The sequence below is a fragment of the Antechinus flavipes genome, chromosome 2 (genome assembly GCF_016432865.1).
Source record: "Antechinus flavipes isolate AdamAnt ecotype Samford, QLD, Australia chromosome 2, AdamAnt_v2, whole genome shotgun sequence".
NCBI classification, from domain to species: domain Eukaryota; kingdom Metazoa; phylum Chordata; class Mammalia; order Dasyuromorphia; family Dasyuridae; genus Antechinus; species Antechinus flavipes.
The window spans coordinates 94,842,397-94,986,575 of NC_067399.1; the positions used below are offsets into that span (position 1 = coordinate 94,842,397).

The 144,179-nt window shown below is 36.0% G+C and overlaps 1 protein-coding gene across 4 annotated transcripts; it reads right to left on the reverse strand.

The window, feature by feature from the left end:
* Positions 1-1,543: 1,543 nt before the first annotated feature.
* LHCGR (luteinizing hormone/choriogonadotropin receptor) lies at positions 1,544-78,954 on the reverse strand. 4 transcript variants are annotated; one of them, XM_051975241.1, is made up of 11 exons: positions 78,541-78,954; positions 49,770-49,841; positions 47,307-47,381; positions 42,759-42,833; positions 39,233-39,307; positions 39,067-39,144; positions 21,737-21,805; positions 15,916-15,990; positions 12,634-12,819; positions 6,639-6,719; positions 1,544-4,196 (listed from the first exon to the last, which is right to left on the reverse strand). In XM_051975241.1, exons 1-11 carry the CDS (start codon positions 78,705-78,707, stop codon positions 3,044-3,046), a joined length of 2,106 nt encoding a protein of 701 aa, XP_051831201.1. In that variant the 5' UTR covers positions 78,708-78,954; the 3' UTR covers positions 1,544-3,043. The 4 variants fall into 4 exon arrangements, with proteins under 4 accessions (XP_051831201.1, XP_051831203.1, XP_051831202.1 ...); XM_051975243.1 differs by lacking the exon at positions 39,233-39,307; XM_051975242.1 differs by lacking the exon at positions 47,307-47,381 and having other exon boundaries at positions 78,541-78,953.
* Between the last annotated feature and the right edge of the window lie 65,225 nt (positions 78,955-144,179).

Consider the following 144,179-nt stretch of genomic DNA (forward strand, 5'->3'; position numbering starts at 1 on the left):
TCCCACATCCATTCCTTTCCAGATGGTATTCCTCACTCCCTGGACTTTAGTCCCTTGCCCAGTGAGAGGGTTTTCTCTTTCCTACCTTGGTCTTTTTCAACTTCCTTCTCCTATTGGAATAGAAGGTTCTTGAAGGCAGGGACTGCCTGCTTTTCTTTTTGCTTTGGTATTCCTGCACTTAAGCATAGTGCATGGCACATGGGAAGCACTTGATAAATACTTACTGCCTTGACTTGAAGCTAAGCTTCTGTTTATGTTGCACTTTTGTGGTTCAGTGGAGTCCTAGATCATGAGGTAGGAAAATACTTATAAGCTGTATGCCTCTGAGCAAGTCAATGTCCTCACTCAGTTTCCTCTGCTATAAAATGGGGATAATAGGAATACCAATCTTAAAGGATTGGGAACATCAGACAAGATAATATTTGTGAAGTACTTTGCAAACATTAAAATTCTGCATTAATGCTAGCTGTTATTATCATTAATTTTGTTATGTCATTGCCTGTTCCCAAAATACTTTCCCAAATATCCTTAGGGTTGAAGTCTTAGTCTTCTAGATTTACTTAAATGCAATTTTTTCCATATAATTTTCCTTGTACTCTTAAGCCAGAAGTGGTCCTTTCCTCCATTGAACTTGTACTTTTTCTTAATTTGTATTTTCATAAAGATATCTTTAAGATATGAAGTATATTTGTGTATGTATTACCCTTCTCCTAGTACCCCATGAGTCATTTGAGTTCAGAAGACATTTTATACGCTTTTACATTTTTTAGTATCTAGCTTAGAACCTTGCATGTTAGTAGATGCTCAGTATTTACTGAGTTTAATTGAAAGTGGTATTTTACTGAGATCCTGGTAGCCGTGTATGGGATAGGTTGTGGATCGAGACTAAAGGCAATGAAGCTGTTGATAACAAAAGTCCCTGTGTGAGATGATGGAGTGAATGAGGGGAAAGAAAGGAAGGAATGCATTCCAAACAGTGCAAAGGAAGAATAAGAAGACTTGATGATTTGAAGGGGGAGTTGGGGAAGGGGGAAGAGAGAGAAAGAGAGACAGAGAGTAAGAGACAAACATAGGGTAGTAATGAGTCCTAGATTAGATGACTTTACAGATCTGTAATAGAGGGAATGATTATACTATAGCACAATATAGATAATTAAGATTAACATGTGTCAAATGTCACCAAAGTAATTTAAAGTATGGGTATATGGATTTTTGCCTAAATCTATCTACCTGTCTATGTATGTATCTATCCATCTATCCAATTTAGGGTAAATTGAGACTATTTTAAGTGAAATACCTAGAGAAGAATAGGTGTTTTTATATTTTCTACTTTATTGCTTATTTTGTTGTTTTGGTCTTGAATTTATATATGAATCAAAAAGTTTATAGTGTATAGTTATAGAGACCTTTGAAATTAGCATTTTATTTTCATATTATTTCAGGGAGAAGCTCATGAGGGAGGCAGATAAATTGAGGAATGTATTTGGTTAAAGGCAGTAGACTGTTAAAGAAGCAGAATACATGAAAATAGGAAAAATAATCAGAAGATTTAAAAAAAATCTTTATTGATGTTTCTTTTCTTCTTCTTTTTAAATATTGCTATCTCAACTCCTTCCTTAGAAGCTTCATACAATAGAAGCCTCTCTTATAAGAAATGACTGTATCTTAAGTAAAACAAATCCTTTACATTTCCCTCACGCCTTAGCTGAGGGGCAGCTGTTGTATTTCGCTCTCAGACCTCTAAAAGCAGGATTGATCATGGCATCATTCAGAGCTCTGAAGTTGCTCAGTGTTATTTTCCTTTAAGTTATTGTGGTTATCATGCAAATTGTTCTAGTCCTGCTAACTTCAGTCTCTCACAGTTTCTACAAGCCTTTCCGAGTTTCTCAGAATTCATCACATTCATCATTTTTTAAAAAACATTTTTATTATAAATAAAAAAAGAAAATTATTGATGTCTTTTGTGTTTGTATCATTGAATTTCTCACTGTGTCCCACTACCTAGAAGGACATTCCCTATAACAATTTAAAAGAAGAAAAAGTCCAACAAAAATAATCAATACATTATTTGACATGTCGGACATTCTTTGAGGGGGGGCACACCTGTGGTTCCCAGCTCTGCAAAGATTTGAGGGGGGATGATTTTCTCATGTCAAGAAGAGATTTTTTTTTAATAAGTATACAATGTATATAAAAATTTTTATGGTGTTATTAAATAAAGGAATAAGGGGTAGAATAGATGTGTTAAAACAACTGTTTCAGTGCAGTAATAACTATATAATGTATTTAACAAAAAGTCAAGTCCACAAAAACCTCTTGCTTTAAATGAAAACTACTATATCATAGGAAGTGAAGAGATTACCAAATAAAGTCCCTGCCTATCAGATATTTAATATATTTGTATTCTTTAGCCACCAAAAAGTATAAAAATTACATTAAATCAAAGTTTTCTAATATTTAAAGTAAAAAAATAGTGCTTTTAAAGAAGATCTATTTTTCCTAATACATTTCATTTACTAAACAATAAATATCACATTTCAATATCCTCAGGGTGCTTAAAAACTGCAGAGAACAAATAAGAGATGTTAGATGCTTATATTGTTATGAATGTTTTAGAAATATAATAACCTATGAAACAAGAATGGATATGATGTTCTAGAAATCTAGTTCAGGTTTGTGAGTCTAAGAACATGTTGGGGATAGGGACTAGCTCAGTGAGAGATCTCTCAGGCAAAGAAATTCCCTTCACCAATGCAGGTTAGGAACTTTTTCATGTCATACAGTCTTAAAGACCTGTCTATTGGTTAAAAGGCTAACACTACTAGTCAGAGTCAGGACTGGAAGCCAGGTCTTTCTGGCTTTTGAGCCAACTCCTTATCCCCCATTCCAAATGGCTACCCTTAAGAGCAAGTGATTGTGCAAAACAACTACTTTATGTAAACATCACTGATCATTCACACGTAAAATTGTAGAAGCATATTTTAATTTCAATAGTAATAATAATAATACTGCTGTACTTCTACAATGCCACTAGGCATTATGGCTAGCATCCTTTGCTACAAGTCTCTTCCAGGACTGTGGTGTACTGGCATTTGAAAGTGGACAATTTCAGTGTGTTTTGAGGGGCTTTATTTGCTCCATGGGAGCCATTTTTGCAGTGGGAGGTATAAGCTGAAAAATTCTCCATCCTATAAAGTTCTGCTCGGGTTTTACAATAACCAAACTTGCTCAGTAAAAGAAAAAAATCCCTTCGGAAGGCCTTTGTGAAAATTGCATACAGAAATGGATTCGCACAGGAGTTAACCGGATAAAATAACACCAGTAAAATTTTAGAGTTGGTCACTGTGATGAGGGGTACTTTAAATGCAGCTGAGATGGCAAAAAAGGAGATAGGTGCCATGCAGGTGAAATCGGTGAATATCAGTATCGCCATCTTCTTGGCAATCTTTGTATCCTTGTGGGCTGCTACAAGCTCGGGATTCTGGACCGCAAAGTAGATTTTAATGTAACAAGCACAAATGATGATGAAGGCAGCCACGTTGATGACCAAGATGATGAGTATGTATGCTTGGGAGAGAGTGGTCTCGATGTCCATGGGGAGGCAAATGCTGACCTTCATGTAATTGCTGATTCCCACAAGGGGCAACACCGCAAATACTGTGGAAAAGAGCCAGCCGCCAAGCATGATGAGCACGGCGTGCCTGAGCTGCAGCTTCCGCTCCAGCTGCATGGCGTAGGTGATGGTGTGCCACCTTTCCAGAGTGATCACGGTGAGCGTGTAGACAGAAAGCTCGCTGGAGAACACGGTGAAGAAGCCAGCCGCGCTGCAGCCGCTGCCCGTCTGCCAGTCGATGGCGTGGTTATGATACTGACCTTTGGTTTTAGAATCGACCGAGGCAATGAGCAGGAGGTAGAGCCCCATGCAAAAGTCTGCAAAGGAGAGATTGCACATGAGAAAGCGGGGCACGGTCATTTTGTAATGACTGGTCAGCAGAACAAGGAGGACGGTGAAATTTCCCACGATTGCTAGGAGATTGATGAGCCAAATCAGGACTCTAAGGAAGTCATAGCCCATGATATCTTCACAAGGATTAAAGGCGTCTGGTTCAGGAGCACATCGAAGGATTTTGGGTGAGCAGAAGCCGTAGTCATAATCCCAGATACTTAGTTCATTCTCCGCAAAGATGGCAGAATAGCTGTAAGAAGAAGATCTTAATTGGTTGTAAACTTAAAAAATTTTTTTTCTTGGGTTCTAAATATAAAAAAAAATGGAAGAATTATCTTTAGTACTGTTTTTAAGCCAAAGAAACAAAAGGAAGCAAATGACAACAAACCCTGGTCTCGAATTTATTTGGTAAATTATCTCAGAACTCTGAATTGATGTAGGAGTTCTTTAAGAAAGAAATAAAACACCATTTAGACTTTTTTTTTTTTATAGATTGTGCGCATTGATGCGAAGACTTAATGAAGCTGTTTACAGAGGATGATTTTCTTTAGAAAACAAATTTAGAGACACAATATATGCTTGCTAAACTCAAAAGAATCCTTTCTTGGCATTTTCTTAGCTATTTATCTCATTTATTTGCCAACCAAACTACTATCAAGCTGTTCTTCTATAGTAGAGTGTAAGCATCATTGCAAGGCTCACATGGAAAATCTGCAACAGCCCCTGGAAAACTTGGTTTCCTTCAAGATCTCAATCTTAAACCAGTAGTGTAGTATGTATGTAGAGATAGAGTAAGTGATACATTGAGAGATATAGGAGGCCTGGGATTTGAGAGAAGGGATGAAGTCATGGATGATGGTGAGAGATAACAGGTAGGGTAAAGAGTGTGTTTCAAGCAAAAGGAGACCATGAAAATGGTTCTTAAGGGGCCCGTGTTTAATTGAAAAGAAATTTCTCATCTGGACCAAGTTGGATGCTCTTTAATTCGGAAGGAGTTGCTATAACATTCAGTGTTTGGGAAAGATTGTAATACTGTCACACACAAGCCCAATAAATATTTCTTTTGGTGGGGAGGAATAAATTTTTATTAGGGACTATAGAAACTGATAATTATTCTGTCAAGATCCTTGCAAATATTTTAAATTGGGTTTATCACACTTTTATTCTTTCCCCTATACCAACATATGCACTCAAAAAATGGCACATTTTGTCTAACTGATCACTGCTTAGTTATATATAACATATTTCAAAACTTAATGGATTTACTCAGTTCCATTTGAAATCCATTACTAATAGCCAGATGACACCTTAATTTACAGTGATATAATATGTCTTATGAAATAAGAAAATTATAGGGAGAAAGAGTCTTAAGAGCTGGGCCTGCAAAAAATATTTGATGTGAATAATATGAGTGCAGTTTGGAAAACCGATGTTAACACATGAGACCATGAGAGAAGGGAGAGTCTTACCAAAGAGGTAGTACTCTGAAGTGCAGTTAGGGAGATGAAAATAACTTGATATAGGATTCTTTATTTTTTTGCCTCTTTTTTAACTTTGCCTCTTTATTAACCACATGATGTATCAGTGCCCATCTCATGCATTTCAATTTTAATAAATTTTCTGCCTTTAAAGATGTTAGATGGGGATAAAAAGAGATTAAAAAAGGCAGAGAAAAGAGTGAACTGAAGGAGAAGAAAATTAATGATATGGAAGAACAAACAATAATTATCTTGGGGGCACTTGATCTTGCATGTAATGGTAATTCTGAATCTCAGGAAATGTAAGGATGGAGCAATGATGATTATTTTTCTGAGTCTGTAACATCTATATTTGAAGGTAAGTCTATTAGAAATAAATAGTTGAGATATAGCAGTAGGACAGACATGTAACAAACAGTATAAGTGAGATTGGAGGATATGAGTCAATAAAGGATATCCTTTATTAAACTATGGTATCTTGCCAAGCTTCTTGAAGATATGTCTTCCATGTATAAATACTCCTCAGTCTCTCTTCTCCCTAAATTTATATGTAGTTTTCAGACACCTATTTTGATCCATATTCTCACTGCTAACAGTGACTCAGAGATGAGGCCTTTGGTGAATAGGGAAATTTGAAACATGAAACAATCCAGGGAAAATATTTTTTAAATTTCTTCTGCTGCTTATTATCTCTGTTTCAAAATTTTAAGACCCCAGGGTTAGGCACTGCGATTGGTGATTTAGCTAGCCTAGATCCCTATTCAGAAAGATGCATCCAGGGTGCTTATATTGATGACTTTGGAAACAGTCTAGAATTCATCAAAACCAACTTATAAGTTATCTACTATATATACACCAAATGAAGAAAGGTCTCTCCTGAGTCATATCACTATAAATTAAGGTGTCATCTGGCTACTAGTAATGGGTTTCAAATGGAACTGAGTAAATCCATTAAGTTTTGAAATATGTTATATAGAACTAAGCAGTGATCAGTTAGACAGAATGTGCCATTTTTTTGAGTGCCTTGCCTAGCTGCAAGAGAAATGTCACTTAATAGAACAGGTGACACTTGAAAAGAGAAATTCTTGTTTTACAACTATTAAACCATCCTTTGCAACATTTTGCCTCCAAGATCTGATATTTAAAAAAAAACCTTAGTATCAAAAATAATGAAGTACATTCAGATTTGTATTTCTTTGCATGCAAATACTTACAATGTTTCATTATTTGGTTTCCTTGCTGTGCTTTCACATTGTTTAGAAAAGTTTTCAAAGATGAAAAGTGAAATATTCTGGCTAAAATAGAAGAAAAAAGGAGTTAAGCTTTTGGTTTTTAAATGAAATCTGATCATGTCTATTTATGCTTTGTTCCTCCAAATTCTTTACCTATTACACCAGCATCTATGTTCTGCACCATTGTCCTAACTGAAGTGCTACCTGGTGGGAGACTAAAGGCTTCCGAATTGTCATTATAGTGTTCTCAGCTTAGATAAAACACTCTTGAATGCTAAGTATTTTGTGTGGGCTCTAGAGAGAAAAAATTTTCTATTTCTTGCAGTAAAGCAAAGCTTTCTCAATGCTCATTAAAAGCTTCCTTTTGTAGTGCATTAAGGCTTGCTGTTCACCACTATCCTCTCTACTTTGGCCTTGGTAAGTAGGTAACCAATAAAAGGTCATGGCTTTGAATCATATCTTGAGATCTGTTTTGCAAAAACTGAACAAAAGTTGAGGATTTGGGGTTATGTACATTCTAGTTTTGATATTATGCTTTTATATTTGTGGAATTAATAGTTTTCTTTTCACCCTTCCATTTCCCAGCTTCCTAAGTGGATTAGCCAATGGACATCTGGAAAAATATCAAGGACATAAAAGAATATCAACATTTATACACCTAAGAACAAGTTAGGGCTAAGTACAAAGGGAAAATGGATTAAGAAAAAGAGCACAGAGGATAGTAAGATATGAAAATATCAATACCTCCTGAGAGAAGTATGAGTCACCTTTACATCTTTTCTGGCCATATTGACAAGAAAAGTCCTTTATATAAACCCCCTTGTGCAAAAGTGGGAAGGTGGGTTAAGTGTCAGAGTTAGGAATGATTATCATTTATAAAATTATATGGATGCATGCCTTTTCATGTCTATAAGATTATACTTCATAGATGCAGACTCGTAAAATGTTAGCATTGAAAGGGACTTAAAAATCATCTGATCCAATTATTTCATAGGTGGGGACATTGAAATCCAGAGAACAAAAGAATGAAATAAATGAAAACTCCCAAATATTTAGTATTTGTACCAAATATTGTGCTAAGCATTGGGAATATAAATACAAAAGCAGAAACAATTTCTCAAGGATCTTATATTTAAACAGGAGGGAGGAATGACATTGGAGAGTATGTTATGTCAATGATGAATGAGGCCATAGGATAAAAGACTGATATATTCCATCCAGGAACAATAAGAGAGTTGATCTGGTCATTCATTATTCATAGTTCCAGAGCTGGAGTAGGGGGCAGTGGTGGAACAGTAATAGGATTCGCAAAGAGGCTGTGGTGGAGATAGCCAGAAAGGAGAGAGTCATGTGTAATGTGATTGGGGATTTTTTGAAATAGAATTTGGGAAGAGTAGTCACCAACTAGGAGATTGGAGTTACTCCAAAGCCTAATGGGTAATGAGAAACTTAGTGAAGAGGTCATGGAGGAAGTACTCCAAACCTGTCCAAAAAAAGGATTCATTTGTCTCCCCAAACTGCCCCCAGAGGACAAGCATCCTCCCAAATGCCTAGGTTTTCTGTGTTTACCCTGACTTCTCTCTCACCCCCTACATCCAATCTTTTGTCAAAGGAGTATCAATTCTATCTTTAATAAACCACCTCCTCTCCTCTGACACTATTATCATGACAGTATGGGCAGACAGCTCTAATAGGATTGCTCTTCCTCCCCTGGTCTCTCCCTACTTCAGTCCATTTTTCATTTAGCTGTCAAAGTGATCTTCCTAAGTGATCTTCACTTAGGATTCACTTCCCTTCCCTTCCTGAAGCGATCTTCAGGTCTGACCATATCAACCCCTATTCCAGTGGATCCCTATTATCTCCAGAATCAAATATAAATTACTGTCTGGCTTTTGAAACCCTTTGTAACCAGGTCCCTTCCCATATTTTCTTATTTCTATTGTCTTCTGCTATCTTTTTTACTTTTAGCCCCTGTGCCTGGGAATACTTTATCTCATTGCTGTTTCCTGATTTTTTTTGCCTTCAATTCTTAGCTAAATTCCACCTTGTGCAAGAAGCCTTTTCCTGGTCTTCCTCAGCACTAGTTCCTTCCCTCTGACAATAGTACTGTCGTACTGCCAATTTCCCCTGTACTTACCTATTCTCTGTGTAGTTGGATGTTATTGCTTCCATTATAAAGTCAAGCCCCTTGAGGAGAGGAGCTGTGTTTGCTTTTGTCCAGCTGGTACAATCATTTAATAAATGCTTTTTGTCTGACTGGTTGGAAAGGAGGACATGATGACCATAGTTACAGAGCCAGGGTATATCAGAGTCAGGACTTGAACACAGATTTCCTGATTCCACTTCTGACCTTTGCTATATTACAGCTACTTCCCCAAACTTTGGATTAAGTTTTTTGGGTCCTCCATTCCCGATACCATATAATGTTGTGTGTTCTCTGGAGACAAATCTGCTGTTGGCTTTCTGATGCTATTGCTCTCTCTTCATGAAAACCTTAATAAAAGATACCAAGGAGCCTTTCAGGCCATCTGCTCAATACAGCTGGGTGTTATCGAGAACAATGCAGCTGGAGGTCAGGGCTGTGGCGCCTAGCTGCACAAATATTCCCGTGGCATCCGGCGGCAGCCCTTCAACATCCAGCATCAAAGCTTGATCTGTCTGCTTCAGCTTGGAATCCTCATCTAAAGAACCTTTCAGTTGGAAGCTATTACCTTCTCCATCTGATCCTGATAAAAACAATAGCATTGGGGTAGTGCTTTAAATTTTGTAGAGAGCTGAACATATCTTATCTCATTTGATCTTCACAACGACCCTGGGAATTCCTATCTCCCATTTTACAATTGAGGAAACTGGGACATAGGGAGGGTGACTTATATAGGGTCACAATGTCTGACTCCCAGGCTGATGCTCTGCTGCACCTCCCAGCTGCCTCTAAGGGGATGCTTGTTGACATATCACAAGGACTATTTCTCCCAGAAGTAGCTCTTTTTTTCCCCTATAAACTGAATCAGAAACACCAGAACTGAATTTTAGGTCTTGCTGCTCCCAGAAGGTTCCTTACATCCCTTCCACGACAGTGTAGGCTTGAAAGTATAAGATTATGGAAATAATCAAAAAACGTTTTTAAAGCATTTATTATGGTTGTTTTTTATGTCTTCTTTTCTCCTAGTTCCTTAAGGAACTTATATTTGTTTTGCCACAAATGTGACTCATATACCTTTAGCTTTTCCTTGAGGACCTTGGATGAAGGGGAGATATCCATTACCCACCAACACTGCCCATTTGACTTTTGGATAAGTAAGTTTGTTAGGATGTTTTTCCTCATATTAAACATAATTTGTCCACTTTGTATCTTCCCACACTGCTACAAGCTGGTAAATCTTTTTAAAGCACTTAGTACGGCACCTGGCTCATTAAATAAATCTTTGTTCCTTTGTTCCCCACTTCCCCTGTGTTTTTGTTTCCCAGAACAAATCTAATCCTTCTTTCACATGACATCACTTTATATATTTGGATATGTAGTCTTCTCCAGTTTCAATATTCTCATTTCCTTCAAATAATCTTCATGGTCCCAAGACTTTTCTTCATTGCTCTGTCTTCCTGTACTCTTATTAAAGGGAGCAGCAAGGGGGGCATGGTGGATAGAGTAATACAGTAAGAAATACTTAACTTCCTGAGTTCAAATCCAGCCTCAGACACTAATTAGCCATGGGATCCTGGGCAAGTTGCTTATCCCTGTTTGCCTCGGTTTCCTCATCTGTAAAATAAGCTGGAGAAGGAAATGGCAAACCACTCTAGTATTTTTGCCAAGGTAACCCCAAATGAGGTTATAAAGGGTCAGGCATACCTGAACTGCCTGAACAAAATCGCTCTTATTAATATCCTTTCTAAAAAGTGACACTCAAAATTGAATATAATGTGACCTAATCTGACCAGGACACTGTATAGTAGCATTGTCACTAATCTAATCTTGTGAACTGTGCCTTCTAATTCTAAAAATTATGTTAATTTTCTTGGCTGCCATAGTTGTCCAGCTTGCCCCCTTCCTTGCACCTAGATTGTTTTTTAGATGAACTGCTGTTTAAATACTTTTCATTTAATAATTGTTGGCCAGTCAATAAACATTGATTAAATACCTACTACATGTCAGGAATTGCACTAACACTGGGGAAAGATGATAGTTTCTGCTTTCAAGTTTATAGTCAATGGGCAGACAACGTGCAAACAGTTGTACACAAATGATTTGCAATACAGATTTTAGTTACTTTTTGAACTACATATGAGACTTTCCATTAACACCTAGGAAATAATTTGCTTTGGCCCATTCAATCTAGCCCAGCTATTTAAAAATCTTTCCCTACCAACTAATGTGTTGGTGATCTCTCCCAGGTTTGTGTCAGATATTGTGTCAGATTGCTACAGATATGAAATAGACTGTCCAGAATCTAGAGGTACTCCATTGGAGACTTCTTTCCAAGTTGATATGAAGCCATATCTAGCCAAACATTTTTTATGTGCTTTTTAATTTTAGTTAAATCACCTTACTAGTTGTTTTCGAAATATACCATATCTCCCACCTTTGTGCTTTCCAACATTTGGGAAATCTATGCCCTCATCTTGGCCTCTGAGAAATCTTAGCTTTCTTCAAACTCATCTCAGGTGTTGCCTCCTCAGGGAAGCCTTTCTTATATCCACAATTTTAGTACTTTTAAGGAACATGCTGTATTTTTCCATAAATTAGGTCAAGGTCAGTTTTATTTTGGCTTTGTATTTCCAATGCCTAATATTGTACTATACTCTGAGTAGGTGCTTAATATTTGTTGATTTGAATTCACCTAAGTCTATTTCATGATAAAGCTTTTGATTCCTTCTCAATTTGGCCTGAGCAATTTCCAAAATCAAGAAGAATCAGGTCCTATGTCTAGATAATTAACACCCCAAGAGAGTGGTGCATTTCTTTCTCATTGTGTCACACATAAGGCAGTAATGACAGGACAGTACAATTCATTCCACAGTCTGAGAACATGCTTGCTATGCTGTGGAAGGAGATATACAGAGACAGACAAGACAGACAGATACACATAGAGAAACACAGAGAAAAAGAGGAAAGATATAACAGAGAGGGGGGAGAGATAGGTACAGAGACAGAAGAAAAGAGAAGAGGAAGAGAAGAGAAAACAGGAGAGAAAAAGAAAACAAGAGAGGAAGAGGAAGAGAAGAGAAAATGGGAGAGGAGAAGGGAGAGGATGGCAAGTTTTGTCATCCACATACACACAGAGTCCTCCCCATTTTTCTTTTGGCTGCTTTGTCCTAGGTTTGGTCCCTGAGAATGGGAAAAGAGGCATAGAAAGTTTCCTTCCCCAGGGGAAATTGAAGAATCCAGGCAGTAAGGGGGTCCAAAATTGGAACAAACTTAGTGGCTCTTATCAATTTTGCTACTTATTAAGAGAATTAATCATGGGTGAGCTTCTCTTGGCTCCTGTCTTGAGGTTTAAAGAAAAAAAAAAACTCACTCCAATATGTCTGGGAGAGAAATAACTGAAGAAATCCCTTTGCAATATTTTGCATCTGTTTTACTTAGAAGATTAAGACACTGTGTTAATTTAAACCTCTTTCTCCCTGCTCCCCCTACCCCTCACATCCCCCAAGGATAAGATGAACTCTGAGGAGGAATGGGGCTGATTAGACTTTGACGAGCCAAGTTATGTCCTCAATTTTGCAATGACTAAATTAGGCTATAATTCAATTAGCCTAGAATGGTGACAGAGGCAGTGCAGATGTAGGGTGAATTAACTATTTGGCAATAGTGTTCCCCTAGGGAAAAAATCTTTCCCTTCCCTTATTCTTTTCCCTTTTGACAGAGATCCCACTCACATGCAGCTGGCTAAAACACACTCCAGGGGGTTGACATTGGCTAGTCTGAAAATGTGAATTTCTGGAACAACTGTGGTTGGTTTTCTTAAAAAAAATAACTTACTCCTTTGTTGGCAGGTTTATAAATGCACAGCAGTGACTGGGGTAAGTTAAGGTGGCTTCCAGAAGATTGACAAATTTTTCCCGGGGTGGTAATTTCTTTAGGGAATAGGATGATGTGGCAATTAACACCTGAATGGACTCCAGCCCATAGCTAGGCAGTGCCTCCAGCTTGGTAGATGAAATATCCCTGTAGAGACAGAAGATTAAAGAAGACAAAGTGTTTGTTTTATCTCATTAAATTTTCTTTTACCTCACACCTTTTCAGGACAATGACATCATTCTGATTTTCTTTTTAAGTTTGGGAGTTTGCCTTTTTGTTCATTTATTTTCCATATTGTCTCTGTCAATATCTCTGGGTATAAACTTAAAGCAGTGATATCTTATTTTTAATTGTTGTTAAGGAACCATTATTCTGTCCTTTAGGCTTTTGTCTCAGTCCCTGGCACCTGCAGGTGCTTCTGTCTATACATACATTCAGCATTTAGGAGAAATGAAATTACTTGTATTCTGAGATGGCAGGTTTGTGCAATGACATCATCTTTTGTGTGCTACCCCAGGAGAAAGCATTCAGGGCTTCTGAAGGCTTGTTCCTTGATTGATAAAGCACAGTGGGATAGGTTTTCATGAAGAACAGGTTTGTTATTCTATTAAGAACTATTGTATGGCATTAGCCATCTTCTACCTAGGAAGCAAGATGCAGTCTCCAAAGCAACCGCTCCCCTAAGCAGAGCTATGTGAAAAGTTTCCAAATAGGAAAAAATTCAGGCTGTCTATTCAGGTTCCTAATTCTCAAAATTTGCTAGACTGATGAAAAATATCAAGATAAATTTCAGGTATCCAAGTCCAAAATCCTATTCACCCTTCAAAACGCAAATGAAATCCTATCTCCTATATTGATTATCTTCAATTTTCACCATCCTTACCCAGAAGTATGGTTCCCTGATCTGAAATCAAAGAACTTAGTATTTGTACCATTTGTATTGCACTTAATCGCATACTCCCATGTGACTATAGTTTCTTGTTTATACATATTTAGTGGGTAGAATATTGAGCCTAGACTCAATAAGACCTGAATTTAAATCAGGAGTTGAGTAGTAATGTGACTCTGAGCCAATTATTTAATCTTTCTCAGTTTCCTCAACTGTAAAATGGAGATCATAGTTGTACCTATCTTCAAAGGTTGTTGTGAGATTAAATAAAATTCGTAAAAATTCTTAAGACATAAATGCTTGTTTTTTGTTTCCTTTTTTCTTTGCTTGTCCATCTATTCAACAAATTGCTTATGGACAGCATATCTTCTTGAAATAATGTGTATAAACTATAATAAGCCTTATTTGTTATATAAATGTTGGTTAGTTGTTATTTAGCTTATATTTCTCCATGATAGCTTTTACAGTGTAATGGGCACAAATGAGAAGATTTCTGAGACAATTTGGCCAATTCCTTAATTTTACAGAGGAGGAAACTGAGACCTAAGGAGGTTAAGTGTGTAGGTCGTACAGGAAAAAGGTGGAATTTGAACTCAGTTTCTCTGACTCTAAAGCCAGTGCTTTTTCTCTGTACCTTGAATGAATGGGGGTCAATGCCTCTTAAATATAAGGAGATTGACTTTTGAACTGGAAAAAGTTCAAATGTGAGAAAAGGTGCTAGATAGTTGGAAGCAGAAATCTTAAAAATAATTATTTCACAAAAATAACAAATCTTACAAAATGATTCACTTTTTACAAGCTTCATGAGTTGCTAATGAGATTTTATATTCAGTGTTCTAGTCTTACCATGGTCAACTACAGGGTCTTAATTAGGTAGGACTTTGGCTGATGCCTTTGTTAACTCTTCAAGGAACTGTTTGCTTTAAAGAAGATAATATGTTTGCCACTTGCATTTTTTTTTTCACAAATTCTCATCAGGCACAACGAAGAATAAACATATACAAGAGACTACCAGGAGAGGTCAGTGTGCATTTTTATTACTTTGCAGCAACCTGATTATGTTTAGAACTGAACTTATTCTTCTTGTGTGAAAGGAGATGCAGGAATTAAGAATCAATTGAATACAGGGGACCTGATGTCACTGAGAAGTCAGAGTTGAGTTGCTACCCCTTGGTATCTCCATCTCTTAGCAGGCACTCTAAACTTCCAGGAAGAAGGCTACAATGGAGGACAAGATAAGGAGAAAACTGGCAGAAGAGATGTAGATCCAATTGTAGCTTTATACACAGGAAGAGGAGAAGGCAGATCATGTGATATGATTTCAAGATATTTCCTCCACAGATTTGTCACTCATCTCTGAAAATTCAACATTATAGGATCATTCCTTATGCTTTGCTAAAATATGGAAACCTCTGGGAATGGGAGCATATTAACTCTTTGGGAGAGATCAGTTTATTAGCTATTGTGAGCTGTACTTTATTGAGCCTAGATCCTTTTAGAGTTCTACTACTTATACATCTAGACAAAGGAGGCAGTTTGGAGAGGGAGATCTAAAGACAGGGCATTATCTTGGGAGGACGGACCTGAGCCTCTGAGTACCTAGAATCCATTATTTAACAAGAATTAAATACTTATTTCACGACAGGCTGAGAACTGAGGTTATAAAGAGAGATAAAAGGTTGCTCCTTCCTTTCTAGGAGCTTATATTCCAAAGGGAGAGACAACATATAAACAGCTATGTATGTACATACAAAATATATACAGAATTGGTTGAAAATTAATCTTAGACTGAAGGCAGTAGTGGAATTTGGGAGACTTAATGGAGGAGCAGGACAGAACTTAGAGGGGAGAAAAAATATAAAGGAAGGCAAGGACCCAAAGACCAAAATTTCCAATCTCAAAATTTGGCTGAGACATTTACTACTTTTTACCTTTTGCCTTTCTGACTGTTCTCCTCCTGGGCACTATTCTATCAATACCATTCCATAATGTTGGAGACCCTCAACTTGAGGAACAATAATGAAGCTATTATTTGTGTGCGTGGCACATGATAACAGAACGTCCCAACTATTAAGACTGACCTGATCCTAAGTGGTGGAGATAATTTTGAGCAGGGAGGTCTTCTTGATTTTTTTTTTCAAATATTCTCCTTCTACTCTGATTGTGTGTACTAGATGATAGGCTAGAGGTATTTTCAGATTTCCACACCACAGCTACATCTTCAAGTATAAATTGAGGATAATTTCATCAACAACTTCAGAGCAAAATGGTGGGGTGGGTGGGGGTAAACATTTAGCATCTCTCTTAGCATGGGACCAAGTGAACCCTGGGAGAGGGTTCTCCATCATACTCACAAAACATTGGGTCCTGTGGCCCCTCTCAAAGCATCATTGTGCATTTTCCTCAGATTTTTATTCTCCTTTAAATCCCTGTGGAAGAGAATGGAATTGTCTTAGGAATTAAACTTTTTGGGTATTCCTGAGAAATGCTAAATGTATATTGTGCTGGTATTGGAATGTGGATGTATGCCCTCATAACCCAAATTATGCTTGCTTCAGCATATGTACCAATACACATTTTGCATAAAAGAGAATAGGGGAAAAAATAAAAAATTAGGTAAAGCTATATACCAGATAGAAGAAAGATACTGACCATAGTCCAATAATTCTTTACTCTGCTGCTCCACTTTCCCAGCAAGGGATAGTTTGATTTAAGGTCCAATATAAGCTAGCAGATGCTTGGGAAATTTGTTCTCTAGGACCCCCGGGAAGGCAGATGATGCCACGCTAACCAAGGCTGGGGAGGAGAGTAGAGCCTATACTGAGACACTAAAAATTATTTTGACTAGACAAGACCATTCCCTTTCTTTCCCATTTCTTTCTCCATACTTCTACTTGATTTGTCTTGAACTGCTAGCTCTTGGGGACAGGATGATGGCATAAGATGTCAAGAATTAGGCAAAAAGAAGCATGGTACAGTGGAAAGAATAGAAGATCTGGACCCAGAACTCTTTGCTTTGAGTTTCATCTTTCTCACTGACTACCTGAGGAAACTTGGTTAGGTCTTTTAACTTCTCTGAGATTTATTACTTTATCTCTAAAATGGGAAAATTTTACCTATATTATTGACTTCTCTAGCTCGCTGTGAGCATCAAATAATATATAAAAATTATTATATACATGTAAGTTATTAGTTTGACAATACTATTTAGTACTGGTCCTTGGAAAAATTAGGAAGTGCTTTCAGATATTTCTATACTCTTAGTCCCCCTCCAATCTTTCCTATTTCCAGATTCCCTTGGCAAACATCTTGTACCTTTCAACGTCAGGTTCTAAGTTCTGCCTCTTTCTAGCCTCTCATTTTGTTTATACTTTATTGAAATTGTATTATTTTCCTTTCTCATGACAAGAGGAAACTTACATTATAAATCTGATCTCTCTTTGGGAACCTAAAAGTTTAGCCCCCTATTAAAGAGACTGGAGGTTGCCCAACAAGGACCTAGTCTTTCAAGTGTACATAATCTGCTCTGTCTGGTGCCAACTCACATGGATGCCTGGTGTATTTGTTTATGGAAATGCCTGATGGCACATAATGTAGGGTCTATTTCTCCAATGCAGAGGGTGTACATAGGCTAATCTGTTTGATCAGCCCAGCAAAGGCAACCTCATTTCTTAGGCATCATATCCTGCAAACAAGGGAATAGTAACTCACCCATTGCTCATAATACACTGAGAAGGGAGCTAAATGGGGGAAATATTTGTAGCAATCACAATAAGTTTGAGCACATACTGTCCAGGGTCCAAGGTGGTAAAGGGAGAGCATGGTCGGGTGGGTATATATATTTTTCTTCTTCCCATATCTTCTCAGTAAATATCCTTTTGTAAAAGTTAATTGACATTAATTACTTATTTATGATATTGAGGGAATATTAATTATTTAAGTGATATTGGGGTTATAATAACTGTCACTGGCAAATAATATTGGGATAAAAATCATTGGTTTTCATATGGGAGGAATTTTCCAGAGGGAATCATTTAGTGCAGGAATTAGAAGAACCCTACTTCCCCTCAGAGGTACCTTTAGGATCTTGAGGGGAGATGGGACAATGGTTTAGCTCTGGTGATTTGACCTATGTGCTAAATTGGAGTTGGGAGATTGAGCCTAGAGCATATAAAGGATTACCAAGCAGTTTTATCTCCTTTTCCTTCTAATTCATTGATGTTTCAGAAGGTCATAGCAGAAGACATAACATTGCAAGTCATCATTCTTTAGTTGCTACTCCTATGCTTTGCCATCAGCATGAATCTCTTGAAGAATCAAATATGAAGTAAGAAAACATGAAATGAGATTTTGAAGAGGAAAAAAGAAAAACCTAAAGTCTCAGACTTCTTTTTCTTGGGTCACTTAATGAATTAAAATAGCTTCTTAAAAGTACAGGTTGACTGGACAGTTTTATTAAACTTAAAAAAAATTCGAGCAAATTCATTTAAGCAACAGTTATGTTTTGCAGATCAGATAAGAGTTATTTAAAAACATAAATCAAGGGAAATCAGTGTGGACAAAGGAAGATGGCTAGATGAACAAGAATTCTATCTTTTGTATCAGGGTTAGCCTTTACAGTGAAAAGCAATACATTGAAAGCCACAGATCCTCTGTGGATACTAGGCCAGCTGGCAAGCCCTGTTAGCTGAGGACTACTCAGGCTCAAGGTCTGTGGGCAACGTGGTCTGGGTTAGTCATGATTGAACTAGGCAGCCAGGAAGTGGGGATGAGCTGTGATCTCTATTCTGAGGGTCCAAGAAAGTGTCCAGTCAGTTTAGAATACATCATCAGGAATTGAGAGAGAAGTATTAAAAGCTAATAGAGAGATATGGCAGTAACTACTTGGATAGCTGCCTGATGATTTTTGTTGCTTTTAAAACTAGAGCTCCTTAGTCTTAACTTTTCAGTGCTGACTTATCTAACTTGACCTTGTGATTTTAAAAGGCTCTTACTGTCAGTGTACATTCTAGAAAGCATTTCTTTTATTAAGCAAATGGGAATCGGACTACCCTAATGGTTCAAGCATGGGCTTTCCCATCTTCTAGACAGCACAATGGATGAAGTGCCAGGCCTGGCGAAGGGAAGATCTGAATTCAAATTTGGCTTTAGTTACTTAGTAGCTATGCAATCATTTAATCTTTTTTGTCTAAGTGTCTTCATCTATTAAACAGTATCTCCCATCCAGATTTGTTGTGAGGATCAAATGGGATAATAATTATAAAATGTAATTATTAAAAATGTATAGCACCATACCAGGGGCCTAGTAAATGCTATATAAATGTTATCTAGCTATTCTATTACTGTCATATCAGGAAGATAATTGACATCTTTCTAGTGAGTCTATATGTGGTTCAGCCTGTCATTACTACATGGTAAATAGACTTCCACTATAGATGATGTTTCTTAGCAAGGTAGGATCAAGGGCAGAGGGAAGAAGAGATCCTGAGACCAAGCTGGAATGACCTTTAAATAATTACCCTTATGATGAACCTAATATTTGTCCTCTAAGAACCAATATGATGAAACCCCCAAAGGTTGCATTATTGATCATATTATAACTTTTTGGTCAAATAAAGTCATGAAGAACCTCTATTAGTGTGCAGTAGAGGGTTGAGGAGCTATATTGTTGGAGAGAGTACCCACATCAGAGCAACCAGGGGGCTTTAGAAGTCTTAAAGTAAGTAATGATCAGCTATTTAACTGGGCATTAGTCTCAAAGTGGGATGCTTTATATCTTCTTCCCTGTCTTTCTGATGGCCTCCAAATCATGCCTGTCATCTAAAAATCATCAGTACCATGGCAGCCCATTCCCCCCAGGGACTGTTTGGGGATGCTTCTTCTAAGAGTGTTACTGTGGAAACCTTCAGTCCTTTCATACATATCTTAGAATGCACACATTTTGCACATTCGTATCCCTTGAGTATATTTCAACTTTCAAAGAGATCAGGTTGTCAGAATCAATTGCTATTTGAAATCTAAATCAAATGGAGTTTCCTTTCCCAAGCTGCCACAGTTCGTCCTCGGGTTTCAGTTTGTTTTAATTATGTTCAGTTATGATCGTAAATCTTTCAAATTGTGCCATGTGAGTAAATAATCCCCATGACAACCAGTTCAAATTAATTGTTCACATTTTCACAAGAGAGAGCTTTGCATGGTTTATTAAAGCCCAGTTCTCTTCCATCTACCATAATCTTTTTTTATCTACACATTTTGTAATCCAGTCAAAAAACAAATAAATTGACCATACTTCCTTGCTTTCTGCTTTGGGGAACTATTCTGAATAGTGGGGGGGAGTCTTTTTGGTAGACAACACATAGCCATGTGACTACCTTTTAAAATTCAAAGGGACAGGCTAAGAGAAAAAAATAAGATCATCCCATAAGCCAGAAGAATGCTAGGAATAGGAGCAGCTAGGTGGCACAGTGGATAGAGCACCAGCCCTGAAGCCAGGAGGACCTGAGTTCAAATCTGGTCTCAGACACTTAATACTTTCTAGCTGTGTAATCCTGCTCAAGTTACTTAACCTCAATTGTCTCAGGAAAAAAAAGAGTACTAGGAACAATGGATTTTGGTTACATTAATTCTCTAGATAATTGGGAACAAATTGGAAAAACAACAGTGATAATAATAATAGGCAGCACAGTGACTAGCAAATGGTAAGTACTTAATAAATTCTTCTTGACCTGACTAATAATAACACATTTCTATAACACTTTAAGTATTAAAGTTTTCCCTTTTTTAATCCTCTTCAATGAAAATTTTAAAATTCTTTTCTGACTTAAATGTATTCTAGTAAACATAAGTGAACACATACTTGCTGACCTCAGCTCTTACTAAGATTTAATATTACTTTCAAATGTCACTGATTATTAGATAACTGGAATCTGGGTTGAATAAGTACAGAATATGGGGCATTAACTAAAAAATCTGTCTTACTCTCTTTTCTCCTTTCCCTCTCCCTTCGTTCGTTCGTTCTTTCGTTCGTTCCTTCCTTCCTTCCTTTTTTCCTTCCTTCCTGCAAAATCCTTACTATTAATGTTCCTTTTTCTTTTCACAGTATTATACAGGTAGAAATTGAATTTCAATTGAAATTTTTGTTGAAACAAATATTACACAGAACATGAGTATCTAAGTATATTCATGACAGAAACTGATCTAAAGAACCCAAGTGGACCATGAATTAGACATGTCAATTGGACTGCTGCATGTGTATCTCTACATATTTAAACCACACTTATCTGTAGATACATCTCCACATAGAATAAGGAAAAAGCTATCATTATGTATGGAGACATATATAAAAGGTTTGAGACTAAATTAAGTTGCTTCTTTTATGGAATTTTAACTTGTCATGAGGTCAAGATCTGTGTGATTTGTTTAGTAGCATAGGCAGTTTCCTTAATTTGTTTCATTTTTAAAAAATAGATTATTATATGGATACACTTGCTGCAAAATAGTTTTGTTTTAAATGCCTTCTGGTAGACATTCAGTATGGCACTGATATTTTAAAATAGGTTTTATTTAACCTATTTTTCATCACTGGGTCATCAGCTGTACAAGAGATCTATCACTGCTTTGACATGAGACTAAGGGACCAAAGAATAGTAAAAAAGAAGGAGAAACCAGGGTTGGGGCATGATTCTCTTATTGAGCTAAAGATGAGTGAACTCTGTCTAAGCAAGGATTGATCTAGGAACAAAGTGCTATGGTGGTAACTTGAATATTAGGACTCTTGACCAGCAAGAAAATTAGGTTTTGATTTCTCTACAGTGGGTATCTAGAAAAAAAAGCCCCTAAGAATTTCCCCCCTAAATTGTGTCTTCTCTGAGATATCATCTATCTGAAAAGGGGGTTATAGAGGAAGTTGTGAGATGAAGAAGGTATGAAGTGGTGTTATTGAATATTTAGCAAACTGTCAACCTCTATGTAGGGAGGCAGCCTGCTCTATCTTTGAAAGTAGGGTGCTTTGGGGTTTTCAGCCAGTCAGTTGCTTGGTAACATATTGAAGTGCTGATGACTAACCACTTGAAAGTTTATTTTTACCTAGAGTTAGTTGCTGAAGATTGAATTTGATCTGGTGGCCAGATTAATGTTTCATTTTTATTCATGAGCTGCGGGAATAAGAATACTTACAGTGAAATCAGCGTTGTCCCATTGAATGCGTGGCTTTGTATTTCTTCAAATCCGTTTCCATATAGTTTGCTGCAGAAAAAGGGGTGATGAGATGGGGAGCGGGGACAGAATAGAACTCAAAGAAATGAGATTAAAAAGTGGAAAAATGATTCTTCCTTTGGGCATTTCTGAATTACTATAATTCAGACATTTGTAGCAGCATGTTTCACTAACAAGAAGTTGACTTTTTTAAGATTGTCAACTTCTAGAGGCCAGAGAAAAGTTTTAATTTAGTTTCTGTGTGTAGTATTGTGGTAATGTGGATATGGTGGGAGTCACTTTGAGACAATCCAATGGAATAGAATCAAATAAGCTCTTAGAGCTTAAAAAAAAAGATTTTAGAGGTCAACATGGTTCCCCAGTGGAAAGACTAGTGATTGTAGATTCAGAGGACCTAGTTCAAATCTTAGTTTTATTGTTTTGGGGAAAGTCTCAATGTTCTTACCTGAAAAACTATCTCTAAAGCTGAAATACATAGATTTCCTAAGGGGTCCATGAATAGATTTCAAAGATCCATGAACTTAGATGGGGAAAAATTACATCCTGATTTTAACTACCTGAGATTTGCATTTCCTTCAAGTATTTTAAGATATTATTCTTAATTAGTATTATATTTTTCCAAATACATGCAAAGATAGTTTTCAGCATTCACCTATGCAAAATCTTGCATTCCAAATTTTTCTCCCTCTTTGATTCTTCTAAACATATTTACATATTTGGGAAGACATTCTTAGAAAAAGTCCCTAGGCTTCACCAGTTTGCCAAAGAGGTCCATGATACAAAAACGTTTAAGAACGCTAGTTATAAAATTTGAGAGTTGGACTAGATGATTTCAAAGGTTTCTTCTAACCCTAAATTCAAGATCTATTTCAATTCCTTTATTTTTACAGATGAGGAAATTGAGATCAGAGAAAGGAAGTGACACAGCTAGGTTTTTTGGAAAAAAATGTTTCCAAAACAGATAAATTATTGAGGGGTTATTATTACAAAATAAATCATGATTATGAGATGAAATTATGAAACAGGTTGCCAAGTATTATAGCTGAACTACAACTACACCATATATATATGTATATACATATACACTTTGTAGATATTCTTTGAAACATCCAACTGGTTTTTCTCTTCATTTCCTCTTCATCTCAAGTTCAAATCATACCCATTGTCCCTAGGGAACCTCCCCTGCTTAGATCAATTCTCTACGAATTGTGTCTTCTATGAATTTCTGAGAACTTATATTCTGTGCTACAGCACAACATTTACATAGTATTCTGATTTGGGTACCCTGTTGACTTATTTGAGCTAGTTTTCTCTCTCCAATTAAATTGTAAGATTCAAGAGAGGAGGGTCCATGTCTTGTGCTCTATTTGAAACTCAATAGGGCCAAACTTATGGTTGGTGGTCAACAGATACCAACAACTTACTGAGATTGTCATTGTCAGATAATTCATCACTGAGTGTCCAATCTACCAGTGGTGATAAATTTTGGTGTATGTGGCTTGGCTGATCCTAGGAAGGTATAAATAGCTTGTTTCTGGGAACTCTTTCTTTCTTTTTTTCTTTCTTTCTCTCTTTCTCTTTCTCTGTCTCTCTGTCTCTTTCTCTCTCTTTCTCTTTCTTTCTCCCTTCCTTCCTTTTAAAAAGCTTTTTATTTTCAAAACAAACACATAAATAATTTTCAACATTTGCATTTGTAAAACCTTGTGTTCCAATTTTTTTCTTCCTCCTTTCCCTCCATGCTCTCTCCTAGATGGCAAGTAATTCAATATATATTAAACATGTGCAATTCTTCTATACATATTTCCACAATTATTGTGTTGCACAGGAAAAATCAGATCAAAAAGGAAAAAAATAGGAAAGAAAACAAAATGCAATCCAATAACAAAAAAGAGAAAATGCTATTTTGGAATCCACACTCAGTTCCCACAGTCCTCTCTCTGGGTGTAAGTGACTCTCTCCATCACAAGACTATTGAAACTGGCCTGAACTACCTCTTTGTTGAAAAGAGCCATGTCCATCAGAGTTCAGTATCATGTAATCTTGTCGCTGTGTTCAATGTTCTCCTGGTTCTACTCATTTGACTTAGCATCAGTTCATGTAAATCACTCCAGGCCTTTCTGAAATCATCCTGCTGCATCATTTCTTATAGAACAATAATATTTCATTACACTCATAGACCACAATTTATTCAGCCATCCCCCAACTGATGGGCATCCATGCAGTTTCCAGTCCCTTGCCACGATAAAAAGGGCTGCCATAAATATTTTTTCATAAGTGGTTTTTTCCCCTCTTTTATGATCTCTTTGGGAAACAGACTCAGTATGGACAGATGATAACATTTGTTTAAGACCCTAATTACTTGGTAAAGAGGTTGAATTAGGAATTAGTTGGAAATGAAGGTATGGTTTCTCCAGAATTACAAATTTGTTTGTATATTGTCTTTCTGATTGAATTATGAACTCCTTGAGGGCAGGAACTTTTTTGCTATTTTTTTGTATCTTAGCATTTCGAACAAAGCCTGGCACATATGGACACTTAATATATGCTTATTGCATGGTGACGTATTGATATGAGCTTTTTTATATGCCACCATGTTCACAGGATCATAGGATCACAGAGAAGGCATTTATTTCACTCTCCACTTCTACTCATTTACAGATGAAGAAATTGAGGACCTGAGTGATTCATACAGAGTTTGTAGCATACAAAACTCTAGTCTGTTCCCATGTGAATTTCTAACTAAGCCTTCTATAAAGGCAGAATGGATTTTTTTGAAACCTAAATGCAAGGCTTAACATTTGTTTTTGTTTAAATTGAATCTTTTTAATTTTAGATAGTCATTTCAGGCTTGTAATGATCTGTCATCTACCATAACTATTTCTTCCAACTTTGTATCGTCCTAAAGACTACATGAATACCTAGAAGAAATGAAGCAATAAATTAAATAATGAAACAGAAACTCTGGAGGAAACAATTGAAAGAACAAATAGTTTAGGAAAGAAAATAGTAAAACTTTAGCCAAGTAAGTATTGGACTTCCTAAAAGCTAGAAGAGATCAAACAGAATTCAGGAACTCCAAGAGACATCAAACAATAGTAGAACAAAAGAGAAAAAAAAAGTAAGTTGTCTGATAACAAAATTAAAGATAAATTGCAAGCCTGGAAGACTTAGAGGATGGCAGAACTTTCAACAGTAATATGGAATTTAGAAAATGAGTTACATGTTGAGTTTAAGATGTCTTCAGAACATCTTAGATATGTCCTATAGTTATTTGGAGATATATGAGTGGAGGTCAACAGAGAAATAAGGACTGGCTAATTACATTTGAGGATCATGTGAATAGAGATGATAATTGAATCCATAGGAGCTGATAAGATCAATAAGTGAAGCAGAATGGAGAGAGAAGAGAAGATGGTATGGGACGGAGCCTTGGTTCACCCACTGTTAATGAGTATGACCCAGATGAAGCCTGAGCAAAGGAGACTGAGATGAAACAATCAGATGAATAGGAGGAGAACCATGACTGGTAGAGTTATAAAAATCTAGAGACATGAGAGGAGCAAGGTAAACATGATTGTTGATAGGATCATAGGCTCAGAGAGATCAAGATAGATGAGAATTGAGAAAAAGCTGTTAGATTTGGGAATTAAGAGATCATTAGTAACTTTGGAAAGAATTATTTCAGTTGAATGATGAGGTCAAAAGACAGATTGTAGAGTTAAGAGAGAGCAAGGAAAGGGAATAGAAGCATTTATCATAGACAACCTTCTCAAGCAGTGTAGCCACAAAAGAGAGGAGTACTGTGGGAGAATAGCTGGTATGGAAGGATGGATCAAGTGACATCTTTTTTTTTTTTTTGAAGAAAGGGGAGGCATTACATCATAGTGCCATTCCATTTCACTAATGTAGCACAATTTGTTTAGCCCTTTCTCAATCAATAGACAACCTACTCTTTGCTATAAATATTTTGGAATATATGGAGTTGTTTTGTCATTGATCTCCTTGGAATCTACCCTTAATAGTTCAATATTTGTGTCAAAGGGTAGTCACTTTATTTGCATATTTTCAAACTGCTTTCTAGAATACCTACATACAACTGCACCAACAATGCATTAGTGCAATCTTTCCAAAACCTCTTCAACATTGACTATTCACATTATTGTTCTATAAGAAACGAGGATGATTTTAAAGAGGTCTGGAGAAACTTACATGAAATGATGCAAAATGAAATGAGCAGAACTAGGAGATCATTGTACATAGCAACATCAATATTACAGGATGATCAATTCTGGTGAAGGTGACTCTTTCCAATACTGAGATGATTGATGCCAGTTCCAATCATTTTGTGATGAAGAGAGTCATCTACACTCAAAGAGAGGACAGTGGAAACTAAATGTGGATTACAACATAACATTCTCAATCTGTTTGATGTTCACTTGCATTTTTTAAACTTGTTTTCTTTCCTTTTTGATTTGATTTTTCTTGTGCAACAAGAGAACTGTATAAAAATGTTTACACATATTGGATTTAACATATATTTTAACATGTCTATCATATATTAGATTGCTTGCTATCTAGGGGAAGGGGTGGAGGAAAGGAGGGAAAATATGAAACAGGCTATGCAAGGATCAATGTTGAAAAATTATCCCTGCATATGTTTTGAAAATAAAAAGCTTTAAAAAATTGACTATTTACATTATTATTGTTATTGTTATTTTTCCAGTTTTGGGAAGTATGGAATAAAATCTTAAGGCTATTTTGATTTGAAAATTTTTTATAAATGATTTGGGGAATCCTTTCATATAGTTTTCAGGAGTTTTTAATTCTTTCCAAAATTGTTCATATATTCTGACTACTTATCTATTGGGTAGTGTCTTTTTTGTCTAATATGCTTTTCTTTGCTATCTATGTATTTTGGGTATACAAACTCTTATCTGAGGAATTTGAAAAAAAATTGTTCATATGACTGCTTCCTTTCCTAGCTTAGATGCATTAATTTTATTTATAGAAAAGGCTTCCATTTCACAGAATTAAATTATTTAATTTATCTTTTGTAATTGGATTTATCCTTTTTTTTGGTTAAGAATTCAATTTTCCATGGCTAAGAAGGGAATATGATCTGCTTCTCTTTCAATTTTTTTCATTGTATGACTTTTAATATTCAGGTTGCATATCCATATTGAATTTATTGTGGCATATGGTGTAAGGTACTGGTACCAGCCAAATTTCTGCCAAACTTGTTTTCCATTTGTTCCTAACAGTTCTCAACAAATAGGGTTTCTTTTCTAAGAAACTGGTGTTTTCAAGTTTATCAAGCGTTAGGTTATTGAGTTCAATGATTTCTTATTCTCCCTTGTCTAGTCTGTTATATTTAGCTATTGTTCTAACTTTTAAACAACAGCAAAAGGTTTTGATAATTGCTATTTTATAATTTACTTTGAGGTCTGAATGTGCTCTTCCTCCTGCATTTCTATCTTTTTAAATTTTTTCCATTGATGGCCTACATCTTTTGCTCCTCTAAATGAATTTTTCTTATTATTTTACTGAGTTCTATAAAGTATCCCTTTGGTAGTTTGATTGGAATAGTATTAAAACTTTAAATTAAGATTACTTGTATTGTCATTTGTATTATATTTTTCCAGTTATGAGCATTGAATATTTCCCTAAAATATTGAGATTATTTTTTATTTCTTTAAGAACATTTTATAATCCAACCTATACAAATGCTAAGTATGCTTTGATAGACTGATGCTAAAATATTTTATACATTGTGTACTTATTTAGAGTTGGATTTCCCTTTCCATGATTTCTTCTTGGATATTGTTACTATTTTGTAAATAATTGTTATTATTATATAAAAATTATGTTATTCTGGGTTTTGTCATTTTGTCATCATTATGTAAAATACTTTTCATTTTGTGGGTTTATTTTGTAACTTGTAGAAAGGATTCAAAAGCTTTAGCACCAGAAATAAATCTAATAAGATGTAATTCAACAGAAATAAATATAAAACTCCTTATAGGGATTTAAAAATCATATCCTAAATAGAAGATGGGAAAGGCACAGCTAGACAGCAGTTTGTTTGAAAACAAAATCTAAAGTTTAAGTGGACTTCACTCTTAGAATGAATCCAGTGTGATGGAGTGCCCCAAAAAGGTAACTCATACTTTGGCCACACTAAAAAGCATCTCTTTTAGGAATTGAGGTGACAGTCCTCTTAGACTTTGCTTCAATAAAATCAGATCCCTAGTTTGCTTGATTCTGAATTTAGTTCTGAATGTCTTACCTGGGGAAGCATATTAAGAAGAGGAAAAGATCTCAATTTCATGTACTATGTGGATTAGTTTAAGGAACAAGGATGTTTAGTTTGGAGAAGATTCACAGGGAGACATGATTGTTTTACTTGAGTATTTAAAGGAATGTTATGTGGAAGATGGTTTAAACTTGTTTGTTTAAGAACCAGAAACAATGGGTAGGAATTAAAATAATTCAAGTTTCACCCTGAGGTCAGGAAATTCTTCCTAATAGTAAGAGCTGTCCAGTCCCAACGTGGACTAGACTGCTTCAGTGGGGTAAGTAGTAAGCTCTCTTAACTGAAAGATTTTATTGACAAGTTGGATGATTTATCAACTACATTGTAGTGGAGATTCATTCCTTTTTGGGCACCCATTAGACTAAATGGCCTCTGACCTTCTTTATAAATCTAAACTTCTCTGATTCATGTTTACAAATCCCTAGGGCCTCCAGAGATGACCTTATAACTGGAGCAACATGACATATTTTAGATATTAAGGTCCTAGATTATGTTTTTGTAGATATATTCCCATAGTTGCACACAGATAGCATATTCAAAAACAAAGAAGATCTGGAATTAACTCTTTTCTTGTCTATGCAAGACACTGCTTAAGTTTGCAACAACAGTACTCTGTTAGGAGACAACTTTTTAAATGAATAAGCTGATTATTTCCTACTGGCTTGTTTTAAGTTCCCCAACTGTGGCTTCCCCCTTTCTTCTAGAAGGTATTGCTTCCCCCTCTCCCTTTATATAATAAAATCACTTCCAGAACTCCTGTTTCATTTATCCCTTCTTCCTCCAATGCCTTTTGGAAAGTCCCTGCAAAGACAATTTATTAGTATACTTGTCTATATAAGTGGTCTTTGCTTTTCACATTAACTGTGGCATGAAAAGTTGTGGGTAGGTCACAATTTCATAAGCCTGGAAAAACATATAAAGTGCAAGTATTCAAGTTAAGAAGGCCTGAATTTAAGTTCTGCCACTGAAATTTCCTAACTATATGATCCTTGGCAAATTACATAACCTTTCTCATTTCTGTTTTTAATCTGTAAAACAGGGAAAAGTAATACTTATACCACTTATTTTAGTATTGTTACTAAATCAATCAAAATAGATCAAATGAGATAATGTATATAAAGTACTATTCAAATATCAAGGTGCTACAGAAACATCTATTATTATTTTTTGTTATTATATTATTTTAAGTGCCCTAGAAGTACTTAATTCAAGAAAATCCTACAGTGATTCTTGCAAAATGAATTATTATTATTCAACAATCCAATGGCTAGTATGTTGATTTGCACATAGTAGATGCTTGATACTTGTTTGTTGAATTGATTTGAACTTTGTAAATTCAGATTTTTATACATAGAGTTCTTTTAGTGAAGCTTCTCAATATATTTTGAAGGTAAAGGAAATTAGGGCTTCTGTCCAATGCAAAACCAATTCTATGACTTATAATTATTCACTTTCAGGGAGATATTGAGATGAAAAACTAGATTTTGTTAAACTTACTCAAATATAACTAATATATTTTAATGCTTTTTGGCATTGCTTGAAACCCCTAGTGGCAAAGGATTCTTCCCACCCCTTTGCTCTTGACCCTTGGTAAATGTTTTCTTCCTGCATCCTGGATCACAGTGACTTCAGCATTGGAATGTCCTTGGCTAGCAAGAAGGAGATTCACAAGATGAGCCATTCTGAATAGTTGGACATTGATAATAATGCCATATGTTTGAGTGATAAAGACAGCACATTTAAAGTCCTTTTTAGCAATACCATTACATATAGTCTTCCTGACTCAGAGAGGATCAAGGGCAAATTCTGGTCGTGGTTTGCCCAGAATTACATAGTTAGCACACAAAAGAGTCAAAGAGCTTTGAGCTTTGGTTTGAAGCAAGGGAAAACTGCCTCAAAATTTGAGCTATTCAAATTTAGCTTGGGTTTTCAAGAGAGTTTCAAGAAAAGGATAGATGATCATTTATCTGCAGCAGTGTAAGATTCTTGTTCAGGGCTAATTTGCACCAGATAGTATCCTACTCCAAGATTTTGTGATTCAGGATTAAAACTAAACAATGGGTTTCACTTAGAATTCTGGAGTTCTTAGTTAAGATGCTCTAAGTTAAATCTTTTTAGAACCAAAGCCCTATTAAGAAATTCTGCCATGTGGGGCAAATACAATTGAGAAGAAGGTGTAAATGGGCTTCTTTTTGCTTGATGTAATTTGGGGATAGAGGTGTTGGAATTTGAGGAAGATCAGGAAGTGAGAAGCCAAAGTATTTGAAAGCCAAGAGATTTAGGGGTAGGAAAAGATAGGGGTGGATACTGAACCTATTTGGGAAGAGGATGAATGACTTGGAAGTGCATAGATGACAGCAACAAGATTCTGGAGAGAATGAAATGATCCTAAAAGGAAAAGAGATAGTCACTAAGTACCATTGGCATTGGAGAATCTAAAAGTGGTAAAAAGAGATAATGATCATGAAGTGTCATACCTCGAGTCAGGAATATCTGAGTTCAAATCTGGCTGCAGACACTTACTAGCTATATGGCCTTGGGAAAGTCATTTTAATTCTATTTACCTCAGTTTTTTCAACTGTAAAATGGGGATAATAGCATATAATTCTCAGGACTGCTATGGGACTCAATTAGATGATATATGTGTAATGTATTTAGCATAGTGATGGGTATTTAGTAGGTATTACATTGTTGTTCTTAATTGTAGTTCTTTATATAAGAAAAGAGGCATTCAGCCTCCAAGAATACGAGAAGAAATAACTTCAGGAAAGGGAGGTTTCAGTGAGTAACAGGAAAGGGAGGGGATGGAAGGAAGAGGAAAAAATTTAGGACAAAGGAAGAAACTATTGGTGTGGATGCCAGATGGGACAGATGAAAGGTATAGTCTGGGAATATAGAAATTGGAGAGAGTTAGGTAGGACTGAGTTTGCTACTAGGATAGAGAATTCCCTTGGTTACTTCTTCTTGCTGCCTTTGCTTTCTCATGCAGATTCTGGCTGAGTTAAGTGGGGTGGGTAAGGTCAAGAAAGGGAATGGTAGGGTTAGAGCTCCTTGATTTCAAAGCTGATGCTCTCCCTGTCTGTAACCATGAGGGGCTCCAGGTCAGACTGGAGGACGCGTCTATGGCAGTATGGGAAACGGGGGAGAAAACAGGTCAGACAGTGTCCACCATTATGGAAAGGGAGGGTGAAGGAGAAAAGGAAGAGTTACCCTCTAAGAAGCTTTAAATAATCATTGTAATCTCTTCTTACAAGAGAGAAGATTGGGGATACAGTAGAAAGCATAATGCTATCTGACCCAGCCTTCTATAGAATGTAAGACTCTGAGGATTATCTAGTTCACCCTTCTTATTTTAAAGAAGAAAAAAACTAAGCCCCAGAGTCCCCATATTGCATAGCTAATCAGTAGCCCGGCCAAGAGCCACATCTCTGTCTCTTGACTCCCAGTCCATTGCAGTTCAGGAACGGGACAGGTGGCTACAGCTGTGATGCAGCTCAGTGACTCCTGATTAGTCTAGGAGATCATTTAAAGGCGTACTCTTGAGATGGCTGCATGAAAAGCAAACACAGCTCTATAGGAACATTAGCACTGATTTACACAGCCCTGGCATTCATCCTACAGAGCTACTCAGGCATTCAGTGAAATGTTTTGTTTTTAGCAAATGAGCTTGGAGTTGGTATGGATTTGGATGAGGGAGGGGAAGAAGGGCCACACAGAGTGCAAGATTTCAAATACCTCTAATAATGAAAAGAGAAGGTTTGCTCTTATTATTTTCTAATTATGGAGTTGAACTTTAGAGCTGAGAAACCGATGCTTTTCTCCTTAAGTATAATACCATTACTTCAATGGGGTACGCTGCATGATCCTTCACTCACAGAAGGGTCCATTCAGCTTAGAACAAGAGGACTGGCTAGGTAAATGACTAATCGCTCCCATTCCAATTGATTTGCTAACCTCTGAGGAAAATGGAAGCCACTGTGGGCCATGATGGATATGGCAGAATCCTCATTAATTTCTGAGGCAGGGCAATTACATCCCATGGGGGCCCACTGATAGCCTTAAAATAATAACAATAATAAGTTAATAGCACCACAATAAGAATATTGTACAGCACTTAGTGGAGGTGTGGAATTTTATAGTAAAAAGAATTTCCCATTGCCCCTTAGATCTTTTAGGATTGTTTATTCTGATGAACTGATTGAGTTCCCTGGGGGTTCTTTAATTTATGCTATTGCCTTTCTACCTAAAGATATTTGATCATATACCTTATACCTGTACATTTTGTCTCTCTGTTCTATACTGTAAGCTTCTTGAGGGCAGGGATCATTTCACTTTTGTTCTGTAGCTCCAGCACAGTACTTGGTACATAGTAGGTGCTTAACAGATCCTTACTGATTGATTTAACCTCTAACAATCTGCTACAATCCTCCCTTTCTTGCTTTTTCTCCTTGCCTTTCCTCTCTCTCTTCTTCCATTCATTCATCAATCACTAATTTCTTTAAATTATATTAATTTGCAGTACACTCTCCTGTATATAATTATCCCTTCCACATCGTAGAGTTAAAGACTCAGTACCTTGCTGATCTGGAAAATTGGTGTAAAAATTTTTGACCCTCTAGTGAAGTTTGAATTTTTTCTTTTTCTTTTATTTTGGTGTTTACAGTATCTAATTGTAAAATTTGAATTAAGTATTTGATCATAGACGTTGTGTTTCTGTAGCTTCTACAAAATCCCCCCAAAATTCTCATTTAATTTCTTATGCTGACTTGTTATATTTCAAAACTGCAATGGGGAAAAGTCATGATGTGGAAGGGACTTTATGTCCCTTTCATTTTTCAGAAAATCAGATGGGCTGACATGATTAATGGGGCTGGGCAGTTTTGCTCGGGTAACAGGAAAGTAGCAGTCATTTCCAAAAGAACCAAAGAGAGTATTTAAAGTCTTTCTCTTTTGGAAACTGCCTGTAAACAGTTAATTAAAAACAAACAGATGCAGAATTTTTGGTTTAATGTCTTCAAACTGACCCATAACCTCTTGAGTTTCCAGTTAGTTGTCTCCATAGGTAAATGAGAGAAAGCAAGAAGGACAGTTGAAAGCTCTTATGTCCCCAATCTATGTGTCTCTAGGGACAACTTGTGGACTGGGCTATGCTATAAACTGCCTGAGGTCTTGTGCATGATGACAGTGTATTACAAAGTCAGTGACAGCTGAACTCTTGAAAATGTTTCCTGAGACTATTCTCTATGGCAGTGATATTAAATTCAAATAGAAACTAACAGGGACCACCAATCTGTACAGAAGGCTCCCCATAGACTACATATTGACTTAGAAAAAAAATTAACATTTTTGTTGTTGTTGTTCAGTCATTTCAGTCATGTCTGATTCTTTGTGATCCCATTTGGGGTTTTCTGGAAGAGATGCTGGAGTGGTTTACCATTTCCTTCTTCAGCTTATTTTACAGATGATGAAACTAAGGCAAACAGAGTTAAATGACTTGCCCAGCATCCCTTAGCTACTCAGTTCTTGAACCTGAATTTAGACTCAGGAAGATGTCTTCCCGATTTCCAGCCTGGAACTCTGCATACATTATCCATGTTTTATTGTATTTTTATTTGTTTTGTTAAATATTTCCTGATTACATTTTGATCTGTTTTGGATCACACTTAGGACTGTAATGTGCCGCATGTGGCCTGCATGTGTTTGACACTTCTGCCCTAGGATACCCCAGTCAAAAGTTATAGAGCCTGAGGAAAGGCAGATGGGAACCATTTCTGAGGTATGAGCAGGAAAAACTTTGAATGTTGTCCCAGTGAAAACAAAGATCATAGATTTAGAATTAGCGGGCCCTTTAAAGGCAATATAGTTGAAGCTTCTTACTTTAAAGATGAGAAAATTGTGGCACATGGAAGTTAAATGATTTTCTCAACCTCATAGATTTGAATTTAGGTGCCCTGACTCCAAATCCAGGGAGCTTTCCAATGAACCATTTCCACTGAACTATAGGAATTGCATCTACTTTCTGAGGACCTGCTTACCTAAGTATGAAAGGTTTATTACTAGTGAACTAGTGAACTAGTGACAGATTTTTTGACTTTAACCTCCAGGAAGTAAAGAAAATGCAAACTAATTCTGAGCTCTGTGCAGCTACTTTCTGCTTCTGCAGCGATGAAATGGTGGAAAAGGAGACAGATGTAGCTTAGAATTATGTAGTTTTAAAATTGTCTATAAGCAGTAACTTGTTGGTCCCCTAAATATGAAATCCTTGTCCAGAGACCAATAAGTAGACATACTGCTTAAGGAGTTTATTCAAATTAATCTTGATATTCTTGCTATAAATGAAACCAGAAGTCATAATGAAAGACGCGGCTTAATGGAAAGATGACTCATAGATCTTTTTCAGAGAGGCAAATAAAGGAGCTGGAGGAGTTATATCATATGTCCAAAGACAACAAGAGGCGTCTTTTCACAAGACACTTTACCATGTTAGCTAGAGTGCTTATGATGAGCATTTATAAAAAGACCACCAAGAAGATCATTATAGTTTATATGCCAGCATTTAATGTAGATCATGAGGAGGTAGAAAAATTCTGTGAGGGAGTGATTAAGACCTTCTAAATTAAATCCACATATTTTAAAATTTAGTGATTTCAATGCAAAAGTGGTAATAGAGGAAAATAGTAAAAACACATTGGAAAATATGACTCAAAATAAGTAACAAAAACATCAAAGGTTTATATAGAAGTCTTGCATACCTATTATCACATTTGCTTTCTTCAAGAAGAGGGTTCGAAGTCTCTAGATTTGACAGGCATAACATCACAGAAATGAAATTGATTATATCTTAATGGACCGGAAATTACTAGTTACTAACGAAGGAATCATTTCTGAATGAGCAATGAACATATAATCAGATATTGACTTATTAGCACAAAGATAAAATCAATATGAAATTAAAAGAATGATTAAAAATTAAAAGAAAGTATGGGGTACAAATGAAAGAACTCTATTTGGCTTATTTTAATAAGCTCTTGATACCACAAAATGGGAAGTGATAGGGAAAAAACCCTATAAAATCATATTATCATCATTCCCTAAAAAATCTTAACTGATGACCCATCACCATTCTGAGGAGATCAAAAAGGACCCCAAACCATCCCAACCAGCAAACATTTGGTTTCTGTGCCAAGCAGAAATATATGGTATTCAAAGACAGCACTAGTTTAGAATATAAACTCATTTAAAAAGTTTTATGGAAGAAAACACTGGAAAATTATATGTAGTTGTTGAAGCCTTATAATCCTTGTTGCCTTCATATGCAATCTCACACTAGATTACATGCTCTCTTGTATTACTTTCCATTTATTTCATATATTTATTCATTTACTCAAAAAACATTTACTAAATTCCTCCTAACTCTTTGCTAGACCTTGAGATATATATGAAAATAATGACTTAGAAAAGAAAATATTAACATTTTTGTTGTTGTTGTTCAGTCATTTCAGTCATGTCTGATTCTTTGTGATCCCATTTGGGGTTTTCTGTAAGAGATGCTGGAGTGATTCCCATAGAGTCATAGATCTAGAACCAGAAGGAACCTTATAAAACATTTAGATTCCTTCCTCCCATTTTACAGCTGAAGAAACTGAGTCCTAGAAAGGTTACATTGACCTAATGGTGGTAATGTAAGGAGTAGGTTTCCAGAGGCAGGATTTGAACTCAGCTTGTGTCCTCCCCACCATTTTGACTATTTCTCATGAAGATTTCAATGTAGTATATAAGTATTGAATTCCTCATTCAGGTTGTGAGCTTTTTGGAAGGGATCTATACCCTAGACTTTTCTTCTTCTCACTTCAGCACTTATTTAATGCACTATACATGTAATAGACATTCAAGCACTTCATTTCATGGATCTTCACTGTGGAGCTGGTAAAAAGGCATTCCAGGCTGGGTTTGAAAATTCCTACCCCAAGTTCCCTCTCTTAACTGTCTATCAGATGCTTTGACCTTTCATTAAAATGCATCCAATTTGATTTATTACAAAAACAAAACAAAACAAAAAATACTCCATTGCAAATATATAATTAATTTTAGCATTAAAACTATGTCTGATCCTGAAAAGTAATATTTAAAAGTGACCTTTGTTGTATTCTTCCAACATATTGCCCCTAAGAAGTGATCCAATCTGTCTATTCCCACTCCCAGCTCTTCCTAAGTGTGTTAGGATCATATGGATCATTAGTTTGATTATGATTGTTCTAAGTCAGTCCAGGTACATGGATCTATATCTCCTTTTCTAAATCTCTCCTTTTCTAAGAAAAATACAATGTCTTCTTGGGAATTTTCCCACTGTGTTGCTCAGAATCAGGCCTCCATATCACTTCTTGGCCATCTCCTCACCATGTAATTCATGTTCCAGTTATTCTCCACTCGCCACCACTACAACCTTGGATCTTGCTTCTGGGTTCCATAGGTGTGCTAGCTGAATTTTGTCTCAGCTTTATCTGAACCAGACTTTCATGCTATTTCCAAGCTATTTCTATACCACGATAAAGCACATATCCTTTCCTTCTTCATGCCCTAGTTCTTTTCAGCTCTGCTCCAAAAAAAGTAAGATCTTTGAAGATAAAATCTGTCTTGCCTGTTTGTAATTGCATTTCCATTTATTAACAGAGGACCTAGAATAATTAATTAATTAATTAAATTGCTCTTAATTAAATGCTCTATAATCTATTTTTTCTATCTGTCATCAATCCTACACCTTCTATGTGGAAGGCACTGTGCTAGATGATAGGGATATTAAAAAAAATGCTTGCCCTCAAGAAGCTTACATTCTTTATGTGCATTCATGTGCACAGGAGTAAATATAATATACCTATATATGCATGATGGATAAAATGAATAAAATATATTATGTTGTTGATCAATTGTTTTATTATGTCTGACTCTTCATGACCCACTTTGGGGTTTCTTTGGCAAAGATACTTGGATTTCCTTCTTCATTTCCTTTTCCAGCTCATTTTACAGATGAGGAAACTGAGACAGAGTTAAATGGCTTGCTCAGGGTCACACAGCTAGTAAGTGTCTGAAGCCGTATTTGAACTCTGTTCTTCCTAACTCCAGGCTCGGTGCTCTGTCCACTGCACCATAGTGAATACCCACACATTAAAAAGTTTTGGATCTGTGAATTCATCTGTATAAATAATTGCTGCAAGTGTTATGCAACTTGTGGTCTTAGCCACTTTCCTAAAGCTCTGAAAGGTTAAGAATCTTGACCTGGGTTAACAAGCCAGTAAGTGTTAGCAATAAGATTAAAATATAGGGATTGCCCTTATTCCTGGGATGTCTCACCAACCATTATGCCATGTTGCCTAATGCAAAGTAATATCAAGGGGAGAGAATATTAGCAGCCCAGGGAGTCAAGAAAGGCCTTTTGTGGGAAATGGCATCTGGGCTGTGTCTTGAAGGAGGTTCAGAATTCTGAGAGGAGGAAGTGCATTTCTGAAGTGCTGCCGGGAGGCAGCAGGTAGAATGTTGTGCATTGGGAATAGCTAGAAGTCCATTTTGACTCTGAGTGGAGGATGTCTGATATGAAGTAATATGAAACAAGATTGTAAAGGGAGTTGGAAGCCTGATTGTGGAGGGCCTTAAATGCCAGGCTGAGGATCTTCAAGACAATAAGGAGCTGTTGCAGATATTTGACTGGGGAATGGGAATAGGAATATGATTGTATATTTTAGGAATATCATTTTGGCAAATCTGTGGGAAATGGTTTGGAGTTGGGGAGAGACTGAAAGCAGCTATCATTGGGAGATTATTGGAAAAGTCCAGATGAGAGGTGATAAGGGCTTCACTATAATAACGTCTGAATGAGAGGAGAAAAGGAAATAAAAGTCAAGTATGTGAAAGATGTTGAATCAGTAAGATTTGTGAATTGATTGAAAAGAAAATTTTAAAGATGATTACAAAGTTAGAAAACTGTGTAACTCTGAGGATGTGAATTCAAGAGGAATAATGAAATTTGGAAGAATCATAGGTTTGGACATATTTAGTTTGAGATTCCTATAGAACATCCAGGTAGAGATGACCAATAGGCAGTTTGTGATACCAGATTGGAATTCAAGATAAGAAGTGGATATATAGATCTGTGACTGATCTGTAAAAAGACTTTTACCAAACTATTAGGCATGCATGAGGTCACCAAGGGAGTAGAAAGAGAAGAAGGCCTAGGACAGAGGTTTGGTGATGCTTTTTGTACTAGATGTGTGAATGATGATGATCCAGAGGAGGAGACTGAGAAAGAGTGGCCAGATAAGGAGGAGAAGCATTTGGGAGAATCATAAAAGAAATGGGACTTTGACAGAATTCAGATAAAAACAGTATTCAAAGAATAAGAGAACAATCTGTGATTTCTTCAGAGTGGGGAAACTCTAGGTGCTATAATTCCTTTCACTGATATAGATAGCAACCCATATGTGATTTAATAGATAATTTATAATAATAATCCATTATTAAGGTAGCATAGTTTATAAAATGGTGGACTTGGAGCAGGAACATTTGAGTTTTAATACTCCTAAAACTAGCTAAATGACCCTAGGTAAATCAACCTGCACTTGCCTTAGTTTTCTCATCTTCATCCTAATTAAATATGAATACAAAAGGTTGAAGCTGTGTCTGTTCAGTGCACCAGAACAACAACAACAACAAAACTCAATTAGCTAGATCTGTTATCCAAATCACTCCTTAAATAAGATTCACACTGAAACAACCCATTATCATGAGATCATTTGCCACGGGCACAATTTGAACAAATTATTATTCCTACTTTTTACTCCTAATTCCATGTACAGGACAATGTTAATAATGAGTGTGAATTTTAGTTAAGAAAGAGAAACCTTCCAACCAGTGAAAAAACTTGAGCTGGAGGTGAGAAAAATACTTATGGTTGCCCAAGAGGCACTGAATCTTGGAGTTTACTTACAGTGTTGCAGATTCGTTAGTCATCCCTTGAAAAGCATTTCCTGGGATGGTGGTTATGTGTAAGTTATCACAAATTTCCCTGGAGAAAAGAAATGAGAAATATTTACTTTCCAAATTTTGACGACAAATGTGAAAGTGTTATGCATAGCAATTAGCCTAGTACTTACAAAATAAAATTAAATTCAGCTGAGAAAATCTTTGTAACATCTGGGAGCTTTTGTATGCCTGTGTTACAGATGCTCCTGCAAGAGAAAGGTGAAGGGGATAGGAAATGAAGGCACTAACATGAGAAAAATCAAAAGAAAATCTACCAAAGAATCAACCTCACATGAAGTAAAAGGGGAAACCAGACTATGGAATTTTACTTTGATATTCCTTTTGATTTTGCAGATTTTTCTGGGCCTAAAAGTACAAGATAATTGAGGGAAGGTAAAGTTCAGACAGACATGGCAGAGATGAAATCTAATTCCAGATTTTCTAACCATGGGACCTGGGCAATCTGAGCCTTAGTTTTTTCAGCTATAAAATGGGTATTTAAAAATATTTTTTTCTGTCTCTCCAGAAGAAGCAGATTATAAATTGTCATATGTTATGTGAATAACAATAATCATCGTGATGACCATAGACTCTAAGCAGTATCCAAATGAGAGATTACTGAGTATAACTGAATGATTACTTTTTTTCTCTCCTTAACTTACCCTGCAGGAAGAGTTTCTTCAACTTCCATGAAGCAAGTAAAAGGAGAAAAGAGGGTGGAAGAAGCCCAAAGCTTATATTATTTAGTATGGTTGGTTTTCGTTCACACAGAGCTTGTGGTCAGTTATAATTTTATAAGTCTTCTAGATAATTTGCATCTATGTCTAGCCAGACTTTCCCCATGTATTGTTATGACAGCGACCTCCTTTATTTCCAGTTTACTTACATAACTACTTTGTCCATACTGCTCATGAAGCCAAAGGTCATTAGATGTCATTGATACCATGGTTCCGTGTTGGTCAATAATCCCAAACAAGCTCATGAGCATTTATGAGAAAAATGAGGGTTCCCAGAAATCACTAGCAATCTCCTCTAAATCATGCCCGAGAGATGTATTTCCATCTCCAGCAGCAATCAGTTTTTGTGTTTATTTCTGCAAATTTCCAGTTTTTGTTCCTTTATTTATTTACTCTCTTCATTGCTAAATCCAAGGAACTTTTCTTAGTCTTTATCCTTCTTGATCCCTGTCTCCTCCTAGATAACTCTCTTATTCCTAAAATTTCATGACACTTCTTTCTTTAGTTTCTCTTCCTAACTTTCTAACAGTTCTTCTCACTCTCTTTTGCTGGGTGACATGTCATCCACTTCTACTTCCTTTGTCAGAATCTGAACAGGTTTTTTCATTGTTCTTTACATTCTCTCTTGGGGATCCTGTCTTCCTCTCCTTTGGATTCAATTATTGAGATAACTTCCAAATCAGATATCTAACTCTCCTCATTCTTCTAAGCTTTGATCCCATATTGTCTATTGCCTAACAGATGTTGCAAAGATATCACAAATTCCTCATCTTCCTCTCAAAGTCACCCCTCCTCCAAACTTCCTTATTCTGTTGAGTGAACCACAATCTTTTTAGTTATTTAGATTTGCAACTTTGGAATAGTTTGGACTCATTCTCCATTGCCCTCATCTAATTAGTGGCCAGATCCTGTTAATGCTAACTTTTCAACATCTTTGGTTTCCACCTCTTTCTTTCCACTTACATGATCACTATCCCAGTTCAGGTCATTATTTAACTTTTACCTAGATAATTACAATAACTTTCTAATTGGTCTCCTTGCCTTCAGGTTCTTAGATAAATCCACCATACACAGACTACAAGATATTTCCGAACTTCTTACTATTCCTTGGTTAAAATGATAATTCTCCTGTTTGAAATTTAATCAGGTTTCAACCTAGCTCTTTAGTAGTCTTTATGCTAGCCAGAATGACCTAGTTGCTGTTCCTGGCCCATGTTGTTTTTTACTTCCATGCCTTTGCAAAGACGGGAATTTGTCTGGAATTCCTTCCCTCCTTATATCCAATTATTAAAATCCCAGCTCCCTTCAAATCTAAGCTTCATATGATCTCATAAATGAAACCTTCTCTGATGTCCCTAATTTTACTGCTCTTTTCCTCATGTACACTATTTGTGTATTTACTTTTCTGTATAAGTGTTGTTTCTTGCAGTAAGCTTCTTTTGGACAGTGATGATTTTATTTTTGAATTTGCACCCCCTTGGACCTAGCACAGTGCAATGTATAGAAGAGATGCTCAATAAATGTTTGATGAATGAATTTTGCACATGATTGAGAGCACTCTTGTGTAGCTTAAATGAAGCTAGATGGCTCAGTGGCTAGAGTGCTAAGCCTGGAGTCATGAAAAATAATCTTCATGACTTAAAATCTGGCTCCAGACACTGAGGAGGTTTGTGACTCTGGGCAAGCCACTTAACCCTGTTTGCTTCCATTTTCTCATCTGTAAAATGAATTGGAGAAGAAAATGGCAACCCCTTTCAGCATTTCTGCCAAGAAAACCCCAAAGTGGGTTATGAAGAGCTGAAATGACTGAATAACAACACAATGTTCTAAAGTAGTCTAAGTGGAGAGGTGGTCTCTACTTTTTATATCTTTTCCTTGCCACATGCCTTTGCTCAAATGGTCTTCCACATTAAGCATAAACTTCCTAATCAATCAACAAGCATTTGTTGAATATCTACTGTGTGCCAGGAATTATAGTCACTCATATTCCTTTATAAAATCTCTTCTCTTTCAAATCACAATTCCACTGCTAGCCTCCATGTCAGGACCCTTCTGATTCCCCCATCTTACCATTCTCTAACCTCCCCATTACATTTTTTGTATGTATAATTTGTATTAACCTACTTGTATTCCTATTGAGTAGAGAGTAAGTCCTTGAAAGCAAGGATAATTTCATTTTTGGCTTTTGTATCTCAAGTATTTTGTGTAGGATCTGGCACATAGCAGATATTCACTCAGTAAATGCTTATTAAATTGAAATTAAGAAAATCTTAATATTAAAAAACCCTGAAGTTAACAAAAATGTTAGGGAACAATTATATTTATAGCAAAAGGGATTCAGCATAAGACTTTTTTTTTTTTACTTCTTTTCCTCAGCTGTAAAATGGGGACCATAAAAGCATCTACTTTACATAGTTGTTAGGATCAAATGAAATCATATTTGTAAAAGAGCTTAGCACAGTTCCTGGCACATAGGAAGTCCTTTCTAAATACTGTTCTTTTTACATAGCTGGCTTCTCTATTGAACTGAAGATGGGCTTGAATTAACATCCAGCTTTTTAGGACCAGGCCTATGAATAACTAAGATACACCTGTCTATTATTATAGGGTAGTAGAAGGAGGACTAAATCGGGCGTCAGATGGCTGAGCTTCTGGTCACTAAGTAGATGTGGGACTTTTTAGTAAATCATTAAAAATTTTTGGCCTTATTTTCTTTATGGGAATGGGACTTGGTAATCTCTCAGATTTTTTCCAGTGCCAACATCCTATGAATAGGAGCCTATGAATAAGGCCAAACTTACAAGCGATGCTAAGTGCATTATTATCATTATGAAATAGCTTCTGTTCAACTTTTTAATTGACTTAGTCTATAATGAAAAGCAAAACAAATCCTATTTCTGAGAAAATGAGAATTCCTTACAGATATTTCAACCGTGGAAGCTTTGTAAATGCTCCAGGTCCAATGTACACCAGATTTTTGGTATTCTGGATCAATCTGTGAGGAAAGAAATAAAATGTGCAGTTACTTAATTGATACATGTACTTCTGAATCTCTGAGACTCTAGAGCACCCAAGGCAGCTGGTTGGAAAAAACAGGGATCAATCCAATATTTTCTCATATGTTTGGAAGAAAGTACTCAGGTTCTGAGGATGGCAAAAGGCATTAATTAGCACATTTTCCAGTAAACTCTCATCCCATTTTCTTTACAAGGCAGGTGGACTCTCCAATGCTTTGCTCTGCTGTGGAGGGAGCTGTTGCCCAAAATTTCAGCAGGAAATTTGTTTTGTGGGAAACAGTTCCAGCCCAAATGACAACAGGGATTAGTTAAGATTGGGGCATTTCCAGAGCTCTCTAATAGAGCAAGTGTTGTTTATGTTGTATAGAGTCTGCACACTGAGGGTTATGGGAAATTCAATGAGCACCAGAGAGACCCACGTGTTAGCCATTTTCTTTTTCAAGGCAGGATGCTTCCAATGTGGTGGTACGACAGCTTTAAGAGGTTTATGTGAATGATAAATCTGCTACAGCAGCAGTTCTCAAAGATTGGTGATCAGGGAAATCTGGGAGGCTGCAAGATCCTTTCAGGGGGTCCATAAAGTCAAAACTATTTTCATACTAATAGTAAGACACTTTAATTTCTAGTCCAGTAAAAATCCATAGTAATATCCCACATAAAGAAGAACTCTTGGTGGTGGTGATAAGGGATTCCTTAGTAATCTTTGAGAATGTAAAGGAGTCTTGAGACCAAAAAATTTAAGAATGACTGGGTTTGAGGAGAGGAGTCTGGACTGAAATCTATAAGTCTGGGCTATCATTGTCATTCCTAACTTGGAGAATTGTTATGAAAGACAACTTTGATATTATGAACTTGGAGTCAGGAAAACCTGATTTTTAAAAATTCTACTTCAGATACTGAAATGTGTATCACTGGGGTAACTGTGTAGTACAGTAGGCAGAGCTCTGGACCTAATCAGAAATTCAAATTTAGCTCAAGAAACTTAATAGTTCTAAGACTATGGGCAAATTGCTTAACTTTTGTTTCCCTCAGTTTCCTTATCTGTAAAATGAAGATAATAATAGCAGCTGCTTTATAGGGGCAGTTAGGTAGCATAGTGGATAGGATGCCATTCCTGGAGCCAGGAAGACTTATTTTCCTGAGTTAAAATCTGACCTCAGATCATTACTAGTTGTGTGACTCTGGGCAAGTCACTTAACCTTATTTGCCTCAGTTTCCTCATCTATAAAATGAACTGGGGGAAGAAAAAGGCAAGCCACTTCAATATTTCTGCCAAGAAAAATCCCAATAGGGTCACAAAGAGTCAGACATGATCAAAATAACTGAACAATAAAACACAGGGTTATTGTGAGGATCAAACAAGTTCATACAATGCACTTTGCAAATCTGAAAGCATTATAAAAATATTAACTATTTTTCTTATAATGTCTGTAAAAAAAAGAGCCTTGGGAGGACAAAAGGTTACACATATGTGGGATGTTAGAATTATTATCTCTACCTTGGGCAGGTGATTCCAAAGTGGCTCTCCCTTATATAAAAGTAGTCAAACTCACGAGAAGAGGCCCTTCTGTTTCTCTCTGCCTTCTTTCAGATACAATCATTGTGAATTGTCATCATCATCAATGTGAATCCTCTGATTTTGAATAAAGTAGGAGCCATCGCTGAAGGTCCTCCCACAATCTTTACATCTCTAAGGTTTCTATAAGTCTATTGTGTAATAAGTTGTGACCATTGACCAGAAGGCTTTCCCATATTCATTAAATTTCCAGACCAAACTAATCTCATCTTGATCTTCTGTAGGACTCAAGTGATCTCACTGTTGATGATCCTTCTATTATCATGTCTTGAAGACCTGAGTTTAGACTGTCTTCTAGAGAAATAATCTTCATGTTCTTCTAATCACATATTCCAACTAAAAAAATGGCTCAAGCATCCCTATTATGTGTATCATTTATAAATTATGTGTGCATATATATATATATATATATATATATATATATATATATATATATACTGCTGTACTAACAAATATGTAAATTATGAGACACATTTCTCCTCTGATTGTACTACTTCTTGAAATTACTCTTCCCCCATATCTTGTTTTCCTCTTTTCTCACTCCTTTTTAGCTTTCTTTTGCATTTGCCTTTCCCCATTAGACTATAATTTCCTTGAGAGCAGAAACTCTTTCTTTTTTTCACATCTGTATCCCCAGCATTTAATATAGTGACTGGCTCAGAGTAGATGCTTAATAAATGTTTATTAATTGGTTGATGCAAAAATTGGCATATTAAAAGGATGCAAAAAAGATTAAATAATATTTGGTCCTAGAGCTAGTAAGGAACTCTTGGAGTCTACTTACTGAGTAGGTGATTGATATGGTTAGAGATGTGTTTTAGGAAACTTTGACTCTTATGTGTGGAAATGGTTTGGCTGGTAGAGAGAAAAGGCAGGAAGACCAATTAGGAGAAAAAGTCCATTTAACTCCACTAGAAGTTGTAAAAAAGGGCTGAATTAGGTTGGTGGCTGTGTAAGTAGACTATTTCTGTTCAGTCAAATGACCCTAGTTTACTTTTATTGGTATAAACTGTACAGTTCAGCATCTATGCAATCTTATCTTATCTGCTAAGGTTTAAACTCCCCAAACACATAATGAGTGAACTCTTGGGAAGCTGCAGTGGCTGCATGTTGGAAGCCTTAGGGGATATTTAGCCCAGAAAAGAGATGACTTGAGGTAGAGAGGTGAGAGGAGGAAAATGATAGTTAACTTCAAGTGTTTGAAGAGCTGTTATATGGAAAAGGGGATAGCTCGACTTGTTCTGACACAAGTAGCAACAATGGGTGGAAGTTGCTGAAAGACCAAATTAGGAAAGATCCTAAGAAAAAAAAACTTCCTAACAAATTGAGTTATCCCAAAGCAGATAGGTGATGGCCAGTTCCCATTCACTGGAAGTCTTCAAGGAAAGGATGCATAATTAATAATATTTAACTCTATATAATGCTTTAGAGTTTGCAAAGCACTTTACATGTATTGTCTCATTTACTCCTCACATCAACCCTGGGACATGGATGTTATCATTATCTCCATTTTACAGATGAGAAGTTAAGTATCTAGCATCATAACTGAGATTAATTGAAGGCATAATTCAAGCACTGGTCTATCTAATTCCAAGTCTGGCACTTTGTTTATCACGAAAGCCAGGGGCTAGATGATGTCTTGTTGAATAGGTTTTGTGTAGTAGAATTCATTTTCTGGTATGAGGAGGACTAGTTGGCCACTGAATTGCCTTCTAATTTGAAATTCTATGACTTTGTGATTGTAATTTATCCTTCTGCCCTGACTCTCACAGTCAGTCATTCAACCACTCAACAAAGCATTTATTAAGGATCTGCTACATGTCAGGTACTGTCCACTGACTTCCTGACTCTCCTAGTGCTTATGATAATATTAGAAACATACAGGTATTTAATAAACACTTGTTGGATGACTAATATGATTATTTTTTGAAAATGAATGCCTATTTTTTGCAAGTGTTAGCAATTGGGGACCATAGGTTTAGAGCAGGAAAGGACTAGCAATATTCCCAAAAGATAGGACCAAAATGCTATTTAAGCTTTGGACTTAGAAACTTTTAGCAAAGTATAATAGAACAATTATAATCCTTGGAGTCAGAGGATTTGAATTCTTATACTGGTTTTAACATTTTTTTTTTTTTTTTACTAACTAGCTATGTGGCCAAGAGTCTCTGAGCCTTAGTTTTTTTAAATGGTAAAACATGAGAGATCAATGAGATTATCTCTATGGTCCTCCTTGCTCCAAGTTTCAATATGAATCTATAATCTTGAAATACAAAGGTTTTATTCAACATTTACAATAAGATGGGAGGAAATCTGACTCTCAACCCAAATTTCTATACTGTCTGTTGCACTCCAGATCTAGAAGTAAAGGCAGCACAATATGCTAGATAGGATAGGATACTATATTTGGAGTTAAAAACACTTTGGGTCCAAATTCTGCTGAACAAGTCATATATATATAAAAAGAAATAGAGGTATAGACCTCTATTTCTTCATATACAAAATGGGAATTGTTCTTGAAAGCCTCTAAGATTCTTTCCAGCTCTAAATCTGTAATCTATGATCCTATGACCTGCCCCTAACAGAGAGATGGAAGCTGCAGGCTGGACTCTGACATGCCAATTTTAATTTCCAACTTTGTGGCGTGATGTTTCAGAGTTTATACAGCACCTAGGGAGAAGCAGTTGTCACCATAGCAACCTCTAGGCCACTGTGGTGAGAGAAATTAGTGCCTGCCCAAATCCAGTAATTGTGGTAGTCTTTCCCCCCACCCCTTGCATCCTTTCAGTGGGTGCCTGAATATAAATAGGGAGTGGACTCTAGCAAGTGAGGGTACTAGTGTACAGCAATAAACTGTATGTTAGCCGATGCTTACATTTCAGACAAATTGAGGAGGCTGTCAAAGGCATTAGCTTCTATCCTTTCCAGCGAGTCACTCTGAGAGATTTCACTGGGGGGAGAAACAAAGAATATCACATGAAACAGATGCTCATGTCTACATGAGAATGAACTGCGTGTAACATGTAACAATTGGGGGGGAAAGAAGCAAAAAATGTGGTATGTTTTCTTTGCAAAAGAACAGAAAATTTGTGGTATCATAAAGTGCTAATGTCTCCCTTTAGGAGGTTGGCTGAGTGAGTGCCTGCAGTACAGGTATAGTTGAAATGAACATTTTTCAGCTCCCATTGCAGCTGTCAACAGTCTGGCTTTACAGCTGATTGTGTTTCTTGCTCTGCTATAAATGAATGAGCATTAAAATTTTGTCCAAATTAATCATGATACAACTTAGGACTGAGTCTCCTAAAGATGGAGTTCTGATATGCATTTAGATGACGACCTAAAATGGTTGTTCCTCAGATACTAAGATTGATGCAATTGGCAAAGTGCCTCAAAGCATGTGTCTAGGTAGGTCTTATAACTAAAGACCAAATGCAGGATCATATCTGCAGCCAGAGGGAAAAATTACAGATTGATACAACTGTACTTTTGTATACCTTTGTATTCCTAAGCCTAATGACTCAGTTAAAGGTTTGTATTTTGACAAAAATTACATAAAGTCTATTATGAATGACAAAATCTGCACTGAACCTGAACTTGATGGTTTATTGATGGATGCTCTTCTAATTAAGCGCTTTATCTTTGTATCCATAGCCCCCCTAACTCAGTGTCTAGGACTCTTAATAAATGTTTGTTGATTAACTGACTGAAAGGGTGATAAAGTATCATTGGCAGTTTTTGGGGGAGGGAATATCATGCTGCCTGCCTCAATACAAACCTTCAATAACTAAATTGGCTCCTTCCAATTTGCATTAACTTTCCAATAGTTGATATTTATTCTGAAGAAATTAAGAAAAAAAAACCATTAAATGGCATTGGAATAGTAAAAAGACAACACTTAGAACAGGGAGACCTGAGCCTGAATCCACCTTAGACACTTTATAAGTATGGTCTTAGACAAGTCAATTAATTTGTGTTTTCATTTGTCAAATGGCAGCAATTATGCTTTTATTATTTACTGACCAGAATGACTGTTATGAGGAAAATGTACTATAAAATTTCAAGAGTTATATACATTTGAATTATCATCATTAATGATCTCTATATTTTAAAATTCCTAATCAAAGGAAACTAGAAATTCCCCCCTTTGCTGCCAATGAGGGCTTATTATCTTACAAGGATAAGCCTCCTCTACTTCCACTATACCCCACTTTCTTACACTGTGGGTTGTGATCTCATATGGGGGCTTATAGCTGAATATGGGGGTCACAAAATTATGATTGATTAGCAGTCAGTATCTGATTCTTATACCTATTTTATATATCTATAGATATCTAGAGTCACATAAAAATTTCCTCAGGTATAAAGGGGTTGTGACTAGAAAAAGTTCATGAAGCCTTGTACTATGCTAATTCCATATTCTGCCCTTTGGGAGATGAATTCTGGGCTGCTGCTAACATTATGAGGGATGGTAGGAAAGTTTACTTCTCAAGAAGGCTCTTTCTATGATGGCTGCTTACCATAATGTAGTTTATTATTATTATTATTGTGAATATTAAAATACCACAAGGTGCCTGCCTAGAACAAGCAATTATTGAATCTTTTTTCTTTTGATTAGCCTAGTCAGTTTGCACCTTTCTGTTTCTTGCAATGTTGCCTCCTGGCCCCCTAAAAAGAACAAAATATGAAGTATGACTCTTCAAAATTCTAAACCATCTGCTATACCGTTGCTATGGGAGAAGACTTTGGCCCTAGAAGGTCTATGTTATCGCCACAGGCGAAAAAGAGAGAAAGGTCAGATCTGAGAGGACATAAGATAAGATGGCTTTATCAGGTTGTATTACACTTTTGATAAATTCCTTTCATCAATATGGCTATAAATATTGTGTTTTTGTCATAAACTTATTATATTTTAGATACAAAGATTATCCTCAGATGCACAATAAAATACCAGACACATTTCTCTGATGTGGGTGTTATCTAAAAATGTGTCATGGGGGAATAGCAGTTCTATTGCAGAAGAAGAGTTTTTATGATTGGAATCTATCTCCTTTTCCGCTTGGGAAGTTTATCATCACTTATCAAAATGCATTCAGTTCTCTGAAGCAAGGTTAATTATCTGGATTTTAATGACTCCTGAAAATCATACCTTTCCTTCAAAGATCCCTGGATACTAGCTGTATGGATATAGATAGAAATAATAGGGTTTACTTTCCTAAACACATTTCCCCCACTCCACAAAATTTATCCCCTTTCAGCCATGCTTTCTCTTACTGCTTTAAAAGAAAAGAAACCATCATTGCATTTGTGAATGCCATTTTGCATAAGGGAACCTACTTACATTATTAAGACATTACTAAGTCCTCTGAAAGCTTGTGAAGGGATGACTTTGACAGGGAGATAGGTAAGTGATCTGGAAAAGAAAAAAAAAGCAGAAATTTCAAGATTGGGTGCTTGTAGGTTTTTACATAAACATGTGTTTGTGTTCCCTTTTTTCTTTCCCCGTTGACCCCATCAGGCAATCTTATTCTAAAGTTCCCCATGACAAAGCTGATTTTCCTGATTCAACTGGCCATTGTAGACAGAGCCTTCTTGTGAGAGACATTTTTCTCCCTCCTCACTTAATAATAGTTTTAGCAACAGTCTAGAATTCATCTCCAAAAGGCAATATATAGGATTAGTATAGTGGAAAAAATTGGACTCTTGGCTATTGTTTAGATATTACTCTCTATTAAAGACAAGGATCATGGTCTTCTTTTGAAGAGCCTAATCTATGAGGACATCAAATTACTTCAGATAGGGACGGAGATTGGCAGGGTTAGAGTGGTGCTTGATTTCTTAGAGCGAAAATTGGAGAGAGGTAGATAGGAGTAAGATGACAACAGAACCAGAGATTTGGGGCAAAATTTCTCCTACTTTGGGGTTTCCTACATAACCCTAGGAATCCTCATCATCAGCTAAGGATACTTCCTTTACGTCATTTTGACCCTGGAATACCTTGTTGGAGAGACAACCTACATGTGCATTTATTTAATTCTTCTATCTTATTGTTCATTGGATAAGCATTTATGGATTGACATAAAGAACAGACCTTCCTCATTCAGCAACTAAAGATTAGCACAAGGAAGAGGAAGGGCTATATTTTATACCTCCAACACTTGCTTAAGAGTAACATTCAGAGCTTTCTATTGCTACCATATCAGAAGAATCACAGAATTTAGAGAGGAAAGAATCCTAGATATCATTTAGTTCAAGTCCTTTGTTTATAGGAAAACAGACCAGCAACATCTGCTGCCACTGAGGGGGACCACAGACTTATCCCTCCTCCCATCAACGCTCATTGCTCCAACAATCAATTCCTGCCAAATGCAAAATGTCTGTCGTTGACTAGATAGTGCTCTGTAGATCCCTGGGAGAGATCACAGAGCTACACTCCATTCTTTTTTTATTTTTTAATATAGCTTTTTATTGACAAGATATATGCAAGGGTAATTTTTCAACAATGACCCTTGCAAAAACCTGTGCTCCAACTTTTCCCCTCCTTTCCTCCACCCCCTTCCTTCGATGGCAGGCAGTCCTATACATGTTAAACATGTTAAAGTATATGTTAAATACAATATATGTATACATATTTATACATTTGTCTTGTTGCACAAGAAAAATTGGATTTAGAAAGAAGGTAAAAATAACCTGGGAAGAAAAACAAAAATGCAAGCAAACAACAACAGAAAGAGTGCAATGGTCCACATTCATTTCCCGTGTTCTTTCACTGGGGGTAGCTGGTTCTGTTCATCACTGATCAATTGGAACTGAATTGGATCCTCTCATTGCCGAAGATATCCATGTCCATCAGAATTGATCCTCATACTGTTGAAGTGTATAATGATCTCCTGGTTCTGCTCATTTCACTCAGCATCAGTTCATGTAAGTCTCTCCAAGCGTCTCTGTATTCATCCTGCTGGTCAATTCTTACCGAACAATAATATTCCATAATATTCATATACCACAATTTATTCAGCCATTCTCCAACTGATGGGCATTCATTCAATTTCCAGTTTGTAGCTACTACAAAGAGACCTGCCACAAACATTTTGGCACATACAGGTCCCTTTCCCTTCTTTAGTGGCTCTTTGGGGTATAAGCCCAGTAGAAACACTGCTGGATCAAAGGGTATGCACAGTTTGATAACTTTTTGAGCATAGTTCCAAATTGCTCTCCAGAATGGCTGGATGTGTTCACAATTCCACCAACAATGTATCAGTGTCCCAATTTTCCCACATCCCCTCCAACATTTGTCATTATCTTTTCCTGTCATTCTTACTGTTGAACCCATTGTCCCTTTGGTAGACCGTGCACTCTGCCATTTCTTCCAAGATCCCCTTACCCTTGTTATTTTCTCTTTTACTTTCCTTGTTTTGGTACAATTTGATCTTTTTGTTTGCCATGAAATGAACATAAACTGGAACTCTCCAATGTGTCCTGTTAGATTTGAACTTCTGGAGAGCAAAGAATATAAAGATTTCCTGTCACTTAAACTTAAGCCCTCCTTTATGGGTTGATCCCCTACCTCCAAATTAGAATGTGAGCTTCTTGGGAGGAGGGAGTATTTGAATTTCTTTTTTGGATTCCCAGTGCTTAGGACAATGTCGGGCACATAATAACCATTTAATAAATGCTCAATTCCATGGATGTAAATCTTAGAGAGGTTAATTTCTTCAAGGTTATACCTCTATACTATCTGACTCATGGAAGAACCATGACTAAAAATCTGGATCTCCTGACTTTCCAGTTCAGTGTACTTCTTACTACATCACATTACCTACAGTTAAAGACCAGTTCATCAGAAGCTTCTGTCTAAACACCAAACGTGTGAGCATGTAACAGATGGGTAGTTCCAGTGACTAGTCTTGCAGGTAATAGGACCCCCCAACAAGAGGCAAGCAAGGCTTTGTACTCTAATTCCACTCCTGAAAATGGCCCCATTAAATACGTCTTTCAACACTTGGAAATATTTAACATGGATTATAGTAAGAACAGTGATGATGGGAAAGAAAAAATCCCCTTGTTATGGCATGTTTGCTTCCTATATTTCTTTTGAATCATGTCCGCTTGGCTTACTGATTAAAAACATGGTTTTATTGCTCTCTGCACTGCCAAGCCAATAAATTTCCAGAAGAGAAAGCTGTATTCTACTGTACCCCCTGCAACATCAATAAAATTGACAGCCAAGTTCTGATCCCAGAATCTTTATTACTAAGGGATAATGCAGAACAGAACATATTTTGGAGAGAGTTTACATAAAAGCTTCAGCCAAACTCTTCAGAGCTGTTTATTCATGCAAATGGGAGCAAAACAGTCCCAGCCTCTCCGCAGGCAGCCTGGGAGAAGGATGGCAGTGGGTGTAGGGTGTGAATCCCAGGAGGGCTGCAAAGCTCAGGTTTGAACAGGGAGGTTTCTGGGAGGTGTTTAGAGACAGAAGCAGAGGGGGATGGAAGATGGGACAAAGGTGAGAAAAAGTGGGAGCTTTTCTGGTGCTCACCTGAAGCTGACCTCAGGTAATGCTGATGCCAGTGGGCAGAAAAAGCAGCAGGAATGGAGGGAAAGATGAAGAAACTTCAGGGGAGGGATGCTGAGCTAACAGTGGATGACATTAGGCAGGTGACTGATTGAAAAGGCCTCAGAGGGGTGGAAGGCTGATTATCAGAATCCTTGAGTAGGGCTACAGAGTAACACCTGCACCCACTTGACACAGCACATGTGTTTCTTAGGAGGCTGTGTGCAAGCTGAATTTTTCTAAAATGAATTCCGTGGTAACATTATGTTCTTGAGTTTCTGTGAATTAAATGACTTGCTGGGGCAAAGCTCTTTTGTTTAAACACCTATTTTTCTTTTTTTGGGGCGGGAAGGATTTGGAGGGAATCAGGACTTAAGTGACATGCTCACATGAGTTAGTAAATGTAGGTCAGATTTGAACTTCAGGGCTGGTACTCTATCCATTATGTTGCTCCATAAAGCACCTATTTTTCTTTTCTTTTTTTTTTCCCATTCCTAAGGCAATTGAGGTTAAGTGACTTGCCCAGGGTCACACAACTAGGACGTGTTAAGTGTCTGAGACCAGATTTGAACTCAGGTTCTCCTGACTTCTGGACTGGTGCTCTATGCACTGTGCCATCTAGCTGTCCCAAAGCACCTATTTTTCAAAGGAAGTCCAACATAAGATGAATCTGATCTCTTAGATTACATATCTTGGGGGCCAAAAGGTCCCTCAAAAAAACCTCAAGTATTTATGAATAAAATCCCATGGTTGAAAATTATAGATTAAAAAGTACAATCCTTAGAAAAACCTGAATAATTCAGATGAAATTTTTTATTATTTATAGTTTAAAAATCATTTACCTTATCACTTAGTATAGTTTCCTCCAATTGTTCTAAAATTTCTATTGTTTAACCCACTTCTATTGCTTAATTGTATGTGATTTAGGAAACTGATATAGAAAAGGAGGAAGAGAATTTGAAACTCAAAATTTTAAAAAATGAATTTTCAAAATTAATTCTACATATAATTGGAAAAATAGAAATAGAATTTTTTTTTACAAAAAAGAAAACATGGTAAAGGGATAATTCATAGTTCTTGGTTATTGGAACTTCATCTGCCATTGTGCATTCTTCGTATATTCATGTAAGTCATATTATGAAAGAAAACACAGACCAAAAAACTCAACCAAACAAGAAAATAAAGTTTTAAAAAAGTATTTGTCACTCTGCATGAGATGGAGAACATTTCTCATGATGTCTTTTTGAATTGTTTTGGGACAATTAGCTGGGAATAGTTAAGTCATTCACAGTTGATCATCATACAACATTACTGTTATTTTGTACACTGTTCTAGTTCTGCTTACTGCACTTTGTATCAGCTCATGCAATTTTTTCTGTTTTTTTTTCTGAACATATTTTGCTCATAATTTTTTTTATAGAACAATACTATTCCAATCACATTTGTTCAGGCATTCCCCATTTGATGGGCATTGCCCCCTCAATGTTCAATTCTTTGCCACCACAAAAATGCTATAAATATTTTTGTCCATATAGGTCCTTTTCCTTTTAAGAAAAAATCTATGTGGAATACAAATGGCTGGATCAAAGGACATACACAGTTTTTATAGCCCTTTGGATATAGTTCCAAATTCTCTCCAGAATAGTAGGATCAGTTCACAACTCCACTGACAATATATATATATATATTACCACATGTGTGCCTTACCATCTTTGTATTTTAACTTTGAGCATATATTTTCGAAAATGTGCTCCCAGTTTTTTGGAGATAGCTATTTATGACATTTTTCTTAGAATATTATCTCGGAAAATATTCTTTTTTAAAAATCTTTTCCAAGATAGTGACTTAATAATTAATGAGAAATACAGTAAAGAGGGGTTTGTGGGTGACAAGATAGTACTATAAACCCTAGTTCCTCAATGTAACTAACTCCCAGAAAGAGCCCTGAGGAAAAAAGATTTCTATTTTGAGGACCCAGCTTGCCAATGCAAATGAGAATTGGGAAATTAGAGTTTTCCCAAAGGTGGAGCATATTTATATTTTCCTCTTTTTTTGTCTCTCTGTCTCTGTTTCTCTCTTTTTCCTCCCATTTACTTTCTGCCCCTCCTCCCCCAATATACAGGCACAAAGATTCTTTGAGATAGAATCTATCCACTGATTTTTTTAAAAAATACTGTTTCATACCAGATTCATAGCTATACATCTTCAGAGCGGATAAGGCTTCTATGCCCCTCTCCAAGAAAACTTAAGCTATGAAAAATACTTATGGATCAACCCAGTAAATTAAAGAGTGTTCATCTGTATTTAGAAGGTAATCTTTTGTAAAACAAAGATTTATTACAGACTTTCTTTAAATAGTAAGCTCTTCACTTGAAAATATGGTCCAGCTTCCAAAATCTGTCTCACACTAACCTTTTTAAGAAGGTGGCCATTAAATAATACAAGTTATAACTGAGTTTGGAGCTAGAAGGGATCTTAGTATTCTCCTCAATGAATCCAATACCTTCTTTTTTACAGGCGAGGAAACGGAGGCCCTTAGAGGTGAAGAAACTTGTTCATATCATGCATGTCATATTAAAGCCTGAAATTTAAACCCCAGCTCTCCAGTTCTTTTGGTAATATATCTTCCTCTCTTGTGCTTGCTCCCTACTGCTCAAAGACATACCACACAAATAGACTGTCAGGAAAATAGGTTTCCTAGAATTTATAGTTGGAAGGAACCTTAGAGATAGAATCATAGACTCGGAACCTAGAAAGGACCTTATAAGTCTTCTAGTCCACTCTCTTTATGGAAGAAACTGGGACTGAGAGAAGGGAAAAAGGAAATAAGCATTTATTAGCTTTCTATTCTATTCTATTCCACACATTATGCTAAGTATTTTACAAATAATATTATTTCATTTGATCTTCACAATAATACTTGTAGGTAGACAGGTGCTATTTTAGAGTTAAGAAAACAGAGGCAGGTAGAGATTAAGTGATAGGTCTAGGTTTACACAAATACTAATATTTGAGGTCAACTTTGAGCTCAGATCTTATCTCTTGTACCACCTCTTGGCGAAAGGTATTCTACTTCAGATCACTAGTAACTACCTACACATGGCCTCTGCCTCTAAATTCAAGTGCTCATTTCCCTGTAACACATTTCTTCCCCAGACTCTTGTGAGGGAAGTGCTTTGCAAGTTACAAAATAGTGCATAAATGACACTTATTTCAGTGAGATTTTTAATTTATAATTCAATTGGTGGTGGTGGTAGGGAGAACTGGCCAATTCAATATTCAGTGAGTTTCTTGAGGGTACTAAAAATCAAGAGACCGACTGTTCACGAATACCCAGATAATATGTATCAGGTAGAACTTGTCTCTTAGAGCGGCTCTGTTTGCTCATTATCATGATACTTCTTATGGTGAGGAGGATCCATCGTTAACAAAGGCTGCCCTTTCTATCTGTAAACAGCTTTAGTTCCTGAGAGTTTTTTTAATCTACATCAAGCCTAAATACACCTCTCCGAAATATCCACACATTCATTTCTTTAGCAATGCTGCTGGGGGTAAGGAGGACAAGTATGATTCCTGTTACATGTCATAATTGTTCAGTGCTTGGAAAGAATTAATCTATTCCCTCAAGTCCTTTTCCCTCCAGAGTAAACTTTCCTTAGTTGTCTTCACTGAAGTTTGCCAATAATCCTCTCTCTAGCAGTCCAGAAAGCTCTTTGAACTTGGTTAGGTTGTCTCTTAAACCCCCTGTCCCTACTATGGAACTTCCCCTCTGTGGGATCTTCCTTGCTGGAGAAATCTACATCTACGTTTCAGGTAGCCTCCCTGTATATGACATCAGAAATAAGAAGACAATCAGAAGTGTCTAATTTAATTCATTCCCTTGATTTTTATAGACAAGGAAAAGGAAGATCAAAGAGGGAAGTTGTATTAACCCCTATGAGAGGCACAGCTGGGATTCAAACCCCTATTTCCTGACTCCCAATATGTCTACTATATTGATGAAACAACCCTTGGTCTACAAATCCAGAAGGAGAGGAAAAAAGAAGGGATAGACAGATAGGAATGATGGAGAAGGAGGGAGCTAGATCGCTCAGTGGGAGCTGTCAGCACTTATTGGTTATTTGGACATCCTTCCTTTTTTCTGTTCTACTTCTTTACCCCCTATTGCTAAATTCTCTAATGAGGATGATGACTGACTTCAGATTAGACAAAAATGACAGAAGAAATGGCTCCTCTTTTCATGAAAGGCTTTGGGTGTGTGCAAAGCTGATTTTTCCAGGGAGGATGCTTCTAGGGCAGAATTCCTCTCTCCATTGTTGGATGTCCAAGGAAGCTGGGATGGGGCAAAAAGACAGTTTTGTTGGTGATGAAGCCCAGAGCAAGGGAGGTATTCTGACTGGTGTCCCATTGAACACGACATTGTTACTAATTGGGATGGCATGGGGAAAATCTGACATAATACTCTACAGTGAGCTGTTGGTACTCCTGAGGAAGACCTTGTTCTACACAGAGACATTCTCCTAAACTCCCAGGCCACTAGAGAAATGATACAGATCAGGTCTGAGGCTGTCAACAACCCATCCATATATGTCCCTGCTCCTCCCACTTGTACTGTAATGGAAACTATGCCCGTCCATGAGGGAGAGAGAGGGCCTTCCCCAGGCCATCCTGTGCATAGACTTGGCAGTTATGAGTGAGCCAGCAGGAAAAGGATGAATCTAGCCCATCCATTGTCCATTACAAATGCTTCTAAATGGACCGAGAGCAGATGTGTAGACTTGTTGAATATTTACAAAATATAATTTTGTCAGGCCAAATATGTGCATTTCATCGGGATACATTCTCACACTGGGAATTCTTATTATCCTGCAAGACTAAATCAGCTTTAGTACTCCTATCTCCTCCATTCTCTCTGCCCCTCTGATTGAACTCTCTGACTGGAAGGCAAAACCATGGGTCCCAGAGGCTACCCTTTAAGGAAATGACTGAGCCAGTCTTCTCCCATTTCCCACCCGCTAGGCTGCTTTTGGATTTCCTTGGACTTCTCCATCATGTCTCTTGCTGGTTGCATTCCTTAGTGTTGTCTCCTTCCCCTTTTCTTCCCCACTTCCATTTTTTTTAAGCTTCCTTTTCTGTGTCATCTCCCCCCCTCTTCGATTGTAAGCTCCTTGAGGGCAGAAACTTGGCATTAGTGCTTAGCACAATGTCTGAGACATAGTAGATACTTAATAAATATTTATTGTCTTATTTACTCACATTAGCCTAATAATGGAGTAAGTCTTCTTTGAAAGAAAATTATCCATGGGGCAGTCTGCATTGGAAAGTGGACAAATGATAGCACTTTTAAAATTGTTAAACTGTGACTGATTTGACCTCATTTTCAAGTTAAATGTTCCCTTGGTGCACATTTTAACATATTATGTGTATGTTTTTGGTTTAAATCCTGATATAGGTCACTTCATGTATCAGACAAGGCTCAGAGTTTACTTATAATATGGCAATATAGTATCAGGCTGGTTGACCCTCATCCGTTTAGTTTTATTAAAGCATCAGATCTGTTCAGGATATCTAAAGGTCAGATTTTTGCATTTAAAAGAGCTGACTTTCAGAATTTCTCTCCTAAGGCTGTTGAATGTTATGACTTGTCACTATTTGAGTAGAAATCATAATGAATCCAAACCTTAGAAACCAGTTTTTTTTTTTCCTGAACCCACTGTTTTCTCCTATTGTCATGGGGTTCTGTTATTCAATGTTGAGTTGCAAAGAAATTTGCTTTTGCACACCTGCAAATTTGTGCAGCTAACTCATTTATTATTATTTAGCATTGTCTTAATGTTCTCCTATGACAGCAGAATAGCAAAATTGTAATCATCCTAAAAGCTGAGAATTGTCATGTCCAACTCATCACTGAGAAAGGAAAAATAAAAGGGCTGTAAGTAAATGGGGAAAAAAAAAGAATAAAAATGTAGATCTTGGGCTACTAGAAGCCACCAGGAGATCATCTAGCAATAGGAGGCATAGTTGATGGGCCTGTAGTCAGGATGACCTAAATTCAAATTTGGGCTTAGATGCTTACTACCTGGGTAGTGTTGGGCAAGTCGCTTCACTGTTATTTGCCTCAGTTTTCTCATCTGTAAAATGGGAACAATAAAACCATCTATCTCTCAAGGTAAGTTTTGTGGATCAGATGATAGAATAATTATAAAGCACTTAGCACAGTGCCTGACATGTAGCATGCTATATAAATGTTAGCGATCATTATTATTACAAATGAGGAAACAGAGATCTACAGATTCAAACCTCAAGGGGACTTGCTGAAGGTCAATCAATCAATATGCAATTTTAAGAACTATTAGCCTCTGTGCAAGGTGTTGGGCACATGAAAACAAAAATAAAACAGCTGCTGACATCAAGAATTTGACATTTAATTGAAGTACACAATATGTTTATATAGAACTATTAACAATATTAATGTAATGTAATTTGGGGGAAGAAAGGTACTAGGAGTTGGAGGAATTGGTAAAGTTTCCACGTAGAAGGTATCTCTAGATGAACAAATCTAGGGATTCTTTAGTTTTGAAAAATACTAGAGATTCTAAGGAGCAGTGGTAAAGGCATTGAAAACATAAAGAACAACAGTCAGTGTGAAAAGCCTGGAGGTGGGATTTGGAGTGTCATATGTGAATAAGAGCAAGAGAGCTGTTGGGCTGGTCCTTAGACTAGAGGATTGGGTGTGATGCCTAAAGCTGGAAAGGTAAGTTGGGACTAAGTTCTGAAGGGCTTTAAATACTAAACAAAAGACTTTCAATTTGATCCTAGACATAATGATGAACAGCTGGAGTTTACTGAATAGAAGAGGGACATGGTCAGATTTATACTTTAGGAAAATCACTTTGACAGCTGTGTGGACAATGGATTAGAGAGGAGAAATATTTAAGACAGGGAGACCAATTAAGAGGCTACTGTGATAGTTCAGACAAGCAAAGGAAAAGAGGTCGATACAAAGTGGTAGCCATGTGAATAAAGGAAGGGGACTGATGCAAGAAATCTTGAAGATGTGGAAATGAGAAGATTTAGCAACTAAATGGATGTGTGGATTGTGGGGAAGGGAAGAGTCCAGGGTAACATTGAGATTGAAAGGATGGTGATACCCTTGATAGAAATAGGAAAATTCAGAAGAAGAGTGAGTTTGGGGGTGAGGGGAGTGAGTTCTGTTTTGTATGTCCTGAATTTGAGTTGTCTCTGGGATAGCCAGTTTGAAATATTCATTTGGTAATTGCGATATAGGACTCAGAAGAGAAACGTTAGCTGTTCAGTTATTTTTCGACTCTCTGTGACCCCATTTGGCGTTTTCTTGGCAAAAGCACTTGGGTGGTTTGAGAATTCCTTCTCCAGCTCATTTTACAGATGAGGAAACTGAGGCAAATAGGGTTAAATGACTTGCCCAGGATCACACAGTCAGTATTTGAAGCTACATTTGAATTCAGAGTCTTCCTGACTCCAGGACCATCACTGTATCCACCATCCCATTTACCTGGCAGGAAGAGAAGATAGAGCATAATATATAAATATGAGGGGTCATTCGAATACAGATAATCATTACACCTGGAGGGGCAGATTAGTGTAGCAATAGAGAAAATGTACAGTGGCTTCTCCCATTCTTAGGGACTGTGGTATGAATGCTAATCCAGGAAAGGAGATAGGGAAGAAACAGTCAAACTGGCAGGAAAAGAACCAAGAGAGAGCAGTATTATGAAAATCCAGACAGGACAGTGTCCAGGAGGATAAGAGAGTCAACAGCAACAGATAAGTCAAGAAGGATGGGGGAACTGAGAAAATGCTATTGGATTTAGCAGTTATGAAATCATTATTAGTCAGTGGCAGAGAGTTAAGTCCCAACTGCAACCTTCTAAACTCCTGTTGTGGGCTTGGATTTTATTCCAGAAGCAGAGAATCACTAAGAAGAATCACTCAGAATCCATCCACCATGACTTAAACCAGGATGAAATCTCAACAAGTGTTCACCTACCCCTACCCCACATGTAAGACCTGTCCAATACATAGTGGCAGTGAAGTATTTTTATTCACCATACTGTAATTGTTTTAAAAAGCTATCTATATTATCGATTTAAGGAAGCTAAAAAGATTCATCCATCTTTCACAGGCAATTAGTTTATTGCTATCGTTACAAACCCTGAATTTTAAAAAGTACTACTAAAATGAGAGAAAAAAGAGGAGAAAGAGAGAAGAGATCAGGTATGTGCAAAACATTTTTGTTAAATGAACATGGTTAAATGGCAGGAAGGGAGCCTTCTCTTATTTTAATTCACAAGAATAAGATTTTCATATTTATTGTGTAAATTGTATAAGTATATTTAATACTATTCAAAAATTTCTGTGCTCTGTTTTTCAAAACTGTTTATATCTTAGAACTTAGCCAGAAAGTGACTTCCCATTTTTTAAATGATGTGAGATCTCCATGCTTTCAAATAGATGGGACCCATTAAGCAGATGGCAATTGCTAATCAAAGTGAATGTTTTTATTTGCTGGTCTTTAGCAACCTATAATTTAGGAGTTGAGACATTAGTGCTAATCAATTAATCAGTGTTTATGAAGCATTCACCATGTACCAGACACTAGCAAGTACGGGAGATACAGAGAAAAAAAGAAAAACAAGTGTTAATTCTCAAGGAGATGGATGATCTTATGATATGTATGTACAAGGTATGTATAGAGTAGATAAGAAGTAACCTGAAATGAGAAGCCTTTAATTAGCTAGGATTAAGATAGACCTTTTGTCACAGATGGAATTTGGGCTGAATCTTGAAGGAAGCCGGGAACTCTAAGAAGTACAGATGAGAAAGGAGAGCATTCTAAACATGGGGCCATATAGGGTAAAGGATAAAGGCCTGGAGACAGGCGTATGTGATCAAGTCATCTTCCCAATCAATGAATGCTAATAGTTCCCTATCATCTATACTCTAAGTATAAATAAAATAACTTATTTTATATAAAAATGTAAAAAAAATTTAACTCATGGACTATACAAAAACAGACAGTGGACCATATTTGTCTCTCAAGTTGTAGTTTGCCTTGTTCAGTCATGTCTGATATTTTGTGACCTCCTTTGGGATTTTCTTTGCAAAGGTCCTACAGTGATTTTCCATTTCCTTCACCAACTCATTCAACCCTCTCACTCAGAGTTAAGTGACTGGATCAGGATCACACAGCTAGTGTCTGAGGCAGGATTTGAACTTCCATCTTCCTGATTCCAGGGCTAGTACTTTATCCACTGTACCATCTAACTGCTCAGGTATCAGTTTGCTTAGGGGACAGTTACTCCCAATTTATGGGATTGAATATAAAGTCACCTTTTAAAAGTACTTTGTAAATATTAGCTCCTTTGATGTTCACAACAGCCCTAGGAGGGGGGGTGCTATTGTTTTCTCCATTTTACAAATGTAGAAACTGAGGCAGATAGAGATTAAAGTGACTTGCTTGGGATCACACAGGTATTTCTTACTATAACTCTTCATCCTTTGCTTCACACATCTGGCCTAAGAAACAAATACACAAAATATAGAAAATACTAATACAAGAGACAAATTTTGTCTCTTAGGAATCATTAAACTTTGTTGAGAAGAAATAATTGTAATATGTCTCCTCAAGGTAATAATTTATGCAAAAAAATTAGGACAGGTAAAGGAATAGAGGAGATCAGAGGGGGAAGTATCATTGTATATAAAGAAACTATACTCATATAAGAAAATCTAGGAACCTGTGGGAAGCACAGGATAGAACATTTGGAAAAAGCTCAGAAAGAGAAGTGATGTTATTATCAGAGTACTAGTACATGTACTACAGAGACAGAGCAGTTTTGTAGTTTGAGAAGTAGAACACAGGGTTATGACAGAGGCATAAGAGAGAAGGATGATGGGAGAATTTAATTATTTAAACATTTGTTAGAAAACTTTGTCCAAAGCAGGGAAGCTAATAATTTTCTGGTTTTTCTTGATGATAAGTTCTTTCTTTGAGAGGTAAAAGAAGCAATGACCCTCTTCACCAAAAAGAGAAATCAAAGTTGCAAATCTTTAATTTTACTCTTCCTTCTCTCTAAAATTTAATTTTTCAATGAACAAAAATCTATTTTGTACCCCTCTCACATTCTCTTATTCTGAAAAAAAGAAAACAGAGTCCTTATAATAAATATGCATAGTCAAACAAAACTTATTTTCATATTATCCATATCCAAAAAATGTCTTATCCTAAATCTGTCACCTCTCTTGCAAAATGGGTAGTATGGTTCATTATCTATCATCTGGAATCATGATTGGTCATTGTTTTGATTTGAGTTCTTAAGTCTTTCAGCAGTGTGTGTGTGTGTGTGTATTCATGTGTTTGTAGTATTCTTATTGTATGAACATTTCTCCTGGTTCTGTTCATTATTTCTGTATCAGTTCCTATAAGTATTCCCAGGTTTTTCTGAAACCAACTTTCTTAGAAATGATGGGATTCTTGGGCAGAAATAGCTATTCTATTTTAGAAATTGTTTTTGAGGAACAGAGGCTTGGTCTGATAGGCACTGGAGATTTTAGGGAGAATGTATTTCAAAGGTTTCACAGCAAGGATGGGTAGGATTCCCATTGAATAAAATTCTATAGGGCTTTCAGTTCAGGAAGAAAGGTAAGCTCAGAAGAATAAGATCTGCAAAGATAACTGAGCCAAATTTATAAAATTGAGTTTTTTCCTCAATTGATAAATGGTCAAATGATATGAATAGGCAGCTTTTAGAAGGAAGAAATCAGTTATCAATAGTCACATGGAAAACTGCTCAAAATCACCATTAGAAAAATGCAAATTAAAAGAACTCTGAGGTATTACATGTCACAAACATCAGATTGGTGAATATGATAGAAAAGAAAAAATGACAAATACTGAAGGGGATATGGAAAAAAAGGTACATTAACTAGTACATTGTTGATGGACTTGTGAACTGGTTTGGACATTCTGGAGAACAATAAAATTACATACTCTTTGGTCCACTAATACCACTACTAGATCTGTATCCCAAAGAGAGCAAAGAAAAGGGAAAAGGACAAAAATATTTATAGCAGTTTTTTTTTGTAGTGCCAAAGAATTGGAAATTGAGAGAATTGGGACATAGCTGGACAAGTTGTGGTCTATCATTGTGATAGAATGTTATTGTGTATAAGAAATGATGAGCAGGGAAGGTTTCTATGAACTGATGCAAAATGAAATGAACAGGACCAGGAGAATACTGGACACAATAACAGCAATGTTGTAAGGATGATCAATTGTGAAAGACTTAGCTACTCTGATCAAGACAATGATCCAAGTCAATTCCAAAGGACCCATGATGAAAAATGTTGTCCACCTCCAGAGAGAGATCTGATGAACTCTTAGTACAGATTGGAAACATGATTTTTCATTTTTAATGTTTCTTGCTTTTTATTTTTTGAAACATGACTAATAGGAAAATACGCTTTGTATGACTTCACATATATAATTGTTATCATATTGCTTGCCTTTTCAATAAGTAGGGGGGGATAGGAGAGCATGAGAGAATTTGGAACTGAAAATTTTAAAAAAGAATGTCAAAAATACATGAATTAAAAATAAACTTAACAAAGAATAATAACTCCAAGATACAGAAAAACAATTCCATTGAAGAGCAAAAAGAGGATTGTCCTGAGCATATGTACAGGGAATTTAAATTTTTAAAGATATGTAGAAGATATATTGAAGATCAGGAAATGGGATGAATACATAACAGTCACATGGTTCTCTAAGAATAGTGTCAGGATCACTTAAGCTCAGAATGAACTGACACTGGGAAAGAAAGCTAAAGAAAACAAAAAATATTTTTTTTTCCTTTTCCATATTAGATAGAGAAGAGAAGATAATCAAAATGTCAATAAGACTGCTTTTTATTCAGGGTTAATGGGACAATGATTACTTTTGATCATGAGAAGTCTGAACATTCAGTTCTAATTTTGGTTCTGGATTTCTTTTTCTTTCAACATATCCACTTTGCACTTGAGAGGACAGAATAAAAATGGCTAATAGAGAGATGAAACCCAAGATAATAAGACAGTAAGTGAGAATTTAACTTCTATTGTTAAGTTCAAATTCAAGATGAAGGAATTTGCTGTTTGTTGGATATAACACTTTATCTCCAGAGTTCCACCTTTTTCTGCAGGCTTTTCATTGGCTCCTCTCCCCCATGTCTCCCCCTTCCATCCCTGAAATAGTCTCCTCATATCTGCCTCCTCAAGGCTCATCTCAAAGTCCACATTCTGCAAGAAGACTTTTCTGATCCCCCTCAAGGCTTCCACTGGGATGACCTCCAAATTTTCAAATATATATATATATCAAATATATAATACACACACACACACACACACACACACACACACACACACACACACATATATATATCTCCTGTGTACATAATTTCTTGTCATTCTATTTTGAACTTTTTGAAGGAAAGGAGTCTTTTTGTTTTTCTTTTCTGCCCTAGTTGTTAGCACCATGCTTGGCATGTAATAAGTGCTTAATGAAAACTTGTTGATGGCTTGAATGGGACTAATGGGAAATGAATAAAAGTCTGCAAACTCTAGTCTCTTTGCTTAATTTGGTTCCTGGTAAAATTTGAGAAGCTATTATTTAAAGGGATAGTTAGGGAAAATCTAAAAGAGGATGTGATGAGCACAAGGGTGTCAACATGGCTTCATCAAGAATAAACCAATCTGGACCATCCAATTTATCAACCAATGGCATATTATTATTGATTATCCTCCAGTTGTTTCATGTATGTACATCTTGATCCTGCAAGGGTACCATAAATTCCCAGAACATAAAGACTGTACAGGTTTTCAAGATTCAGTTTGTATTATTCCTCCTCCAGAAAGCTTCTTCAGCTAACTCTAGCTCATAGGATTCTTAACATTTAATATTGTAAATGTCCATGGTTTTGACTGATTGTTTATGTCAAGATCTTTGATTTTAATTTTAGAGAACTTAATCTTTCTGAGCCTGTTTCTTCTTATGTGAAATGAGGACAATACAATATATGCCATGTTGTACTGTGAAGGAAAATTGTGATGGAATTGTGAAGGAAAGTACTTTGTGAATCTCATAGTGCTTTATAAATATTGAGAGTGAGAAGTTATAATAATGAAAAGTTAGGGAATTGGGTGTCAAATTCTTCCTTAAAGCACATTCATTGGCTGATTAATCAAGTACTATATGGGGATATTTCTTTCATTTTTGTATTGACCTATTATTTATCACTTGTGTAATTATGTAACATTTCACATATTTATATTCCATCTAACTAAATTGTAAAGTTCATAAGGCATGGATCAATCAATTAATCAACCAGCATTTGTTAAGTACTTACAAATGATTACTTCATGTCCCCCTATTATAGTACTGTTACCTGATACAGGCACTCAGCAAATATTTGTTGATTGATAGCTTTATAAGTTATATTAGAAATGATAATTTATATTACACTTTAGGTTTGCAAAGGCTTTACAAATATTATCTTTTAAAAAATCTTCACAATTCTGGGAAGTGGGAGCTAATATCACTCCCATTTTACAGATGAGAAAATTGAAGCAGCCCAACAGTTAAATGGCTTGATCAGAGTGACATGGATAGTGTCTAAAGTCAAATTTGAACTCAGATCTTGATTTGAATCCAGCACTCTCTCCACTGGGCCACTCTGTTCCCATCTACCCATCTGTAATAGACCCTTCTTTTTGTTACTGGTGTTTCATTCTTTCCAACCCTTCTATCATGCTTTCCTGAACCCTTTCATTCTGTTAATGTAACAGGGAACTGACCAATGAGAGCTCCATCGATAGAGCATGGGCAGTGAGAGCAATTAACTATCTGTCTAATTCACTGGAAGCTTACTTTCAGACAGGCATGATAGCATGAAACAGAATGGCCCGGCTTTCCAATTTGTAGCATGTGTAGACATTCTATAATTGGTTTTAGTCATCTCATGTCAAATTTTTCACTGGCTGAACCAATGGGGATGTATTCCAAAGGCACTAACTAGACAGGAGAAAGAGAGAGACAGAGACAGAGACAGTGACAGAGAGAGAGAGAGAGAAAGAGAGAGAGAGAGAGAGAGAGAGAGAGAGAGAGAGAGAGAGAGAGAGAGAGAGAAGCCAAAGACACAGAGACAGAGAAAGATGGAAAGACAGAGACAAAGAGAAACAGAGATAGTGAAAGAGAGAGAGAGAGAGACAGATATAGAGACAGACAGAGAAGTGAGAGACAGAAACAGAGAGACACACAGAGAGACAGAGAGAGAGACAGAAGGGATGAGGGGAGAGATGTTGGAATCCTAGTGTTAACTCAACTTGAAACAAAGTGATAACTCAAGGGAGGTGTGAATTCACAAAGTTACACAGTTAACTTTGTGAATCTCCCATACTTGTGAATTCCAATGAGTAAAGGTGTAAACACAAGCATTGTATCAATTAGTTCTACTTATTACCTTGTTTCAGGTTCTGGCCCAAAACATCTTCTTGTAAAATCAGATTAATAATCATCAACTCTAATGAGTTAGCAGTTTGTAAATTTTCCAACACCTCTGATGGGAGAAACTTTGGGCCATCTGGGGGCCATCATATTTTGCCTCTATGAATGTGCTCTTTTAGGTGAAAGATTTGGAGATGGCGATGACCTAAAGAACTTTTATCAGAATAGTGAACCATCAGAGAAGTCTGGGAGCCAGAATCTGTGCCAGATTTTGTGGCTAGCTAAGACAATAAGGGAAAATGTCCTGAATGATTTGTTTGATCTAGCATAGATAGATTAAGGAAACCCAGAGAGAGCATTTAGAAGTGAACTGGTGGGGCTAGTGTCTTGTAGCAAAACTGAGACAGAACCCACTATCTCTATGGATGGAGGTGGAATAAGGGTAAATGTGTCCTGAATTATCAGGGACAGGGATTTCTGTTCTTGTTATATATTTGGAGTGAATATTCCTTTGTAAGAGATAATTGAAATTGGTTAAAATGAAACTGGGGTATTAGTCATTGGTATTTAGCATTGATAAGAACATTGTGGAATAAGCTTGAGCCAATGGCATCAGAAAAGAGACACCCCCAATTTCTTAGGGGGTACCTTTAGAACCTTGAAGGACAGAGAGCTATGCTCAGTGACATGCCACATCAGTGTGCGAGTTGATATTAGTATTCTCAGATTTTTAGAAAGACTATATTAAAACCCACCAAACAAAAAACCTGCCCTTCTTATTAAACCTGTATTCTACCTCTAGGAAATTACTTTGTATGTAATTTGAATTTCTTATATGAATATTTCTTATATTCAATAGAATATTATTTCCTTGAGGCAAGGACTGTGGTTTGCCTTTGTATCTTTAGCACTTAATACAGTTCTCAGCACCTAGTAGGTACTTAATAAATACTTATTAAATTGAATTGAATTAATGACTAATTTTATTTCTTTTGTACTTTCCCTTCCCTTCTCAGCACCCAATCAGTGGGACTGCCACATAGATAAAATATTCTAATAAAACCTTGTTAAATTGCAGTGAATTGAATTAGGGATGGGGCAGTTTCCCCCAAGGATATCCAACCTTCCTATATCCACAGATTTTCTTCCTCTCTTATCATTTCTCCTCCTCTTCTCAATAAAGGACCACCTTAGCAGGGCCACTTCTGGAAGACAAACCCCAAAGCTAGGGGATGAATTTCACCACTGGGCATATTCCCTATTTCCATACATAAGGCATAGCACTATTAACAGCTGTTGTGGCCACATAATTAACCATTAACTCTATTCTCAGTGACAGGCTCATATTCTTAGTCATTAGTAAAGCTGTCAAGAGTTGGAAGAAGACCTTCTTTCTCCTTCTTCTTCCCGAGCCTTTCCTGAGTAGCTAAGTAACAATCTTTCACTAATCCCTGTGAAACAAGAAGACATATAAAGTCAAGAAAAGAAAACTTTCTACCCCTTAGTTTTTCCTGAAAGTAGTTGCGAAGTCACCTCATGCAATGGGAAAGAACACTCTTTTGAATTTCATCTCTGCCTCTGTGTAATCTAATCTTGATCAACAAACTGGACCTTTTCTGAGACCAGTTCCCACAAATATAAAACAGGGCTAATCACACACAATTCATCTCTGGGGAGCCAATCAGGCAACAGGACTTCATGTAAGCTTCCTATTTAAAAAGAACTAAGCCAATCAGAATCCTTTCATTGGCCTTTGTATTTGGTTGATTGGGTTGACTGTCAACCATGACAGTTTTTTTTTTAAGAGTACCTAAGCATAGATAATTCCCCCACTATAATGTGAACAAAGACATTTTATCAAGATCTCTTGTATAATAGCTTTTCCAAGTCATTTATGCAACGTCTAAATTAAAAAAAAAAAGCCTGAGAGGAAAATGGTAAATATATCCAAGTACATTCAAAAAGAGCCATTTAAAGTCTAATTTTTAAAGAAACAAAACAACTATTCTAACCCTTCTCTCCTGCAAACCAGAGCTCTTCCAGCAATAATATGACATGACAAGAATAACTCTGGTAAATAGAACTATATGTTGAATTCTCCCTGGGGAACATCTGCATCAACTGTAATGATTTCTCAAAAGTATTTTTCAGGAGCAGAGAATATCATTATGTTGTCACATCAGTGACACTGCAGATATGCTTCAGGACGCTCTTTCATTACATGCCTCTGTTTCCAGACACTTAAAACTTTTGGAGAGTTGTATATTATGGAAGTTAGCTCCAACTTAGTGAATCACAAGTTATTAATGAGTTTGAAGATGAATTTGGAGAGAAATTTCCATCATGTATTGGTACTTAAAGAGGATTACCTTTTTTAAAAAAAATTAAATTGTGAGCAAAATATCTTGGTCTATGTTTTCTGGGTCAATGTTACCTAATATATCACTGGCAGGCGAAAAAAAATTGATAATGATTCAGAAACTGGTTTGCTTCTGAACTTTTCAGAGAATATCATTCAATACTCCTACTTTGTATTTTAATTCATCCAGAAATATTTGCTGAGCTCTTGTAGTGAGGTGGACAGTGATGAAGCTATAAGGAACACTAAGACATGATCTTCACCCTCAAGGAGCTTATAGCTCTGTTTATTTTGCTAAACAAAGTGATCTTTTTGAGATTGAATTTTCACAACTATAAAACGGGGTTAATCTCATATGATTCACCTGTAGGGAGCCAATCAGGCAGTAAGGCATCATGTAAGTTTCCTGTTTAAAAAGAACCTTTGTCAGATAATTGTGTTACCAGAATGCCATTGTGTGACTTCATCCTTGCGAGCCCAGTTCTTCTGTTTATATCCAGCTGGTAAACTGTTTTTCTCTGAACACCTATAGCACTTTGTAAGTAAAGCATTTGTAAACTTCTAAGCGTTATACAAATGTCAACAGTTATTATTATTTGTCCCATTCATATGGCACTTGGCACAAATTACTTTGAGAGGCAGCATGGCATAATTGGACATGGAATCAAGAAACCTGGGTGGTGCTAGGATAGTGCTGGGTAAGATAATTAAACTGTTTCCTTCTCTATTGAATATAGAGATTTATAGGCCTGTTGTGAGAAAAAGACTTACTTAGTACAATTTTAACTACTACAAAAATGACATTATTTTAAAAGAATTTATTAAATATGACTCATGTATAGCCAAGGCTCATTCAAAATAACACTACATCCCAATACAGATAAGCCTTGTAGATCCAAAAGTCAATCACTTCCCAGCTGTCAAGGTGGCTGTGCTGGTTAGTGGCTGGATCCTTATGGAAGAAATCCTAATTTTGAGATATGCATGAAACACAATTGAACAAAAATCCTTGTGTAGTTATCCTGGTAGATTAGATTTTGAAGGTTTGAAGGTTGAATTTGTCTTTTTTTTCAAAGGAAGGAATGGAATCTAAAGAGATAAAGCAAGGATAAGAACAGAACTTAAAACAATCTCTCTGGCTTTTCTGCTTTGGGATTTGGAAAAAATAATCAAGAAAGAAAAGAGTGGCCATAGGACTGTTAGAATGTTAGGTCCAAGAAGGACCTTAGAGATGCTATATAATATAGTTTCCTTATTTTACAGAAAAAGCCTCATTTTACATGGGGATCTGAGGCTCAGAATAGTTTAATAACTGTCTTCAAGGTCACATAGCTACTAAAGTTTCAGAGGTGACCCAACAGCCTTGGTCTTCTGACTCTTTGCACAGCATTATTGCCATACCCCTATGTTGACAAAGTGTCTAAAACTGAAAAGCAATTGTGTAGCTTTATGGTTATAGCATTTTCTGTGAAATTTTTAGGAAGTCTGCCTGGGGCTTTAAAGTGTCCTATTAATGGACCACAGTATAGAATTCTAGAGATGGAAGAACTCATCAAGTATAGCCTATACTTGGACATTCCCACTACAGCATCCTGGGGGTGTGTGTGTGTGTGTGTGTGTGTGTGTGTGTGTGTGAGAGAGAGAGAGAGAGAGAGAGAGAGAGAGAGAGAGAGAGAGAGATTGAGAATAAGAGAGAGAGAGTAAGAGAAAGAATGAGAGAGGAAAGAGAGAGAGGAGAGAGAGAGAAAGAGAGAGAGAGAGAGAGAGAGAGAGAGACAGAGAGAGAGAGAGAGAGAAAGAGAGAGAGAGATAGAGAGAGAGAGAGAGAGTGAGAGAAAGAATGAGAGAGGAAAGAGAGAGAGGAGAGAGAGAGAGAGAGAGAGAGAGAGAGAGAAAGAGATTCCTACTACCTCCTGAGACAGACCTCTTTGGATAGCTGTCATTTTTAAGAAGTGTTTTTTTTTTTTAATTTTGTTTTTCTCCTTCCACTTCTTGCTCTTGGTCTTCCTTTTGGGATCAGTAGAGATTATGATTTTATTACTCTTGTTACCCTGCTTTGGACACTAGTTTAAAACCTATCTTTCCAGAAATGTGCTGACCTGCACTGAACATAGCACTTCACATGTTGGTCTAATCAGAATAGAATATATATAATAGATCTATTATGTCATTTTGTCAGGGCACAATTCCTCTTTCTCTTTTTTTTTGGGGGGGGGAGGGAGCAGTGTTTGGAAGGGTTAGACAGGAAGAAGAATGCATAATTTTATTCACCTGAATCTGTGATTGTATTCAGATGGGGAATTCTCATAGTAGCAACTCATTTCACTATTACAGATAGTGCAATTCCTCTGTAGATAGGAGCTCCTCCTTAGAATAGTTGGGGGCTACTAAGATTAAGTGAGTTGCTCTGTGGTCACAAAACAAGTAGAGGACCTTTACCTAGGTCTTTCTGACTCCTAGAGCAGCTTTTTATCTATTTGTTATGCTTTTTCTCGTGCCTTTCTTAATGTGGGCTAAATTTGCTACTCACACTGTGACTCCTATTCAGCTTGTAAGCCACTACAACCTTCTGATCTGTTTCACAACAAGTTTTCTTTCCATTCTTCTCCCATCTTATACTTGTGAGCTGTTTTTGAACCTCTATAAGACTATATTTATCTCTATTAAGTTTTATCTTATTGGACTCGGCCCCATTCTGTGCTTTTCCTCTCCCTAAAGGATATCAAGTACCTTATGAAATAGGCCCATGAGAAGTCTCACAAAGAGGTCTAACTATCTATTTGTGTGGATGGCTTGACCTCTTGTGTTTTGATTTTCTTGAATTTCTTTTCTCCAAAATGCTGGCCTTGACTCTTTCAAGTCCGGGATCCAGGAAAAGAAAGGCTATTTGTCCTAGACACAAAGTGACACACTTTAATTTCTTTCCTCCTCCTCTCTTTCTCACCCCAGGACCCTTTGATAGAAAGCTCCACTGTCAGTTTTCCTGGAGTGTATGTAACTAGGAAAAGTAAAGAAGAGTGGTAGGAAATAGATGGGAAAATTGATTAGTGCAAAGTTTTGAGAGCTTTGAATGCCAAGTTAAGAGGTTTGAAATTTACCTAGAAAGTAATGGAGAACCACTGAAAGTTTTTGATCAAGGGGTAAAATGATCAGAACTGTATTATGGAAATATTGATATGGCAGTAGAAAACAGGATCTGATTAGAGGAGTGACCCAGAAAATAGGAAGAATGCTTAGAGAGGAGATTTTTTGGGATATATTACTATATTGAGGTCCTACACTAGAGTGATGGATGAAAGGCAAGAACAGATTCAAAAGACTGAATAGGATTGATGTGATGAAAGAAAAAAAGAAAAGAGCACATTACATGTTAATTTTTTTCATCCTCTTTGTATCTCTGTGTGTGAATTTCCAGTATAGAAACTTATTTCACAGATACAACTGTATCCTTAACTTATCTTCTTAGGAAGTAATCTTGGGGAACTGAAAATTTATATGACTTGGCCATGGTCATCCAGCTAATATATGTTACATTAAACACAGGATTCGAACCCAGGTATTCTAGCACATCCTAGGCACTTAATAAACACTCACTGGTGGACTCTTTTAAAAGAAACTTTTAAGCTATTTCTCTTTAGTTTTCAATATCATTGCTCCTTTTGGTGCATTTTTAGAGCTTTGTTGTTCAGTCATGTTCATCTTTTTGTGACCCCATTGGTTTGGTTTTTCTTTATTTTTTGACAAAGATATTGGAATGGTTTTCCATTTCTTCCTCTAGTTCATTTTACAAATGGGGAAACTGATGCCAACAGCGTTAAATCACTTGCCCAGCCAGGGTTGCATAGCTAGTAAAGTATTTAAGGTGAATTTGAACAAGGAAGATGACTCCTGACTCCAGATCTGGTGCTCTATCTACTGTGTCATCTAATTACCCACTTTTAGAGATTCACTAAGGTGTTTTGGGGGGATTTGGGCTTTGCTAGCCCAACATGCTGCCATCTTCACATAATTTTTTGGTACCTGTAATTCTATCTTTTATCAGAAATCTCTGTTAGCTAGAGACTATACGTATGACATTCTTTTGTATATTCCCCTGTATTAGTAAGTACTTAAGACTTTTTTGATCATGAATTTTTTGGGGCTAGAATAACCCTATAATCTACTTGCCTCCCTTCTCTTTCTCTCCTCCCAATAATTATTACAAACCTACTATATGTAGGCAAGGTGCTTATATGATAGGGATCCTTTGTGATGGTCTGTCTGAACGTGACATTCTTTTTAACCCTTCCATCCTCTCAGCTTATCAGAAAGCTTTTTAGGTGAACTTTCTATTCTGAAACCTTCTCTGATTCCTCCAGCTCAAGGTAAGCTTTCCTTTCTCCAAATTCATTTGTTACTTAGGGTTAGCGCCATCCATTTTGGTTCTGTAATACTTTTTTGGGCCCAGATTTGTGCTTTCAGTGGTCAAGAGACTCCTGGAGAGGATGTTCCCTCCACTGATTCATAACAATGGCTAGCACTGATATAGTATCTTCTATATGATAGACACTGTATTAAGCACTTTACAGATATATCTCATTTGAGCTTCACAACAACTTTGGGAAGAAGGTACTATTACTATCCCTATTTTATAGTTGAAGAAATTAAGTCAAACAGAGGTTAAGTATGAAGGTCACACAGGTAGCAAATGTCTCAGGCTGAATTTGAATCCAGAATTTCCTGACTTCACTGCTAGTGATCTGTGCCAATAAAATGCCAGATTAGCAACTGTTCTGCAATTTATAGTCCCAGCAAGTCTCTTGTGGGCACTGTTGAAGTGATTTGCTCAATGTCACATAACCAATATATATCAGAAGCCAAAATGGCAACAAGATCTTCCTGACTCAGGCTGGTTCTAATACAACACATTTTCTCTATAACTGTTCTTTGTTTCATGAGTCTCCCAAACCAAAATGTAAGTTTCCTCTTTTATTTATAGTGTCCAAATAAGCTCACTTGGTTGAATCCATAGTATCCAGCACAGGACTAGGTACAAAGAAGGAGTTCAATTAATGAATTGAATTTAAAGATAAAAGAAGAGAAAAAAATTTAGTAACAATGTCAGGAGGCTGACATCATTCCATTACTATAGAACAGTGCAAACAGCAAGCTTTTTACTCTTCTAAAAATTCATCATATTGTCTTCCAATAAAGTCAAAAGTTTAATCTTTCAATAGGCACAACATGCAAAGAATAAAGAGCCATAATTATTATTAGCATTTTCTTACTAACAGATTTTAGAAGCTGTTTCCATATCAAGTAGATCAACCTTTTTGTTGTCATAGAGACAAAGATCTTTATATAACTATGGGCAAGGTGAGAGTTTTGTTTTTTTTCTTTTCCCTCTGGTTGCCTGGAACTAATGAGAAAAGAAGGAAAAATTTAAAATCAACCCTTTTATGAGCTACAAGTTCACTGTTTTCCCCTTAATTAAGATGAACTAGAATGTGGGAGGCTATTTCTTGATATCACACTGGAAGAATCTCTAAACTCTATTTTTATATTTCAAATGCCTAGAACTTAAAATATGAAGATGGAGCAAAGACTTGAAAACTACCATTTAAAGCATTTGTAAGCAATAAGCTTATCTCAGTGATGATAGGTAATTCTGATCTGAATACATTTTTAACATCCCCTTGTTATTCACTTTTGGGGGTCCTTTGATTTTACTAAGGCCTGAAGTGACTGGCACTTAAAAATTTATGGAGACATTTTTCATCTACTACATCTACCTTCTAAGGGAACTCTCTCCTCCTTCTCAACATCCTTTAACCCAATAATTGTCCTGTCTAAATAATGTAATCCATATAATGCAAAAAACTGTGGTTTGGTAATCAGGAGACCTTGGATATGCTGCTTGTTATATGAACTTGGATGGCAATAAAAGTAGTTCATATATTCATGTTGTAGACTTTGCAGTACATTTTGTCACAGTGAGAAATTCAGCAGCCCCAGCGATGCTACAGAGAAAATTGAGTCCACAGGATATTAAAAAAACAGAGCTACTGAACTGGTAATTACTGGGAAGGCATGACCCATTGGGAACATGGAAAAAGTGGGATGGAATAGAGGCAGCAGTCTGAATGGGAACAATCATCAGCCAGAAGTCCTTTCCAAGGGCAAAGCCAAGTACAAGCCAAAAGGGAAAAGGGCTGGCTGATTTCACTCTACTCCCCACCCCAAACTTCTTCAGATTCTGTGTGTACTTCCATCCTTGCCCAGAATGGGGCAGTTCTGCTTCTGATTCCACTGGATTTAACTTCCTCACTGGCAGCCGGAGGACTTCTCAGAATCCTATACAGATGAAGCCTGCTTATAGATAGATCAATCAATTGATATAGATGCCTATCTATATTGATAGATTCATCTAGATTTCTATGCCTATATCACTTGAAAGTTTATAAAGGTCTTTATTCATTAAGACCAAATATCTTTAGCTTTATTTTACAAGTAGGTTTATTTTACAGGGGATTTAAAGAATTTGAAGGAGCTGTTTACTCCTAAAATTAGTGAGCAGGAATTCAGAGGAAATTGATAAAACTTAGCTCAAATGCCATCTCCTACATGAAATATTTCCTTGCCACCCTCTGTCCCCTAACAATTATTTTGTATATATTTATATGTGTACAAATGTCAATTAGTATAGAGGGTAGAAAACTGGCCTCACAGCCAGGAAGACTTTGTTCTAAGTCTCACCTCTGATATGGAGTGGCTGTGTAACCCTGGGCAAGTCACTTAACTCCTAAGTGCTCTAGGTAATGGTCTCCCGATATATCTGTTCCCCTATATATCTAGGTTCCTATCTCTCTATATGTGATTTTTGTGTTTCTCTTCCTCCACCTCCCATTGAATGAAACTTCTTCTAGGCTAATTTCTAGACCAATGATTCTTTCTTTTCTTTTCTTTTTTTGTCTTTATGTCACTAGTTCCTAACAGTTCCTGGTACACACACACACACACACACACACACACACACACACACACACACAGTAGTCACTTTATAAATGCTTGTATCAATCAAATTGATTGAGAAGTGGGGAATTGTCCAGAGTGAGCTCAAATAGGAGGCTGAAGGACCTTGAATTAATTCCATATGAGAATCAGTTGAAAGAACAAGAGGTGTTTAGCCTGGAGAAATCTTAGAGGGAAGAAATGTTAGCAGTCCTCAAGGATTTGAAGGGTTGTCACCTGGAAAAAGGATTAGACTTGTTCTGTTTGGCCCTAGAGGGCACAATTACTTGCAAAGATTTAAAATTGCAAACAGGCAGATAAAGGTTTAAGATTATGGGGGGGAAAGTCTTTGAGAAAATTCACACAATGGGATATGCTGTCTTTGGAAGGGGTGAGTTCTTTAAGCAAAGATGGATGACCATTTATTAGCTATGTCAAAGAAGGCATTTCTTTTTTTCAGTTTTGTCTTGACCAAGGTGACTTCTGAAGCCCCTTCAAGCTTTAGTTTATATTTATGACATATGAATTGAAAGAGATGAGAAGAGATTTTCCAAAGGACATTATTGAGTAGTGTATTTCTCCCTTACTCTCTCTGAGGAGGAGGTAATTTATTTAAAAATTAAACTTAAAATACACACACACAACACACACACACATACACACACACACGCACGCACCTCTTCTCCCACTTTTTTGAGGGGAAATCGAGCAGAGATCTGGTATTGCATTTAATACAATTGTGTCTCACTCTAAAAATACCTTTATACATATGCTCCAAATTTACTCAATAGGGACAAAGCCTTTTTCTGTGCTGGTAGTTTAGACTAAGCTATAACACATCTCTGGAAAAGATACCGTCTAGTGACAAATCCACTCTAAAAGGGTGAATGAATGCTATAAAAATAATATTCAGGGAATAGGCTTGAAAAGGGAGATGGAGAAGAAATCACAAAGACATTGAGGAAAGGGGCCCTATGGGAAAGCGTGCATTAAGGGGAACTTGAATCGAAGCAGGAGAGATGAACTCTCTTGTTTAGCAAATTTTGCCAACATCTAGCCTTGGTGAAAGTGGATGGAAAATGTGGCTAGCTTTCTTTGCTTTTTCGGATCAATAATATCCTCCCCTATCTACTCAACTCCCTCCTCCCCATCTCATATTTCCTTTCCAACAAAGAGGAAGGATTGAACTTGGTGTCCTGTGCAGCAAAGTTGATGCTTGCAATAACTACCCATCGCTAATTGATATACTGGCACACAAAGTTGGAAGAGTAAAACTAGATTGTCTTCTCAAAAGATAAAGGCTGAGCAAGCAAAGTGTGTGGGATGAATTGGGAGGGTTTCCTATCACTAATGTTCTTAATTTGGGAAGGGAACTATCATTTTTGGTCTCCCCCAAAGAAGAGAAAGCTGTGTTACAGAATAAAGCCCGGATTAGAGCTAGAAGGTCATCCGCTCTTTACCCAGGAGGAAATTGAGGTCCAAGGGAGCTAAGGGACTTTCTTGCCCATTTTCAACCAGAGAGCAAGTGGCAGAGCCAGGTCCTCTGAAGTCAAATCTGTTTGTTCTTTATTTCTGGGAAGCTGATGGGGCCAGGAGGTGCTGACAGCCGCACCGTGAGGGTCGTCCACTCCTTTCCTTCTTTTTCTCTTTCCTTCCCCTCCCTAAAGCTACTCGCTGAGGTTACTCACAGCCTGGTGAATCCCGGACCAGCGTCTGGGCAGCGCAGGGCGCCGTTGGGGCTGCAGCTGCAAAAGTCGGGACAGCGCGTTCTCGTGGGCAGAGGCCACAGCAGCAAGAGCAGCAGCAGCACGAGTGGCAGCCCTGGCAGCCCTGCCAGGGTCAGTAGCCGCCCCATTGTCTTCCTCAAAGCCTCTCACCCATGGCGTGGGCTACGGGAACAGCGGCTCCAACCCGGGACCTTTCTCCACTCCTTCCCTGAACCCTGCTTGGGGAAGCAACTTGTTTCTTGTCTCCTGTGCCGGCTTCCTGGTCCCGGGGTATCAGTTCCCAAAGAGGCCTCTCTCCACCCTCCAATCCGAGGGATTACCGTTTCTGCTCCAACTGGGACCTTGCCCGACGGCCCAGCTTCATCTCTCTCAGCCCCGCCCCACACCGCCCCCCCTCTCCTTGGAGCAGGTTCCTGGGCAGCCCAGAGTGGTCCCAGTTATGGGTCATAGGATGAGAACTGGAGTAAATCTGGAAACCTGGTTTCTTGTTCCTGCCTCGACAATGGCTACTTTTTTGTTTTTGATTGTTTATTCTTGAGAACTAGCACAAAGTTCCATTACTCTCCTCTGAATTTCAACTTCCTCATCTGTAGAACAAAGATAGTAGATTATTGTGAAGGTTAAAGAGGGTTATGAATTTGAAAGAAGTTTAAAAATGCAACTGGGTCCTTGAATAGGAGCAAGATTTTCTAGTGACTAAAAGATAGCACTCTCACTTATCTGGAATATAACTGCTCTTCTCTTCCCGTCTAAGTGGAGAAATCTACAACCCCTGGGAATCCTAGAAGAATGGGAAAATGAGCAGACTGGGAGACCTCTGGACTGGAGAGGTGTTTTAGTTTTATGAAATGCACACTTTATGTGCAAAGCACAATTTATTAGATGATACAAGGGAGCATATGTTAGGAGCAAAGGAGAGTTGCAATGAGAAACTTGAGGAGAGAGAAAATAATGTTTTCTATTTCATTGAAATCTAAAAATTGTTTTCAATCCTAGATCCTCATGACAAATAGTAGTCGGGATAGGTATCCCCATTTTACAGATCCGGAAATTGAAGCTCAGAAATTTGAAACTCAAAGTAATTGATCTCTTCAATGCAAAGAGATTTTTGCTTTAATTCATTTGTATTATGTTTGCTGGGCCATGAAGTTATTATTATTATTTTTTAGCATATATGTATATAAATGCTGATACACTTATCTGTCTGTACTTTTATCAATGTATGTTCCCTTCCTCTGCCATTCTGTGCCTAGTGATTTGAAATAGTCTTTTTTTTTTTCTTTATTGATTGTTGATCATGTTAGTTAATTGGTAGATTGGAGGATTGCTATAAATGTTTACCAATATTTTAGCAAAGGATTTTATAAAAGTATGATAGAGAAAAGTATAATAAGATGGATTTGGAATTGCCATAATGGCCAGACCCAAGATAGTAAAAAATGATTTAATGTCAGCTTCAACAAAGTCTACAGTACAGTGCATCAGGGATCTCTGCTTGGTTTTGTGCTTTTTATACTGTTATAAATCTCTTAGACAAAGTTCTACGATTCTCTTAATGCTGCATAAAATTGTCTTAGCTTTTTTGCCTGTGATATCACCTCAAACTCATCTTAAGCTTTAATCTGCTAAAGTCCCAAGATCCTTTTCAAAGGAATTTATATCTAGCCAATGACCCTCTTCTTTTCATTTTGTCTTTGTGAAATTGACTTTTTTTTTTAAACCAAGGGTGAGACTTGACATTAATCTCTATAAAATTTCCATCTTCTTACATTTAACCCAAGGTTCTACTCTGTCAAGATTTTTTTTGAATTCTTACTATCATACAAAGAATTGGTTTTGTGTCATCTGCAAATTTGAAGCAAGACTTATGCCTTAATCTGGGCCATTGATAAAAATGATAATGGTACAAAGTCAAGCACAGGTATCTAGAAAACTCTACTAGAGACCCTTTTCTAAGTTGACATGGAAACTTTAAAGGACTACTTTTTGAATCAGAACACTTAAAAATTCTGAATATCCTTTATGGAATATTAACCAACCCACATTTCTTCAACTCATTTTTAAGACTCAACTCAAACACACTTTCTTCAGTAGGCATTTCTTGGTTCCCTTGGCTTCTAGAAATAGTTTTTAAAGATTACTTTTCTCCTTCTCTGTGTGTAGCTTGAAGATACCTATTTATTTACACTGTGTCTTTCTCTTTAAAGTAAGTTTTTTGGAGACAGAGACAGTCTTTTATTATTACTATTATTTTTTTCTGAACATGGTAAGTGCTAAAGAGTTAGTTGATTAATTGGTTAAATAATATTATAACCATGACCTGGGACTTCCTGGTTCTGGGTTTATGTGGAACAGTTTAAATCTTAGGGGCTACCCCAAAATTTTATTCTCTTTTTCATTTGGTGTGAAGATCTCATTACCACCTGGATGCCTTAGAATCAGCCAGAGTCAGGATAAGCAAAAGTCCTTGGTCTTTATGGGTAGAAGTGAAGGGAATGGACACAAGCTCTCCACGATCTCCCTTCAGCAAGTGATTCTGGCTTGTTTTACTCCACCCTCTAATCTCTCCCACAATTCTCTGTATACACCAAAAGATGGAGCCAGCCCAGAATAGTGAGAAGGGCCATTTTCCAAACATATGTTAATAGAGTATTGTCCAATAAGTAATTAGCCTTAAGTGCTCAGTTGTCTGATTCTAGTGCATCTACTCAGAATTTCAGTCCTTTACAATTTGGAATGCCCCTTTTTGCTCTGGATAATCTCAGAATATAGCTCATGTTTAGGTTTTCCCCCACATTTCATATAGGTATTCAAAGTAATAAATTAATTTTTAGGTACATTTTTTATTTCACCCTACCCAAAATGCAGTAAGCTGAAAGAATCCATAGTAGCTCATAAATAATCAATATCATTTTATTCTTCCTCTATTGATGCCTACTTTCCCACAAAGTCCTAAATTTCTCCATGCTTAGTGCCACTCTGTGTTTTGTAGTCCCTTAGTAAGAAAGAAACTGAACTTAGGTATTCCAGACAGGTAACATTTCAGTATTCTAGTGAATCTTCTCTTCAATTATAATAAGACTTTTCAAGGACTTGGCTGTCTTCATGATCCCATTGGAGTTATTATATATAGAGATAATACCATTTTCATATCAGACTCACAGTCTGAATGCTAGATTTTCATCATGGAATCTAAAGACCAGATTTTTTGCTCCTCTATATTAGACGGAAGTCCCTCATTTCTGCTTCTGCCAACACCACAACTATATCCTTGATCTTCTTTCAAAACTCAGGTTTACTTGGGAAATTCCCCTTTTCTCTAAAAGATCTGAATCAAGGACTTTAAAATTTGGGATTACCCAAAAGTCGACTTTGAACTTTATGCCCATTCTTTGGTTCAATTCTGGGATCCTGCTGCCCAGTGAAACCTCCCTTCTTTGACCAGAAGCCCAGTGTTAAAGAACTATAATGTTTAGGAGATTCTGTTTCGGGTCACACAGATGAGAGTATATGTATTTATGTTTCCAAGCCATAACAAACAGCAAGCTAGTAGAGAGGGAAAGTGGCATTTCCCCCTCCTTCCCTACACTGGTTGTTCTCTCAGCATCTCTTAGGAGAAAGCATAATTGGAAAAACCAAAATGAAAAAGATCCCAAAGTTCTCTGTTGGCTTTTTGATAAGTCACCACAAAGAATGGCTTCTTCCATGAGAGGCTATGCTTCTGAGAGTCTGAATCAACCAATTCTTCATAAGGACAGTTTAAGTTACTGAAATTTAATTAGATGTCTTTAGCCCTCCCATCAAAGTACCAGTGGACATATCTACACCCTTTCATTAAGGTGCTTCCAAAAGTCCCAAGCAAAGGCTCAGTGTCCTGCAAGTTCATCAAATTGATCAGAAAATTCCCTTGTTCAATCTCCCAGAGAAGCATGTAAGACATTATAAAACATTTTATTAAAATTTAGGTAAACTCTATCTAAATAATTCCATCATTGACCCTCTTCTCTCCCAACAAAGTATAAGACTAGCAACTGTCAAAAAAGAAGATGAGATTAGTCTATCATCATTTGTTCTTCATGAAGCTATAATGACTCTTGGTAAATAAATGAATGCATAGAGGGAAAGAGTAGAATTAGTGTGGTTTGATTAGTTTCCAGAGAAAAAATTTTTATGGAAGTAGTCCCAGGGTGGATGGCAAGAAGTCCCAAGAAGTCTGAAGTGGATGGATATGAAGCATGGTCTTGAGGTTAGCTAGATGTACTTGGTTTGGTAAGTCTATACTCACCCAGTTGTCAGTCAATAATAGCTTTATCCAAGCCTTTGGTCCCAAGAAGTGTGCTATTCCTGGTGGATAAGTGAGTGGGAAAATAGAAGGTAAATGACAGGCTATCTTGAAATGTCAGATTGGGTGAGTTATGATCATTATTTTCTTTTAAAAATATTTACTAACTACCCCTTTAATACTATTTTCTAGACTTATTGGGAATTGAAACCAATTTCACTAGATGTTAATTTTCAAACTCCATTTTCTTGAAAATTGGGACAAAACTTGTCCCTTTTCAATTTTGAGGTAACTCTCCCATTTTACATGATCTTTCAATAATCTCCAATTGAGCAATCAGATTCCATAGTTCTTTGAACATTCTGTAAAGTAATTCATCTGACATGGTGATTGGAACTCACTAAAAATATAGATCTCTTATGGTCTTATGATCTTTTAAATGATATTATTGCTTATTTTTGGTTTCAATTCCTTAGTTTCATGCATAGGTCATTCTCTTTATTAAAAAACAGACATGAATGACAGGTAAGCAGCTTTGTTTTTTCTCCATCAGTTTTAATAATTGTCTCATCTGTCCTGAACAATGGTCCTATCCTTTTTTTGACTGTTCTTTGACTTTCTCTCTAAAACAACCTGCTCTCCTTTTTGTTTTCATGAGCATTCTTGGGCAGCCTTGGCTAATTCTTAAACTTTTTAAATCTTGAAACTATTTTCATAGGATGGAGTCTGTAAGAATACACTTTTGTATTCATTCTTCATATTCTGTATATATAACATATATATAGTGTGTGTGTACCTCTAATTTCACAAATAAATTCCCTGTGCATCTACCTTGATCTATTTAGCCAACTCCCAACCTAATTGCTCCTCATTAAAATAGTTTCTTTTTCTACTCTTAGAATTTAATTCTTAAGAGCTTCTTTCTGGACTGATATCCCTTATAAAACTTTGAGGCATTGAATCCTACCTATGTAAATCTTGTGAAACTGACCTTTCTCAAATTTATGGCATTTTCAAGTTATTCTCAAACTTTCTCTTTTCTAGAACAAATTCTAAGATATATTGGTCACTCCAAACTAAAGTTCATGTTTCTATCATATTAAGCCACTACTCCTAATTGATGAGAATCAATTACAGAATAGAAATTCTTACTTCCGCTGCCTTTTGAAGGATTACATTATCATTAAAGCAAACCAGGGAATTTTCAGTTGTCCTTCCTTGGACAGCAAGAGAGTGTTTTAGCAGATGTCCAGAACAGTGAGGTTCTTTGTCTCTACTATATCATCTGCCTTTTCTTTACTGTACTTCTTCCTGTCTCCTCTTCCCCCTGCCCAACCTGGTGTTCTAATTCATGATTTCCCAGTTCTGACAGATAAGCTTTTGCTATATTATTATTCACACCAAATCTCCCACCATCACCACACCATACTCCTCACTATGGCATTGAGTATATACTGACTGCAGCCTGGCAAGCTCCCTTCTATGCATGTCTTCTCCTATTAGAATGTATACTCCTTGAAAGTACCCCCTGACTTGTTTCCTTGTATTTGTATCCTCAGAGCTTAACCCAGTGTCTGACATATTAAGTGCTTAATAAATTCTCTCTGCCTCCTTATCTCTCTATCCATCTATCTTTCTAGCCATTTATCTTATTTCCATTCTTAGGTTTTTGATTTATTTTCCAAGGTCATCATCTTTCTAAGTTACCTGTGGTTTACTCTGTTGACAATATTTCTTCTATTTCTGCCTTTGTTGATTTTTTAACCCAAATATTTTTTTCTGTTTTTTTCCCCCTGAATGTCCTCATCTGAGCATATTTTCTTTATATAAAATACAACTTCTCTCCCACCCCCAAGCGGGTCCTATCTTTACTTATTCTGTTCCTTTTGTATAAATTCTCACTTTCCAAAAGCAGATGATCATCATGGGTCTCATCCCACTAAATCCCACTGCTTAACAGTTCTTAAAGGGTAGATCTGATGTCAACATTGCTCAGTAACATTCAGTGGACCCTGTTAGTTTCAGAGTCCAATATAAAGTCCTTTGGCCACATTTAAAGGCCCCCCTTTATCTGGCCTCTTCCTACCTTTCCTATAATTTTATATTCTAATCTCCTCTGAATGCTCTGATTAAGGTACATAGGATATTCCATCTTTGTCTATATACCTTTGCATTGTATATTCCCTATTCCTTGGATATTTTCTCTCCCAACCTCTAACTCCTACTTCCCCATACTTTTTAAAGACTCAGTTAAAGCATCATTTCCTTCAGAAGACCTTTCTGGTACCCCAATTACTAGTACCAGCTCCTCTAAGACTACCTTCCACATGCATTATATTTATTTTGCATATTTCAATTTATATGTTGTCATCTCCTTTAGAGGGCAGGACTGTTTTTAATTTTTCCTTGTATTCCAAATACTTAGCATAATGTCTGATAGACAGATGGTAAGTGCTGAATAATTTGTTGATAGAATGATAGTCTGTATTTTTATGTATAGATGTTGATCAGCCAACAAATATTTTTAACCACCTTCTATATGCCAGGCGCTGTTGGATACTAAATACATACATACACATATATATCTATATTAATTAAATTATTTAACAATTAAACTATTAATTTTAATAATAATTTAATTTAATAACAATAATAGCTTTTTAGTTTTTCAAAATGCATGCAAAGATAGTTTCAAACATTAACTCTTGCAAAGAGTTCCAAATTTTTCTCCTCTCTCCTCACTCCTCTGGATAGCAAGTAATCCAATATAACTTAAATATATGCATTTCTTCTAAACGTATTTTCACCTTTATCAAGCTGTGCAAGAAAAATCAGATCAAAAGGGAAAACAATGACAAAGAAAAAAAAACAAGCAAATAAACAAGAACAACAAAAAGACAAAAATACTATCCTTTGATCCACATTCAATCCCCATAGTTTCTAGGGATATGGATGGCACTTTTCATCACAAGTTTATTGGAATTCCCTTGAATCACCTCATTGTTGAAAAAAGCCAAGTCTATCAGAGTTGATCATGACATAATTTCATTGTTGCTATACAATGTTCTCTTGCTTCTACTCACCTCAATTAGCATCAGTTCATATAAGTTTTCCCAGCTTTTTCTGAAATCAGCCTGCTCATCATTTCTAATAGAAAAGCAATATTCCATTACATTCATATATCACAACTTATTCAGCTGTTTCCCAGCTGTTGGGCATCCTGTCAGTTTCCAGTTGCCTCGATGGAAATTGAACGAGGACCGTTTTCATTGTTATATGAGGAGAGCTGTTGACCAACCAATGCCCAGTTATCTAGAGAGATTTGCTCTTCCTCTAAGAACCAAGGGGAGGTACGTTTTAATGTAGCCAGAAGTCTAGCTGCCTGTTCCCAAATTACAAGTAGCCCTTGATCTTCTATCAGCTTAAGCAGGCTTTCTATAGCACCACTCTTGGGTGGGGCTGGGGGTGGGGGGGTTGGGGTGGGGGATGAAGAATCTTTACCTAGGATCTGTCCCATTTCAGCCAAAAAAGGTTACTAATTTGGTCTTTAAGAAAATAAGTTCCCTGTTTGTCTTATATTCACCTAAGTTCCTGGTCACTGGAGACTTCTTCAGTGAAAGTAGGGTCCTTGGTTCCCACGCTTGGGCGACAATTGTAATGACCGCGTATTTAAAATCAGCCGGAGTCAGGAATTCAGGTTAAGGGAAAAATCTTCAGTCTTTATTGTAGTGAAGAGATGAAAAAAGATTGCGATAGCAATATGGGCAAGAAGGATTGCGATAGCAGTATGGGCAGCTGCGACAGGAAGCCAGCTAGCAGAGAGAGAGAGGTCTGAGCTCTCCTCCCCTTCCTACAGCAAGCAGTCCTACACGATGTTTTGAGAGTGATGACAATATTTTGAAAGGGATCAGGAAAAGTGAACTTCATTGTGAAGGAAGAGAGGGAAATTATAAAGTGGAGTTGAGGAATAAATATATTCCAGGTATGGGAGATGGCTGTTGTAGGAGAACAGAGAGAAAGCCAGTTTGACTGGATTGAGGAATGTATGGAGGAGAAATGTATGGAGAGGGAATGACCTATGAGTCTGGAAAGATAGTTTGGTGCCCGGTTGTAGAAGACTTTAAAGGCTAAACAGAGGATATCATATTTTATCCCAGAGGCAATAGGGAGACATTGCAGAATACTGAGTAGAAGAGGGATATAAGATCTCCAGTGAAGAAAAATCACTTTTATCGGTAGCATGGAGGATGGACTGGAGTGAGAAGAAACTTGAGTCAGAAAGATCAATTAGAAAGCAACAATCTAACCGAGAGGTAATAAGTGCCTGAACTATTGTGGTAGCTGTGTCAGTGGAAAGAAGGATCCAGCTTGGGAGAGGTATGGAGAAAGAATTTATGAGACTTGGAAACTAATGTGGATGTTAAGTGAGGAATCTGGGATGATCCTGAGGTTTTGGGGAAAAGCTGATTTTGACATGTTCAGTTTGAGATGACTAATTTCATGACATCTCAAAAACAGGACTGGATAAAAGTATTTGAGAAACATTTGAGAATCAAATTTAACCTATAAGGATTGCTGATACCAACAAATGAAAGAGTATAGAGAAAGTAGTGGGCCTGAGATAGAGCTCCATGGATACCCCCAATTAATACCAGATGGAGATAGAAGGTTAATGAAGATTGAGAACCTGGGTGAAAAAAGTGTCATAAGAAAACGAGGAAAGAGGGCACAAAAGATTGTTTAACAGAAGATGGAATTCAGAAACTGTAAGTATTTTTATAATTGACAGGCAGACTTTGCAGATGATGTGAAGAATTATTTGGTTGGAGAATGCTGTTGGTTCTGGAAGTTGTTGGGAGGAAAGAATCTTAGTCCTCTCCATGTGAAGAGCTGATTAGACTTGTTGCCTTTTAGTACCAACTACACTTCAGTGGGGAAACCCTTCAGTTGTTTGCCTATATTGCCCTTTATTGCTTTCTATGGCTTGAGAGGAAGAAGTAGAAGGGGAAAAGACAGGCTTTGGTATCTCTTCCAGTTAACTAATCTAATACTTTCTCAGTGCCCTACCATCCAGGATGACTATGTGATAAAAAAAATTCAATATTGTTTCAGTGGCCCAAGAGTATCAGGGAAGCAGCTTTGCCTGGTTGGCCATCCCATGCCTTCATTTTATAGGATCCCTCTCTTCCTTTGAGAAGCAATTCAAAAACCATATTCTACATGAAGTTTTTCCCGATCTCTCTCAAAATGCCAGCAGGAAAGCTGAAACGAAGGGGAGCAGCTAACAGAGAACTGGTTTCCCCAGAAGACTGTTCCTTAAGGAGATCAAGTATGTAAATATCTGCAATTTAGGGTTATGAGGTGCCCTTGGCACATGGATTCTTTACTCATTGACTTCACTGCTAGTTTTATGTAAATGTATAGTAATTCTCCCAACTCTCAGCTGCTTAGTAAGGAAATTGTATGGGTGGGAGAATCTACAGAGATTTTTGTTTAGACGGTAATGTTTTGATTCTACTTTTGCCTTCTCTATAAATGTCATGACTTTTTTTGCATTTGCTTTATGGGTTGGTAAGAATTTTGTATTCTTTGTTGTGCCCTGCTTCCTAGAGCCCTGAAATTGGGGTAACAAAAAGTACTGTGCTTTCTAGAGCCCCCATGTCGGGGCAGTTAAAACATATCGTCTTAGTGGAGGAGTGATGAGGTGAGACTCCCAAGGATGGTTAAAATATGGAATCTATTTATTCCAAGTTCTTTCACCCTTATATACCCTAAGACCCTTATATAACCAAAGCAACATTGTACATGCGCTAAATATATACTATGCTCGTGGGACCACATAAACAATTTGCTATAGTTTGCCACCTGATATCACTCTGCTTCAATCACAACACAGGTTGTCACTGCCCCCTGACTTCTCAAGAAGGCTGAGAGCTCTTAGGGGAGATAGGGAGCCAAACCAGACATTGTCAGCAAGTTCTCTCTGGGCTGAAGGGTCTTATATCTTACCCAGAGTTCCCCCCCCCTCCACTATCTGTGATCCTCTATATCCCTTCCCCCTCACTGTGGAGAAAGCCCCCAAGACTGGTCAATGTAGAACTGGGGTTAGGTTGGGATGACTGAGTCAGCTCAGAGGGGGAGTAAGAGAGGGACACATAGTCCATTCTGTCCAAGCTACACTTAATTTTGTAAGATTGAATGCAAACATCTTCTTACTAGTCCTCATTAGGTGTACTCCATTCCAGACTAGGAGCTACTATTTTCAGCCCTCTTTCAAAAATCCAAATCTTGTTCTCAAATACCATCTCTGGTCAATTTCCCAAATGTGCTTTTATCTTCTGAAATCCTTTCCTGTGACTGAAAGCAGGGAAGAAAAAATGAAACATTTGTGCCCCTAAATTTTTTGGGTTCTTGATTAAGTTGCTGTAGTGTTGAATAATATTTACTAGATAACTTGGACAAGAATCATTCATGCCCATAGAAAATCTCAAGAAGTAATTAGAAGTCATTTTACTTGACAAATCTTTGGAGGTTGTCTGTTATGAACTGCAGATATATCTATATCTATATCATGTGTATATAGATATGTACACACATAAACACATATATGTATCAATTCTGTCTATCTATATCAGGAATTTAACAGATCCCTTTATTGTGATTTCTCAAATCAGCAAATAACTGACTCAAAACCTCTCAAGAAATAGTAATCAAACCACAATATTGATCTCTTCATTCCTCTGATCCTTATAAGATGATATCTATAACCTCACAACATTCATGAATAGACATCATCATCCCTTGGAGAATAAGCATCTCCCTCCTCTTCAGGAAAAGTCTCATTTCTTTTGCTTAATTCCCAACACTCAATGGAACTTCTCCCCCTACCCTTGCCCCTTTATTCTTTGTGTGACCTTCTATCCCTTGGCTTCCTGACATGGGTCAATATTTTTCTCTGTATTTCCAGATCCTTTTTCTTCTGTATTTTCACATCAAAGCCCTTCTGTTTTTATAATTTTTAAAAGGAACACTTTGTTCTACTGATAGAGTGATATATTTCTAGACCCCCTTGGTCTTCTAAAAGGGAGATTAGTCTGTACTTTCAATGGGGATAGCAATTAATCATTTGGATATGAAAGAAATACAAACATCATATAATCTATACAGAGCACTGCAAAATTTTGCCTTTTACACCTTGCTCAGGGTATTGGAATCACTTTGTCATTGTTGATAGTAGCTTCTCTTTGTTATTTTTGCTAGTAGCTTCTCTTGAGAAGTTTAATGAATTTATTCCAGGTCACAGATAAAGTAAATAACTGAACTTAGATTCAAATCCAGGTCCAGATTCATCACTCTTTTTTACTATCCCAGGATGTTTCTGAACAGGAGCACATGATTGCCCTTAAACAGTTTGGAATCCAAGTTCCCTCTTTTCCATTGCTCAACTTTAAGTAGTACTCATTGGATAAAATTTAAGAAAACCTAAGTTTGTTCTCATATTTCTTTGTGCATTACTTTTTCCTTTGTAAAAGGAAGGGATGGGATTAGATCATCTGTTAAATTTCTTAATGTCATATTGTTGGCCGCAGGAATTAGAATTCTGTTTACTCATTCCTTATTTATAGTCCCCATCAAACTAGACTCAAAATCTTTTTTGTCCTAAGAAGTTTCTTGTGCTTTTAAAATAAAGATTCCAATTAGATGGGATTTTCATAATGCTTTTCTTTCCATTGTTACTAACTTAGGCCCTAATTGCCACCATTATTATGATCATTGTTATAACAGTGCTATATATTGTTATAAAATCATTGTTATAATGAGTGGACTGCTTGTTATAACAAAATTACCCAATATCAAATATACTTTACATCAAAAGTTATAATAGGATCCAATCTTACCTGTCTGTAACCTATCCTACAGTCTTAGATGAATCAGTCTATTTAAAATGAATCTATTATATAATCCTTACTCATTTTCTTGACTGCTCCTCCCCTCCCCACGCTTTCCTTCCCATCTTCATTGGTTTCCTACTACAGGAGCAGGAACAGCAATACCTATTTTAAATTCTACCAACCTGCTGTTTATATTTAACATGAGTATAAATTGTCAGTCACTTCAGAGGATTATGACTACATAAGTACTTACTCCTTTCATTTTCCTGACAATGAGATGCAGGGAGGTTGCTAGATTCAAGTTCATCTCCATACTCTTCCAGTAGCACCTTTCTTTGGGTGTTTTAAAATGTTCTTGAATTTAGACTCCTGAATGAAATCAGTTAAAATTCCAGAGGAGGACTTGTTAGGACCCTGGTTAAAATCAAATGGGCTTGTGGGTTTATTGGCAAGATGGCAAAATTAATCAAGAATCTTAGTTATTAGCATTTGTGAAATAGAAAATAATTGTTCTAGGAGTAATTTCAGAGGACCAAGGATTAAAAAAAAAGTTTTTTTTATCATTATGTTTCATAAAGCCCAAGTCAATTTCAAGAGAATAGGATATCACAATGGTCAAAGGATATGAACAGACAATTTTCAGAGGATGAAATTGAAACTATTACCACTCATATGAAAGAGTGTTCCAAATCATTATTGATCAGAGAAATGCATATTAAGACAACTCTGAGATACCACTACACACCTGTCAGATTGGCTAAGATGACAGGAAAAAATAATGATGAATGTTGGAGGGGATGCGGGAAAACTGGGACACTAATGCATTGTTGGTGGAGTTGTGAACGAATCCAACCATTCTGGAGAGCAATCTGGGATTATGCCCAAAAAGTTATCAAATTGTGCATACCCTTTGATCCAGCAGTGTTTCTATTGGGCTTATATCCCAAAGAAATACTAAAGAAGGGAAAGGGACCTGTATGTGCCAAAATGTTTGTAGCAGCCCTGTTTGTAGTGGCCAGAAACTGGAAAATGAATGGATGCCCATCAATTGGAGAATGGCTGGGTAAATTGTGGTATATGAATGTTATGGAATATTATTGTTCTGTAAGAAATGACCAGCAGGATGAATACAGAGAGGACTGGCGAGACTTACATGAACTGATGCTAAGTGAAATGAGCAGAACCAGGAGATCATTATACACTTCGACAACGATATTGTATGAGGACATATTTTGATGGAAGTGGATTTCTTTGACAAAGAGACCTGAGTTTCAATTGATAAATGACGGACAAAAGCAGCTACACCCAAAGAAAGAACACTGGGAAACGAATGTGAACTATCTGCATTTTTGTTTTTCTTCCCGGGTTATTTATACCTTCTGAATCCAATTCTCCCTATGCAACAAGAGAACTGTTCGGTTCTGCAAACATATATTGTATCTAGGATATACTGCAACATATCCAACATATAAAGGACTGCTTGCCATCTAGGGGAGGGGGTGGAGGGAGGGAGGGAAAAAAAAATTGGAACAGAAACGAGTGTCAATATAAAGTAATTATTAAATAAAAATTAAAAAAAAGAGAATATGATATCACACTAAAACCTTGAATTCAAAAAATTGAAGAAATGAAATTAAAACAAACAAATGAACAAACCCAGAGGAAATAGGCCAAAAGATTTTTGGTCCTTGTAGGAAGTATTCTGGTCGACCTGGCACTGAGATTACTCTACTTTTCGCAATATATATTTTTGGAAGAGAAAGTAAGAATTTAGAAATGGGAGGGGATAAAAAATATACTTCTGCTTTCATGTAATCACACCTACCCAGCTTGTTTCTTAGAACCAAAAGGAGGGATGAAAGGAAAAATGGCTCTTTGAAAGTTAGGTTCTGTGAAATTTCATAAAACCTTTTTTAGTTTTGTCAGGAATTTCACATTCAAACCCAGCTATCCAAAACTCTGAAAACCTATAAGTACTTATAGTTAGGCTGCCTCCCAGATTTTGCACCTGGGGTCAGTTTAGGCCCGAGGAAAAAAATGGGAAGCAGTTCCTTTGTAAATGACACCTCTTTCAGTGGTTCCATATTGCCCCAAGGATAAAACACCCCCTTTATTTAGCTTTTAATTCCTTTCAAAATCTAGGCTCAACCTATCTTTCTAATCTCATTGAATTTTAGTTTTTTTTCCCTCCTCTTCCCCTCATTCTGCTTACATTGAAATCTATTACACTGGTCTTCTCTTTGATCTTCACACTGGACATTCCATCTTTCATCTTCACATAGACATACACCTATGTGCCTCTGCCTTGGCTATTGATCATACCTGGAATCCCCCCCCTTCTCACATCTGCCTATTGAATCTTTTCTTACTCTTCCAACTGCTAGTGTTCTTCTTCCCAAACTACCTTACAGATAACTTTTTATTTCTATTTATTATTTATATTAATTCTGTATACATATTTACACACATATTTATGTGCATACAGATTATGCATGCACACATGTATGTATGCTACGCATATATATACAACATATATATTCATATACATATGTGTGCATGCATATTCATGTCTCCTCCATAACTCCTTGAAGGCAGAAAATATTTCAATGACTATTTTTTTTTCTCTTGACTGTCTAGAATTCTTGACATGGAGTAGATGTTTAACAAGTGATTGATAAGTACATGGGGTTATTTGTGTTCCTTCTGATTGAGTGACTGTAATTTCCTTACTTTCCAATAAGTCAACATATCTTTATTTAGCTTTTCTGCCCTGTCTGGCCTGGTGCTAAGTGATGGGGATACAAAGAAAGGCAAAAAGACCCCAGTCTTGGCTCTTAAGATCTTATAGTTTAATGGAGGAGACAAAGTGCAAACAACTATTTAGAAACAGGATCTATCTATCTATCTTATATCTATATATATTTATATCTATATACATTTAAGTGTATATATGTATATTTAAATGTGTATATATACACATACATATATATAGTGTGTGATTACATGTATATAATTATATATACATGTCTGTATATAGTATATAGGTATGTATATGTGTGCATATATGTATGTGTATATATATATTCACATACATAAACACTCACACCCACATTTATATATATCTATATCTATATCAGAGAGAAGTCATGGAAACTGTAAAACTCTATGTAAATGTAAGTTATTATTATTATTCCTTATTAGACACCCCAGAATTCAATGGACTTGTAAACTAAACATAAAGATAAATCAGAGGGTAGACTAATAAAAGTATAATTACTGCTACTGCTAAGGACTTTTTACCTTATTAAAGGATTTGCTGAAACTTTTTTTTCAGTCAACTAGGGAGCTTTTAAACAAAAAGGGTTTGAATTCTGGCTTTGTCTATTGTTAACTATGTAAGTTGGACAATTCATGTCACTGATCTGGGCCTTGGTTTACTAAAATATTGAATGAAGAAGTTGTATTAAATGACTTCTAAAGTTTCTTCTTCTATGCTTAACTTTTTTTTTTTTTTTTGATGTTAGTTACTTGAGGACAGTGGAAGTCAACACTAAAAAGCTAGGGGATACGGTCTACCAAAAAATTATCAGAACTGAAGAAACTAAATCTTTGAAATGATGATACAAGTCGATATGAAACATAATTTGATTTGTAGGAGAAAGATTTATAGACAGATTTTCAGGAACATCTGTTGTTTGGGTCAATGTACCCCTTTAGTTGTCTGACTGATTTATGTATATAAAATTTTTTGTATCTCTAGGACTTAGAGGAGTGCTTGGAACATAGTAGGCACTTAATAAATCTTTATTGAATGACTGATTGATCATAATAAAAAGTTAATGATATGGTGTTATTTCAGGAGAATTGGGAAGGAATCCCCTTTTCCCCAAGTATCTGTGCTGCTCTGTGATAGTGATCCATTCTTCCTGGGTAAACTTTGTTCTCTATGGGTAACTTTCTTTAAAACCTAGATATCTCTGAGATAGAAAACAAATGTCATAGAGTAAGCAATAATAATAACTTGGTGTGAATGATTTTCTTCTTTTTGGGGATATATACATCTGGGATTTTACTCCAGGTAAGTCTCTGTCCCAGTGCTGCTCAAGAACAATTCTGCAACTTACAGTCTTTGAGACAGTAGTCCTGGGACACAGAAAGACCTAGGATTGACTCAGGGTCACACAGCTAGCATTTGTTGCAGGTGTGTTTATAAGATGAATTTTCTAAAAGGCTTCAGTAGCATGCACAGGGCAGAAAAAGGAAACTAGTTAATGGAGATGGTAGAGGTAGGGAAGCACATTTTACTTAAGGCATATTCTAAACCAATTCTGTTAATAGCAATTAATTGCATTCAGAAGGAATGGTTTCACTGGATCAAAGAATCCTACAGTTAGATATAACTTTTGAGACCTGATCTAATGCTGCCATTATCATATCGAATGCTAAAAACATGGAGACAGAACTTGTAGTTTTCCATTTACTGCAATGGGATTCTCAGTGCATTCCAGTGCCCAATACTCAAGAACCTGAAGACGTTCCACTTATTTTCACTTTAGGCTCCATTAGAGATGCATAATCCATTCTCCCACTGTGGACAACATCTGTCACATTGAATTATGCCTCCTCGACTTTAGGCTTCACCAAGTAGACACACAGACTTATGACAGCAGAACAACAAATTATAACCCCAGGGCTCACAAGTGACTAGATCCCTTATCTTTAAGGCAAGTCTCTTTCAAGGTAGGATTTTAGAAGTGACAGCTATTACAGAATGGCAGATAGTGAAGGATGGGTTCTCTGGACTGAAAACAGCTAGATTCCCAAATGGGTTGGTCTTCGATAGAGCAAATAACCACTCATTTTATATGAGAGGGCCCCTCTGTTTCCCAGATTATTTTCTTTACATCTTCCACTGAAGCTTGAAAATTTTAAAAATAGGTATAGAAAGGGCTTTCTATCCTTCCCCATGCCCTACTCCTCACAAATGTGTAGCATCAGAGTGTTATTCTATGGCTGGAAAGAAAGCAGAATAGAGATGTCTAGTTTCTCTCCCCAACCCCTTTCTTCAAGGGAGAGTGTAATTCTTATCAGGAAGGGAAACAGGAAGTTGAGGCCAGAGGCTATTCTGCTCTCTTCAGAGAGAATTTAATCTATCTGCTCCCTTAAATATTGTTACTTTAGGAGATGAGATTTGTAATTTCAATCTAATTTCTAATTGTTGTTTCATTATGGGAAGAGGATGACCCCAAGCTTTATGTCTAAGGTTTGATCTTTTTTTCCTTCAAATACCAAACATAGCAATTATCAGAAAAAAATCCCATTTATCCAAATTATTAGCAAGATAAAAATCAGAGAAGGAAAACTTATGAGATACAGAGTGATAAAGTTCTCCCATTGGAGAAGGAAATAATTCACTTTGAACCAGAGAAAGAATCCTAGATTTAATCCAAGGGGAAGTTCCCTGGAGTATCATGTATTACAAGCTGGAAATGAGGGCATGATGGAGACTTCTGGCTGGGCTTCCCAATTGTTTTCCTTCAGCAATCTGAACAGGGGTTGACCTTGTACATCATCCTTCTTGAAGCTGAAAGCCAGATGCACCTAAAGAGATCATAGAACCTGAAGTGACTTGAAAGCTGAAGAGACTTAAAGAGCTCTCCTCTCTTTTACTCTCACCAACTCAGATCTGCCCTTCATGTAAGGAATTCATCTGTACCAATTGGGAGAGAGTCACATACCAGTGGGCTTTAGGACTAGAGTTACCTTCCTCCCCTGAACCAAAACTCTTTTTGGACTCTTGCAAAAATGAGCTGAGACAAGTCCAAAACCTGTAAACATACAGTATAAACACAAATACCAGTGCTTTAAAACAACAAGCATGATTTTCCTGGCAAGTCTAGTTGCCAAACAAGGACTTTCATTACATAATGAGAGATGAGGCTTAGAATTTGTCTGTCCCATCTTCTCTAGTTTTACTTTCCCCCACTATAGTCTGATTGTTACTCTAACAATGAGTTCTGGAACTTCTAAATTGGATTATTGCAATAGTCTGTCTCATTTATTCATTCACTTACTCTATGGTCAATTATATGCAGCAATCCATAGTACAAATTGTTGACCTTAGAGAGAAGAAAACATAGCCTTAAGTCCTGCCTCTAACTACTAATTGTGGACTAATTATGGACAAATAGCCTAATCTTGCAATGTTCTAGTTCAGAGATGTCAAACATGAGGCTACTAGAAGCATGTGACCCATAACACTCTTGAGTATGGCCTGAAGTAGATTAAAATGCAGTTGGGAAATATTTAACGAAATTAATAAAATAACAATTTTTAACAATTTAACAATTTAAACAAAATTTAATGAAAATAATAAAATAACAAAATAAAAAACATGAATAATGTTGTTTTGAATGAATAATGAGTTGGTATATGGCCCATAGGAATCTTCATGTAGACCCTGTTTCTATTTGAATTTGACACTATTACTTTATGCAACTTTCTAAGACCATATGTTTGCGCAGAAAGTGATTACTTGCATTAGTAGAGTTTCTCAGGAGTTCCTTATATCAATAAAATCACAGGTCCAGTTCTTACCTTTGTGTGCCAGACTCTATCCTGGGGGTACCGCTCCTATTTTTCTATTATCTTTCAAAGATCTTTCAGTGCTTCAGGCAACTCTTTGATGCCCACAGGGATTTTCTACAATGGAAATTCTACATGGATGAAATCACAAGTCTGGACTCCTACTTCTCTCTTTCTAGCTCCCCAAGGAGAGAAAACTGGGTTTAGCACTTTGCCTGGTGCTGAAGGAGACATAAAGATGTAGATGATGTATTCTCTTGGGGAGCATAGCTAAGTCATGTCTTCTCCCTATCACCACACCTGACCTTTAGAGACTTCAGGAATCCCTTTTATAAAATATTATCTCATCCCAAATCTTTAATGGCTCCTCACTGCCACAGAATTGATTTCAATCTTGTAAACATAACTTTTAAGGCTTTGAGTAGGTTCCATTGTGTTTTTCTAATATCATCTCCTACTTTTCAGTCATACCTCTTGTACTTTAGCCAAAGTAAAAGAACCATTGTTTTCCAAAACTGCCATTTGCCTTCCTCCTGGGCTTTGTCTATATTCTTCTCTTTTGGTTTACCCCTTTCTTTTCTATCAATATTGTTTCTAACTTTCTTGGTGCAACTCAAGTGCTACCTTCTCCAAGAAGTCTTACTGGCTCAGAACTATTACTGTTTCCTCTGAATATCCAATAGAGTTTTGTTTATAGGTCTACAAAGGCATTTATTTCATTTCCTTTTGTGTTATAGTAATGTGTATATGGAGAGAGTGAATCTTATGTGGACTTAGATAATGAATATCCAGCACCCACCATTATTGGGACATTTCCAGTAAGCTTTGGTGCCAACAGATTTATTGACTAGATGGAGCAGAAAGGACGAGGTATCAATGTTAAGTTGAAAATATGAGAAAAAAGATGTAAGGAACATTAATGGCCGCTTGGAGAAGGAAGTGCCTACTGGTCATTCAGCTTGGTGACCTTGAGAATTAATTAGCTTTGTGAAGCCCATCTCACTGACTTTGACAAAATCTTACTTTTTTCTTCTTAATATGCCTTACTTTCTCCACTCTCCACTTAGCCCCCTTCCCTGCAGCAAACTCCTATTATATTGTGGAGTCTTCTGGAATAAATGATCTTTAATTTTCTGGATTCCCTGTTTGTGTTGTATATGTGTATGTTATGTTTCTGTATATACATTTCCCTGTTTGAGATTGGGGTCTTGTCTTTATTAACCTAGTGTAACAGGAATAACATCTACCAGCATTTTCCCACAACATGGGTTTGACCTATGACTTCTACTTCCCTCAGGTGACAGGGATTTTTGCTAAATGAGACAAATTGGTCCTTGGAATTTTATTGGTTCTTGCTTCCCTAATGCAATTTCCTGGTCACCTAAAAATATAAAATGTCCCACCCAGATTGGGTCAGAATGTGGTGTCTTAATCTTGGTGGGTGCCTTTGACCAGGGCAGTCATTATACCTTACTCTGCTGACCTTCTATAAGGAAGTGAGGGAAACCACATCTATCAAAAGTGATACTAAAGCTTACTAAATACTTACTAAAAGTAGCAAAAATGCTACTAAAGCTAAGTGCCACTGTATCCTTATTGCATATCCTTGAAGTATTAAGGCAAAGAAAACCTTTTTGTTAACTGTTTAATGATTTAGGAATGCCTTGGTTCAACCCCAAATTGAACTTAAGCTAAGAAAATCCTGTCATCAGAATTATCTGTAGCATTAAATACTCCATTTAAATATAGTTGGTTCCTTTTGTAATTGTATGTATTATATTTTCTGCATTCAAAAACATTAGATTGAGAAGGAATCTATCTTTAGGCTTCATTAGACTGTCACAAAAGAATTCCACAGTATAAAAAAGATTAAGCACTCAAGATATAGGGATCCACTAAATATTTTTCTTTACTTTGTTTTTCACTTTTCTATGAATTGTAATGGGTAGTTTAAAAGTCTTTTGTTATTGCTGCTATAGTCTGTCTTTCATCCTTTGCTGTGTCAAATGTTAATTTGGTTCACATAGTACCTTCTATTTTAATATTGTCAATTTGGTGGGAGTATATGTGATTAAGACTTACTTTTGTTGAATTATTATAGTGTGCTGTTCTTGAGATGAATCCAAACTAGAACCGTGGCTATCTAGTCACTAATAAATTGGTACACAAAAATTGAAGACTCATTGAAAATTGTTAGTTTTGTGTGTGTCCAAGGATATTGATGAGAAAGAGACTGAAAACATTTTGTGAGATTCTGTGGGTAATTTGGAAAGATGTCAGGTGCTAAAATGGACAAGGAGGAAGACAAAATACCATTTGTGCTTTGTAAAAGATTAGAAATAATGATATGTTTCAGCTGCCATAAAGGAATATTTTCTCTGATTTAGCAAGCAGGTATTAAGCACCTACTATATTATCCTTATTGTTCTCAATATGGGATAACATAGAGTTTATAATCCATCCAGGGAAACACATAAAAGTTAGGAAATGTATACAAAGAAAATACAACATAACTTGAGGAAGTGGGGGAGAAGGCAATATTAAAAGTTAAGAGGGATGAATCAGGAAAAGCCTCATGCAGGAGATATCACTTGAGCTGAGCTTCAAATAAAGCTAGGGATGGTGGCACATATAACTAATTAATCATCTCTTTAAAAATATGTTTTGGAATTTTTTTCAAGAATTCAAATTAAAGTCATAGCGAATAATTTGCAGATTCTCTTTTCATCTAGCCTCTTTTTCAAAAATTTGGGACAACACATGTCCTTTTATGATCGTGGTGCCTTTCCTTTTCTCTGCAATCTTTGAAATGTCACTGATAGTGGATTGGCAATCATATCTACTAATATTTTCAGTGTCCGAAAGGATATAGTTCATCTGAGACAGTGAAAAATTTATCAAGGATGCTAGGTACGTTATTACCATCTTTTTAACTCATGGTCTATATCAACTCTCTGTTAGTCATTTTTGTTCTGTTCTTTCTAGTACAAAGGTTATTCTTTTTGACAGAAAAAAATAGAAGCTAAATAAAACCTTACCAGTTCTGCCTTTCCTCTGTTGCCAGTTATCCAATCTATGCTGAGTTGCTATGTTATCCCTTCTTTTATACTTCACTTTCCTTCAGTAGAACTAAAAAATCCCTCTTCATGACCTTAGCTTTTCTCACTAGCCTCAGTTTATCCTTAGTTTCTGCCATATTTATCATAGGATTATACTATTTTTATATTATTAATTCTCTGATATCTTTCCTTGCTTTCAAGTTCTGTATATATCCTTAAAAAAATCTAAGTTCTTTGAGGAGTTATCTATGAATACCCTTTGAAAAGTATAACATCCTAAATATTTAGAAGATGCATGGATATTTCAGTTAATATTGGATTACATTGATATGGGTATTTCCTCCAACTGAGAAGATCACAATTCATCCAGACCCACCTATCCTACAACTCTGACTATGCTGTTCCATAAATATGCCATTGTGGACCACTAAGGATTATGTGAGCTTTCCTCTCATTCTGCTGATATGTGTATTCTCTTAGAGTATGTGGGCTGTAGATTGGTTATCCTTTATTTTCATATGATTGATTTATTTTTTTTCCTTCTGGTTAACCATCTTTGAAATATAATGTAAGCTTCTTCTCTGATGTGATTCTTTGGTGTTAAGTGCTTATTCCTGCCATATGCATTTCTGTGGCCCCTTATAAGACACTTAACTTTAATTCTTGAGATTGTAGTATTGCATGACTTGTAAGTACAGATTACTTTTGGTTGAATATTAGTAATAATAATAGCTAGCTTTATATAGTGGGCCAAGGTAGTTTACCTATTTTCTTTTATCTAATTCTCACAATAACACAATTGCTATCCTCATTTTTATGCTTGGTTTTGACTCTACAAATGTTATGCATATCCCTACATGGGATATCCTTCTTGTTTTTTAACTTCCTTTTCTGTATTGAGTTTCTCTGTTAGACTGTAAGTTTCTTGAGGTCAGGGATTATTTTTATTTTTCTTATTTGTATCTTCAGAGTTTAGTGCAGTGCCTGGTACATAGCAGGTGCTTATTAAATGTTTATTGGATTGACAGAAGTGTTAAGTGACTTGACTTGAATCACAGAGCCACCAAATATCTGAGTAAGAATTTGAACATGTCTTCCCAACTAAAGTTAGTCTTCTATCCATTACACCACAAAGTCACTGTCAGATTATTATTTGAAACCTAGGCTTTTGTTTTAGAGAAAAGCTTTGGCTTATTCTAAGTACTGTATGCATTGTATTGTATAACATCCCAAAGGTAATCCAGCCTGTTTTCCTCTTTCAGTTCAACCCTAGAGCCAGCTCATTGGACATTTGCAGAATCTATAAAAATATACCACCAGCTTTATGAGTTGTCCAACAGCATATATTGGTCTTCTTTGAAAATGAAGGATGAACAACAACATGGTTTGGAAAACAGCACAAGAAACTCTATTAAGAGATGCTAGAACTCATTTTGGAGGAGTGACAGTATTTTAGGGCTGGATATAACCAGGATAATGCCATCTGCAAACAAAAACATCTATAGGACCTTATTAACTGCTGAGAATCTTTAGTCCCCTTGGATTCTGCCCTCTATAGGTCCTCAATGACAATGGCAAATGAATTTAGCCTGCATATGTCTCTCAATTTTAAGGACTAGGTCAATATTGATGTTAAGAAGTTTGTAGGACAATACTATCATTATATCTTTTGACCTCTTGCTCTCTACATCTAACTACCACACCAGAGAAGAATTAAATCACTTAATTTTTCATTCCCTGTTCTTTCTTTCATCTTTATTTTTATATTGGTTATTTTCCACTTTTTTCTTATAAACTAGAGATTGTATTTGGGAGCATTAACTTTTGAACTTCCTGGACCATTTATCTGCTATTCATCCCCTCCCTCTTTCTCCTTTTTAACTTCTTACACAGAGGACTGTAATAATATCAACACTCTCTTTGCCTCTGGAAAGGATGTGATAATGGATGCCATCTCTATAATCTACCTGACCAAATAATCCTTCTTTTGATACCCACTCCACTTTGTTATTTTTTTCCTCTTACTTCAAGATCTGGGATCATCTTGCTTTTTTATTTTTCTCCTAGCACTCAGCACATGGTATGGAAAGTTCTTAATAGATTTTTTTATTCATTCATTCATTCATTCAGAAATTCTTTTGTGATCTGTAAATATGCATGGGATACATGCTATTGAAGGAGAGTCTTTCAGGTTATATTTTGCTGATTCAAATATAAGGTATTGAGGTTAAATCACCGCTCAGGCTGAACAATTTATAGGTTTTTTTGACCTATTTTCAAAGGGCTTGATTTCCAATCTTCTAATTTCCTCTCATTTTCTTCTCTATCATTTACCACACTCTCCTTATTCCATATCAGTTGTAGAATTTAGAACTAGGAACAGTAATCTATTTGAACAATATTATATTAAATTCAAGGACAAACTCATACTTTTTCAATAATGCCCTCTTTTTTTGGTACTTCAGTTAATTTATGTCATTCAGGGTCATCATGTCTCCATCTCCCTAGCCAGATGTAGCTCTAGAGCCTTTTGTTTTCTTTCATACCTAAGAAAGTTTCTGTCTATTAGTCCTCAAGGGGCCTCTTATCTTCAAATAAGAAATTTAATTCTATGATTAAAAGTAAAAGTGTTTGTTCCTCAATACTCAGATATTTGGTTATTAGAAGATATTATTTTGATGATTGCTGTTTTGCCATAATTTTTTGGACTTCTATTTTTCTTCATGTTCAAAATGTTGGAATTAGATTAGATAAAGATCTTTTCTAGCTCTATGATGATTTTTCTCTTAAAAAATTCAAATCACAAATGTTTTTTAAAAATTAATTATTTTCTCCTACATCCAAAGAATAAGAAAAATCTCTTCATACTCATTTACAATGTCTGGCAAAGCCAATTTCCACATTTACCATGCCTGAAAATGTATGACTCTTTCTGCATTTTAAATTCATCACTGTTAGCATGTGTGTCATTTTCATTCTTTTGAATGTATGACTTACCATGGCATTGATCAGAATTCTAAAGTTTTTTCAAAGTTGTTTTTCTTTATAGTGTTATCATTGAATGATTATTCTCGTAGTTCTGCTCACTTCACTCTCCATTAATTTTTAAAGGTCTTCCCAGTTTCCTCTGAAAATTTCCCTTTCATCATTTCTTCTGGCATTACATTACCTCTGTAGAGTACAATTTGTCTAATCATTCCCCCAAATAGCAGGACAACTTCTCAGGTTCCAGTTTTGGGATAGTATAAAAAGAGCTGCTGTAAATACATATACAAATGTATGTGTAAGTATAAAGGATCTGTTATGTGTGCATAATAGATCCTTTTTTCTCTTTCTTTGATTACTGGGGATAAAGGCTTAGTACTTTGTAGCTGAGTTAAATGTTTTGCATAGTTTGGGTGCATATTGCTTTTCAGAATGGCTAAAGGAACACTTGTGTACCTATTTTCCAACACATCTTCCACTATTTGTCATTTCTTTCTTTTATATCTTTGCCACTCTGATAGATATGAAGCTGAATCTCAAAATTGCCCTAATTTAAATTTCTTTTATTATAAGTTATTTAGAACTTCTGTAATGTGATTGATGTTTTGGATTTCTTCCTTTGAAAACTATCTGTTCATATCCTTTGACCAGCTATCTTCTGGGAAATGTCCCTTAGTCTTATAAACTTGAATCAATTTTAAAAAATCCTGGCAGTGAGATCTTTATCAGAGAAACTGGTTGCAAAGATTTCCCTCTTCTTTTCTTGTTTCCCTTCTAATTTTTATTATTTAGATTTGTTTGTGTAATGCTTTTTCAATTTTATATTAGCACCATTTACCACTTTATCCTTTGTGGTCATCTTCATTACTTGTTTGGCCGTGATCTCTTGTACTCTTCATAGATATGAAAGGTAATTTCTTCTTTAATCCTCTAATTTGTTTACAATGTGAACTTTTATATTCAGAATATGTATTCATTCGGACTCAGTTTATAGTTTGAAATGTTGATTTAATCCTAATTTCTGTCAGATTTCTGTCCAATTTTTGATCAGTTTTTGTCCAATAGTATTTCTTCCAGTTACTGGAATATTTGGATTTAACAAATACTATGCTACTGGTTTTTTATTTTATTTTATTTTTGTTTACTTCTGAATGTTGTATAGCAAATTTATTCAAGTGTAAACCTGTATTTAAAAATGTACCAAATCATTTTGTACTTCTTTGTAATTACATATAGTCCTAGTTTTAATGAATATTGCTTCATAGTAATAGTTGTAGTTTGAGATCTGATACCCAAACACCTTCCTTTCCATTTTTTTCCTCCATTTTTCTTGACCTTTTTTCATATGAATTTTTTTCCCTAGACTTATAAAATATTTCTTGGAGATAAAAAAGTTATCACTTTCTGCACATGATATTAAAAGTGTATTGAAATAATTCTAAGAGGTAATTTCAAAAGTAATTGAAACAACTTTGCCAAAGTTGCAATATATGCCATAAATTCACATAAATCACCAGCATTCCGATAAATAACCAACAAAATCCAGTAAAAAATAAATAAAAGATAGAACACATTAATTGCTTATGGGCAGGTCAAACCAATATGATAAAAATTAGAATATTATGTAAGCTAATTGATTTTTATTGATAACTTTGTTTTCTCTTTGCCTATACGTCCTCAAATTTTCCCCTTGTATTATTGCTGTAGCTCAAATTTCTAGCACTGAATTACATAATAGTGATAGTAAAAGCATCTTTATTTTACCTCTGATCTGATTTGAAAGGACTCTAACTTTTCTCAATTAAATGTATTTTTCTTGGAATTATGTAAATGATATTTATAATATTAAAGAAAAGACCATTATTTCTGTGATTTTAGAATTTCGAAGGAAAAAATGTATTGGATTTTATCAAAAGAATTTTGGGCAGCTATTCATATAATCATATGATTTTTATTATGTATATTATTGCTATGGCTTACTATATTTGGTTTTATTTATGTTGAATTGCATATTCAACTGTTACCCTAGTCATAGTGCATAATCTTTCTAATATGTAGTTTTTAACTTACATGTTAATAGTTTATTTAATTTTTTTCATCAATGTTCATTATAGTTGGTCATTTAAAGTTTTTTTTTTAATTGCATCTATTTGGTTTAGGAGTCAATACTGTTTTTGTGTACAGAATGAGACTGGATAAGTCTCTCACTTTTTTTATTGAAAAATACTCTATTAAGCAATAGAATTAATTATTCTTGGAATGTTTGATAGAATTTGCATGTGCCTCCAATTATTTCTGGAGTTTTCTTCTTTGGAAATTTATTTATGGTACCCATTGCTATGATTCATAAGCATTTGTTAAGCACCTACTATGTGTGAGGCATTGTGCTAAGCATTTTACAAATATTATCTCATTTGATTCCTATAACAATCCTGGGAGATAAGTACTATTATTTCCCCCATTTTACAATTGAAGAAACTGAGATAGACAGAGGTTAAGTGTTTTGTTAATAAGGGTCACAAACTATTACAAAATGTTGAGGTTGGATTTGAATTCAGTTCTACCTGACAAGCAGTTTCAATTCTGTATTCACTAAGTCATCTTGTTGCTCACTTAAGATGTTTTTGGTGGGCCAACTTTCATTATTAGTTAAGGTTGGACTCCCAGCATCTCCTTGATTCATTCCTCCTTTGTTGTTCCCCTACTTTTGTTGTTGCAGATGTTCTTTCTTCCATTTCTATCTACAACAGAATTTTCTAATTGCATCCTTGTCTCATTTATTGACCTCTCATCTCCTCTTGTACTCCACAGGGTAGTTTTTCCTTCCCTAGAATTGTGGCGGGAATAACTCTAAATCCGGCTAATTGTGAGACATTTCTTTCATGCCTCCGAGGACAAGATGCCCTATGGCTTTTAAAAACTTCTGTTATTTTATATTCAGATCCATGGTACCACCCTTTCACACAAAGGCTAATAAAAGAAAGATATGAACCACTCTTCCCTGTACTGTTTTACTGAATTGCTGATTGTTGTGCTCTGTATTTCTTCTGTGATAGTTAACTATATTTGAGGGGAAAGGGCCTATACTAAAGGGGAAATAATTTCTTATAGACTATGATAAAAGATACATATAATTAATAATAAAAGTTAGCATTTGTGTTCAAAATATTTTATAAGTAATATGCTGTTTGTTTCTTACAACAATCCTGAGAGGGAGATACTGTGATTATTTCTATTTTGCAGATGGGGAAACTTAAGGAAACACTGGTTAAATGACTTGATCAAGTATGTGAGAATGAATTTGAACTTGTGCCTTTCTGATTCTATGCCTCATCTTTTATTCACTGTGCTGTCTAGTTGCCTCTTGAATACCTAGGAGTCTATAACATCCCTTTAACTCCATGAGTGAAAGATAATTTACTGGAAGTTGATTTATTGGATGATGATGATTATAAGTCGGAGGTGAGGAATGTTTGGCTCACAGGCTACATAGGGCAAAGAAATCATTTAGTTTGGTGACTTCCAGTGACAACAACCTCCCCACAGCTTGAATTCTTTAAGTTGCTAATTTTGTATAGCTTGCGAATGATATTATAAATATCCAAATGGTCTTTGGTAGAAAAAAGGTTCCTCACCCATGTTATAAGCAATAGCATAAATAATACAGTTTAAAAGATGGCAATGTAGCTGTTGTGAGCTCCTATGTATTCTAATCCTATGTTATTGTGATGGAAATACTCTCAAAACATAGTGGGAGTCTTATAGGATCCTCTCCTGAATTGTCATTATTCCATATCAATATTCACAATATTTCAATGATACTCTTCAGATCTCATTATACCTATTCAGACTAAACCTCTGAATTTCAAGATGTTCTCGGGACTCTCAATGAAATTCCACTCTGACTATATGCTCACATATAGATTTTTTTTTATTGTGGACTCATGATAGGAGTTTATAGCCTGGTTTCTTCCTCTAGACAGGTTTTATTGTAAATGGATCCACTGTATCAACTTTAGAAGCTTTGTTTTTAACTAGCTTTGCTTCCCTCAGCCCCTATAAATGCACTCTTCTTATTTTTCTGCATGTTGGATCATAAATTTACATATGTCTCTAATGGTACAAACCTATTATTTTCATTTTTTACCCTCTTGATTTGACTTTAATGAAACACATGGTATAAACTAAGCAGCCTCAGATTGCCAATTTAATGTACATCAATGGGCTGGAATGTTTTCATGCATCTCTGGTGTTCTCAGCATATGCACCTGGTTTAAAATGGGTTCATCTATTGAATGAGTTAAGTGCCAAGTGATATAATTTGCCAATTTATAATGTACCTTTTCAGTATAATTTGGAAAACACACTGGTTTAAAAAATGAAGAATTAATCCACTGGGTTTTTTTGTCTATACAATTCCAGACCATTGCCTCACAGGGTTGTTGTGAGAAAAGCACTATGTAAATCTAAGTTAATATTATAATTATTACTTTTAAAATTTAATATTCCTGAGGATTTAAAAATTCATCCTAGGGAAGAAACTATCAAGCCCACCAGCTTTTAAAGCTCTGCCTCAATAAAAAGAGACCATTTTAGAAACAGAGTTTTAAGTTACACACAATTAAAAACTTTTGCTTGAACTCTCATTTAAGTTCAGTGCATGTGTGTGAGCTTGTATGTGAGTGATGTGTATGCATGTGTGTATGTGTAAAACAGCGCCTAAGATTTTTCTAATGATTATGAGTTTGTCCCAAGGACAAACCTAAGATTCCGGGAAATAACAGATCTCTTCCCAATAGAAAGCTGATTTTTCTTAGTCCCAATAACTGGGTAAATGAAGGTCTTGCCTTTTAAAACTAACATAGGCTTAAATTTGGGGCTTTAAGGTAAAAGAGAGAAGCAGAGACTATTTCTTTTATGGGAAAGAGATAGTACTTCAGCTGAGGGTTCTGGTTGAAGCCCACTGAGAGGCAAGAAGAAACAGGTTATAGCAGAGGTTACTTTCCTAGAGGGACCATTAGTTCAGCAGAACCAATCCAAGCTGAGTTGTATGCTTGTCCTAAGTAACCTTGTTTCACTGACTGGTCTTAAGTGATTACTGTGATCCACCTCATGTCTGTTGCTGCTGCTGAATAAATTTCTATCAATAGAACTGAGGCTAGCAAGCCAGTATTATTGTTCTTGGTACTTATTGCCTTCTAAAAATACAAGTAGTTTCCATTTTGGGAGACTCTTTGTCTAAGGAGAAGGAACATTGCATTAAATATTGTTTAATGTAATCCTTTTTGCTTACATGTTAATTGTTTTCTTTAAGTATAGTCATTTGTAACTTCATAAATTTGCATGCCAAAAATGGAAAGTTTTGTAATCCTCTTTGTAGCTTTGTGTTACAAAGTTACAAAGTGGACTTCTTCCACTTGTCTGGCAGTAATTTTAGTAGCCCATTATTGGACCTCACATCAACAAGCAATCAAGAAGCATTTATTAAACACTTAATATTCTAGCTGTGTGACCCTGGGCAAGTAACTCAACCCCAATTACCTCAGCAAAAACAAACAAGCCAAAAAAACCATTTACTATGTCTCAGGTACACTGGGCTCAGAGATGAGAATACAAAATAAAAATAAAGCCTAAAACCTCAGGAGTTTATACATTCTGATGGGAAAGGCAGCGTGGACATAAACAGTGAATACAACATAGAACAACAACAAAGTGGAAGGAATATCATCCGAAATTAGAAGGAAGGTTCAAGGGGATGAGGAAATGTGAGGGCCCTCTTGCAGGATCTATCGCCATCCTCCTCCTTTATGGAAATCGTGAACAAAACGTTTGCATAGTGTTTAATAGATATATGTGTAGAACATTACAGCTATTTACATGCCTCTTGTCTCAGTTTTTATCTTTCATGACCTTCAATTCTGTTGAAGACTAAATGGGGCATGGCCTTATTCATATTACATAGGTAATTGTAAAGGGCTGAAACTCTTGAGTTGATGCCCTGAGGTCTGACAACCAAGCACTTAAGGCTAATTATTGATTGGCCAGTACTCTATTAGCATATGCTTAGAAAATGGCCCTCCCCACTATTCTGTGCTGGTGCAATCTTTTGGTGTATACAGAGAATTGTAGGAGGGATTAGGGGGTGGAGTAAGACTAGCCAGAGTCACTTTGGCAGTAGATGAGGAAAAAGGAGGTCGTGGAGATCCTGTGTCCATCAATTCACTTCTACCCCTAAAGACCAAGAATAAAGACCAAGAACTTTTGCTTATCCTAACTCCGGCTCATTCTAAGGTATCCAGGGTGCTAACGTGGTCATCACAGGTAATAATCTGGTCTCCTCATCTGGCTTCCAACACTTCCTAGACATATGACTTTGGCAAGCAATTAACTTCTGTTTACTTCCGTTTCCTCATATGTAAAATGGAGATAATGGCATCAATCTTTCAGTGTTGTGAGGAATAAATGAGATAATAATTGCAAGCTCTTAACATAGTATTTGGCACATAGTAAGTGGTATGTAAATGCTAGTGATAATGATGATATGAAAGAAAAAGCCAATAGAGACAGAGAATGTCTTTGGTACACATACTATCTCAGTACTTTTTCTCTCAGTCACTTATTTTGCATAAGACCCAATAGAATCTGGGAAACATGAATGATGCTCCTAAGTTAGGATAAAGTATTTCTTTGAGGAAATCCAGTTCTGAATTCTAATTCTAATCTGGAGAGTAGAACTAGAGAGGCTTCTGCTAATCCTAGGCTAAGAGTCTCTGCTCTATCTAAAATCACAATAGCACTCCAACCTAGAAATAGTTCATTGTTCAGCTGAAATAGTTCACTAACACCCAGCTGAGACCCCATCAAGGAGCGAAGCTTGGAAGTCCAATCCATTCAGCAAAGAACTAGATCAGTGGCTAAGTAACTTGCCTGACCCTACCTGGTGCAGAATGGACCTGTCTAGCTGAAACATTGTGCCCTGGGAGAAGTAAGCCTGACTGAGCCAGGTCTTTAGTTGTGAGCATCATCTGAGAGGAGCTGACACAGCTGAGCACTGGAGCAATTTGTTTACCACTTATCACTGATCCAGGGCTCCTTAGTGAACTTCAAGAAGTTTCTCCAGATGTAGAAAGGACATTGTTCTGGTTATGGCCTTGGCCAACATGTGCTCTGTCCTGGTGCCTGCTGTGTCCCCTCTCTTCCTTTTACCTCCACTGTACCCTGGACTCTCTGTGTTGTGGAAGTCTATCCCAGGTTTTTTATTTTTATTTTAGGGAAATAAATGCTGTGTAGCTACTCTTCTTGGTAAGCATTTAGAATAAATGTCTTTGGTAAGTGTTAACTGAACTTATGGGAAGCATAGCTTGTGGGATGCCAGGAAGTTACCTTGAGCTTGGGGTGGCATTCAAATCTCTGGGGACTCAATCTTTCAGTCTGAACACAGGTTTTAGCCCAGTAGTCAGTTAGTTACTCAGTTATCATTTGTTGTGTCCTGCTTTCTACCCCCAAGTTGGGGTGACAAAATGTACCGTGTTTTCTAGAGCCCACATGCTGGAGTGGTTAAAATGTCATCCTAGTGAAGAAGTGATGAGGCAGGATCCTGAGGATGGTGGAAATATGGAGTCCATTTATTCCAAGTTCTTTCCCCTTTTTATACCCTCATACCCTGTATGTAACCAAAACAACACTGGACATGTGCTAAGTATATATTGCCCAGGTGGGACCACATAAACAACTTGCTATTGTATGTAGTTTGCCACTTGCTATCACTCTGCCGTCTGGTATCACTCTACTTCAATAACATCACAGGTTGTCACCACCCCCTTCTCAGGAAGGCCGAGAGCCATTAGGGGAGATGGGGAGCCGAACCAGACATTGTCAGCAGGTTCCCTCTGGGCTGAAGGGTCTTACACCTCACCCAGAATTCCCTGTGTGAATTCTGTCTGTGACCTTCTACAATCATTGACTGACTCTGTGTGCAGGGAGCCATAATTCTAATGGAGGAAATGGCATATAAATATTAAGTAGATAAAAGTAGAGTAATTAATAATAATGTTTAGTCATTTCAGCCATTTCTCACTCTTCATGATCTCATTTGGCATTTTCTTGGGAAAGATCCTGGAGTGATTTGCCACTTCCTTCTCCAGTTCATTTTACAGATGAGTAAATTGAGGCAAACAGGGTTTAAGTGATTCCAGGACTCAGGATTCCACAGCTAGTAAATGTGTGAAGCCAGATTTGAACTCTGGAAGATGAGTTTTCCTGACTCTAGACTATTCTCTCCATCCACTGTGTCACCTAGCTGCCCCCAAGAAAATAATAATACCTACTATTTATATAGCACTTTAAAGTTTATGAAATGCTTTGCAAATATTATTTCATCTGATCCTCACCAGCAACCTAGGGAAGAAACTGCCATTATTATCCTTAATTTACAGATAAGGAAACTAAGGCAGACAGAGGTTAAATGATTTGCTCAGGCTTGCACAGCAGGAGTGTCTGAGGTGAGATCTGACCTCATTTTCCTGACTGTAGTTCCAGCAGGCACACTATGTATCACCTATCTACCTAGATGAAGAGAAGCTGATAAAACCTGAAAGGGCCTCTTGCAGAAGATAGTATTTAAGCAGACTCCTGAAGTAATGTAAAGAGGATGCTACAATTTAAGGGTGACAGAGAAGGCTCTCTTTCTTCCATATATATCCCTTTAATTTGATGCCTATTGAAATATCTTTGAAGTATAAAGCCTTTCAAATCATAATTAGAGAAAAGCTCAAAATGCAAATACTTTGGTATTTTTGGTAGGAAGTAGAGTAAAGCAGAGTAAAATCATGTAGAAGAATAAATGATAGAAACCAAATACTTTTCTCAGAACAGTTTTCCCTAGTAGGGAGGAAGAAAAAGAGGACAGTAGTGGGTGAGTGAAGAGGCAGGAAATGCAACTTGTTGAGAATGGAATGGGAAAGGGTACAATAATATGTTTGCTAAATTGAATTGTGATCACCAAAGAAAAGTTTTGGCAATACAGTTTTGTAATGAATTGGCCTTGGACAGTGACTTATTTCATTAGTGTCAGGAAAAGAATTTCCTTCCACAATCTCCTCCTTTTCCAGTTGCTTCTAGGAATACTATAATCACCCAGTATTTCAGTATTCAGAAAAAAAAAAAACATATGAACTTCTGCAGAACCTCTAGTGAATTCCCTCTTCACTCATCACATATTTAAGAGATTTATCTGAGCTACACCTAATCCTACCTCACCTTTTTTTAAACAAGGAGGTATAGTAAATATGCTTATTGAGTTTTTCTGCTATTTAAACTCAGTATTTTTGCATTTCCTTGCTGTGTTTCACCACTTTATTTTCAAGTTCACACTCCATTTATCCAAATTTCAAGGGCAGATTGCAGGGAGGTTTGGCTGAAAATCATTTGTGAAGTAGGAGGTCTTTATCTGAGGAGAAGTAGGTTGGGGTCATTGCAACTGGAGCTCTCTTGATAAACTAGGATTGGGAGCAGGTGGGGAATTTCTTTGCCTAGGATGACCCATAATTCTCTTCTTGTTCCTTAGACCTCCTTAGCCTTAGCTATTTATTGTTTTCTTTCTTGAAGGTAGGGATAAAGATAGGTTTGTAGTTTAATTATCTGTTATATTCTCAGACTTACATTCCCACCAAGGTTATAAAAAACAAATAACAACAACAACAAAACCTCCCCAAATCTCACTTGGAAAATAACCTAGATCATCCAGAATTGAATGAAGACTTTGGAGATCCAAGATATATGATTGACTATAACCAAGTAGGTCATCAATCTTTCATATGGTCAGTTCTGCTTTAGTGAGATGTGCTTGTTCCTGACAATCACCTTGATTCACCTTGAAAAATTGTAAAATAAAAATTTTAAACACAGCAAAAACAATAAAACCTTAGGGCTTGTTGAGGGAAATGAGGTTAGGGATACAACATTAGAAAACTTTATCAGTGATAAACTGAACATGATAGGAACCTAATTTAAAAAAAGCATATTTTATACAAGTTAAATGGTTAAAAATCTATGAATACATAAAATAAATAGTTGGTGGTACCACTGGTTTTGGGCTAATGCTCCGCTACAGGACCCAGGATGGTGAAGATAAGTTGTTACAAATGAGAAGGCAGAGTCTGGGGTTGGGGTGGGAAGCCTCAACTTGGGAGGGATAGGAGCCTCATCTATGGTGGTAGGTCAATGTAGAAAGGCAGAACAACCCTCCTCAGTTCACAGCATGTAATGTGCCAAAAGATACATAATAGTAAATATGGTACTTGATCCCCAAAGATCTTGTGGAGGTGGGCATGGGAAGGGTTGCATCTTGTGAATGATTATGAAATGGTGTTATCAAACCTTGCAGGACAGTACTTGGGATAAACTGAGGTAGCTGGAAGATGTTTGAGATGTGTGCTTATATGTAGTTCGTGCTTGGTTGAGCTGGGTACTATTTCTGGCTGATGAAATCTTGCATAAGTAAATGTGAAATTTACTAAAATTATACCTTAATATATTAATTGTGTTGGAACAAATTTGCATTTTCAAAACAAGTATTATACCCGAGTTGACTGTACTTCAATATTTTGATGAACTCATGTTCTCACTAAGAATAGTTTTATATATTTAATTTTTTTAAGGTTTGCAAAGTACTTTAAAGATATCTCATTTGATGTAAGGTTGATGCCATGATCCACAGTTGAGTAGGGAGGCTTAGAGGTGTCTTGGACCATCTATGTCAGAGGAGGGACTTGATCTCTGACTTTCTTGATTCTCTGGCTAGCTCTAGTCATTATGCTATTGTATGGATGTACTTTTCTGTGCAATTCTCTTCCATATCTTTCTGTAACCTTATCTCTCTTCCCTTCCTCTCACAGTCTTAGAGATCTTTTGTCTTTTTAAAAATGTTTTGAGAGCATCAGTGCAAGACTCCAGCTGCCTCTCTGTTGATTCTGGTTCCCATTTTATGACCAACTTTCTTCCTCTTCTGTTCTTATGTGGTTGTGAGTTTATCTTTTACATTTCATAAGTGGCATTTTATTTATGCCCATCATCCTTCTCTCTTTATTCCATTTTGTGCCTTGTACAAATTTTGATTCTTTTGAGATCATTATTTGTTTTGATTCCTAGCCATGAATAGGAGAATATTGGTCCTAAAAAGATTGGTTTGGGGGCATTGAGTGGCTTGGAAATATTGAAAAAAGTTCAGGCTAGATTATTTCCTCATTTCCTCTTCCTATTCAATTCTGGTCCTGGCTGATTATCTACTTGTAGTGCCTGTTTAATTTAAGATTTAAGTGTGCGCGTGCGCGCACACACACACACACACACACACACACACACACAAATACACTCTTCTTCTACCTATTCTACAGAAACCTATTCATCTTGGATGAATACCTATCCCTACCTCCTTGATTTTTAATACTTGATGAACCCTCATTTTGGTCTCCTCCTCTGATTGCCTAGTTCCTCCCAGAGCCTCCATTTTAGGGTCTCCTCTTCTGATTGCCTAGTTCTTCCAAGAGCCTCCATTGCAAGTAGGACATCCAGGTCACTTCATATCACCATTTCTCTTCAGACTACACCATGCCATTTCTCCATGACCTTCTTTTTTTGTCTTTTAGCTTCCTTTTAAGTGCTGTCTTCCTCCATTTAAATGTACGTACTTTAAATAGCTCAATAATATATAAAACTCCATATGAATGCCAGTCATTATTTTATTCCTTCATACTATTAGTAAATGTAGCACTTGAGCCTGGAGTCAGTAACATTTGAGTTTAAATTCTGCCTCAAATGCTTACTAGCTATATGATTCTGGGAAAAATCACTTATCTGTGTTTGCTTCAATTTCTTCAACTGTAAAATGAGCTGTAAAAGAAAATGGCAAACTACTCTAGTATCTTTGCAACAAAACCCCAAATGGGATCATGAAGTGCTGAACATGACTGAAATGACTGAAAAGCATCAAACACATACACATACACAGACATACATACACACATAAGCAATATATAATGTTATATTTGCTTATATATAAATTATTTATATATTATATATAAACTGTCAGTATATACATATATATGTAAATTATTTATATATCTTAGGTATCAAATCCTTATCAGAGAAATTTGATAAAAATATTTTTCCCATTTGAAGACTGTCATCTTAGATATATTAATTTTTTTACTAGAGGTTTTTCAGTTTTAAGTAATCAAAGCTATATATTTTATCTTTCGTACTTGCTTCTATCTCTTGTTCAGTTATGAATATAACTCTTGAAGAAGCTAGTTGGTGCAAAAGATAGAGCATTGGCCATAGAATTAGGAGAATCTCTGTTCAAGTATGGTCTCAGACACGACACTAGCTTTGTGATTCTGGACAAGTCATGTAACCCTATTGTTTTGCAACAGCAACAATAACAAAAAGGAATGTATATCTTACCTATGTGACCTATTCATGATCTTTAGTAATTTTTTTTTTTTTGTCTGAGGCAATTGGGGTTAAGTGACTTGCCCAGAGTCACACAGCTAGGAAGTGTTAAATGTCTGAGGCCAGAATTGAACTCAGGATCTCCTTTCTTCAGGGCTGGTACTCTATCCACTGCTCTACCTAGCTGCCCATGATCTTTACTATTAAGGTTATGTTTTCATTTAGATTGTACTGTCAAATATGGTATAAGGTATTGGTCTAAGTAATTTCTGATAGACTACTTTCCATTTTTTCTCAGTGTTTTTATGAAATAGTTTTTTCCCTAGGTAAATGTGTGTTTTTCACTTTTTCAAATACTGGGTTCTTGCATTCCATTGTTCTGGGTTCTTCCTTCTCTAGTTTATTCTATTGATTTATCTATTTTTTAACCAGAACTAGATGCTTTGATTACTGCTGCTTTATCATGTAATCTGAGTTCTAGAAAAACTATTCCCTCTTCATTTATACTTCTTTTCATAATTTTCCTTGATATTTGAAACCTTTTATTATTCCAAATGAATTTTGTTATTATTTTTATCAGGCTCTACAAAATAATCTTTTTGCAGTTTGATTGGTATAGTGGTAAAAGTGAGAATTAATTTTTGTAGCATTGTCATTTTTATTATATTGGTATGGCTTAACTTTGAGCACTGAATATTTCTCCAAGTATTTATTCTTTTTCTTTAAATAGAATAAATACTTGGAGAAATATTCAGTGCTCAAAGTTAAGCCATACCAATATAATTTTTCTTTAAATAAGCTTCTTTATAGCTGAATCTATTCTTTTGTATGTTTTGGTAGATCAATCCTCAATCTCTGCCCCCCCCCCCTTTTTTTTTTTTTTGCATTTTATGTTTTTTTTTAATGGAATTTCCCTTTTTATTATTGCTTTCTTTCAAATTATCATATAGAAATACTGTTAATCTTTGAAAGTTTATTTTGTAATCTGAAACTTTGCTGATGTTATTAATTGTCCCAATTCCTAATTTTGCAGATTCTCTGAGATTGTTCAAGTATATTATTATAGCATCAGCAAATAGGTATAGTTTTATTTCCTCTTTGCCATATTTAGAACTCTTTGGTTTTTTCCTCTTTTCTTATTGTAACTGCTAGCACTTCCAGAACTCTATAAAATAATAGTGGGGGATAGTGGAAATCCTTGATTTACTATCATATTTACTTGAAAAGCTTATCATGTTTCTTGAATTACACATGATGCTTTTAATGTTATTAAAAAAAATCCTACTATGTCTATACTTTGTAGGATTCTAGCATAAATGAGTACTGTATTTTATCAGAGGCTTTTTCCAATATCACATACTTTGGGATGTTTTGATTTTTATTATAATTAATTATGTTGATTGTTTTCCTAATATTGGAGAATCCTTTCTCACTTGACCATAATACATGGTTTCCTGAATATATTGTTATAATTCTATTGATAGGCTTTTGTTTGAGTTTTTGAGTCAGTATTTATTGTTGATATTGGCCTATATTTTTTCCTTCTGTGTTTTATCTTTCCCTGGTTTAAGTATTAAGATTATATTTGTCTCATAAAATGATTCTTGTGGGGTGCTTTATTTCTTAAGTTTTAGAAATAATTTGTGAAATATGGAGAGGAATCATTCTTTTATTTTAATAGAATTCTCGCATGGATCTATCAGGGCAAGGAATTTTTTCCTATGGTTAATTCTTTATAGCTAGATCTATTTCCATCTCTGAAAGGCTATTTGAGATCTCTTTCTGATCTTCTGATGGTTTAGCTATTTTGCATTTTTGAAGGTATTCTATTTGTGTGTGTGTTCTAAATTTCCGTTAGCATATAACTGTGTATAATCTATTCTTTTTATTTTTCCTGATTTTTTGTTTATTTTGTTGATATAGTTTTCTGCTCTCTTTTTAAAAATCAGATTAGCTGAAAATGTATCAATTTTATTTGTCTTCTCAAAGAATCAGTTTTTAATTTTATTTGTAATTTCTAGAGGTTTTTGTTTTCAATTTATTTCTCTGATTTTTAACATCTTCAGTTTTGTGCTCATTTTAGATTTTCTTATTTTTTGTTTTTTAACTTAAAAAGGCACATTCGATTAATTAATATTTTATTTTTCTTTGTTAATTTATTTTAATAAGATTATGATCTCTTCTTCTCCCCCAGGGCTACTTTAGCTATATCCCAGAAATGCTTATATGCTGTTTCATTATTATCATTTTTTCACATTTCTTTTTTTCTATGATTTTTTGATCCATTCACTATTTAGGATTTTATTGGGCCTATTTCTTTTTTGTAATGTTTTTGAAATAATGAATAATTTTATTGGGTTATACTCAATAATGTATTTACTATTTTTGCTTTTTTAGATTTATTTATAATATCTCTGTTCAGTAATGCATATTAATTTTTGTAAAAATTCTATGTATTGCTGAGAAATATGTATATTCTTTTTAGTTCCTCTTAGATGTCATGAATCTTTTAGATCTAATTTTTCCAATGTTTTATTCAATTATATATATTTTCTCTTTTGTTTAACTCTCTGTTATACTTATCTAAAATCCAGAGAAGAAGATGAAAATCTCCTGTCAGTATTGTATTACTATCTTTTTTGTAGCTTACTTAATATTTCCTTTGAATAGAAAGGTAGGCATGGAGTTCAAATCTAGCTTCAGCTACTTAGTAGCTGTGTGAGCCTGGATATCATTTAACTTCTTCTGTTGTCCTTCTGCTGGAGAAGGAAATGACAACCAACTTTAGTACTTTTCTCAAGAAAACTCAATGGACCATATTGTACTTGAGATCAAAAGTACAATAAATGACTGAACAACAGTTAATAATAATAATAATAATAGCAATGGGATACCTAGATGATGCATTGGATAGAGCATTGGCCCTGAACTCAGAAAGACTTAAGTTTAAATCTGGTCTACATACTTACTATTTCCCATCTATGTGACCCTGAGCAAGTCACTTAACCCCAATTGCCTCAGCAAAATATATATATATATATAGCAATGATGATGATGATGATGATATAAGCATAAAGATAAACTAGTTGCTCAAGGTAACTTGAAGATAGTTGCTGGATGAGGACTTGGCTTATAATGGGTATGGGAAAGAAAATAAAAGTACTTCTCATCTCATGATAAATTCACAGCTATCATGGAAAGAAACTAGTTGGGATTTTATTTGAAAATTTTCAGATGTTATTAGATTTAAATGAGAGTTTCAAACTTTTTTTATATCATAAATTCCTTTGGCAATCTCATAAAGCCTATGGATTCCTTTTCAGAATGTTTTTAAATATAAAAAAATAAAATTCAAGGCAGCTTGATGGCACAGTGGATAGAGCATCAGCCTTGAAGTTAGGAGAACTTGAGTTTGGACACAACACTTATTAGCTGTGTGATCCTGGATAGATCACTTAATCCCAATTTTACCTTGCCAAAAATAAAATAAAATTTATAGGCTACAAAAGGAAAAAAAATAAAAACACGCTCACTGCGTATTAAGAACTGATCTAGATAAGAGTGTGTTTAATTTTTTCCTCTTTTTTCTTTTACCCCTGACTTTCCAAATAATGAAGCTTCTCCTCTAGGGTTTCTGTGAAGTAGGTCAGTATAGAACCTTATAATATCATCCAGACAGGGAGACTGAGAGCCTTATTGAAATTCATATTATAAAGTCACTGGTGATGTCAAAATAAGAAATTAGAACTTGGAATTCAGATTATAGAACTTGCAAGTCTACATAGTTTTTCATTTTCCAAACAAACATAAAAGAAACATAAGGCATGATAACTGCAGATATGCTTCTTGCCATCATGTGGCTTAGCTGGGGAGAGCAGACACATCAAATTAACAAATATTTAGGAAGTACCTAAAATATGTCAAGTGCTGTTCTTTGTCAGATGTGGCAGAGAGGAATAAGACACTAATTGATAAAAAGGAACACAATCTAGCAGGAAGACAAAACATAACATCTGTGAAATGTCTTGTACTTATTGTACTGTAGGCTAATAGACATAAAATCTAGCTGTAAGTGAAGCAGCATGATGGAATAGATGGAAGACCTCCTTTAGAATTAGGAGACTCTAGATTAAATTTCTGCATCATGAACATACTCCTTGTGTGGTGATAGGTAGGTTGTTGATCTATTGGTGATGGAAATTTCCATACTGGAAGTTCCCTCTACCCATAATAGTGCTTAAATTTTGATTTAATTTTAACTTAAATTAGCAAATGGATAGATAAATTATGCATGGAAGACAAGAGGGTTGAGTAGCATATCTGCTGACCTAGATTTCTCATTTTTCAGTTAATTTTTTTTTATGCTCTCAACTTCCTTTAATTTTTAAGCCTTGAGGATCCATATCTATATAGGTCAATGAAGGATGGTGCCTTTGGGTTATGAACATTTTCTGGTGGTAACAAAGGGCTTGTGTTTTATTACTATTCATGTTTTGTTGAAAATAATCAAATATTTGCAGACTTTTGTCTCTCAAAAGGCAGAAATAGGAGGTGGAAAAATAGGGGAAGAAAATGATTGTCTCATCAAGGGTGGGAAGGAAAATACAGAGAAAGAAGAAAAGAAAGAACAAAAAGAATAAACATTTATATAGTGCTTACTATGTGCCCAGTCCCACGCACTATTTACAAATATTATTTCATATGATCCTTGCAACAACCCTGTGAGGTAATTGATACTGTTTTTATTTGACATTTGAGGAAACTGAGGCAAAAAAGAGGGTAAGTGAATTGCTCAAAGTGACAAAGCTGTACAGGGATGAATTTGAACCCACTTATTCTTAAGTCTACATCTAGCACTCGCTGCCCCTCAAGAATTATAGGAAGGAATAATAATGATAAGTGACATTCAGATAGATTTTCTGGTTTACAGATTTTTCAAATAAAGACAAAAATCTTGTGAAATGGGAAAGAAAGTTTTTATTTAATTTTACAGCTAAGAAAACTAAACTTCAGTGGTAAAATGGCCTAATCTAAGTCACACTGCTGGAAATTGAAAACACAAATAGAAAAGAATAGAAATATTAGTTGAAGGGGTCCCTAGTTCAAATTATACCTGACTGAGAATGCCCTCTAGGATATTGCCAACAAGCCATTCAGATCCTTATGTAGTAGCATCTATTACCTTCCAAGGCAGTCCATTCCATTTTGGACAGCTCTAATCACTTATAAATATTTTCTAGGTGTCTATCCTAAATCTGTCTAATTCCATTTGATGTTTTTGGTCCCACCCTTTGGAGCCAAGAATAACACTTGCTCACCTTCCAGCCTTTCAAATAATTGAAAACAATTATCATGCCCCCTCTAAGTCTTTTCTTATTCAGATACTACTCTGGGAGAGCTGTTTGCTCCAAGAGAACACTTGGATCCTTTAGTTAATTCTCATATGGTGTATAGTGCTGGTAATGCTACTGAGTTGTTGCAGGCTCAGCTCTTACTTCATACCTTCCATTCCTGTAATTGTTGTTTTATTCAAATATTTCAATAACTAATGGCAGAATCTCACCTAAGCCTTCCCTCCTCCCATCATATTCAACTTAAGACAGAAAATAAATTGTAAATTATAAGGAAGTTGTTGATTATACTTGAAACTCAAGATAATCAGGCTTGGTTGCAGCCACTGATTAAAAGATAATGTGTTGGCATGAAAACCTGGAGCTGAAATTAAGGAAAGTTGCAGTCCCACATACTTAAGAAAATCACTTAGGTTACAAAAATAAGATGAAAACAATTACCTTGTTGGCAAATTTCAACAAGAATAGATAGATATTTTGTTCTACATCTTCAAGTCTCTTGATAGGAACAGAGGGATTGAGGATTTCAAAGTCAGGAGATTCATTTAGAAATTTTGCATCTTCACACAAAAAAGATATTTTCCTGTTCTTTACTTCTCTAACTTTTGCTTTTTCTCTAGTGGTAATGGGAATTTGTAGTCTGCCTAAAAGACTTGAAGAGAATAGCTTAAAATGTGATGACCATTTCATTACTTTATCACTTTGCTCTTTTGAAATGAGAATAAATTTTTGCTAGGCTCTGTCCCCCTAAAATTTAGGACCTTAGAGCCTTGCAGCTCACTGAACTACTCAGTTTTTGAAGATGCTGTTTCTCTTTTCTTCTGGACCACAAATATGTAGTTTGTTCAACCAAAACATTTTAAGTGTAGGGTGGGGCTATATAAACAATGTTAAGGAGACCTACCCAGTTGCATGTAATGATAGAATTGTAAGACTGAATTGGAAGAGATCTTGGAGATAATTCATTTCACCACCACTTCCTTCTTTTACAGAAGAATCTGATATCAACAGAACTACAATAATTTGTATAATAATGCCAGTTATGATTTAAATTCAGGTTCTACAACTTTGAATCCCGTGTTCTTTCATGGAATCATATTGCTTTTTTTCAAACTGCCCTAAACACTTTGAGATTTGATTGTATTTAGTTTAGTTTTGATTATACACTTATGATTTTTTTGATTTGTTTGTTAGCCTAGTCTTTATACTTAGAGAGTAAACTTCTTGAGAAGGATTTAAAGCAATAAGTGATTTCCTAAGATCTGCTGTTTGTAAATGGAAGTTTTGGAACTCAAATATGATTTTAAATACTTCAGCTGAGTGTATTCAATGAATCTTTTGAGGAATATTTCTGTAAAGTGAAGAACCACTTTATAATTTCAATGAATGCACCTTTTTTATAGCTGGATTCTTCTGAAAGTACAATATTCTTTTAAAAACCATTAGAATTTAATTAGAAATACTTTGAAACAATGGCACAAAGTGATTGAGAGGAAGGTCGGCAGGTCAGGAGCTCCCTATGACATCTAGGAAGAGTCTGTACCGTGGGAGAAGGAGGTCCCAGACACATAGTGACACACCATACCACAGCACTGAAGTGGGGGAAGAGATGCAAACTAGCAGTGTTTAATCAGTTTCCCAGTTCTGGCCAAGGTGGACTGAGAACCTCCATAGCGGACTAGCATTTTATTCCTGGTTAGGGAAGCATTGAGTGTTGCATCTGGAGAGGAGAAATTTCAGAAGCTAGTAGCATTAGCATCAGAAGTATGACTCCAGATACTAGATTTACATCTAGAACAGGGCCTTACAACTAGCATCTACCCCAGTACATAAGGGAATAGTAAAAAAAAAAAAAAAAAAAAAAAGAATCTCAGACCTTAGAGTTCTGTCACTCTGAACCAACAGAGCTTTCCAGTTGGCATAAGGTATAGCAGCAATGTATTCTAGTACAGATCCAAAGCCAGGAAAAAACTTGCAAAGATCAGACCAGAAGTGTGGGAGGTTCTGTATTAGATCACTTTGGAAGCATTGAAAGCAAGTAGGTCCTCAGGCTACCTTTGGGATTCTGTAATAACAGAACACTCAATAATCCAAGAGAACAGCAACAGGACCAGTCTAGACTTTTCCTCTAAAATGTGATAGAGTCTAGCCCTAATATCAAAACTAAAAAAATAGGTCAGAATAAGGGGCAAATAAAAAAAAGAACCTCATGATAATGATCTGTTATAGTATCAAGGATGCCCAAGGCACAAATGCAGAACAAGAGAATGACTCTAAAACATCTCTAAGCATTGCCTTGGAGAAAAGCCAAGGTAGGCACAAATTCAACTGGTATTCTTAGAAAAAACCAAGCAGAAATTACAAAAAAGGTAAACTTTTTTTTTTTTAACATATTGAATAAGAAAACTTGAAGGAAAAATTGGAAAAGATAGAATTGGAAGTCAAATTAATAGCTTGGCACATGACATAAGTAAAAAAACTCCCTAGAAATTAAAAAGTACCAAATAGAACCTAATGATTCCATAAGACAGCAAGATATATAAAAACAATGTCAAAAGGCTAAAAGAGACAGAAGAACATTTAACTTGTATATTTGCAAAAACAACTAATCTAAAAACAGATTGAGGAGAAAAAATCTAAGAATCACTGGGCTATTTGATACCATAACCAAAAAATAAAATTGAATCTAAATATCCTATTTCAATAAATTTTAAAAGAAAACTATCCAGATTACTTAATATAAGAGGGCAAAGTGAAAGAATCTACTGGTCACCTCCTGAAAGAAACTCCTATATGGAAACTTCTAGGGAAATTATATCCAAAATTAACAGCTTCCAGATCAAAAAAAAAAATACTGCAAGAAGCCAGAAACAGAAAATTCAAAAAGTGACAAATCACAATCAGAATCATACATGATTTAGCAATCTCCACTTTAAAAATTTAAGAACTTGAAATATACTTCAAAAGGCAAAGGATATATGAGTTTCCAGCCAAGAATAACTCACCAAACAAATCTAAATATAATGCTACAGAGGAAAAATGGATTTTTGATGAAATAGAAGACTTTCTAGCATTCCTAATGAAAAGGCTAGAGATGTGAGAAATTATGAAGTTCAAACTCAGGGGTGAAGAGAAATTTAAAAAGATAAACTTGACTGGACAACAATAAAGGATTAAATGAGAATAAACTGCTACATTTAATTATGGGGAGTTCCCTTATGTTCCTTTATGTTCATTCATGTGTTCCCTTATGAATTGTAACACCATCAGGGTTCATGGCAGAAGTCCAATTAGACAAGGCTTGGGAATGGTTCTGTTCTGTCTTGATGATTTTAAGAAAATAATGGAAAGAATGGGAAGGAAGAATACACTGAGGAGAAAAGAAAAGAAAGGTTAAAGAAAATGATTACATATAATCAGAGTGTATAAGTAGACATCTATACAAATAAGAGAGAGGGGATGGAGAGGAGCAGTTGATATTTGAACCTTATTCTCATCTGAATCAAAAGGAGGAAGAATATATAAACACAGTTGGTTATAAAAATAAATTTCACTCAATGGGAAAGTAGGAGGGAAGGAGGAAGTGTGAAGGAGAATTAGAAAGACAAGTTGAGGAAAGGACTGATTTTTAGTAATATAAGATCTAAGCTTGTAGAAAAAAAGCATTTATAATTCTTTCAACTGGCCAAGAATGGCAGTCTGAAAGGATGTCCATAAATTGGGGAATGGATTATCAAATTATGGCATATAAATGTGATGGATTATTATTGTGCTAAACTTTTAGCAGTGAAATAGTGGCCAATCAAAATTCTAGAAGATTAATAATAAAACATGTTACCATGTCCTGATAGAGAGATGAAGGACTCAGAATGAAGAATCAGACAAATATTTTTTTTTGAACTTTGTCAATGTAGAAAGTTGTTTTGATTGACTATACATTTATGTATTGCTTTTTGTTTTTCTTATGTTTTAAGTTTAGGGCAGAGAATATGAGGTATTTGTGTGAAAAAGTGAATTTTGGTTAAGGCACATTTTAAAAAGGAAAAAAAAAACTTTCTGCAAAAACTTTTCCAAGAGAAAGTGATAAAAAAAAGAGTTAATAATGCAAATAAAATTTAAAAGGATATCATAGATATAGGATTTTAAAAATCTTTCTGAGAACTAGTTAAACATTTTCCAGCATTCTTCTGGATAGAACAATCTGGAGAATGAGTCCTGTGATAGGGAGCAGTATGGGTAGGCCCTCTTCAAGAAATGGTGAGCTCTCTATGGGCTCACCAATCCTAGGAGTAAGCTTCAGGAAAGAATTATCCTGAGATAGTCAAGGTAGAAAAGTAGAACAGTTTGGAGAATCAGTCTAAGAAGAGAAAAATGAAGAACCTTATCAGGTGAAAGGAAACTATAAGATGTTAAGTATCTATGCATACATTAAATAAATACTTGTTAAGTACTCATTACATTCAAGGTCCTATGCTAGGTGTGAGGTTTACTCCAACTTTTCAAAAGGCTTGTGTTCTCATTGGTATAAGTATTCACTCCCCTCCAATGATATGAATGCATTGATGCTTGTCCATCCTATGTGACTCTTGTCTATGTCTCTCTGTGTTTGCTAAAGGGAAACCACTCAATGCTTTGAGGATCTTCCTTGAATTCCCTACATAGTGTGAGGGAACTAGAAGAAGCTATCTCTCAGTTATAGATACTAGGTAGTAGAGATCGACTATACATTATAGACACTAGATGCTAGAGGCCATCTATTTATTCTAGATGCTAGACAGAGGCCATCTGTCCAGAATAGACACTGGATACTGGAGACTTATAGACATTAGACACGAGCAGCCATCTGTTCATTATAAATAGTAGAGTCCATCTGTTTCTTATAGATACTAGAGGCCATCTGTCCATTATAGGCCATCTGTACATTATAGCCACTAGATATTAGAGGATGTCAGTCAGTTATTGACGCTAAATTCACTAGAGTGAATACTCATCACTTATCTTCATTGGATAATTGTGGTGAGCTTTTTCTTCTCAAAACACAGCCAGGTGATAAAAGTTCAGATCTTTTATTATCTCTTGTATAGCCCGGTTAGCTTAGAGAGCTTTCTCTCTGCTTGGTTCCAAGAGCTCTCTCTGAATGTTGCCAGATCCAAAGGTTCTGTCCTTTAGCCTCTGCCCCTGCTTTCTTCTGCCTCCAACCAGCACAGAGATGGAATGAATCTCTTGTTTCCTTCACTTGGGGCTCGGCTAGCTTTCTGGCGAGTCTTTCAGACCAGCTTGGTCTCAGTGGGGGGCGTGCAGGAGCCCAGCCAGTGGTGTGAGATGAAGATGAATCTGGTTGTCCACTGAACTCTCGACTTGTAGCTTCTTCACTCTGAAGAACTCTTCTTCCACCACCAGCCAGCCAAGTGGAAAATATTCTGCCTTGCCTTGGAGACAGGGCTTCTGGCGTAATTCCGCTGAAATCTGACCGAGAGCCTCTGTCTGTTTCTTTTATACAAGAGGGAGGAATTGTGGGATACAAGAGAGAGGGATTATGGGTTTTCTCCCATAGCCTCTCTGGCCCTAAGAGCTTTAAGGGAGGTGTGAATTCCCAAAGTTACAAAGTTTACTTTGTGAAGCTGCCATACTTGTGAACTCCAATGAGTAAAGGTGCAAACACAAGCATTGTACTAATTAGTTCTACTTAGTACCTTGTTTCAGGTTCTGCCCAAAACATCTTCTTGTAAGATTAGATCAACTCTAATTAGTTAGCAGTTTGTAAAGATTCCAACAGATACTAGAGACCATCAGTCAGTTACTAACACTGGACACTAGAGACTTCATCTCAGATATCTCTTGCCAAAGTAACTTTGCAATTTTCTAAAGGAAATCTAGCTTATTTCTTCTACTTCAAACTTAAATCTAACTTAGTGTCTATTTGCAAGATTTATTTAAGGTATTTTTATATGTATCAATATAAGATTAAATATTACATTTAGATTATTATATAATTTTTAGTAAAATATACAACATAATTTATTAAATGCATAAACTAAGCATATAATACATGAAATATGTGAAGAAATCAAATATATGTATGTAAATTATATGTAAATGTATGTATATATACACACACATATATACATATATGCACCTACCTTGAGGAACAAATTCTATAATCTATTCATCTAATTACATATCATAATGTTAAGATAAATAATGTTAAATAAATCTCATAGTCTGAATCATTCTTCATCCACTTGGTTTTTTCTGTGTATTTTCTGAATAATTATGTACTTATTTTAGAAAGCTCTGCAGAGTTTCAGGTCTTAATGCAATCAGCAAAATGGCATTTGCAGAAAGCACTATTTGAAAGACCTTATTATCATAGGTAATCCATTTGACTTTGAATCTTCATCTCTTCCAAGGTAGATCAGTTACAAAACACAAAAATAACAATAGTTCCTTTTCTCAAGGGACTGATACTTTAAGTGTGTGTGGCAAGAAAAAAAAAAGCACAAACATAAGTGAATAGCATGCAAGTAGTATGAGTGAGGACCACAAAAGGGTCTTAACAAAGATGCTGTGAGAAAACAGGAAGAGAGAGAGAGATCATATTCATCTTGGTAAAGGGAAGACTTCATAGAGAAAATGACATTTGAACTGAGTCTAAGTTGTGTTAGGGATTATCACATTGTTTAATACCCTTTAGGAGGATTTTTAATCAAGTCAATTTTTGCTGTTGTCTTATCTGATTTTTACCAAAGGAAACTACATTATACTGAAAGGTATTGTACATAATGAATTAATTTAATAATACTTAATGTGTCTGCATTAAATAACATAGATAAATCTAGCAAAAAATAGGCAAGAATGTTTTTGGGAAAATCAAATTATAGTATGTATAAATTCCATTCACTTTAGGTCTCTGCTCTGTAGTTTTGCACTTGGGATGGCCTAATAGGTCTGGAAGAATAGAAGTAATACTCAAGAGTCTGTGAATCTGTTCTCTGGATTTAGAGATTCTGAATAACCTCAGGATATATAAGCAAATTGAATATGTACCATATATACTGTGGTATAATGACTATTACCATTAATTTTGACTAGCTAACCCACAAGAAGGAATTCCTTCTGGTATATATCATTTTTGAATAGCTACATAGCATTCCAATATTGAATTTTGTGTCAATGACTTAATATATGGGAATGACAATAATCTTTCCAAGAATGGAGTTCACTTGATATTGGCTACATTGCACAGACATATACATACATACGTATACATATGCCTGAAGGCATAGTTACAATGTTGAAATACCTAGATGATTACAGGACATGAAGTATAAGAAAGGAGTCAGTAAAAAAAAACCCTAGCCTCAAATGTCTCTACATGAAAGCCCGAAGAATGGCTAACAAGCAAGATTAATTTGATATCACAAAACAAGGAGGCAAATTTGACCTTATAAGTATCATAATAGGTGGGAAAGGAGCTATGACTTAATGATATCTCTGGAATAATTTTTATTTTTTATTTCTAGCTAAAAGAAACCTAGTAAGTAAAAAGGGAGTGTTCACTATATATTAAGATGATAGACTTATGTGAGGAAATGAGGAATCAGGATGGTGTGGTAGATAATATGGTAAAGACAATTGGTAATAAAAACAGAAACAATTTTTATTGTTGTATATTTCAGACTACTTGTATAGAAAAAAAGAAAAAAATAATGAAAATGAGAAATATAAGCTAATCAGAATTATAGCTAATGAGACTAATGGGGATGCTGAGGGAAATCACCAAGTTGTTTAGATTTTTAAAAGATATAACAAGTAGGAAAGCAAAGGCAGGTAGTAGAGGATGAATCTGAAAGCATGGAATTGTCTAGAAAGTCGACTGAGAAACAAGGACAACAAAAAGTGGTTTTAAACAAAAGCTATTCTAGCTGGGAGAAGAGCTGACTAAAAGAAACACTATGGAATTGATTTTTGGGTAGGAAAGCCGTGATAACAGGACAAAGAAGGAAGGGCTGTTCACGACTTCCCTTTTGCTTTCTCTGGTACAGAGAATGATCTTTAGACTGGAAAAGACAGCATTGAAGGGACCAACAGAGAATTAATACCCAAGATAATCAAGAAGCCTTTAAGAGAGCACCTAGCTGTTTTTGATGAGTTCAAGTTAACCATATCCTGAGGTGCTGAAAGAACTGGCAGATGTTCAGTCCCGCACTATTATCAGTGATACTGCAAAGTTCATGGCTAGCATAAGAGGTCCTGCTGGAATGAAAGGGCTAAAGTCCTGATTTTCAAAAGAGCAAAAGAATGAAGCCTGGAAAGATAGGTCAGCGAGTTTGTCTTTGATTCCAGGAAAAATTCTAGAACATATTATTAAAAGATGTTTAGTAAACATTAGAAAAGGAAGTGATTATAACAAACACCTAACATGACTTTATCAATAACGGTTCATGCCAGACTATTTATTCTCTATTTGACAGAATTATTCATTTGAGATACCATGAATTGGGGGATGAGGAGTGAGTCTCTGAGTCAAGAATGCTTGAATTTAAGCATTGTTTTTGTCACATCCAAGTTGAAGACTGAGCAAATCTCTGGGCAAATCAGTCACTCTTTAAGGACCCTAGAGAAATCTGTATATTGCAGAAGAATTACTGATCTGCCTTAGTATAATCTCAACAGTGGAGACAGTTTCCACACTGGGAGTCTCCCACAGTGATGAAATCATAAATCTTGACTATCCAAGGTCAAGGTAATTAGTGAATTCTTTCAATGACTATTTTACCCTCTGGTTCTAGCACATCAGGACAGTTTTCTTTCTTGATTTCATGAAAGATATTATCTAGGCTCTTTTTTATTATGATTTTCATGCAGCCTGATAATTCTTAGGTCGTCCTGAATCTATTTTCCAGGTCAGTTTTTTTTCCCAATGAGGCATTTTACATTTTCTTCTTTTTTTTATTTTTTTGGGGGGGTTTGTTTGACTGATTTTTGATGTCTCATTGAGTCATTCACTTCCATTGGTTCAATTCTAATTTTTAGTAAATTTTTTTCGTTAGCTTTTTAATATGCTTTTACATTTGGTATGTTGAACTTTTAAATAAGTTATTTTATTCATTGGATTTTTTCCATGTCACAAATTCTATTTTTCAATGAGTTGGTTTCTTTTTCCATTTTGTCAAAATATTTTTGTGAGGAGTTATATGCTTTTTCCATTTCTCTATATCTCACTCCCAACAATAAAACCCCCAAACCAAGTTGACAAATTGGGACATGCTATCTTTTTAAACCTAAATTTTATAAAACTATTTGATTAAATCTCTCTTGCTATTTTAATAGAAAATATGGGTAGGTAATAGTACAATTAGATAAATCTAGAAATAGAGTAACGTCTGAACTAAAAGAATAATCATTAATGGTTTGAAGTCAACACAAAAAGATATTTCTAGGGTAGGACTTCTTACTCTGGGGTATGTGAACTTTTTTTTTTTTGTATTTTGTTTGTACTTCTTTTGTAATCTTATGTATTTTATTTTAGGTATTTCCAAAAGGTATTCTGAGAAGGTGTTTTTAGAGTCCATCAGACTATTGCCAAAGGGGTCCCATGAAACAAAAAGAATCAAGAACCTCTATTCCAGTAGAATGCCTCAGAAAACTGTGTTTGGCCTAGTACTACTTCACACTTTTATTAATGACTGGCCTAACGGCACACAGTAGATAGCATTCTTATAAAATTTGCTGATGATTTAAAACTAAAGTTGATAGTGAGGATCCAGAAAGACCTTAGTGGGCTCAAACATTGGTGAAATCAGGTAAGATGTCATTTAGAGGGGACAAATGTGAAATGTCTTACTTAGATTTAAAACATCAGTTTTATAAATAAAAGATGGAAGAGGGATAGCTAGAAAACAATTCATATATTAAAAAACACTTAAGGGTTTTATTGCAATGTAAGACAGTGTGCTTTGGCATCCAAGGAAACTCATATATGATCTTGGCTGCAGTAAGAGAGTAATTGCTTTCAAAAATAAGAAGTCTATAGACCTGTTATATTCTGTCTTAGCTAGAATGTATCTTGGAATATTATGTCCAGTTCTGGCATTCACATTTTAGGAAGGTTGTTAATAAGTCAGAGAGAAAGTCAACTAGAATAGTGAAGGACTTTGAGTTTATGTCATTTGTATATTTGTTCAACAAACTTCATATGTTCAACCTAGAGAAGAAGAAAGTTGGGGAGATATGATAACTTTTTTTTGTAGGAATTTGTTGTTGTTGTTCACTTGTTTCAGTAGTGTCTCACTCTTTGCGATCGCATTTGGGGTTTTCTTGGCAAAAATACTAGAGTTATTTGTCATTTCCTTCTCCAGCTCATTTTATAGATGAGGAAACTGAGACAAGAGGATTGTGACTGGCTCAGGGTCACACAGCTAGTAAGTGTCTGAGACCAGATTTGAACTCATAAAGAGGAGTCTTTCTGACTCTAGGAGCAGCAATCTGTCCAGTGAGTCACCTAGCTTTTCTGGAAAATATTTGATTTGTTCTAATTAATCCCAGATGGCTGATGGTGCAATACCTGAAAGTTGTAAAGAGGTAAATTTAAGGCTAATGTTAGGAAAAACCTATTCAAAAGTGGAATTAGATGTTTTAGAAATTAGTTTCCCCTCATTGAAGGTTTTCAAGCAAAGACTAGATGACTTACTAGATTTATAATGAAAGATTAGGCTAAATAATTGTAAATAAAACAAACATAATTTCATTTATAAACAGGAATATCCTGGAGAACCTCAACATTCACAGAAAATTTTTCTTCACCTGGGGCTTTGACATGGATCCCCTTTATGCCACTGAAAAAATCCTTGACAAGGAGATATTTCTATGTTTTTTACCCTGTTTTGTGATAAGTGAGTACTGAGCAGGGTTATTTCTTGTTAAGACAGCTAGGTGGTGGAGTGAATAACACTTGGGCTTGGAAGACTCCTCTTCATGAGCTCAAATACAATCTCAGATATGTATGCTTAAGTAGTTGTGTGAATCTGAGCGAGTCACTTAATTTTGCTTGCAGAGAAGGGCCTGGCAAGGTATGATCCATGGGTTCATGAAGTCTTAGACATGACTGAACAACAGCATCTTTGTTATATCTTTCAATATGAATAATTTTGATTGATAAATAGAAGCACCTTGTTGGAAGAGGGACTTTATGGTGACTTTTTGTTCAACTATATATACATATATATATTTCATAAATAACAAACAACACCTCATGAGAGTATATTCTTAACTAATGTATTCAAAACATTGTTTATAGATAATAAAGTAGACAAATAGATTTGTGGTTGTTTATGTTTTCTAAGCTGCCTTTTTTCATCATTGAGGACCCTCCAGATTTCCTCTCCATTCAATCTCTATTTGAGAAATTTATTTGTCATTTATTTGGTATTTCTTTTCCCTACCATATCTTCTCCTTTAAATAATTGATAAGTGATTCTTTAATATTCTCACAATAATCTTCAGTGTGGATCTTCTCTGTGGACAAACCTACTATTTTTCTGGGTTTATTAAAATATTCTTGTCCAGATGATACCCTGGTTCCACTGATGGTAAGCGCCTTGAGGGCAAGTACTCTGAGATGCTAATATTCAGAGGATCATGTGATAAAAGTGAGAAAAGAAGCAAAAATGAAATAAGTAAACACAGAAGAGATGCATGTTGAAGGCAACATAACAGTAGGGGTATAGATAAATCTATTTCACCAGATATTGGAAGGGTAAAGTACCAAAAACATGGAAAAATAGGTTTATTAATTGAATAAATTATTGATTATTATTACAAAAAAAAGACACTGAGAGAAAATGAACAACTTCAATTATTTCTACCTCTCCTAAAAGCATACTCATACAACACATGATATGGAATAAACTGCTATAATCAATTCAAGATATTCTTACTGATATTAATAGTATTATTTAAAGTTTCTGAGGTTCTTTCTTCACCACACATGGAAGGTAGGCAGCATAAATGTTCCCATTTTAGAGAGGAGCCAACTGAGGCACAAAGAGATTAAGTGATTTGCCCAAAGTCATAGAAACCAGTACATGTTGGAGCTCAGACTTTAACTAATCTCTCTCAATTCTAAGACCACTGTTCCCTATACTATACTACATTGTTTTTCTGCAATATATCTGATCCTGTTCTAGATACTATGATATAAGAGGAAAATAACATTGAATTACAAAATATCAGAGCTTGAAAACACCACTGAAATCATTCAGAAGAGCTTCCTCATTTTAAATTGGAGAATTATCTGAGCTCATAGACCTTGCTGATGGCAGAAATCAAACCAGAAAAAAAATCTCTGGATGCTTAGACTTTATGCCCACTTCCACTGTGGTACTTTTGCCTTCAAGGAGCTTACTATCAAACTAATGGATGAAACAACTAGCAGAAAATCATGTCAGTGTATAACAAAGTAAAATTAAATTTAATCAAGGGTTCGAGCATTGGGATTGTCAGAAAGTGATAGGGGTGATATGAAAGATAAAGAAATGCTAAAATTACAATGATGATATGGGCCTTGAATTGGACAGATGCTAACATTAGATGAATTTGGAAGGGGGAGAATGAAGGACAGTCTAGGCAGAGGAATCAGTTTAATCAAAAGCAGGGAAGAGGGAATGAAAATGAAATGTATGGAAGTCATGAGGAGCTTCCTAGAGCCTGATTTCAGCCAAGAGAGAGGGCTGGACAACTAGGGTAGATTCAGGTTATGTAGGACCTTGTTTCAGTAACCTCAATGAGAATCTCCATTCTGTATTTGTTAATTGGATAGAAATTACACTGGTTACTACCTTTCTTAGAGTTATTAAGAGGAATTGCTTTTGTGGAACTGCTTTGAGTTTTGGGGAGATAAAGAGCTATTTAGATTCAAGTACATCAGTGCCTCTCCTTTAATCATCAGTTTATTTCCTGGAATCTCCCTAATATAATCCAGTCCTTCAACTCCTCCAGTGTCTTCCTACATTTTCTGAGCATTGCATAGGGCCTATCTCTGTTATGGCTAAAACAACTCCAAGGAAATCACAGCTCCTTAAGTTTGCCATGCCCAGAGATTCTCACCACAGGATGTTCTTAATCACTTTATCAGGTGGCTGGAGAGCTTTCAGGGAATGATAACAGATCACCCCTTTCAGTTGGGCTGTAGCAAAAATAGTTCTCTGTTAAGACACAACAGTAATATTTGCAAATACCACATTATAGAAATAACATCTTTTAGAGTCTTCCATGCTGGTTGACATTTTAAGAATGTGCCTCCTCTCTTGGCAAGGGGAATTTATGGTCTCTAAAGGCATATAATTGCCAGAAAACTTAAGCCACAGCTTTTCCTTGAATAAAGTAAAGCTAGTCTAATGTATATGAAATATTGCTAGCACTTATCTAGAACTATAAGGTTTGTTAAGCTGCTCTTTACTTCTTATTTCATTTGGTCTTCACAATAAATTTTTAAGGCAGATACTATTGCTACTCCCATTTTACAGATGAGGAAACAGGCTAACAAAATTAATTGACTTGTCTAAGGTCACATAATAAATGTCTGAGTTAGGATTGAAACTCAGATCTTCATTCCAAGTCTATCACTGTGTGTATTGTGCCACCTTGAGTAAGGTGTATGTGAGATTTTAGGGAGTTTGTAGCTGAACTACTGGCCCCTAGCCAGTTTGCTTTTGACTTAATGATTTATCTTCTGTTTAAAAAGGCAGATTTCTCTGAAAAAATAATGTATTGTCATTAACTTCTCAACTAAATGAATTTGCCATCTCTTCATCTCACTTTGATGGAGAAATGGGGAAGAAGGAAAAGAGAGGATGAAAATATTAAATAGGAATAAGGCAACAGGGAGTGCAGAAAGAAGAGGTTGGAGACTAAAGAAAGACTCCATTCTATAGTAATTTTGTAATATTTTTTGCTAAGTGGGCCTGGACTAGTATCAGGCCTCCTAATTTTTGGTCTAAAATACATTCTACCAAAACAGAGCTCCTCTTAGCAAAGACTGAATTTTCCACTATAACAGCAGTCTGAAATAGTGAGGGAAATATCCCTTGCTAGCTTCTAAATGTTTCCCACCAGGATCCCTACTGTTGTAACTTCCCACTTTGCAGAGTCAGCATTTAGAGATGGTTGTAAAGACACAAACAATTTACCACACAACCCTCTGGACAGTGAACTTCAGTAAATCGGTTCTTGAGGAAAGATTTAAATGGAAAGGACAACAGCTATAAAGACTTAACAGGAATTCATTAGACTCCGCAGATAGAACAGATAAAAGATCTATAACTACAGACAAGAAATGGAAGAAAAATCCTAAATCATTAAGATGCAATGAAGCTCTGTCACAACACATTATATGGCTTATCCTGGAGGGCCTGGGTGCAGTCATTCAAAGTAACAGAGGAGAAAGGAAGGGGATGATACTTACTTCTCTAATAAAAGACAGGGTCTCATTGCTATGTTGCTTAATACCATTCTCTACCTAATTTGTTCATTTTGCCTTCAAAGTTATTATTTTCATTATCTGCCATTATTCTCTAGTAATTTAATTTTTCCCCCTTTTTGTTTAGACCTAAGATTTCATTGCTGTAGGGCAAAACTATTAAACTCACAGACTCTAATGTGCAGCAGGAATCAGATTAAAATGTAATTGGGAAACATTTAACAAAATACATAAAAATATAATAGAATATAAATAATGTTGATATATGGTTTTCTAAATAAAATCTGGATCTCCTAAGGGATCCTTTTGTATGCTTTAGTGGCCCCCCCCTTTCTGTTTGAGTTTGTAACCACTAGTGTAGGAAACTCACTGGAAAAGAAATTTTCTCAATGCAGATAGGCAATTGTTGTTCAATATAGAGTTTTAAGGAATTTCCTATGCCAACTGAGAAGTTAAATAACTTTTCTAGGGTCACACTCAATTACTTTAAAAAAATCCCATAATATCCTTCTATTTTCCCCCCTTTTCCCTCTTTTCTCTTCTTGTTTCCTTTATACTATTTCTGGGTTTGGTGAGAGAAAATTTTGTTAAGGAAAGGGAGAAATGAGGATTTGAGCAGAAAAAAGAGAAGGAAATCATGTAAGTCACTTGGAAAGGTTGGGATTAGGAAGTAGATTAGAATTTGAATCTGGGGAGGAGAAATTTGGCAAAATTTGAAAAAATTGAAGAAAATTTGGAAAACTATCTAAAAACTCAGATGCTGTTTCATGATTTCCTTTTGGGCTGTTGTTCTTTGTTCTTTGTTCTTGAAGAGGACCATGGCATCAGGGAGGTGATACCATGAATTTAAATGAGGGAGGACTGTGCAAAGTAATCAGCCTCACTTTCTTCTCCAGAGCCATCTGGATCCAGTGGCAAGATATAGATCATGATGACTGAAGATGGCCTTGGATTCAGTGGGAGATCTTGGACATTTTAAGCTAAAGTCTTTAATAGATCTCAATTTGATTGGCAACACCCACTCAGTAATTAAGGCTAGATAAGAAATGAGGTAGAGAATGTCCTCTTTTATCTTATTAAAAAAAATCAATCTGGGAAGGGAAGAACCTCAGGGTCTGTCCCTCCCTCCCTTCTCCCCCACCTTCTTTTCTTCTTCCTCTCCCTCTCTCCTTTTCCTTCTCCCAATTCCTTCTTTTTTTTATGACTCTTTGAATCTGTCTGTCTCTGTCTCTGTCTCTATCTCTGTCTCTGGGTCTTTCTTGGTCTCTCTTTGTCTTTCTCTGTTTCTCTCTGTTTCTCCCTCTCTTCCTCTCTCTCTCTCTCTCTCTCTCTCTCCTCTCTCTCTCTCTCTCTCTCTCTCTTTCTTCTTCTTCTTCTTGTTCTTCTTCTTCTTCTTCTTTTCTCTCTCTCTCTCCCTCTCTTTCTTTCTCTCTCCCTATCTCCTTCCTTCCCTCTCTCCCTCTCCCTCCCCCTCTCTCTGTCCCTGTCCCTGTCCCTGTCCCTCTCCCTTTCCCTCTTGCTTATTGGTAACTAGTACATAATGGATTGGAGTGGAGAGAGAGACTAGAGACAGAGACCAACAAACTAGTGGGCTGTTGCAACATAATTCAGATATGAGGTGATGAGAGATTGTACCAGAGTAATAGCTGTGTGAGGAGAGAGTTGGAGATATGAGATGTTGGGAAAGTAGAATGTCACCTAATTTATTAGGGACAGATTAGATGGTGAGTATGAGGGAGGACCTGAAGATGACACAAGATTAAGAGCATGGGTACTTAGGAGGATGACAGTGCTCTCAACAATAATAAGGAAGTTTGGAAATGGAGAGACTTTTGTGGTGGGGAAGATAGTGAATGTTTTGGAGAAATTGAATTGGAGATTTCTGTTGAACATTCAGTTTAAGATGTTCAACAGATAGTTGGTGATGTGACAATGGAGGTCAAGAAGGAGTCTAGGGCTGGATAAATAATAGGGCTGGATTTTAGAATAATCAGCATAGAGATGATAATTAAAGCCATGGGTAATGGTGAAATTACCACAAGTGGGATAGTACAGAAAAAAAGAGAAAAGAATCAGGGACAGACCCTTGGGGGATAGCCACAGTGGAAGACCTGAAGCATGATTGGAGTGTTACACAAAAGAGAAAAGGAAGGAAGAAATATACAATCATAACTCAGTCAACAGCTTGGAAGCTCTTCCTAAAGAGAGAGCTGGATGCTCTGAGAATGAAGAAAGTGTTTGCCCTCCCAAGACTAATAGAATAGAGAGACAAAAACTAACATATGGGAGATATACAGTAAGGAACAAAGAACAAAGGCAATAGTAGTATTAGTCATAATTTGTAGTAGTTAGTGAGTAGTCTGTCTGTGCCTTTCTGTCTTTTTGTCTCTGTCTTTGTCTGTCTGTCTCTCTGTCTGTCTCTGCCCCTCTCCTCCAGAAACAGAATAGCACACAAATTCTTGACTTATCCAAATGATAATTTCATCTTTCTGAAAGTAAGAGGAATAAATAAGGAGAGATTCTGTTCTGGATAAGATTCTCATTAACAGAGTGATGAATTACTGGAATGGAAACACTGGGAACTTTTTTTTTTGTGGAAAGGAATCATCTTATCCTACATTTTGTGATAGAGGAGAGGAAATCTGAGCGTCATTTGATATGTGCCCTAGATTTTGTGAAAACAGATTTCAATGAGTTCTGAAGAAGGATAGATAAGATCTTATTCAATAAAATGCTTTGGGATGTAGTCAGCCCAGGAAGGATAGTGATGTTAAAAATGAAATTCTGAAGACACAGAAAAACAATTCTAATAAAGAGGGAAAAGTTAGATTTGTCTGGAGAGACATTATAGAAATGCAAGAACTTACCCAAAACTTAGGTTTTAAAAAGAAATGTATGGAAGATGCAAACAAAGCTAAGTAACAAAAGATGATTATGAGAATATGATACAGTCCTTTACTTATGATGTCCAGAATGCTAAAACACATTTTGAACTGAGAGCTGATTATAGAAAATAAGGACAACAAAAAGAGATTTTAAAATGTTATGAGTGATTAAACAATAAATCCAGTTGTCAATATGAGTTTGCATAGCTAATATGAGCATTTCCCATCTGAACTTTGAAGAAGAATAGACATTTTATAACTATTTTCATTCCTCTGGACTTTTGGTAAAGAGGAATCTTTTTGAAGGATTGAGGCTATTTAGTTGGAACTGTGGTTCATTGAAAAAGCATGACTTGAATTGAACCTGACCTTCTTTTTGGTCTGTCATTCCTGTGAAAGAGAACAATGATATAAGGGGAGAGGTCTTAGGCTCTTCCCATCTAAGGCTGATATGGGATACAGAATATAGCCTCAACTTTTTGTTTTGGAATTTGTTCTATAGATGATGATGATAATAATAATAGATGACATAATAGCTAGTATTTATGTAGTACTTTAAGATCTGCAAAACATTTTATAAATAGTATCTCATTTTATCCTCACAACAACTTATTAATCCAAGAAATATTAGTTTCTTTTTACAGATAAGAAAACTGAGGCAGTTAGAAAATAATTGGGAAAGTCAACACTGTATTAGGTTAGAGCCCACTCTCCCCTAGAGATTAAAGTTATATATAGGAGAATATGTCCCTTGGGTGTTGGGACAAAATGTTTGTGTTTTTGTTTTTGTTGTATCTATAAATATTTCTTTGTAAAAGCTAATTGATATTATGTGGTTAAGTGGGATTAGGGTGCTAGTTGTTAGCTAGCAATGAGACAAATATACCAGAATGAGGTGGAACAAGCCTTAGTTCCTTGGAGCAAAAGTATTAAAAATCAGTGTTAGTGTTTAAAAATCAGCTCTTCTTATCCCTGGACACACTTTTAACTTTAATCTGCATTATTAAAAATTTCTCCATCGTAATCAACAAAACAAAAAACTAAGTACTGATTTGTATTTGGCAAGTTCTGAGGTTTAAATTCTTACACTGAAAATCTGACCATTGGATCCAGCCATTTTGATCTGACTCCATGACATCCCTCAAAGGCACCTTACAATCCTGAGGGGGAGGTGTGACTACCCTTCCACAGAGGAATTATTGTCTTTTGCCATACTGGAAGAAAAAGGAAGCTCAAACAAGTGAGGAGTCCTTTGCTTGAGATGGATGAGATGATGATAGCCAACAGGTGAGGCAGAATTCTTCTATCTTATCTTATTTCTGTTTGTTCTACAGTGTAGAAGATGAACAAAACAAAAAATGGCCAAGAGAAGGAAGTAGAGAATACCAAGTTTCCTTAATGAATTCGTGTTATCCAGCCTATTCTTAGTGACTGAAAGAGCCAAAAGATACTCTTGCTAAGGAAAGCATCCATGATATATAAAAGATGATAGAAAACAGGGAAAAGGTGTAATGTCCGGACTAGCTCTCTGGAGCACCTTGGGATCAGCCTTGATCTTAGTGAAGGAGTGCAGGAGGCATGAGAGCCACCGGGAGGCTGGTCAAAGGTTGAATGCCTATCTTCCAGTCCTTCTCAGCCCTTATATACCTTAGTACAATTACATCATTATAGCCTACTGAATATGTGTGACTGGAGAACCATTATATCACCATACTAAGTACTAAGTATATATGTGAACTAGGGAACCATGATCTCATCTGTTCCACTGAGTTAACACCTTGTTTCAAGTATACGTCTTCAGAGTGCTGGCCCTCTACCTAAAAGTCCCATAAAACTGGGGAAGGGAAAATATTCCAATATTCAAAAAATAAAATCCAATTCATTCCCGGATCAAAAGACATCACCCCATACCATTTTATTACTTTTATACTATGTCAAAGTCCTGTGGCAATGGGCAAGTGAAGAAGCAGCAGGTACAGATACCTTGGGAGTTGTAGTTATAACCCTGCTCATAGACAGTCCAGGATATAGGGTAATCTTTCCACTGGAACCAGCAGCAGGATTTGATAACCCGTGGCTATGTATACAGCCTTTTAAGGACCACACTGCTCACCTCTTGATGTGAGGAAGGGGCTAGAAATGATGTCCTAAAAGTTTCCTATTTTACCCAGCCTTGGAATACTTACCACAGCAGGAAGGGATCCCACCCTGCAATCAAACACAAAAATACTTCTGTAAAGTTTTGAGTCAGAGAACAACTCTACTCACCACTGATACATGGAATGTGCACTTGCTTACAGACAACATGCAATCCAGTAGACCTGCAAGAATAGGTCTTGTTGCAAGGGAACTCTGTAGTATTGCACCCAAATAGCAGCTGAGAGAAACAAGTCTGGCAAATTAAGGCTAGTTTAATGGAGTTGGAGATGGATACACGTTTTTCTCAAGTGGTCATAGCAAAGGAGAGCTGGCAAAGGTTAAGCAGTCAAACTAATCAACTAATCAACAAGGTTAAATGGCTCCCAAGAGGAGTGAATTGCAAGCTTATGAAAATATGATTACCACTTGCAGGAAAGCATCATATCACCATCATCAGGATGTTTGCTTCCACCATGATAAATCCTGAAGATATAAAAGAAAAATTTTATGAAGACTTGGGGACCCTCATCATTAATGTGCTGGAAGAGGATAAACTTATAATTCTGGATGACTTTAAAGCAAGAGTAGGCAGACTACCAGACATGGCAGGGAGTCTTTGGGAAGAATGGAGCTGGAAACAGCAGAAGCAGTGGTCACTTATTATTGAAGATTTGTGCATCTCATGACCTTCTCATCACTAATACTGTCTTCTGTTTACCTAAGAGCAATCAAACTTAATGGATGTACCTCTATGGCAAACACTGGTATTTAGTAGGAGAAGAGACAGACAGGACATGAGAGTAATAAGATAATGTGTAATGCAGAGTGCTGGACTGTTCATAGACTTATCTTCTCCAAATATTCACATTTAAAGAGAGATGATTACCAGGAGACTTAATGTCAACAAATTCTGAGTAGGAATTGTGCATTATTAATTTGGAGAGAAAGCTGAGCTAACACATAGTTTTCAATAGTGGATCAGAAAAGAAGTAGACAGCTTTAGAGATTTAGTGTACAGTACTGCATTTACTTATTTGGTCAGAAAACTTGCAAACATCAAAACTGATTTGATGAAAATTATGGGGGAATTAATGATATTTTATTTTTCCAAATATGTGCAAATACAACGGCTGAAAAATGATTGACATGATATTTATTGTCTGGCAATTCCCAGAAAAATGTCAGGAGCATAAAAAAGATCTGCATACAACTAAAGCCTTCAATATTATCAATCATGAAGGCTTATGGGAAATTGTGTCAAAATTTCATTGCTCAGAAAAATTAATAAGTAAATGTGAATAAATGAAATAAATATGTAAATATTTATATAAAATAAGTATAACATAAATTATATATTATTAATATTCTATATGAATTGTATATTAATTAATTTATAACATATAAATAAGAATAAGTAAATATGAATAAATAAAATAAAATAAGTAAAATGAATAAACAAACATATCAGTTTGATGATGGCATGCTTGTCAGTTCTGGATAATGGATTATGCTCTTGTACTTTCCCAGTTATCAATGGAGTGAAACAAAGCTGTATGCTTGCTCTCATGTATTTTAACATGAACTTTTTAGCAATGTTGTCAGACTTCTTCAAAGGGGATGAACACAGCATCAGTTAGCTATGACACTGATGGTAAATTACTTAACTTGAAAAGGCTACAAGCCAAGACTAAAGTGATGGGAGAGTTGGTATATGGTTTTTGTTCTTAGATTATTGGACACTCATTTCAACTTCTGAAGTTGAGATACAACAAAGCATGGATCAATTCTCTGCTGCTTGTGAAAATTTTGGTGTAACAATCATTGTACCAAGAAAATCTAGATTCTCTACCACCCAACACAGCATCATCCATATATGTGAATCCATTGGTTAAAGCAAATGAAGAAATTTTGAATACTGAGGATAAAGTCACTTATCTTGGCAATATACTTTCCAAGGATGTACATAAAAATGACAAGGTTAACGCCTGCATTACCAGAGCTAACTCAGTGTTTGGGAGGCTCTGAAAAAAAGTTTGAAAGAGAAGAGATATTAGGTTGCCTAACAAATTGAAGATCTACAGAATTATTGTTCTGACTTCATTGTTGTATGCCTGTCAAACTTGGACAAAGAGTGCTGTCAGGAAACGGAATTGCTTTCATTTAAATTACCTAAGGTCATTTTTACTAAATTTGACCATTTATATGATGATACATTAGAAATATTACCCTGTTTACATAACATCCGGGCACTGAGTTCTAATTTTGTTTTCAGGAATACATTGAATCAAATGTATTTTAAAATATTCTATTAAAGATTGTTTTAGGAAGATTCTGAAGATCACTTGGAAAAATAAGGTACTGGACACTGAAGTCCTTTTTTTATATTGAACTTTCAGACATTTAAACTCTACTGCAGAGAGCATGATTCTCATGGGCTAGTCATGTTTGAAATGCAAAAGTATGTTTGCCTAAAAAACTGTCTTGCAGAGAATTCACACAAGGTAAATGCCCATGTGGAAGTCAGAAGGATCTATACAAGGTCTCTCTGTATAATTTTGGAATTGGTCATGAGAAACACTGTGCAGGACTGTCCAATGTGATGTGTCTGCATCAAAGAAGCTATTGTACACTGTGAACAAAACATAATTATAGTAGCAATTGTTGAAAGAGAAAGTACAAATGTTGGAGGAGATCTGGAAAATTGGGACACATTCATTGTTGTTGGAATTGTGAACTGATCCAACCCTTTTGGGCAGCAATCTGGAATTGTGTCCAAAAATTATTAAACTGCCTATACCCTTTGACACAGCAATACAGCTATTAGATCTATTTCCAAAAATGATTAGGGAAAAAGGAAAGGAACCTATTTGCACTAAAATATTTATAGCATCTCTATTTATAATGGTTAAAAACTGGGTCTTGCTAGGATGTCCATTAACTGGGAATAGCTGAACAAGTTACAATAGATGATTGTGGTGAAATGGAAAAACATGGATGAACTTGCATGAATTAATTAAAAGTGAAATGAGTATACCCAAGAGAACATTGCATACAGTAACAGCAATATTTTTTAAGAACAACTTAAGTGAATAAATAATTTCGAATATTATAAATACTCAAGTTGTCTATGAAAGACATGTGAAAGAAATCCTATTTGCATCCAGAGAAAGAACTGATAGAAAGATTTACAGAATGATTTTATACATATTTGTGTCTATTGGTATTCATTGAAGGTGAGGAGGGAAGGAAGAAAATAAACTTAAAAATTACATGCTAACTTTATTATATATATATAAAAGGAATAGCAAGTTGTACACAATAGGTTTGCAATTTCATGTGCAATCATCATTTCTTTATACTATCTTATGAAAATGCTTGTTTTATTCTATAAATTAAAAAAACTTTTTAAAGGAAGTTGATATACAAACAAAATTGCACTAGTTCAAAAGGAACATAAAATGCATAAATTTAGAGACATTTTCTAGCTCCTAAT

Excerpts from the sequence above, each read along its gene's own strand:
- LHCGR (XM_051975241.1), bottom strand. The coding sequence starts at position 78,707 with ATGGGGCGGCTACTGACCCTGGCAGGGCTGCCAGGGCTGCCACTCGTG. Across the intron at positions 42,834-47,306 it reads CTCCTCAATTTGTCTGAAAT|ATTGATCCAGAATACCAAAA; the intron begins GTAAGCATCGGC and ends CTTTCCTCACAG. Across the intron at positions 39,145-39,232 it reads GCTGAATTTAATTTTATTTT|GGAAATTTGTGATAACTTAC; the intron begins GTAAGTACTAGG and ends TCTTTTCTCCAG.